Source organism: Trifolium pratense, linkage group LG7 (assembly GCF_020283565.1).
Source record: "Trifolium pratense cultivar HEN17-A07 linkage group LG7, ARS_RC_1.1, whole genome shotgun sequence".
Classification (NCBI taxonomy): Eukaryota; Viridiplantae; Streptophyta; class Magnoliopsida; order Fabales; family Fabaceae; genus Trifolium; species Trifolium pratense.
In genome coordinates this window covers 36,840,624-36,984,279 of record NC_060065.1, presented here as the reverse complement: position 1 = coordinate 36,984,279, position 143,656 = coordinate 36,840,624, and the positions used below count along the sequence as shown (strand labels likewise).

The 143,656-nt window shown below is 31.6% G+C and overlaps 17 protein-coding genes, 2 non-coding genes and 2 pseudogenes across 21 annotated transcripts in view; 12 read left to right on the top strand and 9 right to left on the bottom strand.

The window, feature by feature from the left end:
- LOC123898477 (protein trichome birefringence-like 38) overlaps positions 1–5,987 on the bottom strand; it is an 8,270-nt gene extending 2,283 nt beyond the window's left edge. Inside the window, exons 1-3 of the mRNA XM_045949444.1 lie at positions 5,436–5,987; positions 4,571–4,742; positions 1–162 (exon numbers count right to left, since the gene is read on the bottom strand). The exon at positions 1–162 is cut by the window's left edge and continues 14 nt beyond it. Coding sequence (XP_045805400.1) covers positions 1–162; positions 4,571–4,742; positions 5,436–5,722 — 621 coding nt within the window. The 5' untranslated portion in view covers positions 5,723–5,987. The remainder of the gene's footprint in view (positions 163–4,570; positions 4,743–5,435) is intronic.
- Positions 5,988–6,796: 809 nt separating this feature from the next.
- Positions 6,797–7,700, bottom strand: LOC123896376. The gene is made up of 2 exons (XM_045946770.1): positions 7,653–7,700; positions 6,797–7,558 (listed from the first exon to the last, which is right to left on the bottom strand). Exons 1-2 carry the CDS (start codon positions 7,698–7,700, stop codon positions 6,797–6,799), a joined length of 810 nt encoding a protein of 269 aa, XP_045802726.1.
- Positions 7,701–13,869: 6,169 nt separating this feature from the next.
- TRNAA-UGC lies at positions 13,870–13,942 on the bottom strand. The gene has a single exon. It is a non-coding gene; the product is annotated as a tRNA-Ala (tRNA).
- A 74-nt stretch (positions 13,943–14,016) lies between these two features.
- LOC123899602 (50S ribosomal protein L34, chloroplastic) lies at positions 14,017–16,025 on the top strand. The gene is made up of 2 exons (XM_045950769.1): positions 14,017–14,233; positions 15,494–16,025. The coding sequence occupies exons 1-2, from the start codon at positions 14,053–14,055 to the stop codon at positions 15,745–15,747; spliced, it is 435 nt and encodes a 144-aa protein (XP_045806725.1). The 5' UTR covers positions 14,017–14,052; the 3' UTR covers positions 15,748–16,025.
- A 432-nt stretch (positions 16,026–16,457) lies between these two features.
- LOC123896375 lies at positions 16,458–19,384 on the top strand (annotated as a pseudogene).
- A 4,461-nt stretch (positions 19,385–23,845) lies between these two features.
- LOC123898349 (zingipain-2-like) lies at positions 23,846–25,315 on the top strand. Its single transcript, XM_045949279.1, has 2 exons — positions 23,846–24,346; positions 24,588–25,315. Exons 1-2 carry the CDS (start codon positions 23,920–23,922, stop codon positions 25,169–25,171), a joined length of 1,011 nt encoding a protein of 336 aa, XP_045805235.1. The 5' UTR covers positions 23,846–23,919; the 3' UTR covers positions 25,172–25,315.
- A 2,239-nt stretch (positions 25,316–27,554) lies between these two features.
- LOC123898356 (zingipain-2-like) lies at positions 27,555–29,058 on the top strand. Its single transcript, XM_045949294.1, has 2 exons — positions 27,555–28,018; positions 28,406–29,058. Exons 1-2 carry the CDS (start codon positions 27,595–27,597, stop codon positions 28,987–28,989), a joined length of 1,008 nt encoding a protein of 335 aa, XP_045805250.1. The 5' UTR covers positions 27,555–27,594; the 3' UTR covers positions 28,990–29,058.
- A 3,285-nt stretch (positions 29,059–32,343) lies between these two features.
- On the top strand, positions 32,344–34,413 carry LOC123897389 (zingipain-2-like). The gene is made up of 2 exons (XM_045947991.1): positions 32,344–32,931; positions 33,655–34,413. The coding sequence occupies exons 1-2, from the start codon at positions 32,508–32,510 to the stop codon at positions 34,236–34,238; spliced, it is 1,008 nt and encodes a 335-aa protein (XP_045803947.1). The 5' UTR covers positions 32,344–32,507; the 3' UTR covers positions 34,239–34,413.
- A 132-nt stretch (positions 34,414–34,545) lies between these two features.
- On the bottom strand, positions 34,546–40,824 carry LOC123897387 (uncharacterized protein YNL011C). Of its 3 annotated transcripts, none has more exons than XM_045947989.1 (13): positions 40,346–40,824; positions 40,100–40,232; positions 39,474–39,570; positions 39,060–39,103; positions 38,094–38,250; positions 37,848–37,919; positions 37,193–37,276; positions 36,403–36,504; positions 36,051–36,098; positions 35,615–35,740; positions 35,398–35,490; positions 34,868–35,080; positions 34,546–34,781 (listed from the first exon to the last, which is right to left on the bottom strand). In XM_045947989.1, the coding sequence occupies exons 1-12, from the start codon at positions 40,668–40,670 to the stop codon at positions 34,949–34,951; spliced, it is 1,413 nt and encodes a 470-aa protein (XP_045803945.1). In that variant the 5' UTR covers positions 40,671–40,824; the 3' UTR covers positions 34,546–34,781; positions 34,868–34,948. The 3 variants fall into 3 exon arrangements, with proteins under 3 accessions (XP_045803945.1, XP_045803944.1, XP_045803946.1); XM_045947988.1 differs by having other exon boundaries at positions 34,546–34,677; positions 40,346–40,764; XM_045947990.1 differs by lacking the exons at positions 34,546–34,781; positions 34,868–35,080 and having other exon boundaries at positions 35,457–35,490; positions 35,585–35,740; positions 40,346–40,764.
- Positions 40,825–43,912: 3,088 nt separating this feature from the next.
- Positions 43,913–47,242, bottom strand: LOC123900101 (protein spotted leaf 11). Its single transcript, XM_045951418.1, has 2 exons — positions 46,613–47,242; positions 43,913–45,018 (listed from the first exon to the last, which is right to left on the bottom strand). The coding sequence occupies exons 1-2, from the start codon at positions 47,083–47,085 to the stop codon at positions 44,172–44,174; spliced, it is 1,320 nt and encodes a 439-aa protein (XP_045807374.1). The 5' UTR covers positions 47,086–47,242; the 3' UTR covers positions 43,913–44,171.
- Positions 47,243–54,079: 6,837 nt separating this feature from the next.
- TRNAG-GCC lies at positions 54,080–54,150 on the bottom strand. The gene has a single exon. It is a non-coding gene; the product is annotated as a tRNA-Gly (tRNA).
- A 128-nt stretch (positions 54,151–54,278) lies between these two features.
- LOC123893559 (putative transcription factor bHLH107) lies at positions 54,279–57,732 on the bottom strand. The gene is made up of 2 exons (XM_045943294.1): positions 57,315–57,732; positions 54,279–55,349 (listed from the first exon to the last, which is right to left on the bottom strand). The coding sequence occupies exons 1-2, from the start codon at positions 57,603–57,605 to the stop codon at positions 54,858–54,860; spliced, it is 783 nt and encodes a 260-aa protein (XP_045799250.1). The 5' UTR covers positions 57,606–57,732; the 3' UTR covers positions 54,279–54,857.
- Positions 57,733–74,776: 17,044 nt separating this feature from the next.
- On the top strand, positions 74,777–77,424 carry LOC123893585 (ervatamin-B-like). The gene is made up of 4 exons (XM_045943336.1): positions 74,777–75,311; positions 76,362–76,591; positions 76,713–76,850; positions 76,989–77,424. Exons 1-4 carry the CDS (start codon positions 74,822–74,824, stop codon positions 77,253–77,255), a joined length of 1,125 nt encoding a protein of 374 aa, XP_045799292.1. The 5' UTR covers positions 74,777–74,821; the 3' UTR covers positions 77,256–77,424.
- Positions 77,425–87,947: 10,523 nt separating this feature from the next.
- LOC123896374 (ervatamin-B-like) lies at positions 87,948–90,184 on the top strand. The gene is made up of 4 exons (XM_045946769.1): positions 87,948–88,479; positions 89,200–89,429; positions 89,638–89,775; positions 89,963–90,184. The coding sequence occupies exons 1-4, from the start codon at positions 87,948–87,950 to the stop codon at positions 90,182–90,184; spliced, it is 1,122 nt and encodes a 373-aa protein (XP_045802725.1).
- Positions 90,185–91,093: 909 nt separating this feature from the next.
- LOC123896373 (zinc finger BED domain-containing protein RICESLEEPER 2-like) lies at positions 91,094–93,002 on the top strand. The gene is made up of 4 exons (XM_045946768.1): positions 91,094–91,196; positions 91,574–92,336; positions 92,423–92,835; positions 92,964–93,002. The coding sequence occupies exons 2-4, from the start codon at positions 91,577–91,579 to the stop codon at positions 93,000–93,002; spliced, it is 1,212 nt and encodes a 403-aa protein (XP_045802724.1). The 5' UTR covers positions 91,094–91,196; positions 91,574–91,576.
- A 1,496-nt stretch (positions 93,003–94,498) lies between these two features.
- LOC123898746 lies at positions 94,499–99,857 on the top strand. Its single transcript, XM_045949759.1, has 11 exons — positions 94,499–94,805; positions 95,824–95,968; positions 96,636–96,703; positions 96,826–96,896; positions 97,034–97,297; positions 97,820–97,983; positions 98,071–98,126; positions 98,203–98,255; positions 98,769–98,928; positions 99,225–99,322; positions 99,407–99,857. Exons 1-11 carry the CDS (start codon positions 94,658–94,660, stop codon positions 99,506–99,508), a joined length of 1,329 nt encoding a protein of 442 aa, XP_045805715.1. The 5' UTR covers positions 94,499–94,657; the 3' UTR covers positions 99,509–99,857.
- A 1,040-nt stretch (positions 99,858–100,897) lies between these two features.
- LOC123899030 (14-3-3-like protein B) lies at positions 100,898–104,396 on the top strand. Its single transcript, XM_045950084.1, has 7 exons — positions 100,898–101,205; positions 101,290–101,593; positions 101,700–101,787; positions 102,503–102,612; positions 102,723–102,871; positions 103,943–103,995; positions 104,067–104,396. Exons 1-7 carry the CDS (start codon positions 101,139–101,141, stop codon positions 104,067–104,069), a joined length of 774 nt encoding a protein of 257 aa, XP_045806040.1. The 5' UTR covers positions 100,898–101,138; the 3' UTR covers positions 104,070–104,396.
- A 3,432-nt stretch (positions 104,397–107,828) lies between these two features.
- LOC123899150 (olee1-like protein) lies at positions 107,829–109,073 on the top strand. Its single transcript, XM_045950213.1, has 2 exons — positions 107,829–108,027; positions 108,436–109,073. Exons 1-2 carry the CDS (start codon positions 107,871–107,873, stop codon positions 108,786–108,788), a joined length of 510 nt encoding a protein of 169 aa, XP_045806169.1. The 5' UTR covers positions 107,829–107,870; the 3' UTR covers positions 108,789–109,073.
- An 11,143-nt stretch (positions 109,074–120,216) lies between these two features.
- On the top strand, positions 120,217–121,373 carry LOC123898694 (olee1-like protein). Its single transcript, XM_045949708.1, has 2 exons — positions 120,217–120,435; positions 120,782–121,373. Exons 1-2 carry the CDS (start codon positions 120,279–120,281, stop codon positions 121,132–121,134), a joined length of 510 nt encoding a protein of 169 aa, XP_045805664.1. The 5' UTR covers positions 120,217–120,278; the 3' UTR covers positions 121,135–121,373.
- Positions 121,374–126,832: 5,459 nt separating this feature from the next.
- Positions 126,833–127,679, bottom strand: LOC123898006 (dof zinc finger protein DOF1.5-like). Its single transcript, XM_045948850.1, has 2 exons — positions 127,032–127,679; positions 126,833–126,998 (listed from the first exon to the last, which is right to left on the bottom strand). Exon 1 carries the CDS (start codon positions 127,569–127,571, stop codon positions 127,089–127,091), a length of 483 nt encoding a protein of 160 aa, XP_045804806.1. The 5' UTR covers positions 127,572–127,679; the 3' UTR covers positions 126,833–126,998; positions 127,032–127,088.
- Positions 127,680–134,593: 6,914 nt separating this feature from the next.
- LOC123900000 lies at positions 134,594–138,874 on the bottom strand (annotated as a pseudogene).
- Positions 138,875–143,656: the final 4,782 nt, after the last annotated feature.

Here is a 143,656-nt window from a genome sequence, read left to right as displayed (position 1 = left end):
AGTGTGGGTCCACCAATGCCATGAGTTGAAGACCAACATGTCCATTCCTTTCCAAGCATCTCCAGCGACAATGGAGTCCAATGTAAGCACTCTTCCAACGTTTTCTCGAATTATGTCCACCAAATAAGGTGTGCGGTATAGTTGTATAGTTACTCCATAGTCCTGCATAAACCCACCATCACCAACTGTTATATCACTTTTTAGTGGATGAGATTAAATTGCATTGCTAAAAGATTTTTTATAAACCATACAACATAATGTAAAACAATTACTATATACTACTTCTAAGGTGGTTGAATATCTGATGATTGAATAACTGATGTATTTAGTATTAATGACAAACTATATTGTGCTCGTTTGGTTACGCGTTGAAAAGCCTAAAACGCACGTTCATTCATATGAAACGTGAGTTTAAGTTCAAAACAAGTGTTTGGCATTTTATTTTTTAAATCAATTCTTTCCTCAAAAGCGATTCCATTAGAAGCAGCTATTTGGAGCTTCCACGTTTGGCGGTGACTTGAACGTGGTTTTTAATGAAGGATGAATTTTACTTTACCACTTGTATCCTTTAATAAATACTATAGTAATTAATTACTCTTTTAGCTAATATTTCTTTTATTTGGTTATTTGTTTTTTTGCAATACTGATTCGCCGATAAACCAAAGATCTATGGTGGTGATAAAACAAAGATACACTCACTGACTCCAAATTTGAACATTTGTTTTACTCTGATTTTTTAGTTAAAACTTTGCTTTAAAGAACTGATATATTTTCGTTCAATTTATAATGCACCATAAATTTTAACAATTATTTATAACTAGCGGTTCGTTTGTGTGATCCACATTTTCTATTTTGTCGGTGAATTTATTAAGAAAAGATTTTGCGACTAAAAAAAACATGTCTTATTTTATGCTGAGTTTGTTAATAAAAAATAAAACACATGACTTATGTTATGGTGAGTTTGTTAATAAATATTTTTGCTGCTAAAAAAAATGAAGAGTATTTTGATATTATGAAAAGTTCACACCAAAATTTTTGGTATCTCTTTGTATATAAGTATAGATAAAGATAAAATATTTCAACAAAATAATAAATAGTAATGAAGAATCTAAATTTAATAAATACAATTAAAATCTATTTTCTGCTTAAAAAATAAAATTAAATCTATTTTTGTAATTACTCACAAGTGTTTTTTTTTAATGAAAACTTGGGTAATTACTCACAAATGTTAAAGCCTATTTTGGTCATTTACACGTCCAAAAGTAATTTTGACCCAAAATATCCAAACAACATCTTTTCATATAAATCACTTCTTTTGAAAGTATCCAAACATAAATCACTTCACATTCAACTCACTTTTAACCAAAATCAATTCTGTCAAACTCAATTATACTAAACTCAATTCTAGTCGACGCCAAACCAAACACACACATTATACTTCTACATGTTTTTAGCCACCTGTCGTAATGCGTTTCAAGATATTCTCAAGGTTTTAGATCATTTGGATCCAAAAATGAGACATTGGTTCTTTTTGATACAGGATTATTACTCTTAGGGGAGGACTTCAAGAATCGAACTCAATTCTTTTTATAGGATAGAGTCGTGTTAACAACTCTCAAAACTATGTTGATTTAATATCTTTGTCTAATAATGCAAAACTATCACAAATGCATAGTATAGGAGATCAAAAAAATTGCATGAGAATGTGCATTTCGATAATTAACATGATTTTATTATACAATTTGTGTTTGACATTTTTTACTTTCTAGTACTAAAGGTTGTGAATCGTAAGAGAAAAGTTCAAATGATCATACATAACAATGTTGTGTCTCCTAAATTTGTAGATGTAGTTTTTCGAAGATCAATTTTATTATAAAAAAAAAATTAGCGGCACAAAATAATTAACCACACTAATGTTCTTCAAAATTACTTTTCCCACCCCTATAATATATGCTAATTTATGTTAATTAGATCAAGTTATCAACTAGTATATACTATACTATAATAACTAAAATTTTATCCGTTTATCTTTATTTTGAAGCAACTTTATGTCAAAGAGAGTGTAAATGATTGTAAATCTTCAATATATAAGCTTATCTTGCTCTGTTGTTAGAAAAAACAAGAAAGTGCCTCAAATATAAAAGTGATTAATCTTCAAACCTGTCGGTCGTATGGAATCTTTTCACTTTAACAAATTAAGAGCGTATAAAAGTGATTAAATTTTCAACATAAAGACAATATTTTCAAAAGGAGAAACATGTATGTTTGCATAAAATAGAATATTCACTAGAAAAATGGTAATAGTTTACTCACAAAAGGAGAAACAAAAGTTAATGAATTTGGTTTAAATTTTAGTTCAAATATATTCACTTTTGTTGACCTATTTTTACTTATTTTTAGTTCAATATGGTGACTATATATTATAATGTCATCACAGGAAACTCATAAAATGGAGTTATTAAGAAAAAATTGACATTTAGTCCAAAAAAAAAAATTTGATAATCAAATTTGTTTATTAATTAATTTTACTGATGTAGTATTATTTAAACCGTCTAATATTAAATTTACCAATCGATATTGTCTACTACGTCAAATTTTGTGAACAACTACCGTAGACAATATATTTAGGTTTCGCCTTATGTCGCCAATATATGCTTGAGAATTGCTACTAAAAATTTATGATGTGCAACTAAAACCATCAATTCATTTATTATAATGTATTCCCTACTTCGATTATCCACAGAATAATGTTGACATGTCATAAATAGTATATAAAATGTCAAGTTCACTATTATGTTTTGTGATTAATATTGATTATTGAGTAACCAATATAATGAACACCAAATAATTAAGGGGATCCTCCCTCCAATTTGTAGTCACGGGTTGGCATGGTCTCCCTCACAGCCTGTCAACTTCTTGGCATAACTAATCTCATTCAACATCTATAAAACAATAACTTGTGCAACTGAGTGTTCAAATCTCTAATTAAAATCTTACCAATGGGGATTATTAGTATGTAATTACAACCAATAATAGAGTAATTCTTTAAGTTTATTCTTGGAATTAACGGATCACTCATCTTTTTTACATCAATTTGATTTTAACTCGAATTTTTGTTGGTTGAACTAAAACTTATGGACATCATATTTTTTAGAATAAGTGGAAGTATCAGAGTTCGAATTTTGATATCTACATATTACATGTGATATCTTTACCAACTGAGTTATGCTGACAATGACTAATTTGATATTTCATTAGTACTATATTATTTTGATTAAGTAGATAGATAAAGGTCCCAAAAACATAAAATAAACGTCTATGATTAAAGCTGTATTTCATTATAGTAGCTTAGCTTTGTGGGCTACGTTTTTATTTATAAACGTTAAATAAATTAAAGTGTAGTCCTTCCGGCTGCACTTTACGGTGCATCAATTTGAAAATGGAATATAGGTCCACTATATTATATTTTTTTTGAAGCAAGGTCCACTATATTTTAGGGCCATTTAATCGGTATAATTTTTTTTCATTTAATTTTTTATTATACCTACTAAAGTACTAATTCATCCTTTTCATATTTGATAAATAATTTAAGTTGTTGTATACTTCTATAAAAAAAAATTGTTTGTATGCGGATTGTAAAAAATATTGATTGATTTTTTTTTTTAAAAAGAAAATGTATTAATAATCAAGTCTCTCTGCACAAGACAAACAGAGACCGATATAAAAAAACCACATAAAAGGGCGCAGTATATATGCGGAACGCCAAAAATAAACACCAAAACAAGCATCACCTAATAGCCTCCTAATCCCAAAATCAAAAAGACACCCCTCAGATTTCAAGCCACCAGAAGACACCAACCCAGCCCCAAAAGTTGTCACTAGATCGACTCTAACTCCCTATCGTATCACCTAGTTCTATTGTTGTAAAATTGTTTGGATACAAACAACATAAATTTACCTAGTTCTGTTTTTGTTTTAATTTTACAGTTCTTTAATGTCATATTTATATGTTATTAGTACTTCTTTTTCTTTTTCTATTTCTATGTGTTTCTTTGCTATACTTGTCATCATCAAACAATTCTCTAACTTTTCCTGTTGTGTATCTTTTTTTCGTATACTCCTTTTGTGTATATTTTGCCCAAAGTAATAAGTGTAATACTTTTTGGTATACCATAATATTAGTACGAAGTTTCCACCATTATTAGCGATAACTAACCGACCAACTCATCAAATGACTGAAGTGGTGATATTTTAAACTCGGACACATAAATTGACCCGTCCCTCTCAACATTAAAGTAGAGTAAGAGTTTATGTAAAATATCCTAGAATATGATAACTGGTGTTGTAGAAAGGGGACGAAAGTAATTAATATTTGATTAACAAACGCATGGCGTGAATGAAAAGGCAACACAAACAAACAAGTAATTGAAAATGAAAGACGAAATGTGGGATGCTTGTATTCACTGTACACCAAACAAGAAACAAGACAGAGACATAAAACCAAAAACAAAAGAAAAAGACAAAAAGACAAAAATAAAAATTAAAAAATAAATAAAGAAAAGCACATTACCTGGAATATTACTGTAGACTGTGCTTCTCTCCTCAAAAAGCTGGTTTTTGCATTGGGCACCGACGCATGAATCAAACACGACAGCGATTCCCACATGTTTAGACTCAGCGAGTCACCCACAAACATTATCTTCTTTCCCTTCCACTTGTTTAGAAAATCTTTACCATCGAACCTACATCCTCAAACATTGCACTCATTAACAAAAAAAAATTCACTTGTTCCGAGACTAACTATTTTACAATTGCATCATATATATGAACCACAAATACTCATCGGATTAAGCTTGTCACGATATTGACCATGAGTTAGTGTCGAACACCTACATAACACCGATACTTATAATTACACTGAATTATGTATCATATTATTGATAATGATGACACTAACCATTTAACAATTGCATTATTTCTTATGATTATTATTATAAAGTAAATATTTAATTTTATAAATTTAATTAATAATTAATATATTTAGTTTATAGTATAGAGTAAATATATCAGTTATTTTAATATTTTAAAAGTTAATATTTACAAATATTAATCTTTTAAATATATTAAATAACTAATTTTTTTGTTCATAACAGTGACCAACTAAATTGCGTAAAAAAAATAGTGACCAACTAAATTGACACCTAATAAATTATATGTTTTAATTTGTATCGCGACAGATTTGCTAAAATTACAACAAATGAAAGACCGCAATTTTCAAAAATTACTAAGTGAAACGTATGCAAAATCACAGTTATTCACCGTAATTCTCGCAAACCTGTTATAAATATGTGTATATAAATAATACTCAAGGAAAAATGTGATGTTGGTTTGGAGGCAACTATATTATATTGATAAATAAATGTTAGAGTATATACCTTGGTAAGGCACATGAATCAGGCTTCCAAGAGTATTTGAGGTACTGTTTATCAGGCCTTCCATATTTTTGACAATTAAATTCAGGATCAATGAAGGGACAGCTTGAGTAATCATAGAGAGGATAAGAAGGATCAACAACCCAACTTCCTATGAAAAAATTGCACCCATTTGCTATTACTGGCTTTTTCCCTCCTATGCTACTTACATTGTGGAATATTGATGCACCAAGAAGAACATGGCAAAATAGAGAGAATAGAAGAAACAGAGTAATTACCCTGAAACCCATTTGGGATTTTTGGAGTTTAGAAGTTGAAGAGATAAAGAATGGACTTGAATGAAACTTGTGTGCTCATGTGGGTCATATATATATATGATGGAAAAGTATTAGTATTTTGGTGGGTTCTCTTGGTGTGGTGGGTGGTGTTGGACACTGATTTTATTTAATTTTATTTTCTTAGGTTTAGGATAAATGGATCTTGGATGGATTTGTTTGTGTAGAGCTATCAAAGCTTTGAAAATTGAAGAGATTGTTTTTTATGGGAAAACTCAAGTACTTGCTACTAGTTGGTGTAAAATGTCTAAATATCTTTAAAGATTTTAAATTTAAATGTATTTTAAATTTATATTTAGAATAGATATTATTAAAATTTAAGATTTATATTTTTTTAGAATTTTAAGACGTGTTTAGAATATTTAAAATTAGTTTATTTTTTATTTATTTAAGAGATGTGTTTTATTTTATAGTTTTATATATAGAGTTATATAGCTATAAATGATATAAAAATAAATGAGAATGAGGAAAAAGAATAAATAAGAATATATCAGGAGAGTTCTTCATATAAAATATATTTTACCAAATTCTAAAAAAAAAGAAGAAAAAAAAAAGCACAAAAAACCCATGTTGCTAGAACATATTACATGTGAGAGAATTGAAATATTGTTTTATTCAATTGGTCTAACCATCTACATCCTCCAATGTTAAGGTTCACGGGCGAAAGAGATTCTGTTTCTTAGAATTAAATATGCAATTTGTTGTCACGTATCTAAATAATGGTCTCATGAATCTTAATATAAAAAAAATTGAAGAAGGGGAAATACTTAGGATTTGTTAGAATTAGAACCTTATATCCGTATACCTAAAAAAAACCTTATATCCGAAAGATTGCCTGCTCTAACTATCGACCGTCTTTTTTTTTTATTTTATAAGCAAACAATATTTTATAAAGGAGTACAAAGGGGTACTCAATCCCTCACAATATAAAGCAAATTATAGTATGCTTTGAAGACATACAATAGGATCTAAACACCATTCAGGAAAAGAGAAAGATGACTTACGACCAAAACGACCCTTAAACCAAAACTAAGAAAAAGTTTTAATATCATCTACAAGTTTGGAAGCATCCGGTAAGGCTCCATTAAAAACAACATTATTTTTAAGCTTCCATAAGCACCATGTAGTGGCCAACCAAATCAAATGACGAACCCGATTACCTTTTCTTGATTTAACCAAAGAACCAAAGGATAAAAAGTGATTCCAACCTTCCAAACCTGTCGGTAAACTCTGTCCTAACCATCTATATATAGTTTCCCACACACCTTTAACAAAAGAGCAATTGAAGAATAGATGGGAACAATCTTCCATTTGCATATAACAAAAAGTACAAGAAATATCATGCGGATTATTCAATATACCTCTATGATGAAGGGCTGCCCGCGTAGGAAGCTTCTCTAGAAGCAATCTCCAACCAAAAATATTAACTTTAGATGGAACATCGTTTTTCCAAAGCTTTTGGATAGCATCCAAAACATTTGACTCCAAAACAACCGTGTTAGAATATTGAAGCAACAAACTATAACACGATTTAACCGTAAAGAGGCCAACCGAATCCGGCACCCACCGCCATCTATCCGACCTCGCTTGATCAAAAGGACAATCAAGTAAAAGTTGCTTAAGAGCTCGAAGATGATGTGTGTCATTGTCAGAAAGTTCTTCACACCACTGCCAATGCCACTCGGTATCTGTTCCATTTCGACTCAATCTATCTGAGATCAAAACATCCTTAAAAGCTTCTTTTGCATACAGATTAGGATATAATTCACCAAAACTGTTATTTCCAAACCACTTGAATTTCCAAAATCCAATATCATTACCATCACTAACTATCGACCGTCTGATTTAACCAAATGATTATTATTATTTTGATGTGTATATATACCGTTCGATATGAAATTAATGGATGAAATTGATTACTATGTATTACCATGTTGTTTATTTTATCTGATAGACTAAGTTTATGTTTAGAATTATGGTGGTTGAAGTTCGTAACTTTTAAAAATTAAGATAGTTTATCATGATTTTATCAAACTCTGCATGAATCGAGAATGAGAAAGTAAAAATATAATGTGAGTATGAGAGAGTTGTCTAAAATGTTATACAAAATTGGTTGTATAAATAACATTTCCCCAACTATTATAATGTGTTTGGATACCCTTCGTACACATTTCAATAAAATTCTTTGCTTATAGAAAATAGTGTTTTTTTTTTTGTTACATATGCATATGTTAAGAGATTTTTATTATTGAAATTTGTCATGGATCTTATATTTTTTTGGTAGAGATATTTTTCATCAAAAAGAATGTCTTGTCAAATACTCGATCAAAATAGAACATCTATATATATAAATCCTAGATAATTGTCCATTGTTTATCTAAGCCGTAATCCACAAACTAATGAAAACTTTTTATTTAGCCACATCATCCACTCACATCCATTTAATGTGTACTAATTGTAATTATTATTTTTTTTACAAAAGTAATTATTATTATTATTATTATTGTTTTGGGTTATTATTCATTTTAATTTTTTTGTTCATTTTATTATTTTGTGTAGAGAAATTCTTGTGTGAGTCATCACCTAAGCATTAATGGTTATACACAACCAATCAAATGATTACAAGTAATTAATAGAATAGTAATTAAAATAAATCTCTACAAATTAAATAAGGGAAAAAAAAATGTTCACTTTATAAAAAAAAATTATAACCCGTCATATTTTATCATTCCAACTCATCTTTTTCTTTTTTAATTTGCTACAAACTAATTAAGCTCTCTTTTTTAATTTTGTTTCTTTGTTTACAATGACACAGGAATCGAACCCAGTACCTATAGCGTATTACTTAAATTCCTCACTATTAAACCAAATCCAGTAGCTTTAATTTTTTATTTCTTTATTCCAATTATTTGTATACTATTATTTCACCGTGTTTTGGAAATTTAGGGACTATACAAACTATTATGGCCCTGTTTTGTAAAAAAAAAAATAGTGAGTAGTTAAACAAGCCATAAGTTATAAGTTCAAAATTTGACATTACAAAACATAGATATATGAATATGTACAAACTATAACTATAACTTAAATTCAACTAACAACAGCTAGTAAAACTCAATTTAACAAATATTAGAAGAATAATAATATTGTGCCTAAAAAAAAAAGAATAATATTGTATTATAAATTCGTAAAAAAATATTGTATTATAAATGTATCATTTTTTTTGTTACGGTATAAATGTATAATATAAATTAAAACATCCTTCACCTTGTTAGTAAAATATAAAGGAATAATGCAAAAAAAAAAAATGGAACAAGAAATAAACGAAAATAAAAAAAATAGAGTTTTTGAAAAAAAAAATGAGGGATTGAAAAATAAAAAATTAAAGTGCACACGTGTTATTATTATTATTATTATTATTATTATTATTATTATTATTATTATTATTATTATTATTATTATTATTATTATTATTATTTCTTTCCTTATTTTTAGAGATTTAGTTTTAATAACTACTTCATTAATTACTAATAATTATTTATTATAAAAATACTTTATTAATAATTATTCAATATATTAATTATTTGTAATTATGTGATTGGTTGTGTGTAACCATTAATGCTTAGGTGAAGACTCACACAAGAATTTCTCTTTTGTGTATTTTATTGTTTTTTTTGTTCAAAATAAGTAATGGTTTTGCTAATAATCTTTTGTCCAATCTATGTGTATGTGTATATAAGGAGATGGTCGGTTCTTAGACTACTTCCTAATGTTAGTATAAAAAATATAGATAAAATAAAATTACTAATGGTTGGTTTGCCCTCATGATTTTTATCATATTCGATTTTGAGTAGAGCTAATTTGTTTTATCTTTGCTCTAATAAGTTTTAAATTAGTATAAATGACAAATTCGATAATGAAGTAGTTTATCCAACTTAAAATCCTCCAATGAGATTTATAATATAAAAAAACTTATATTTCAACATCAATTGTTTTCCATGGTCAATTATATGTTGTCATTTCTAGAGTTATTTTAAATAATGAGTTAAAGATATTGCTAACCGATGTTAACGAAGAAGATATCAAAGTAACTTCAAATGTGATGTATAAACACATATTTAATATCTATATCACATTTAGATACTTCTATTGTTACTATTATTTTGATAATATTTATTGTTTCAATTTTAAATTTACTAATACAGATAATTTTTCGACATTATAATATAAAATAGTGCAGAAGACCCATGCATCGCACGAGTAGACGTCTAGTTATTGTTAACATGGTTTACGTCATTCAGAGAGAAATTTAACCTACTACAAGGTGATAAAATAAATAATAATACAACCAAAAAGAAATGTTACCGACATAATATATCTATGATTAATTTTATTACCTTACTCTCTACTGCAAACCTAAGGCTTGTAGTACCCAAAAAAAAGATTGAAGCAAAATTTAGTAAGAGAGAGATATATCTATCCAGGTTTTTTATTTTGCAATTTCATGAAATTAAATTATTGAAATTAAATCAACTGATCTCATTTTGTGATGAAGTAACAAGTTTTGAGCTGACATAACAATATACTTCAGTACTGTATATGTGGATGCCACATCACTTTTAAATTCCTTTTTTATTTAAACACAAGTCGTTGATAAATTGGTGTTCTACGATATTACTAATTTTAGTGTATGTATTGGTTGGAATGCAATTTCTAGTTTTATTACGGATCTTCCAATTTTTATATTTTGTTCATTTTGTGGCTGTAGTTCAGTTTGGTTTCCTAGCTTCATTTTTTTTCTTTCTTTTTTCTTCTTATTAAACATCAAAGAGAGACAAGCCTTTGTTCACACCACCCTCCAATCCAGAGGTGTCGGTTTGCTACTATAAACAAAAAATAATAAAACTTTTGTTAAAACGTACCATCCAAAAATGCCAATCCATAATTTCTTTTTATAATTGATTTTTGCCTCTCTAAATTTATCAGAATTTCTCTTTATTTCGAAAGATATATTTTAATAGTTCAAATTTTATCAGTAAATGTCTTGTGAGCTTAACTGAGTTGGTAGAGACGTTGCATTATATATGCAGAAGATTGTGATTCGAATCTCAGTTATCCCACATATTCACCGGGTGAAATTTCTATCCACTGAACTTCTTGAAAAAAAATTATCAGTAAATGTCTTCCAATAATAAAATTTTACTGACAAATATTTGGCAGTAATATTTTACTTGTGTAGTACTCAACAAACCCACTATTCTACGCAACTCATAGTGACCACTGGCCAGTGCTTAGGATTATCCACAAGAACATGTAATGGGCCAAATGGGTCCTGTAATCCATTGTCTGCTTCACTTCACTTGGGTTTCTTTTGAGATTTATTTTTAATGCACTATTTACTTCTCGTATGTTCTACGCGTTTTCATATTTACCCTTTCAATATTTAAATAACGAACGTTATAAAAAAATTGATAGTGTCTTTAAAGAATATCAGCTACCTAAGTAATGGACGGAAATAGTTTGATAAATTTATAGGGCGCGTGAGAAAATGAATAGAGTGACAAAAAAAATTGTCTCCCTTCATTGTCCAATGTGGCTGGTAAGTTGTGCACATCTTTCTTATGCTAGCCACTTGATGGGACCCAAAAACAAAAATACTTGCAACTTGCAATTAATAAAGTGCAATTTCTACATAATTGCTAGTTAGTTGACCAATTTTCTTCCTTTATTGCTTGTTACTTGATAATCTTGTGCACTTGCAAATTATAAGACAGCTTAACAACATCATGTGGCCTAAAGAAATCAGCCATGCTCTTACAGAGTGTGTAAATTCTCATGTTATTTAGGCTGTTTTGCCCCTTTGCTCTACATGACATTGCGCTAGAGATTTTGCTCCGTAGTAAAATTTTGAAAAAATTTATCGTTAATTAGTTGATTCAGTGGTGATTAACATTGAACTTGGTAGTGAGTACCACGGTTTGATCCCCACAACTGCGATCGGAAGGGGGCTGAAACCACTTGATGCCAAAACTGACCCCGAACCAGATTAAACTGATGGTGAAAAAAAATTGATTTTTTTTTAAGATTCTCCAAATTTTCAAAATATATTGAGGAATCTTAGAGGATGTTTTCTCTTCCGACCCCGTGTTTCTTTTATACCCCTGAATTTCCAATTTTACCCTTGAAAAAACTTCGGTTCGTAGAAACCGAAGTTTTTTTTGCCTTGAAAACAAATTTCGGTTTCTAAAAACCAAAATTTATTCTGAATTTGCACTAGAAAAAATCCGGTTTCTGCTAACCGAATTTTTCTGCAGGGGCAAAGTTGGAATATTTAGGGTATAAAAGAATTACGGGGTTGGGAGAGAAAGCATCATCTTCATCTTAGAGTATATTGAGGAGTTTAAGGAAAAAATTTCGTAGTATTTAATGGCGATGTTTTTTCTCCCCACCCCCATGAATCTTTTATCCCCTTGAATTTCCAATTTTGCCCTTGATAAAACTTCGGTTTGTAGAAACCGAAGTTTTTTTTTGCCTTGAAAACAAATTTCGATTTCTAAAAACCAAAATTTACTTTGAATTTGCACTAGTAAAAATTCGATTTTTGCGAACTGAATTTTTCTGCAAGGACAAAATTAAAATATTGGAGACATAAAAGATTCACGGGGTGGGGAGAGAAAACATCTTTAATAGCGCGGCCTTATCCATTTTTTGCACACTGGTCAGCTGGGCCAACAACACCCATGTTGAGGTTGGTGGTTTGTTTTGACAGCAATGCACACTAGCTATGTATTGAACTTCTTATTGAATAAAAAAAATAATGTATAACTATAATTGTATCACATGTTAGATAATTTTCTTTTATAGATAATGTTACCTATTAGTTTATTAGAAGAATTAATAAATGTTTTCTTTTTCTAAAAGGCCAAGTCATCTGCTTCATTGGGACTTGAACCCGAATCATTTTAGTATTTTACATCTTAACATTTTTAAACGTTGAACTACACACTTCACTCCAAGAATTATTAAATGTTATTAGTAGGTATTCTTTATAATACTTCTTCAATGTCACAATATAAACCACTAGAATAATTATTTGGAGCAAGGTTGTAGAAATCGAGTTTTCACCTCAATTCATTTTGCCTAGGTAAATTTGACACGTAAACTCAACTCGTAAAATCCTAAGAGTTTACCTAAAATTAAAATAATATTAAAATTATTATGCACATGACTTATATACTAATATAATACTATAAAAATATCAATATTTCAAAATATTAACTTAATTATAAAGCCAAAAATATACCAAATCACCATATAAATAACATTATGTCCATAAACTTGTATCAAAACACATATAAGTTTCCAAAGTCGTTAAAAAAAAAAAACTATTAAAAAAGAAAACTAGAGTTACTCTCTTCAAAACTTTAATTCTACTGTAAGGTTAAAATACCATCTTCGTCGATGTATTTATCTCCAACATTATTAAATTTTTCTCTAGATGATAAAAAATCTTCAATATTAGAACCAAAGACCAAATTAATTTTTCTCCAGATGTAAACTCATTTTTTCCCGAGTTTACCACGTTTTTCATATCTAAAATCGTAAAAATGTTTTATGAGTTTTTTTTTTAATCAGAAAAAAAGTGTTTTATGAGTTAAAATGATAATTTCCCCTCAACCAAATTACACATATATTTTGATATATGGAGCTTTTTTCATAACTATTTTATTCCTTGTGTTGATAAGAATGAAAAGTCCAGTGAGTAAACCTTAAATTTTAACTAGATATTCAGTTTAAATGACTAATAAATTCCCCTAAGTCGAATTTTTTGAAAGAACCCAAACTAAATATCTAGTGGAAACAATTCTTTGTCGGACTTTATTTACTCCGCGGCTAAACTCTAAATTACCGAATCCTTTCTCATAGAAACCAAAAAATTAATTAAAAAAAAAATCAAATTTTAAAAAAGAAAATTAATGAAAGAATGTAGTTTGATTTGACAAAAGAAAAACACCTCTATTTTTCCATTTTTGAGAGCCGAAAAACAAAGTTAAGAAAAGCGTGAAAAATATGCTGAAGTATTAAGAGAAAATTTTCAAAAAATTTGGAGATGCAGGGGATCGAACCCTGTACCTCTCGCATGCAAAGCGAGCGCTCTACCATTTGAGCTACATCCCCATCTTGTAAGGTATCCTTTTTAAATCTATTTATACAAACGCATTACTAAATCCTGGTTTGGTTTAAAAGGCGAAAACACGTAGCAAAACGAACAGAGAAAAAAGAGGATAATGGCTTCGTTATCAGCATCTCCTTTGATATCCATGAAATTGAGTTTGAGAGCACCTTCTCTCACTTCTTCAAAATCAACTTCACTCAATCTCAATTCCTCCATTACTCGTTCTCCATTGCTTCATTGCTCATTCACTTCCTCTCCTTCCTCTATCTCTTTCCAATCTTCTTCCTTTTCAGGTACTTCTTCCATTTCAAACTTAGTAATTTCTTGCTTTTTTTTTTTTTTTTGTGTGGTTGAAATTGGAATTATATTCTTTGATTTAATTGCGGTTAAATTGTAATTGGAAGTATATTATCTGATTTAAAGCTAACTAACATAAGGTTAAGGGGTTTATTATTTATGTTGCAAATGAAACAATGAAGTTGTATAAATTGGTTTACATAAACATGTGAAAGTATCATATTGATGTTTAATTTATGTTATGTTATTTTGCTAGTTATGCAAATGGTCATGTTTTTTGTCGTTGGCTATGAAGCACAGATACTCTGAGGACTAGGCCTGTCTGATACCTACAAATATGATTATATTGAATTACTATGTCATTGTGTAGTGTCATGTTCGGTGTGTGTGTGTCTGTCTTTGTGTTTCATAGGTTCTTGTGTTTGATTGAACTTGAAGTTTCATTTTTTGGTTTTGAATAGAATTTTATCTTCCTTTCGATATAGGACTAATGTAAGTGGATAAGATTTCTTGTAAATGCAAGCCCCTATGCTAGTCATATAGTTACATTCTTTTCTTATTGGCTTTTCATTTTAATTTATCTTTTATAATAACATTTTAACCTCCTTAAATTTTTTGGCCTTTTGGTTTTTGGATTAACTGCAATAAGAGATGTCTTTGAAGTTATAAATGTAATCTAGTTGGGCTGGGGTGGGTAGCTCAACTGGTTTGAGCTAAGGAGTAAAGGTCTAGGGTTCAAGTCCTGGCGAGGTGAAGAAAACTAACACTACCAACTAATTACTGACTTTGGCCGTTTCAAAAAATAAATAAATGTAATCTAGTCATCTAATGCGCTTGCTTCACGCATCGCGGCTGTGCATCCTAATTGAACAGAACCAATTTGAATGCAATAATGGTATCTCTCAATTCATTCTTTTAAGATGTTGAATTAGTGCAATGCTTTTAATTGGCTTGATGAAAATCATTGGCATGATTACCTATGTCATGCAGAAAATGGTTGAGCAATATCTCGCTCTGTGATTGAAATTTGAAATGCTTTTCCAACTGCCAAAGATGTAAATAACTTGGCAAAGACAAAACTAGAAACTGTATGCGGAAATCAGAGTTTACGAAAGAGCTCTTAATTGTAATTCTTTTGCTATAATGCATGATTAACTTTGAATTGTTTGGTGAATTTGTTCAATCAGCATGTATTTAGTTAAAATTCTTGTCCAGATTTAGCTTGACTTTATTTTAGCTGATTTCTCAATGTTCAGGTTTGTCACTGGGATTGGATTTAAAATCTAATGTTGGGCCTAAAAGACAAAATGGTCGCGGTTTTGTTGTGGTAGCAGCAGGTAGGTCTGCTCTTTGTCTAACCAAGAGAAGCAGATCACGAAAATCATTGGCACGCACTCATGGCTTCCGCAGACGAATGAGAACAACAAATGGAAGAGCTATCTTAAAGCGACGACGCGCCAAGGGACGAAAAATCCTTTGCACTAAGACCCACCCAAGTAGTGGCACATAGTCACACAAGGGCCTAAAGTTATTGTATTTCTGTGTATTGATTCCCTAAACTTGTCTGTATTTCGAGATTTTCTTTTTTCTTATCTTCCTAACAATGATTTTATGTACCCTTTACATTTAAAACTTTTATTATTTTAGACAAAATCTTTGTCACGTACAATTCTTGCTGAGTTGCATATATAATTGCTCGAGTATGTATGCTGTAAACAAATGCAAGATTAGGCTTGGTGGAATCACAAACAAATCAGTTTTGCATGTATAACAATATCTCTTATGCTATGTCAACCATATTGCACAACATTTTAAGCTGCATTTTGTTTGTTGAAATTGATCTTTCACCAGCATAAGTTGGATTGTTATTTGTTCCCTTTTTTACATCAGCGGATGCTGTAGCCAACAGACTTAAGATTCAAATAATTGATTCAAATTGTTGGAGTTACAACCTTGTTTTAGTTTTTGGTGCTAATTTCGTGCGAGCCATGGCTAGTGACGGCTGATTGCCATCAATCTCAAATATATTATATGTCAATCAAGCCACCGTCAACCCTGCATATTTTTTCAGCCCGTTTGTTTTGTTGAGATTTGTATTTAGCAAATTGATTTGGTTTCAAATGCGAAGTTGTAAAATTCGAGTGTTTCTGAGAGTTTCACCTCTGCTGCAGAGTGGACAATTCAAGTGCTTCCAAACAGTTTCATGTTCTATATGGAATTATGGATACTGCGTGGAAACAGCTTGTTAAGAGTCTTAAGTTGGATGAAAGATTGTATGAAGTATGAACATAAGATTTATAAATGAATGCAAACTTCAACTTATAATGAAAGTTGTGCGATCCACAAACACTGCAAATTCATTGTAAATTTTGGAGGAAATTGGAGAAGGACTACCAAGTTACAATGAAAGAAAACATCAAGTATCGTTCAAAAAAATGAGATAAAAATCACAAAATCACGATAGTTTAGGAGGACATAAGTGCAATTAATCATAATATGGCTTATCTACACATTTGGTCCCTTACGTTTATTTTAGGTTTCAATTTGGTCCCTTACGTTTAAAAAGTATCAATTTGGTCCCTTACGTTTATTTTATGTTTCAAGTTAGTCCTTTCCGTTAGTTTTGTCACTAACACCGTTTGAACAGTACACGTGTCAGCGTGTCCAAGTGCCACGTGTCAGTCCACATATGCAAATTGACTGCCACATGTGACAAAATTGACGGAAAGACTAACTTGAAACCTAAAATAAACGTAAGGGACCAAATTGATACTTTTTAAATGTAAGGGACCAAATTGAAACCTAAAATAAACGTAAGGGACCAAATGTATAGTTAAGCCTATTTTCTTATATAAAAAGTAGTCACACGACAGATAAAAAAGTCAAATTTACTTTTAATAGTGATCGGAGGAAGTATAACGGTATAAGTTTTGAACGAAAATGATCTTCCTAAAAATATTCGGGAAATGTTGTGGTAAGTCATATTGAGATGACTTGTAATAAAGTGACACATTTAATCGTCCAACATTTCCATGATCACTTTATTTCCGTCAATATTACATTTTATCCAAATTCCAGTTAGAAAAATTCCAAATCACTTATTATACATATTATTCATGTTTGCGTTTCTGATTTCTTCAGCTAAGTCAAATTTTGTAATAAATTATATATAAAAAAAAACAAAAATTTTCTACAAAAATATTTTTCATATGTCTCATTGAAAAATGCGGGACAAAATCTTGACCAAAATAAAAATATGAGACACAATATATTTCAAATTGTGGGATTACTCTCAAAATTTACATCGCATTTTTCTCAAAACATTATTTTTTCTCTTTTTATATTTAATATCTATTGTTAACAGAAGTCAAATCAAAAATAAGATATGACGAAAAAGATTCGACAAAGTCAAATATATCATAAGTAATAAATAAAATAACAACACTCTCTCTCTATTTTTAATTATAAGTCTTCTTTTGAGATTTTTTTCCAAAATATAAACCCCTATGCAATTTACTAGGTGCATTTAATATTGTTTTTTCAAAGATGCCACTAATTAATACTTCGGACTTGGATTAACCGTTGATTTAAATTGGACGTCTGACAACAGAAACTGCGATTGACGCAACTATTGCATCAAATTCAATTCATAATACTTCTACTCTATCTTGGAATGTGTAAAGTTGAAGTTTCTATTCTTTTCGATTACTATTATAAACAAAAATTCACATTTTAGGTTAATTGAATAACTGATGTATTTGATCTAATATATGGATGAGTTATTCAAGTATTTTAGGAAGATTTGTATTCAAATGAACACATTAAATTCATCAAAGACTTTTCTTAACATGAATGAAAAAGATAAAAGATGCTTATACAAAAAAAACGGAGGGAGTAATAATTTTCTTCAAAATTTTTTGTTCATAAGGCACACTATGACTTTTGACATATACCCAAAAATCACAACACCTTTTTTACAAAATATTCTCTTCTAAACCTAGCTACACAAAAAATAAATAAAAATGAAGCATCTTATTGCTGTTTGCATCATGTTGTGGGCATGTTCATACACAACCATGTCTGAAACACAATTTGAATAATCCAAAATTCCACCGTAAGCATCCAATTATGCAAATAAGTTTTAATATCATATCAAAACATCAACGTTCAAGTATTTCAGTGCAACATGCTTGCTTTCACGATTAGATTGTTATAACAAAAGTATGTCATGTGATTTTAGTAAAAGTTACACCTTAGAATTTCAACAAAACCAACATGTCTTCATGAACTTCACTTAAGTCTGAATTAACCATTCAAAATAATCCAAGTTTAAGTAGTTATGACTAAAATGTGAATCTTTAGTTAGACTTTGGTTACCTCCTGAGTAAATGTCAGGATTACTAGGGAATCGTTCCCTAGGGATAGGGTTAAAAACGGAAATGCATGAGTACTACAATGATTTTATGAAACATTATTGCCTTACTGGTCTATTGACAATTTAATTTGAGAATTGTATATCTTACGACATTATTATATTAATTTAATCGATTTGTACTGTAGAATATGTTGTTGGGCTTTTACGGCTGTGGCAACTATAGAAGGTATTGTGAAAATCAAAACTGGTAATTTGATCTCATTATCAGAGCAACAACTTATTGACTGTGATGAAAGGAGCCACGGTTGTCACAAAGGTTATGTTGTTACTGCCTACGAATCTATAATACAATCCAAAGGTATTCTTAGCGAAGCTGATTATCCATACAAAGGAAATGCTCAAATCTGCCAATTAAATGGTCAAATAGCAGCTAGAGCTCAAATAAATAATTTTCATTATGTAACTGCCAATGATGAACAACAACTACTACAAGCCGTGCTACAACAACCAGTATCAGCTATTATCGCCGTTGGTAGAGAATTTTATCTATATAGGGAAGGTGTTTATTCAGGAACATGTGGAACCTTTTTAAACCATGGAGTTACTATAATTGGTTATGGGATAACTGAAAGAAGGGGTCAAATATTGGTTGATTAAGAATTCTTGGGGTGAATATTGGGGTGAGAGTGGCTACATGAGAGTGTTGAGGGAAAATGGTGAAAATGGAGGTCAATGTGGCATTGCTATGCATGTTGTTTACCCCATTATGTAGTACTTTTATATGACTTTTACAATTTTGCTATCAGAAATAAAAAAAATTTCTGTTATGTTCTTATTTTCATTTCCCTTAATTTTAACTTCAGTTGAAATTCATCCTATATTCAATCAATAGAAAATGTACATTATTATATGTGTTATATACAAGTGATTGTTTACCCATGATCAACCAAAATTGATCTATTGGGAGAGAGAGCAATTCTTTGATAGTTTTTACGAGAGATTTAGGGGTGTTCATGGTTCATGAACTGCACTTCGGTTCAGTAACTAAAACCACATTTTATAAAAATCACATATTAAACGGTTCAGTTTAAAACTAGTAATAGACCCGTGCATTCGCACGGGTCGTAACGTTACACCGGTAATTTTTCAAGTTACACTTTGTTATATAAAATTTTAAAAAGAAATTATTGCATTAACACATTTAATTGAAAAAAATTAATATTTGAAGTTAGATTTATTTAATCAGTATTAAGTTTTGAGCAATTTATTTTCCGTAAATTTTTTATTAACATCAATTTGTTCTCCAGATTATTTAATTTTCTTATCAGCTTCCCCGTGTACAAATGTTAATTAAAGGTTTTCAGCAACAACTTGTTCTTGTTGTATAATATTTTGTTAAAAATTTTCATCAGCAATAATTGTTCTCAGTATAATTTAATTTTTTTCCAATTTCTCCGTGTTTAAGAGTTAATTAAAAAATATCATCAACAACAATTGTGTTCCGTATAGTATAATGGTTAATTTAATTTTTATATGAACAACAACTTTTTCCTCGAATCATTTAAAATTTTCATGAGTAATAATTTGTTCCCCGTATATAATAGTTAATTAAAAAATTTCATCAACAATAACTTGTTCTTTGTATATAATTAGTTAATAATTTTTTTATCAACAACACTTGTTCCCCGTATAATATAGTTAATTTAAGTTTTTCATCAGCAAATATCTTGTCCCCCGTGTCTGTGTGTAGTAGTTAATTTAAATTTTCACTTCCTCTTTGTCTCATTTCAACAGCCGTCGCTCCTTTTTTTTTTCTTTCTTTTTTCTAACGGCATCCTTCTTCAATATTTCATCATCTCCTCTCCTTCTTCAACCATCTCATCTTTTTCTAAAGATCAACCTACAACATGGTTCCATTGTTTCACCTCTCTTTTTAAAAATTTCAATTGCCACTTTCTCAGCTTGATTTTTACCTCCACAGACAATCTTTTGAAACATCATCACCATATAAAGAATCTCCTCGGCCTCCTTTACAAAACCCACAAAAAAATTCAAGATCGACCACCTTTGTCAGTGGCCACCGTGCCGGAACAAACAGCCACCGTGCCGGCGCCGGAAAACCCTGCTTTTGTTTTGTGTTGTCTTCTTCCACCAGTTCTCTCACACATGCAACAACAACAACAAATAATCAGAGTTTGTATCTCATAATTTTTTGTATCTTTGTAAAGTCTTTTTCTGTCGGAGGTTTGCAAAAGTCATGCTTAACTTTTGGATCTATTTCCCCATATTACTGTAATTTTAGATTTTTTTGTTATATTTATTTGTTGTTGAAAAATATACATAATGTTTTTCTCAGTTTTTGAAAACATATACATTCAATAGAAGTGGGAAAATCATATCTGATTTCTGATTGTTGTATCTTAGAAATTTATAGGAAAAATCATGTAATTTTGTTTTAATTTTATTTTTTGTTTATCCAAATAAGTTTATATAAAGAATAATAATGTTGTTTTTTTTTTTTACATCTTTTTTATTTTAACTTCACTTTTAAATTCTTGTTCTTTTTCTTATGTTGCATTTTCTTTGTTTTTCTTTAAAATAAAAGTTAAATAATCAAAACTTTTAAAATAATCAAACTGTTCCATATTTTATCTACTAAAAATTTACAATTTCAGATTTTTTATTTTATCTAATTTTCTTTATCAATTTCGTTAAATAATAGATACTCACCTTTATTCATTTAATAAAGTATTTATGGAGTCAATGTAAGAATATTTTCATGAAGTAGAAAAAATAGAACAAAGATTATATAATTAAAAAAACTGATAAAGAATATATCACAAAGGAGACATGTATTTGTTCAGTATTTAGTAACCTAATTTATTTACCTTCTCAGTATCTCCACTTCAACCTTCATCATTTTATTTTCATTGTCTTTCTATCTAACAATGTTTTAGATCAATGCTGAGTATTCATATACATTGTGCAGATCTGAAAAATAAAAAAGAAAAGTGAGAAATAGCAAGATATGTAAAAAAAAAAAATACAAAAACATCAAACATTTTTTATGTTTTCTTTGTAACAAATTTATACAAAATAATTACCTTGAGAATAATAGTAAGGTTTGTAATTATATATATATATATATATATATATATATATATATATATATATATATATATATATATATATATATATATATATATATATATAATTCATCATTATTAAGTTTCTCATGTTCTTCTTTGTAGTTTCCGTAGAGATAAGATATGAACATTGGAGAAACAAAAAAAATAGTTAAATGATGAAAAGAGGCATGATATTATTTTTGAAGAAATTGTATAAAAGCTAAATATGATTTTATTTTTTTCCCTACCTTAATATTTGTACATGGGATGAAGTTTTTCATCTTATTGTTTGTTGGACAGATCTGCAAAACACAACATAATCAAGTTATTAGAAAAAATGTACTTAAAAATAAGTAGAGAAAGAAAGAATACAAACAAAGAAAGAAGATGAGAGGAAGTGTTTTAAATTTCAAATGAGTATATAATGAAATGTAAGTTACAAAGAGTGGGAAAATATTGTGAATTTGAATTTGAATGAAAAGGTAAAATTCAATAAAGTGTATGACAATCTGATGTGACATAAAGCAAAGTAGCATGTGAAACTGATTTTTATTTATAAAAGTATGTGGCTTGGTTGATTTCCAACCTTGGCTTACTAAAAAGACAATATGTGTCTCACAAAAATCCAACTGGCTCAGTTAGTTATAACATAGCTTGGTTAGACTCATTTAGTTCAGTTAGCAAAATTTTAGACATCATTTGCCCTCATTTGGGACACTTGTCAATTTCTTAAGCAGGGGCAATTTTGCCTTTACCAGGTACATTAACATTCTTATATTGTATTGGATATAGTTCAATGTAGTTCGAATTACAATTTGGTCTAATGAACTGTATTTTTGAACACCCCTACAAGAGATGCACAATAATTTTAAGAAATTAGTTTCAAGAGAATAAAAGTGATCAAGAAAGTTACAAAAATGACCAAAAAATTGTTCTCAATTGCTCACCAAGAGCAATCCTCAATTTTGCTCCTTTAACACAACCCTTCACTTGATTGAATTCACTTAGGAACTTGTTGGAGGAAAAAAAATCCTTCCTCCGATGATTCCAAGCTACTTAAGGTGTTTCCCAACTGTTTTGCAACCCTATAATTTCTCCCAAAAGAAATCAAATCTTAGCCCTTAAGGCTCCCTAAGGATCTCCTCCTTTGGTTTCCAAGTTTCTTCCCAAAAAATCTACACAAAACAACAAAAAGTCATAATTTATGCACGTCTAGACGCAAATCAACAGTCCTTGAGCCAAGCTCTGGGCACCCATAATGCTTCAAATTAAACTTTTTTTTAAAAACCCGGTATCCTCTGCGCGCAACTGCAGAGACTAATCCCTCGAGCCTTGTGAAACCCAAATGGATGACAAATTCTCCGTAAGAGTAAATTAAACTTGATTTCCCATTAGAAATTGAACTTGAATTCTTCCAAACAATTCGTTTTAGGAAGAGTTCATTAACCAATTGAGTCAGTGGCGAAACCAAAAAAAATTATTTGGATGGGCTGCTAAAAAAATTGTTTTGAGAAAAAATATAATATAGAAATTAATAAAAAAAATATATTACATACAAAAAATTTAGATTAATCTTTTCTTTTTTTGGGACTAAGAATGTAAAAAACAAATTGGATTAAATTCATTCTTAAAATTTAACTCTTTCCTTCATTTTTCATCTCAACTCTTATAGGAAAAAAACCCTAAAATGCCTGCGGGCCAATTCTGCCTGCCCTGCCTCATTTTTTTAATTAGCGGGTTAGACGAGACGAGTCAACTTAAGACACCGAGCTTAAAATTTAAGTCCGACCCGGAAAAAATGCAGGTTAAATGGGCCGGCCTGACGGATCTGACTGGTTTTGCCACACCCCTACTTTTCCGCCACCTGCGCTAGCTTAGCAAGTTTTCTCTAGTCATATTTAGGATGAAACATGCAAACAGAACGTAATGTTTAAGTTTAGCAGTCAACCTTAATTTTAAACAAAATATCTAACGTGTTACTTGGATATTGGACCATTACTCATGTTATGTATACCGAGATTTTCGCCAGGAGCTTAAGCAAATATCTATTTTCCTTTATGTTACTTGGATTTTCAATTCTATATATAGCCGCATCTAATGTTACTTTTATCATATCATTTTTCACAAAACATCCCCTTCTAAATTCCCTATATCTAGTCTAGCTACCCAAAAACAAAAAATGAAGTTTCTTATTGCTCTTTGCATTATGATCTTGTGGACATGTGCATACACAGCCATGTCTCGAACATTGTCCGAACCATCCATTGTTGAAGCACATCAACAATGGAAGATGAAATATGGACGCACATACACAAATAGTTCTGAGATGGATAAACGCTATCAGATATTCAAGGAGAATTTGAAATACATAGTAAATTTTAACAATGCTGGTAACAACAGTTACAAGCTTGGCCTAAATCCTTACTCTGATTTAACTAGTGAAGAGTTTATTGCTACACACACTGGACTTAAAGTTCCAAGACATCTTTCTTCTTCCAAGAAAGGGTCAAATACAATACACTTTAACCTGAGTGATGATGTTCCAACAAAGTTTGATTGGAGAGAGCAAGGAGTTGTTACTGATGTTAAGAACCAAGGCAATTGTGGTAACTACTTATAATGACTTTCTTGTTTTCTCGTTTCTTAAACAAAAATTGATTTTAAAGTAGTATTCTATTCTGCAAGCATGCATGCTTTATTGTCTAATTAATAAGCAAAATATAATTTGAGAATTTTATCTTATAACATATCATATATTAATTTAATGAATGTTACAACCATATAATCTGTTCGAAGAACCATTCATAATAAGTTACTTACTGACAATTTAATTAATGTTTGTTGTAGGATGTTGTTGGGCTTTTTCAACCGTGGCAGCTGTAGAAGGTATTGTAAAAATAAAAAATGGTAATTTGATCTCATTATCGGAGCAACAACTACTTGACTGTGATGAGCAGAGTTACGGGTGTAATGGTGGTTATATTGAAACTGCCTTCAATTCTATAATACAATCCAAAGGTATTCTTAGAGAATCTGATTATCCATACAAAGAAAATGATCAAACTTGCAAATTAAATGGCCAGATAGCGGCCGCAGCTCAAATAACTAGTTTTGCACATGTAACTTCCAATGATGAACAACAACTACTACAAGCCGTGGTCCAACAACCAGTGTCAGTTAGCATCGCGGTTGGTAAAGAATTTCAATCATACCAAAAAGGGGTTTATTCAGGAACATGTGGAAGATCTTTGAACCATGCAGTTACTATAGTTGGGTATGGGGTAAATGAAGAAGGGAAGAAGTATTGGTTGGTTAAGAACTCTTGGGGTGAAAGTTGGGGTGAGAATGGATACATTAGGGTGCTGAGGGAGGGTGGTGAATCTAAAGGCCAATGTGGGATTGCTATGCATGCAGCTTACCCTATTATATAGCTATAGTACTTTTATATGACTTTTACAATCGGTTATTGTTGTGCTGTTATAAATAAAAGTTTTTATTTTATGTCTTTGGTTTTTCTTCCCCGAAACTATTGGCCTCTTGATTGTATTGCAATTCACCCTATATTGGATCAATGAAAAATATACATTATTATACATTATGTGTACGATGGATTGCTTTATTATAGTAATAAATATTATATGTTGTGTGTGACTTGAAATTATATGTGTAAAAGTTAGAAAATTGGGTTTGTCATTGCCGCGCGAGGCACGGTTGCATAGTTTCAAGGCACCCACGGAAGATTGATCTTGTGTTCAGGGGTAGGTGAAGATGCATGATGCAGGGGACTGGGCGTGGGGCGCCCATGACAGCCATGCCATAAGAAAACCCGCGTTTTATGCAAATTTTGGTAAGATTTAATAGACTACCATTGGATGAAAAAGTTAGACAAAAAGAGGAAATTTTTAGGGAATCAAATTCCAAGAGTTGAGAGCTATTTTGGTGAGATTCTACGATTGGAAAACACATTACAAACACTTTGGATAGTAAGATTTATTGTTCATCTCGAGGTTGAGATTGCGAGAAAATGATAGTAATTAATTAGGGTTTGTTCATTGAGAATTATTGAAGCTAATTTTTGTAAATCTTGTAAAGATTCATTGATAGTGAATTGGAGTTGTTCGCTCTCCTAGCCGTAGGTCAATGCGCTGGAATTGACAAACAATCTTGGTGTGTTTGTTCCGCTAGACACTCTATTAATCTTGTTCGAATTCACAACAAGTGACACTGACACTCTATTAATCTTGGTGGGGTAAGGGAGCAAGTTGTTCAAGTGTGTATCATGATTCATGACTACTAAATGGGATATTGTGAAATTTTTGGGGACAATAATTTTGAATTGTAAAGAATGAAGATGCAAGAGAGCATATACATGATGTCGAATAGTGGCTGAATTCACCAGGCGACACACTAACCTAGATCGCCTCTGACGGGAATTAAGACCGGTTCTTTTAAAACTCATTAGAAGTGCTTCTATCATGTCAGAGATGTGGGTTAAACTTGAATAGTTCTATATAACCAAGTCATGGCCTCGTATGTTATGCTAGAAGAAACAACATACTCTATTTTATTTAGGAGGGTAGAGTCCAAATCCATAGTGGACCAATCAACAGATTTCCAAAACATTGATGTGAAAATTGATCATGAGGACAAGATCGACTCTATGAACTTGTTGAGTTATTTACCTAGATCCTTTGAGCATTTAATATCTTTCTCTATGGCAAGGAATACAATATTATCTTTTGGTACTAATTTTAAGGATTTCAATAACATATTAAATTAGTTTAGAATTTTTAAAAATTTTATATAAATGATCTACGTAATATAAATTTTCAATACAACATAGTTTTTATAAAATTTGTATTCATAAAAACACTTGAACAGATTCCGGCTTTTGTGGAGGCAGATTCCGGCTTCTTAGGGGTTTGATTTATTTTCGCTGATTTCCTTTTCTTTGTGTTGGAGCGTATTTTTTTGTTTTGCTCAGTATGTAGGGGCCTTGGTTTTGGTTGTATAGGTGGATCCTTGCCCTTTGTTTTTGAGGGGCTTTATGCTCTGTGCTGTAAGGTGTTTTCTCTCATTTTTATTGGTCCTTCAAATACTTCTTGTATTGAAGGAAGCTTAATTAATTTGCTGATTCAAAAAAAAAAAAAAAATTACACCGATTTAATTTGATTTATGCCCATAAGTGGGAGTATGTGGTTAGAACCCAATGATTTGCAATGTCCCTGCCAATTGAGTTATGTCCATGGAGACAATGTATAATTTCAACTTAAATTGCAGATCAATGAATTGCTTTCGATCGCCAAAGGCATGTTATTGATCTGGATATCGAAGTAGAAAATTAGAAATTGTTCAACTGTTGTCATCATCAAAACTATTTCTGGGTACTAGTTAACACCCAATTGAACCAACAAATTAGTGGGAATCTTTGTAGAAGCTTTTGATTGATGGATAACCCAACGAATAAGCTAACACAAAGCAAATAACACGTCACTTAATTTTTATCATCTAGTAATAGTCCAAATTAATCAAAACTGGAAAATTGATTCTGAGAAACAATCGCGGTGGGTGGACTATTTGATAGTTTATTTGATAGTTTATTTGATATATTTAAGTATACTACATGAAGTGAAACCTTAAACAAGTAACCAACGTGTGTGATGGGGGCATTGGATTGGACCATTACTCATGATACGTACCGAGATTTTCGCAAGGAACAAAATTACCTTTTTGTTAAAATGTCACAAACTGCACTTTGGATTCTATAAATAGCCATATCTTATGTTACTCTAGTTCATATCCTCATCCAAAAAACATTCTCTTCTATATATATCTAACAACCCAGAAACAAATAATGAAGTTTCTTATTGCTCTTTGCATCATCTTGTGGGCATGTGCATACAATGCCATGTCTCGAACATTGTCCGAACCATCCGTTGTTGAAGCACATCAACAATGGATGATGAAATATGGACGCACGTATACAAATAATTCCGAGTTGGAGAAACGTAGAAAGATATTCAAAGAGAATTTGGAATACATAGAGAATTTCAACAATGCTGGTAATAAGAGTTATAATCTAGGCCTAAATCTATATTCTGATTTAACTAGTAAAGAGTTTATTGCTTCGCACACTGGACTTAAAGTTCCAAGACATCTTTCTTCATCCAAGAAAGGGTCAAATACAATACACTTTAACCTGAGTGATGATGTTCCAACAAAGTTTGATTGGAGAGATGAAGGAGCTGTTACTGATGTTAAGAACCAACAACGTTGTGGTAAGTTACATAAACATTGTTTGGATTGATAGTATATAAAGATATAATGAATTACAATGAGCTCGTTAGATTTTAAAAATATTGTATATATGTTATCACAGTTAACTGAACAAAAAATTGACAAATCAATATCACTAAGACAAAAACTATAAGACATGCACGCGAACAATCTTTTAATTTTCTATGTTTTTTTTAAGGAAAAAATGGAAATGGTGTCATATGTGTCTTGTGTTCAAATAGTATCTAAAGTGTGTAAAAGAAAAGAAAACGGTTTTTTGGGACACTAGTCTATGATGTTAGACATGTGTCGGATAGATGTCAGACTTCAACTTGTGTCAGGTATATATTGAGACTGAGACACCTATAATATTAATTAATGTGTTGCAGGATGCTGTTGGGCATTTTCAGCTGTGGCAGCTATAGAAGGTATTGTGAAAATCAAAACAAATAGTTTGACATCATTATCGGAGCAACAATTGGTTGATTGTGATGAACAGAACCAAGGGTGCAATGGAGGTTTTATGGATGATACATTCAAGTATATAATACAAAACCAAGGCATTGCTAGTGAAGCTGAATATCCATACCAAGGAAATGATCAAACCTGCCAATTTAATGATCAAATGACACCCGCGGCTCAAATAACTAGTTTTGTAGATGTACCTGCTAATGATGAACAACAACTACTACACGCTGTGGCACAACAACCAATATCAGTTGGTATCGCTGTTGGTACTGAATTTCAATTATACCAGAAAGGGGTTTATTCAGGAACATGTGGAAGAGATTTAAACCATGCAGTTACCGCAGTTGGTTATGGTGTAAGTGAAGATGGAACTAAGTATTGGTTGATTAAGAATTCGTGGGGTAAAGATTGGGGCGAAGAAGGCTACATAAGGATGCTGAGGGAGAGTGGTGAATCCGAAGGTCAATGTGGCATTGCTGCGCATGCTTCTTATCCCACTATATAGTATTTTCATATGAATTTCATGATATCAGTTCTTGTTTTGTCATAAATAAATTTTCTTTGTTGTCCTTAATTTCCTCGCATGGAGGCCAATGTGGTATTGTTGCACATGATTCTTATCCTACTATAAAGTATTTTCATATGAATTTTACAATATCAGTTTTTGTTGTTTTGTTATAAATGTTTTTTTAATCTATCCTTAATTTCAAATAAGAGAACACAATAATCTTTAACGGTGTTGGATTTTTGCGTAATTCTTAAACACATTTTCTTCCATAATACTCGAACTCACCTCATTTGCCAATATCACTCCAAGTAAAGAATACACCGAGCAACCTTCACCACCATTTTGTTAAAATGCTCAAATTAACTTTTCTCACATCTCTAACTCCTAGACCTCCATTTTCTCTAGATTGACAAACTATACTTACTACTTACCCAACAAATTTTTCTACCCTCCATCACACCACCCCAAAACGAACTCCCTCTGAATACTCGCAGTCTTCTTTCATACTTTGACAGACATCTTCAAAAATGAAAGATAGAAAATTGGCATATTCCTTTTGAATATTGATTTTCGACGTTGGTGAACCATTTACTAGAATCAACATATTCCCTGCAAACACATATACCCTTATCCAAGCAACCCACTTATCATTGAAGCCCATTCTAACTAACATATACTCTAAAAAGCCTCAACCCACGAAGTCATGCGCTTTTTCCAAATCCACCTTTAACACTAGTATCGAACCATGTTTTCTTGGCCAAGTCAATAACTTCATTTACCACCATCACTTCATCCACCAAATTTCGACCTTTAAAAAATGTTGATTCGGTAGACGAGATCCTTAGTAGTTAGCTTATACAAACAACCATGTGAAGAAATTGGCTAAAAATCCGCTAATAAAAAAGGCGAACAAAATGTTGGGGAGTCAATGGGAGTTCAGGAGAAATCATGGGTCAATGCTCCTGGATCACAAGAAAGGGAGACGCCACATCTCCATCCCAAAACTTAAGACATTAAGTTAATGGATCACCTCTCTTATAAATCCAATCTTCTTCTCATACATAGCCGATATGGGACGTAACCACTCACACTTGAAACCCATCATTCTCTCCCCAAGTGTGAATTCCCACATCTTATAGTTGATCCAATACCAGCATCCCCTCCTGCTCCCCCAAAGTGTGGACGCAATCATAACACAAGAATATAACATGGAAACTCCAAAACCGGAGAAAAAATCATGGTCGTTGTCAAAACCAACAAGTAGAGAATAAACACCGTGAAAATTGTTACAACACATAGACTTCACTCTCAACCATCCCATGACACCAATACAGCCAAATTCTCCACTAACAACACTCTAAAACAAGAACATAAGAGAAGAAAAAATACACAAATATAAACTTAAAGTATTTACAGGTGCTAAAAGACACAAACATAAACTTAAAGTGTTTATAGGTGCTACTGTTTGATGTGTTGAAACAAGGAACTTTCTCTGTATATAATATTGAGTTCTCCGACCATTCACTTCTTTAAGCAATGTGAGACTTCTCCAATATAATTTTCTTAACCGGATTCCTCGAATGTCATCACTGCTATCAATGAGTCTCAATATCAACAATCTACTGCAGAAGTTTATTTCCAAGTTTTAATAATTTAATTTTTTTTTCATGACCGCAGAGTAGCAAATCAAGCTGCCCATTACCTAGCTAAATTTGCTATTTCTTCTTGTTCTGATTTTATTTGGATTGAAGAAACTCATTCTTGTATTTTCGCAGTTGTGGCTCTAGATTTATTGCCACTAGTTGATTAATAAAATCAGACACTTAAAAAAAAAAATGTGTATCTTACATTACAATCAACCCAACACAAAATACGACAAGAAGCTCTTCAACGTACACTTTTTGCCAAAGAATTTATCAAACGTAATCCTCACCCATCCTTCAATAAGACTTCACAAATGAAAAATTAAAATCATCCGTATATAATTCCGATTTTTTCTGGTAGTACGTAATGACCTGATCTCCATGCAACTCAAATATGTCAATCAAGCCACTATCAAGCTTGCATATTTTTCCATCACTTTTGTTTTGCTGAGATATATATATGTTTAGTACGTATAAATTGATTATTTGATTTCCCGTCTCATTTAGGTGAAAATTCAAAGTTGGAAATTCAAATGTTTCCAAAAGTTTCACTCTCTATATATTGGTCCATTCGAGTGGAAAATTTAAGCTTCCAAAGAGCTTCACCGTGTCTATATGGAAGCTGTATGCGAATAGCTACAAAATCAATAAATAAATGATTTTTATATGTATATATCATATTTTTGTTAAAATATTTTTTTAAAAAAAACTGCAAATAATAATTTGGTTTAAATGCTTCTTCAATAAAAAAATAATAATATTTGGTCTAAATAGCTTATCATAAAAAGTCACTTTAAATTGTTTAAAAAAAAAAGTCACTTTAAATATTTCATTATTTTTTTTTTTACTTTATATTTCAATATATTTTTTTTATAACTTCTTTTTGATAATAAAATTTCAAAAAATCTCTAAAATAATAAGTTATTTTTTATAAAAGTTATTTTAAAAAATATAAAATAAAAATCATATTTTTAAGTTAAAACTATTTTTTTGACCCCGAAGTTAAAACTTAAAACCAACTAATCCATTTTTTTTTTTTTTTGCTTTCATTACTAGTTTAATTTGGTTCGGGAGACTATTAAGTGATTTCAGCTTCCTCCCAATCACAGTTCCAGAGGATTATCAAACAATTTGGAATATAATGCAGATCAAAACAAAGGTCTCACACACACTCATGTTTGGATTGAAAAAACCATAGACCTTGTCAAAATAGAAACTTAGTTTTCAATTGTCATCATGATCAAAAGTAAGACATATCACTAACAATGAATTGATTTAAATGATAAGTGTGTTGGTCCCTTAAGCATGTGGTTAGAGATTCATTTTCTGACTCATGTGTATGAAGAAAATTTGATTGAGAAGCAAGAACCTAGTGCTTCACAAGTTCCTCGATCGAAAATTAGTTATCGTTAATTAAGTTTCCCTTATAATTTGTTCGGGGCTGGAGGAAACATTTTGTCATATAATAATAGTCCAAATTAATCAAACCTAGAAAATTCTAAATTGATTCTCAGCAAGTTCGGGGAAGACTGTGGTAGCAAACCAATGACCCACAATACGTATGAAATTTCCATCCTATTGAATAATGACACATGAGCATCTAATCTAAATTCTAAATCAGTTGATTTTTCATAGAAGAATTGTATGATTCAAGTTTTATCTTTATTTTCACACGTAATACCTCAAATATCACTTACTTATAATTACTTGGATGAAACATGCAAGTTGCTGCAGAGAGAAGGTGATATTAGTAATTTTACAAGTCAACCTTAAACAAGTAGTCAACGTGTGATCAGTTGATCGAACCACATACTCATGTATAAATAACGGGATCTCTGTTACTTTTCTTCATATCCTTGTCCATAAAAAAAAATGAAGTTTCTTATTGCTATTTGCATCATCTTGTGGGCATGTGCATACACAACAATGGCTCGAACAATGTCTGAATCATCTGTTGTTGAATCACATCAACAATGGATGACGAAATATGGACGCACATACACAAATAGTTCCGAGTTAGAGAAACGCAAAAAGATATTCGAAGAGAATTTGAAATACATAGAGAATTTCAACAATGCCGGTAACAAGAGTTACAAACTTGGCCTAAATCCATATTCTGATTTAACTAGTGAAGAGTTTATTGCTTCGCATACTGGACTCAAAGTTCCTAGCCAACTTTCTTCCTCCAAGACGATGTCAGTTGCGGTGCCCTTCAACCTGAATGATGATATTCCAACAAATTTAGACTGGAGACAACAAGGAGCGGTCACCGATGTTAAAGACCAACAAAAGTGTGGTAATTATTATGATCCTCTTACTTTTATTTAAGAAAATGGTTTTTAGTTGTTTGGAGTAGGAAATTTTGAAACATAAAAAACATGCATCCAAAGTTAAGACTAAGAGCATCTCCGACTCCGAGTATACTCCCTCCGGCCTATTTTGTAAGCCAAAATTTTCTTTTACACACTTATTAAGGAGTAACTTTTTTGTCTTAATTTCATGTAATATTTTTATTAAAATTCCAAAAATGACCTTATAATTTGCATTGGAACTCAACAATTTGTTAAAAAAAATAAAACAATTAATGAGGGTACTTTTAGAAGATTAACATTAAATAAAGTTGATTTTGCCAACTATTGCTTATATTTAAGGCCAAAACTTTTTGTTGATTTTTGCTTATAAATAAGACCGGAGGAAGTATATTACATGATATTGGATCACAAGTCTCTACACTTAATACATACATACATATACGGTTCAATGTATTTATACAATGAACGGTATTTTTCGTCAGCTTTATCTTTTTCCAAAAAAATCAAAGGCAACTTTAAGAATGTGTTTGAATCGATAGTTTAAGGTGGACATGAAACATGACATGACGTACACATTCACAAAAATTTAGATTCTCTAAAGTTATAATTTTCTAAATTTCTTACATTTAGACAAAAATTTAAGGGAGTTTTGTCTTTACAAAATAGTACATAAATGCACTAATAGTATTCAATAATATATGCTGTAGGATGTTGCTGGGCATTTTCAGCTGTGGCTGCTATAGAAGGCATTGTGAAAATCAAAACTGGTAATTTGATTTCATTATCAGAGCAACAATTGGTTGATTGTGATAGTCAGAATAATGGGTGTTTTGGAGGTTATATGGATAATTCTTTCAAATATATAATACAAAACCAAGGCATTGCTAGCGAATCAGAATATCCATACCAAGGAAATCAGCAAACCTGCAAATTAAATGATCAAATGACACCGGCAGCACAAATAACTAGTTTTGTTGATGTACCTGCCAACGATGAACAACAGCTACTACAAGCGGTGGCACAACAACCAATATCAGTAGGCATCGATCCTGGTATTGAATTTCATTTATATAAGGAAGGGGTTTATTCAGGAACATGTGGAAGACCCTTCAACCATGCGGTTACTGCAGTTGGTTATGGTGTAACTGATGATGGAATTAAGTACTGGTTGATTAAGAATTCATGGGGTAAAAATTGGGGTGAAGAAGGCTATATGAGAGTGTTGAGAGATAGTGGTAAACCTGGAGGTCAATGTGGCATTGCTGCGCATGCATCGTATCCCACGATATAGTATTTTTATGTGAATTTCACAATATCAGTTCTTGCTTTGTTGTAATAAACAAATCTCCTATGTTGTCTTTTAATTACCTTTTCTGAAGCTCTTCGCTTCTTCATGTTCATTCTTATATTGTATTGAAATTCAGCCTATATCAATCAAGGAAAAATAAACACTACTTATAAAGAAACCTGTCTGTAATTCATTGAACCAGACTTTAAATCTATGGTTTCTCACCATTCAATTCTAAATGGAGATAATGGAAAGAAAAGTTAGAAGACATGGTCAAGCAACAATAAATTGATAACAGGTGTACACACAATGACACAAAGCTAATTAGATATATACACACAAAAATTAATATACACAACAACAACTAGAGATTGTTTTGTTCTCTATTCTTATAATACAACAGCACTCCAACAAGTCTTTGTTTATCGTCAACTAGATCGTCCTAACAAAATCAAATATTTTTCACATAAATAAGAGAACTTTTGATTGATACACCAATCTATGATTCCTGTAGTTGGATGGGAGGGAATATATAGACCAATTTACCTAGAATTCCCAATTTATGGTTAGTAAAAAAATTGAACTACAGGAGTGAGAAAATTTGCTCTTGATAAAGAATAAGAAATTCATACCATGTATATTGTGATGAACAGACTGCAAAAGTGTGATTCAGCAGTCAATATTGTGGTTATAATTAGATTAGCCCCTCATTATCATCTGGTATCAATTAAGCCATTAACCTGCGACTTCATGTATCTCTCTATTACGTCAGCAAGAGCTCTAATCAGTGATTTCGGGTCATATATTATACCGACTTTAGGATCAAGCAGGGAGTCAACAACTATCTGCAAAAACAATAATTGTAGAATGACCAAAAGCAAAGTGAATTGCACCATAAAAAGACTATACCAAAATAAGAATATACATATCCACATTAATCTGTAACAGTATCAAGGATACCATTAAACTTTTCATATCAATGAAACTACTACAATTCTCATAGTAAATCAAATTTATTTCGGAAGACAAAATACCAGCTCTACTCATGAACCTGTCCACATGAAATCCCAAAGAAAACACCTCAGGAAATATATTTACCATACAAAACAGAAGATATTATACCTCCTCTATTTTGCATAATGAAAAGATTTAGTAGACATACCACATCAAATATTCCTTGGGCAGACAAACAATCAACATCAACAGAGATTTTACTGTTTCTTGGCACCAAAAGGGTATTGATATATTGACTAGGCTGCATCAAATATAAACAACAATAAAACACTTTAGCCCATTATTCATGTTGCTTTATTTAAACCAGAATCGAAATGAAGTCTTATAATTGGCACCAGGTAGTTTCAATAAGAAAGAACTCTCACAAGATTCTGTAAGCGGTTGCAAGGTTCTCCATACGTTCGATTTAGAGCATCGGTAATAGCAGTTACAAAACAAGAAGCTGAAAACCCATTAGTCTCCCGGTCATTTGTGCCATTTAACATAAGTACCTATAAAATATAACTTCAAATGTTTGAAATTGCCAAATCTAATCTTGTGCTACTCAACCAATTTAACAGATAATACAGTCTGAAGCTCATACATAGTAGGGCTCAGCAAATATTTTACAATTATGTAAGAAAGTGTTAAATCAATCTCTCGTTTATAACAACAAGCCTGGCGTACCATGAAACATTGGTTTGACATATTGTAAAAATTAGGCCATGTCTTAGTAATGGCACCACACTCAGCCATTACATGGATGGATTTTGTGGTTCAAATATCAAAAGCATTAGAAAATGTGAAGAGTGCGTGGAATACCTTGAGGCAGGACCGTGAAGAAATAATCTCCCCAATCCCCAGTAATACCTAGAATAATTTTGTATGTCAGTAAGCATCTAATGGGAGAACAAAAGTGTCATAAAGAATGAAAGCTGGACGTCAACAAATTTACATATTAATCCAGTAAAAATTGCCTCGAACAAATACTGTGAGAATTGAACTATCAAGTTTTTCAGAATTCAGATACAAGATCTCAATACATTCATAATATTCAAGGAAAATAAAGCTGTCAGGTATGTAAACCCCAACCGATCAATGTTGTCATTTTTAAAGGCCAATGCAGCCGTATGTGATCATAAAAATCAAAGCTAGCTAATTGTGAGAGTCTTACCAACGACGGGCAGATTGACGTAAAAAGGGAGCCCATGCCATACACAACGCAATCTACATTGTATAGTTGTTCTAATACAGCAGCATTAGGTAATGGAAAGACCTATTCAAAGAGAAAAAAAGTACAGCTATAAATTGCACGTGATAAGTAAGACATCAATCTACTATGGATAGAAGAATGGTGATGCCAGTTTCAAAAGAAACACATCAATCTTATCATAGAGCTGACGGGTTTGGATGTGCAAGCATAAATTCCATTTTGGAAGGGTCAGACATGCAAGTTCTATTTGAAGTAAAGATCTTTTTATATTAACAGCATGGCTTTTCGGAACAGTTCCTTTCTACAACAAGTAGTATCAAAGGATGGACCGACCCTTCATTTCCCATATTGGCTAGATGTTAGACAAGGAAATCCCCTTTTAAAATAGATTCTCCCCCATGTTAATAGCATGGTATTTAGCAATGGGTCATTTGCACCTACTCTCATTCACATTCAATTGAAAAGAAGGATTCTGTATCGTAGAGTTTTTTTTGCTTTTACGTTTTTTGTCAGAGTATGGCTTAGCCTTCATCCTGTATGCCAATCATTAGAAATCCTTCTCTCCTTTCTTTTTCCATTATTTACATGCCCTCTCTAGCTGCATGTTCCATATAACCCATTTATCACTTCTTCCTATTGTTGCCGCAATGCATGGCGAAAGTCCTTGAACAAAATGCAAAACAAGTAGACATGGCGAAAGTACATGAACAAAAATGCAAAACAAGTAGATTCAACAGTTCATAACATTTACCTCATGGAGCAAATTTTTTCCCTCACTTGACATGTAGAACACCCGTTTTATTTTTGAAGGAAGAGCTGGAGCCGAAAAGCTTTCCTAACCATGAAATTATAAAATTTTAATAAAAGAGAAATACAATATGTAAGAGCCAGTAACCAGCTGGATAGTGTAAAATTTCCATCAAGTGAACCAGCAAAATACTGACTGACTTTCAGTAGATGGACACACCAATCACTATTTTGTTCGAGTGTGAATGAGAAAACTATTTATATATTTCAATTTAAAATCAATAGAAATTATCATATGGGAAATCCCACCATGAAATTCATAAAAGAGAAGGTGAAATCAAAGGACCAAACTAATTTCAAAGTTCCATTTTTTCTATATTAAACTGTTGTGTTTCAAACACAATTAACACCCTTCCAAATCCAATCCAACTTTTATGCAACATCAGCATACACTGCCGATCATTACTAACTTAAAATTAGCACCACAATGACTGTCAGATCCCCTTGAAGAACAATTTCTCATTTTCTTCCAATAAGAATCTCAAAAATATATACAAGCTTTATCTCAGGCAAATTCTTTTCAAATCAGTAGAAATTAAAACAAATTACAGTATGGGTACTTGGGTAGGCAGAATGATAGGGAAAATATATTGACTTACCTTCTTAACAGGTCCCATTGTTCCACTCGATGGATGAGAAATTTCATTTTGTCCCCGTATAATAGTTCCATCCTAACAATGAACAATAAGGCAACAGCTATCAAAATAATAGGTCAATCATCTTTGTGAATCTCTATATCATGGTTTTTTAACAATTAACAAATAAACTTTCCCTAAGAGTAGTATTTAATTCTTATGAAACCATAAGATAATTTTACACTGAAATAGATGTATCATGTATCTTACCCGTAATTCACACCCTAACGTAAGTCTGTCATTGGTTGAAATCACAGGGAGAACAAGGCTTTCAGGGGGAATATCAGAAACTCTTGAAAACAAAAATATTGCTGCATCCAAGGACTGAAAAAATATACGCGCTCCTGCAAAAAAGAAATTTCCAATGCTGCATAGTTTATAAGAGTCAGCTATGTCACTAGAATGTTGCATGCCGAAAAGTCAGTTAGTAGGAAATATTATTATATGTTCAATTTTGACATGGAACCATCACGGCTATGCCAGCATATTGCCAAAGTAAAACAGAAGTCGCATCCTTTTAAAAAAAAAATGAAGTTGCATTCGCATCGGGTTACAACTTGCAAGAAATTTATATATAACATGATCAATCTCATGACCAGCAATTTTTTATATTCTTTAGAGACAAAATCTTGAAAACAGTTAAACCAGTGCCAACTCTCTTTCTCACTGTTTCTAACGTGTCTTAAGAAGTTATTTTCTTCCCTATTAGATGTCAATTAAGTTTTAATGGCATACTTCCAAAAGGGAATCATCATCTTCAAAAGTCTGCAAGGATTTAAGCCTTCAAACTAAAGTAGTCATGCAATTCAAGAAAGGACATTGTGGTGAAGAAAGTGAATAATAGCCCTAGTAGTTACGCCGTCTCTAGCATTTGACCTATTTCTGTGCAGGCAGGAAGTCAGGGTATTTCAAAAGGTATTGTTGAGGACAGCCATTGTAGACTGTAAGAATCAGGTATTCGGCATTTTACTTGTCTACTTCTTCTATTTTTTATTCAAAGTCCTAATCCTTAATAAAGGAAATTTAATCGCAATACACAAACACACACAAAAACAACAACAATGACATGGAAATTTTTACAACTAGATCAATAAAAGTATGTTTTTGGGTGACACGGGGATTATAACACAAAAAAGAAAATCAGGGCAAGCATCTTGCTGAATAAAAATAAAAGACCTGCCATTGCTGAAACAAAATGATCCTTCAGACCGGCAGAGAATCTGTATAAAGACCAAAAAGAAATGGCTAATTAGCTTAAAAGCATAAAAAATTGAAAAGGCTTGATAATAACAATTAAGTATCATATATTTTGCAAATTATTATGCTATGAGAAGCAATTACTAATTCCTGATGAAAAAGAAAACTATAGGTATGATACGCTATAAAATACTATACTAGACTGTATGAGCAATACCACCATCTCAAAAGCAAGTTATTAAAATATAAATAAATGAATATAGAATGAAAGCAAAATCTCTATGTATATATGAGTGATATAAGATTTATTTTTGCAACAAAACAGATCATTAAGAGCCAGTCAAGAAATTATCAGCATTTAGAAATAGCCTCAATTTGCTTCATAGAAATCACCTGATTTTGGAAATAAACCAGAAAAGATCGAATGGTCTCCCTATATGGTTTCGATACACCTTTCCATAAAACGTGATCACCTTCCACAATAGAGTACCTAAACATGATTAAAAAAAATAAAAGAATTTATGCTGATAAAACAAAATACAATACACAACAACGACCTCATAAAAATAAATGTCAGATAGTAAAGAATATGTTGCAGTTTTGAAAAAAACTGTGGAGGCTATGTCATTGACATGCTGCTCGACTCAATTATACAAACAAGGCACCAACCCTAGAAAGTTAGCAAGTTAAGAGCTTATTCAGATTACTTACATTAGCACTTGTGAGACAATTTGGGAGAACTTATAGAAACAACCTATGGACATGTCCATAAACTGTTTTCAGCTTATTTCCACAAACTCTCCAACATTGCTTATGAAAACAGCTTATACAAAAGCACTTATATGACAAACGTCCACGCTATAAGCACTTAACAAAGTTGTTTAACCAAAATGCGGTGGTATACACTATGTCACTAACACAGTACTAATCCAATAAGTCCAAAACAACAACCTTTGAAAGCAAGTAATAAGTACTAATAATAAATATCCATGATTGAGAGAGAAGTGAGAATAAGATACCATTCTGATTTAGCTTGCAAAGGTTCAAGTGGTAACCGATGACCAAGCAAATTTCGAACCGCAAGAGCCTCAGCTGTACTTTGATCAGACAATCTCAAACACCTAGAACGTATATCTCCAACAGCAGGACCACCTGCACCACAATAAACCAAATCCCTAAAAAACACAACTTTATTCATCCCCAAAATTGAATTCAATAAAATCCTAAATATAAAAATTAATTGATAATGTGCAATGTATATATACCAAGGACACGAACGATCTCTGCGGTGCTACCACCGTCGTCGGAAACGGGAAGAACATGAGCGACACGGGTGGTAAAATTCTTAAGATCTTCAACGACGCCGTTGAAGGCGGTTCCACCGGAAAAGACGAGTAAAGCGGGTTGTGGTTGAGGAAGGTTAGGGTTAGAGTAACAGCGACGGTGATGGCGATTGGGAGAAGGTGGAATTGGGAAGGAAGCCATTGAAGAAGAAGAAAAGAGGATTTTGTTGGAAGTTGGGAATGTGATTGTGAGGGGTAGAGGAGTAGTGTTGGAGAAGGTGGGACCCAATAATAATGTGTCCACCATATTCGGAAATTCTTCTAATTATAGTTTCCGACACACTTTTAGTTACTTGACTTTCAGTTGTGTGATAGCTGAGCTGACTGTGTCTACTTACTGTACTCTACCACCATATCCAGGTGTCATCTCCAAGCTAAGCAGCCAATTTTATCTGTTGAGCAGCCAAAGTATAGTATTATTTATTTTTTAAAATAATTTTTGTTACAATTTCCATAAAATTAAAGTGAAATTGCACTTTTGGTTCTTTAATTTTTACATACTTGCTCTATTAACTTTCATAATATCACTTTTAACCTTTAACTTTTACAAACTTGCAATTTTGACTTTCTAATCAAGTCAATATGTAGCAAGTGAGTGAAGTGACTCATATGTCACACCAATATGTCTTGTCATATGGACAGTAACTCTTGCATCATGTCATCATATGTGACAAATCATGCTATGTGGAATGTGAGTCATTGTCCATGTGATAAGACATGTTGACGTGACATGTGAGTCACTTGCCACGTGTGTATTGACTTAGTCAAAATCAGCAAGAGGTTATCCTTTTGCGAAATGGACTAAAGTTAAGGGATAAAATCGTAAGTTTGTGAAAGTTACAGAGCCAAAAATACTATTATAAAAGTTAAAGGGCCAAAATTACAAGTTTATAAAAATTAGGGGGTCAAAAGTACAATATATAGTCTAAAATTAACTATTTCTTTCTCTTTTTTAAAGTTTTTTTTTAAAAAAATAGACGAAATGACAAATCGTTGAAAACTTACACACACAAAATGGAGAAATAGGGGTTCATGGCATCCGACACTAACAATTTCGACATTTCTATCATATGAGTTAGAAAAATTCCCTTCTTTTATTCACGTGAAAAACAAATGGTTCAGCACCGGTAGAAATGGAAACCAAACATGGAAAAATTCTCAACCCACCCGTCATGTTTCTTTTTCAACCCCTTAGCACACACAAAATTTCGGAAAACACGTTCCGAAATTTTTTTCTTGTGTATTACACTAAAGAGAAATTCACGGAGTGGGTAGACAATTTTTTTCCCAAACATGTGTTTGATCCGTTGGGCCTTAAAAACATCCTACAATGAAAATTGCTTTTTTCGCCCCCCATGTTCCTCTTAAACCCCCCAAAAATCCCAAAAATAACCTTGAATTTGGGGGTTTAGGAAGCTATGGATCCTAGGATCCGAAATATATTCTGTGCGGTTCGTGGGATCTGAAACAAGCCAATTATAGATGGGAACACGTTTTGGGGGGGGGGGGGGCGAAAATTTTGCTTATACGTTGGTTTGGAGTCTACAATCCAAAATCAATTATGTTCGGATTCTGCGAACCGAAATGGTCACGAAAATCACAGGTTTGGATCCTGCGATCCTGCGAACCGAAATGGTCACGAAAATCACAGGTTTGGATCCTGCGAACCGAAATTGTCACTAAAATTACAGGTTTGGAGTGTACAGTCCAAAATCAAGTTTTCTGCAGAATTTTTTTACAGTTTTACAGGCCAACATTATGCATGTTCGGAATTTGCTCTTTTCCACTAAATTAAAAGTTAAAAATAACCATTGTCATTACATACGATAACTTCAAACAGAATCAAATAAATCACAACTTCAAACTTAAAAACAATTCAAGCAAAATGAGTTCGTCTTCATTTGGCTCCATCTTCATTTGTCTCTCACAACTACAGGATCATCATCATTTGTTTCTATCTTCATGTCACCTTTTTCATTCTTCATGAGTTCGTCAAACTCAACCATCCGGTCCATAAATGTATCCTCTCAAGTCTCAGCCTCTGGCGCCCTATGATTTTTCCATTCCTTACAAGTTGGAGGCAGTGGACACCCAACCTTCAATTTAACATACACAAAATGGTTTGGAACCATACCAACACACATAATGCGTGCAGATGGATCCAACGGTGGACGACCGCGCAGTGGAAAATAGGTTTCACAATAACCAATCTCGTGTTTAGTTAATAAAACTACAACGTGGTTGTAGGCCATTGCAAGGATATGCCCCATATCTGATTTCACAATCACCATAGTAAATCCAGCTTTTATAGCCTCTTTTTTGCACCATTCGACCATCTCATCTCGGACCTTATACTTTTCACACTTAAAAAAATAATTGGCAGTGTTAACAAAAATATTTGCGGGTTCAACTACATTAGGTTGTGCAATGTCGGGTTCATCGATGTTCGGTTTCATTTCAAACGGAGGTTCGGCCATCACAAACCATACCTATCACAATAAATTTCAAAATTTTAAAAAGATGTCCAGTTTGGCATGTGGGATCCGAAATGGGTTCGGATTGTATGAGCCAAACGCGACTGCGATCATAAAACCATGAAAATTGAAAAAATTAACGGTTTAAAGTGCTTATTACCTCTTGTATGACTCCAATTGAGTATTGCGCCCCTCTTTGAGTGAATAAACGTTGCTTTCAAGTCTCTGATACGCCAAAAAAATTGCCCTAGCTCCAAAGCTCCCAATTGAGTGTCCAAGTGGTTATGAAAGTGCAACTTCTGAAATATAGGCTATATAGACTCTATTCGGATCCTACACACCGAATATGAGCGTTTCCGGTTGGTAGAATCCGAAATGATGCAAAATTTTTAAAATCAAAGCATTTCGGATTGTACAGTCCAAAATCAAGTTTTCCTGGGCAAATCATCAACGATGTACAAGTCAGGCATAGCCAGCCAATGACTTGTTTAAACTGGTTTCGGATTGTATGGTCCATATCAAACAAGTTTCGGCTTCCATACTCCAAAACCGTTAAAAATAAGGACGTTCGGATTGTACAGTCCAAACCCAGGTTTTCCTGGGCAAAACATCACGTACAAGGCAGGCATAACCAGCCAATTGCTTGTTTAAACTGATTTCGGATTGTATGGACCATAACAAACAAATTTCAGATTCTAGAGTCCAAACGCATTTATAGGGTCAAAATGATCACATTGGGGGGCCTTGGAGGAAACAATGGGGAAAAAAAGCAATTTTCTCCTACAATAGGATTGGGAATTGGACCTGTGTCCAATTCGATTAGTCAATTTTATTTATTTTTATCTAAGATTAGGAGTATTATTAAGATTGGGAAATAGTGTACTTGAAACGATGATGGCAATTTTTCCATCTTGTTTTAGGATTGGGATTATGTGACTTTAAAACGGGAATTTTATGACAAACTTTGGGACTATTTTTGACCGTTGGTTATCATTTTAAGGAAGATAATATCAAATCGAAAGATCTAGAAAGTTTGTTATAAACAATTGTTAAAGGTTGAAAAATAGCAATAGTGTAGCACATACAAATTCGTTGAATTAAAGTCCAAATTCAATTGTATCTATTCAAATTTTAATGTAACAAATTTTCAGCCACTATAGAGAATCAACTGAGATTGTTGAAAGTGCGGTGACAATGTAATTTTGTTGCAGCTCCACAATGTAGCTTTTGTCAAAATATCGGTGATCCAAGAAATCGAGTCAACTTCAAAGACTTCAATAAGGCAAACTCTTGGAACTTGTGCTAATAACCAATGACTTAAGTTTAGAAGACTCTCCATTTGCATTTGCCCTTTGAGTTATTATTTCCAAATTCTTATGCAAGCTTTGTTTGACCAAACTCTTCATCATGTTCTTCCCTTCTTTTGCATCTCTTTGATTCAAAGGTGACCCCATTGCAAATCTTGGTGATTGTGGACCAGAATGTGGCCCCATCTTAATTTGCCTTTCATCCTTAAACCATTGCAATAGTTTCATTGCTCTCTTTTGAGCTAAAGGACTTCCCAATAAAACAACTTCAAGAAGCATAGGAACAATCCTAGCTTGTGCCATTTTCTCTCTTTGTGATATACTTTGATGAGCTAAAATCATCAAAATATAAACAGATAACTCTTGACATTTTGGTTTATCTTCCCATGATAAAATCTCAACAAAGTTTTGTGGCACCATTGAACTATTTTCTATTGCTTTTTTTCCCAATGGAGTAACCAACAAGTTACCTAAAGTAGCAAGTGTTTTTTCTGAAATTTCTTTTACTAAGGAAAGTTCCAATAAAATTGGGACAAGACCATAAGAAACTAAAGAGCTTGCATTTTCTAACATTGTTGATAGGTTGTATAAGGCTCCTAAACATGATCTTTTGGTATCAAAAGTTGTGTCTTTTTCAAGAACGTCTTTAAGAAATGGGATAAAATCTAATGAAGCAAAAGGGAATTGGGTATTTGCAAGTGATGATAATGATAAAAGTAACTCTGCAAACTCATTCATGGTTGACTCATCTATAAGGTCAATTTTCTTAGGTAGATTGGATAATAGTCCTGCCTCCACTATCAAAGCCTTGTTCCTAAAGAAAGAACACACATGTTAGGTAAAGAAGGAAATTAGCATGTTTTAACTTGGTCAAAGTTTGGTCAGAAACAAATATTTAACATATTCTAAAAAGTCAACAAAATTTAGTCAAGAGATGAACAATGCAAATTATTAGAAGTACTATCATTTATAGCAAAATAAAGTCAATGAGAATCTAAAATTATTGTGTTGGAAAATGAAGGTCAATAAAAGACATAAAATTGTCATCAAGATCAAATGTGATGAACTACCTACACTATATTTTATTAGCAATATGAACTTTCTTATGACAATTGTCTCTTCAATGTATATACTTTGTTCCCTAGTAGCTTATCATAAAACCCAGCAACCCAATTGACACTAATATACTATAGTTGTGACAATGGGATTTGGACTAATTTGATGCCAAAATATTGGCTAAATATTTGATTCTCATACTTGATGTCATCAATGCAATTTAATTAATTTGATAACTTTCATGTTTGTACAGTCTTTAGAGGAAACACATAACTCTAAAAGCGAGGCAATGCAATGATTCAGATTCCCTAAACAGCAGTCGCATTAATACATATGTGCGATCTGATTTCAATTTAACGACTGAAATTGTTTTAACCAAAAAATACAGTTTTTAATCTTGATCATTCGATTTAAGATTAATAGTTGAGATTGAAAAGTGTATCTTTTATCTCTATTTGGAATGTTACTTTCTTTTTTCTTTTTTCTTTTTTTTTTCCTTTTGGGAATATTTGTGATACTGTGGAGTCATGAACTAAACCAGCCAAACCAACAACAACCACTTTGTATTAATCAAATATTGTCCTTAAACGCCCCAAGTCAAAATCAGCGGTATAAACCATCAGTGCCCATCATGCCTCAACTCTCACCAATTTCCTTATAATAATGAATTGAGAGTGATATAAACCATATCAATTTTTGGATAACATTTTTTTTTTATAATAAACTAATTAGTTATATTAAATATATAAGAATTTTTTTTAATGTGACATTTCTATAAAACATATATATGAAATGTTTTGTAAAAAAAACAAAAAAGAATGGAAAAGACAACAAAAGAATGAGAATATTAATAGGCACTAATTCATGCACCTTGTGCATGATTTGAAGTTAGTGCTTCTTAACCCAATTACAAACTTAGCACTAATATCTTTACAAATTATTCTCTCACTATACATCATCTAAAAAATATTTTATAAGTTTTAAATTTTAATTAGTTTATTTTTCTGTGCCATTGATATACACCAATTTCTGTTAGCCAAAACACACCCACCAATTTAGACTTTTTAATCTCATCTCTTATTAGTGATCAATTCAACATTTTAACCAATAATTTTGTTAGTCAACCAAAATTGACATAAGGAGAAATTGAATATGAGACCTTGATAGGAACACATTTTAAAGTTCCACTAGACCAATCAAAATAGGTTAATACAGCTAAGATACTATCCATTAACATTTGATATCTTAAGAAGCGAGTTTAAACTCACAATTTTATTTTATTTTTACCCTTTAATGTGTGTGAGATTTGATGATAAATTCTTTGACAAAAAATATAATTCGAAATAACTTACGTGTAAGTTCCATCAGCTAGATGGATCAACGCCGTCAACCCTGAACTCCGGCGACTAGCCACCTGCGACGCCACCATGGATACCAAAACCGGCACAACCCCGAGTTCACTTATCAACTTTCTAACTTTAACATCTTCTTTTACTAAACTTTCAATCTCTTTTGCAGCTACTTCCTTCTCTTCCCAGCTTCCAAAATGAAGCATTTTCACCGTCTTCTGCAGCAAAATTTCAGTTTCCTCCACATCCTCCTCCTCCTTATGGTTCTCCATAACTTCAACTGTTTCAATCTTTTCAACCTTGTTCTGTTCATCTCTATTTTGAGTATTTTCTTCTCTGTTTAAACAATTGGAAGCTTCACAGCGTTTTCGGGTTGCTTTTGATCGAAGAAACCTTCTGATACGAGTAAAGAATTGAAGTTTTATGTTAGAAAGAACCCAAATAGAAGAAGAAGATGATGATGAAGGAGTTGGCATGTTAGTTGTGTGAAGAGTTTGGTGTTTTAGATATTTGTTTGTGTTTTTTGAGTTTGGAAACAGAGAACAGAGAAAGAACAGAGGAGAAGTGAGAGAAAATGAATCGATGAGAGTATTTGAAGGGCTTTGTGAGAGCTTAAAATACAGGGGAAATACAGAGCACATGCAGATAACAGTGATGTACCTTTTTATAGTTAATTTTGGATATTATTATGACACAAGATCTCAAATTATTATTCATTTATTATTATTTTTATTCTTTTGACTGAATTCATTTATCATTTATAATTTGTTGCAAGTAAAAATATTTATGTACCACAATTGGTCCAAGCGGTAAGATTTTGGTCCTTAAATATGTGGTCAGAAGTTCGATTCTTATTTCATGCGTATGAAAAATATTTATGTATCATTATCAATGAATTGGTTCAAGCGATATGATCTTGGTCCCTTAAATATGTGGGACACAGTAGGTTTTCCACTTCAAACCAATTTTTTTTCCATATGCATTAGTCGGGAATCACATCTCTAACTACATGTTTAAGATAACCAAGATTCTTACCACTTTGACCTATTCATTGTCGATAACACAATGTTAAACTTTACTTTAGGAAATTAAATTATTTGCCACTCATGCATACAAATTTAATATCGACAGTTTTGACTATATGACACCTTTTTATAGAAATTTTAACTATTTTTTTTATAACCAAATTTTGACTATATTTGAACCAAAATGTATCACATAATTACATTATTTGTGGAATTGTAGTCAACAATCCATTGGTTTATATAGCATTCTTTTATTAGATATCCTATTTGGTACAATTTCACTAATAACATGTCTAATGTTAAGTCTTTCTATTTAGTGTTTCACAATCTCAACCTAATATATTTTTGGTGAGAAATCTCAACCTAATTAGTCTACTATAAATTCAATTCAATTGTATGGGATGGGACCTTCTTGGTTAGAGTATATGAATTGGCATTTTCTTCATTAAAATTAGATACCAACTAACTAAAATTGGGATTTGGTTTTGATGTAAACCCACATCAATTGCATGTGAGACCCACCCTATATGTTTCCCCCATGGAACCATGAGATTTGGGGCAGTGCACACGGGTCAATATTAATGGACATTAATACTAGTATATATTTGCATAAATTTTCACTTGATATAATTAAAATCTGATCTGGATCACTGGCTGTGATATTCTCACATGCATTAGTGTTAGTGATTTGATTTTGCTAAGTGTCTTTGCATTCCTTCATTACTTTTCTTGATTCCTTATGCCATAGTATATATCTTGAGAAATCAAGTTAAATATAAGGGGGTCATTTTAATAGACAGTTTATTTAGAGGTGAGATCTGTTGACTCTAAGAGTAAGTCTTTATTAACTTATTCTGTTTAATAACTCGATATCGACATTATATTTCTTCAATCCAACCGTTGAATTCAAAGATCCTATTGAGTAGATCAACTCTACAAATATTTATAAAAATTCAAAAAATGTAGTTATGTATTCAGACTATTGAAATTCAAAGGTATTTTTAAAAGTTTATCGTACGTTCAATAGAAGTTATCAAAAAAAGTATCGAACGGTTTTAAATTTTTATAAAAATTTGTGGAGTTGATCTACTCAATGAGATCTTTGAATTCAACGGTTGGATTGAAGAAATATAATACCGATATCGAGTTATTAAGCGGAATAAGTCAATGGAGACTTACTCCTGGAGTCAACGGATTCCTTCTCTTTATTTAGATATGTATTGGTATACTATTAGCATTGAGGTGGATAATCATGATATATTTATACATAATTTTTAATATAGAAAAATTAATATACTCTATTTATAAATCTATCAAAATTATTCATCTCGGCCGGCCAGCATACTAGTACATATTTAACGTTGCTAGTTGATTTAGGCCTTACCAACAAATTAAATTAATCAATTAACCAACAAATTAAATTAAATTAATCAATTAGGCCTTCCAGGAAAGAGTGGCTTATATATCTAAGTGCGCGGTTTCGCATGCAAATAAGTCATCACCAATGTTTGACATAAACATAAGTACTAGTATTTTGGAATAATAATAATAATAATAAATAAACTTTGGGGTGACTTCCATTATAAGTAGAGGGATATGTTTGAGAATTGAGACTTTGATGGCTGTGGTATTTCCATGTAGGAGTCCACTATAAATTTTTATCCATTTTGAATTGAATGCACTAATTGCTTACCCATCATTCATATAATGTGCAAATGGGAATTACGTTTTTGTTTCTTATTTTGGTGCAATATATGTGCAAATATGATGTGTGCCACTATACCAGAATTTGTGTATTAGTTTCTAATTACGGCCACAAACTAATGTAATGTTAATCTAATTAATTGCACTTTTCAGTTTGTCAATTATTTTTTTGCACTTTTCACTATTAATTAAAATTCAGGTTGAGAACTTTAAAAATATTGTGTAATTATGTAAGCAGGTGTGTTTTTTTATATCCTCAATAATGTTATTATTTAAAATTGTTTACGTTTTGTGAAATTCAATAAGATTCCAACATCTCAGAGTATGTGTCCAGTTGTTGCATTGCATGGATGCACATGGAAATGAATATACTGCAGTGAGATATGCATATTTTTCTCAATGGAGCATAGTACTTTTTGACGAGACTTGATTCTCTGCTATGAATTTTTCACTTGAGGCAGTTCAGTGTAGATATCAACCATTTAAATTTTTTTGTTGATATGAATAATAGACCACAAAAAATGAAATGAATGGTTGTGATGCCATCCGAGGAAACCACAAATGAAATAATCTCCTCTCCTCTTTGTCTATTGTAATCTTTCCTCGAAAATATGTGCATGCTTAGATTGATTGATCGGAATTGTCGGAATCACGACAAACCATTACGATTTTGATAAAAGTTACACATAGTTTTAACAAGCTGAACTCGTTGTTAATCCTAACACAAACACTACTAGAAAAATTAAAATTAAAGAGGGTATGAATCCGTCACTAAATGAACAAATTTTTGTCACAAATGATATTTGAAATTCTGGCACACTAGTGACACGATGTTGAACACGATGCTCCAACACTGTATGTTTGATCCGATGATCCAACACTGTGTTCAACACTGAACTAGACGAACAATAAGGAAATATAAAATGCACGAAACAGAATAACACAGTTATTTGTTAACCCAGTTCAGCATAACAGCCTACTCTGGGGGATACCAATCCAGGAGTGAATCCACTATGATAGTATTAGTTCAAAACCCTCAATAAACGTCCCGTTTATGACTTCTCACCTAATCACCACCCGTGCTATATTCTACCTAAGTCACACCTAGGTATGAGAACCTCCGCTCAACTCCTCTTAATCACAGCCACTGTGATCGTACACGTTACAGTTTACAGATGAAGACACACTTCTTAAAACATCCACCAATTCCGTACTTCAAAGCTTAGGAATGATTCATACACACTATCTCCTTGCTTAGAAGCTCTGGAGATATTACAACACAGTAACACACAGTCCTTAATCTTGCATCAAGGTACTACAAGAAGAGGAACACAATTAACAACACTAAAACCCTAAACACACGCTTTGTAAAACTCAATTACGGCTTCAGTGAGTTGCACAAGGGTTCAGTCTTCCTTTATATAGCACGAGCTAGGTCTTGAATTGGGCTTCAAAAACGCAGCAGGTCCAGAAGTTACTTCAAGGAATATTCTTGTATCAAATGTTTTGTTTCCTAAAATAGTTGATTTGTTTAGAAACAAAACTAGGTCATGGCCGCCTTCTAGAACATCAGGAAAGGCGCTACTTAGTGCACCATACTTCAGGTCAAAGCAACCTTGTAGAAGAAAAATATATTTTCCACAAATATATTTTCACCAAATATTTATTCCTTCCATAAATATATTTATTGTCCATAAATATATTTTCAGTAGCAATCTCCTTGAATATATTTTCAATAATAATCTCCTTGAACCATAAAGATTTATTTGAAATAAATCTTTTATATTTTCTACAACAATCTTCACAAAATATATTTTAGAATCAAATCTTTTATCTCTTAATATTGAGGAACAGATAACACATAAATCGCTTACTGAAGATTCTGGAAACACCTGTGTGTTGGCACACAAATTAAAAGGCGTAGATTAATTCTTCAATCAAATCTTTCAAAGATCTTACGCAAAAATATATCATTCGCGAAAACAGAGCGTACTGGATGTGGTATCCAATGTTGAAGCATGAATGTTGTATCCAATGTTGAAGTATTCTATCCAACATCTTGCTTGAATATTTGTTTTAGCAAAATGAGGCCAACATAAAACACCAACAATATTAGTGATGGTTCATTTTGGCTTGTTCAAAAAAAACAATATTAGTGATGGATTTAGCGACGCAAATAAAATTGTATATAAACCATGCATCGCAAAAATTTATTAAGGGAATTTAGAATCTCTCAAATTGCGATGGAGTCGCTAGACTATTAAATCCGTCGCTAATAATAGGGTAAGACAATAACATGAAAGTTTAAACTACTATTTTAATTTTTTAATTTTTAATTAATCAAGTTCATTCAAAATAAATAATAATAGTAATAATAACAACAAATATAATAGATGAAGTTTTAGCAAATTAAGTGTCTTGATCGAAATAGTACTATAAAATATTCGTTGACAATACCTTATATTGAACTAGAGAGACATGTCACATGATCTAGAAGAAACTACATAAAGTTCAATTAATGATTATATACGTACAAAATGTGGCAACATTTTTTTTTTTTTTGGTAGAGTGTCAACATTTTTTTTAACTCAAAGCAAAACTAAAATAGTAAAAAATTAAAAAGTGAGAAGTTATTTTCTTCTTGTACCATAAAAACAAAATGGTGATGTGTTGCACAAATCACATGAAAGTAGATCAAGATTCACGGATTATAATTAACTATGTGTTTATGAGTCATATTTACATCAATTTATTTATAAGCCGCACATGGGTTATATATACTGGCATTGGCAAAACCTGAACAGTGATTTGTCATCACACGTGGAATCATTAAGAAAGTGAGATTGGGCACCCATTTTGAGATTTATCATCACACGTGTGGATCATTAAAGAATTTTTTGGAAGATCAAAATGGATGGTGTGGAAGATTAGCATCAGCACAATACAAGGAACAATTTGGGAGACATGAAACAAAAGAGATCGAGTTTAAATGATTAATGATATTTATTTAATAACGAATTGTTCGAAAAAATTTGAATCAAATTTAAAGTAAAATTTTTAACTACAATTGTGGGTTTCTGTGCAAACGGTTTCATTTGGACCTGGAAAGCGGAGAATTTTTCATATTGATGGAAGAGAAAGTTCCTTTGAGGGTAGTGTGGGATGGAACGAAACGGGACGGAGATCATATCTCATGTCCTATGAAAAAGATATAGATTCCCTGTTGTTGGGAATCACACAGTTTTCACGTTGTTTTGCATCTCAGCCATCTATTATCAAATTAGACGGATCAGAACAATTCATTTACAAAATTACTCAAAATGATCACAACCACATGATTATGATCGGATAGTCCCTAGCTGTTACAGCGTCCTGCTGTAACAGCAGGAAATCCATTTTCCCAACACTTTGTTCCCGAGCAAATCAATAAAATACATTTTATATTTGGTATCTAACTCCATGAACAATTTATTTTAGAGTAAAATTAGTAATTTTAGTCATTGATTAATAAATTAAAGGTAAATATTATAGGTACACCATAATAAAAATCATATGATTGTTAAAACAACAACTCTTGATTTCTTCACTTTACATTTTATTTTTTATTTTTAGTTTTTGAGATCTACACTTTATTCACTTTAGAGGATCCAAACTCTTATGTTATATTTATTGTATTTTCATATAATATATGTGTAAAAAATAAAACAGTTATTTTTTATGTCGATGAAAACACTTTATATACTAACATAGATATAAAGTGCACATACAAAAGATAAATGTTATTTGGACAACAATAGTTATAGATGATGTATTATTATGCATAGTTAACTTTTAAATGTTCAAATAACATTCCTCCATTTGAGTTTAGTCCTGCCGGAGCAAAGGATTTCGAAGACTCACCTCCTTATCTACTGAACCAACTTCCATTAACTGAATTGCATTCTTTGACGGCGAGACTTGGATATATGATCTAAAGTGTTCAAAAATCAAATAATTTTTCCGTCAAAAAAAAAAAAAACCAAATAGGAGGACTTGGGTGAGGCATTGAGACTCTTTCATGCCATCAATTGGGTTCATGAGCTTCAACTCCAAAGGGTGGATTTTGTACTTGATTCAAAAATAATGGTTGACTATTTTCATAAGGGCGGATCTGATATTACTGAGTTTGGAGATGTGTTGAATGAATGTAGCCCTAGTTTTAAGTCTTATTTCGAAAACTCTCATGTTGAGTTTAATAGGAGACAAGCAAATGAGGTAGTTCATGCCTTAGTCAGGGTAGCCCCATCCATAGCTCGCTCCCATATTTTTACTGATGTACCGACATGTATAAATCATTTGATTATGAATGAAATGCAAAAAAAAACAAAAAAAAAAGCAAAAAAATTTTTAGTCCATTACTCGAAGCTGTTGTTGGTTTGAACTTTTTCATGTTTGTAGAGTTTCCCATGTGTTTCAAGGACAATATTTTTCTAGTGTGAATGCAATAATTTTCAATAGTCATAAAGGATCAGTTCAATAACATTCAATATTAATATTTTTTATTAAGTGAAGTCAAATTTTTTTTTTGAAGATATCGTAAAGAAAAAAACAAATTTTGCATATGTTGCTTTCAATATGTTGTGTTGGAGAAAAAGTAAAGAAAAAAAATTTCTTTATCTCCACTTATGGGCTGCGCAGATTGGGCCGGTCACTACAAATGCTAACAGAGCCCATAAAAAAGACAAAATTCATCAAAACGAAATGCACCAGCCGGGAATCGAACCCGGGTCTGTACCGTGGCAGGGTACTATTCTACCACTAGACCACTGGTGCTTTATGTTGTTAACGCATTTCTTTATTGTTATTTATACGCTATACATAGCATACAACAAACAAAAAAAATCACAAATATTATGCTTGCTAGGAAACTCAGATGTAAATCTTCAACACAAATTTCAATCTAAATTAAGCCAACAATAACATCCATATTCTGTAAACATAATACAACAGAGAAACACATGACTTTGATGTAAATGTTACTAAATGATAACAAATTTACAAAAGACTCAACTTACAAGGTTCATAGATTATATACTAGCAACAGCAACAATAATACCAATAGTAGCTGCAACAGCTTCAACCCTTCAACTTGAGAGGTGTTTGCAAAGTAAAATAGCAAGACATAAATGCAGTTTTGATCCTTCTATTATGTCTTGTTTTTGTTTATTTTGGTCTCTCAATTTTTAAATTTAGCGATTTTTGAAAAAATTTCTCCACCTATAAATTTGGGTTGCGCTTTTGTAATGTGACAAGTGACATACTTATGCGGTAACCGAATCGATGACTTAAAAAATGAATTATTAAGTAAGAACTCACCTAGACAATATCATGTCATCAACTCAATTGTCACATAAGCATCTCACCGGCCATATCACCAAACTAATGGATTTAGAAATATGAGGAATAAAATCATCGGTAAAAATTGAAGACTAAAAGTGCATTTAAACCTAGTATTAATTAACGAACCAAAATGTTTGGCATCAACAAGAGCAAAAATCATGGTTGCATGACAACGTAGATGTCTGCTGCAGCTGATTGCAAGGATGTGGTGCCCTTAATGAGTAATCCATTGAGGCAGAAGCCTTATCCAATACAGAACTAAGTGCCTGGTGAACATTACTTGCAATAAGTTGACATAGCTCAATATTATAAATGTCTACTTTGCAACAATTGTAGACAAATTCATTCTTAACCCTGTCTCCCAAAGTTGACAATTCTGCCCTTACCAATTGTAGTTGAAGGGTATCAAGAGTTTGTTTTAGATCAGAAAGAAGTTCTGGTTGGTAATCACAGCAGATAGATGCTTTGTAAAAAATTGATCCATCTACTCCACCATCTTCACATGATTCAACTTCAACTTTCACTTCATCACCATCTATTGGGATTGAATAACCTTTGCTTGCTTGATTAGCATTATTTTTCAATTCCTTTACTTGCCTAATTACTTCTGCTAGTAGGGTTGCTTTGTCCATCTATAAGGGTATCACTTAAAGTCAAATTGTAAATAAAAAGTAACAAACTAACAATATGTACATCTACCAAAGGATTTGTGTAATCTGCAGTGTAGTCAGCAATCTCACGCATCCACACGGTCAATACTTTATTGGTCGTTAAATCGACATTCGATGATCCGTATTTTAAAATATCGAGCTTGAAATCTAGACCAATTGATCTTGATCTACAACCACCAATGTGTTGACTGCATGAATATGTGGCTTACGACTACAAATAATTTGAATCCTCGAAACTATGAAACACTAATATAACACGAACATTTGACACGACACTAAAACACAGATACACACACTGATAAAAATTATTAAATATAACTACATGTAACGGTGTTAAACATTTACATGTATGAGACATAAAACACGCCTTTAATATAAAGTATCGTCGCTACATAGTTTCCAAGTTAACACAATAGCCAACTGCCTTATGCTTTTAGGCATGAAACACACCAACAATTCCAGTCATATATTCAACTAATCCCACCAAAAGTCCAAAACAAGTAAACTATCATGAAAAGCCTAGTTGACAGCTATCAATATAAACATTAAAAAATAATGATTGGTTGAGGGCCAGAATATTCAGCTACTGATGTGGAGTGTGGACCCACAACTAAGAATCATTTGTTATTTATATAGTATTGTATGTATATTTAATAATTAATGAAACAGTCTTAGTTTGGGAGTTGCGACCATTGAAGACAAATCTCCAAAACTGAATAAACTATCACCAAAGGTTGTATGCAACTCATAAATAGTGCTATACATTATTCAATGAAAAAGATGGGCTAAAATACATGTTTATTACTTTATCATATTTTAAAAATTAATTTTGATTTTTTATCTATCAAAAGATTTATTTTGATTTTTGGTTTTTTTAAATATCACATAATTAAAGTGAACTTTGCTGTTAGATGTGTTAATTGTTAAATTTAATAACAGAAACTTTTAATGATACTTGCAACTCTATTTTGTCATAGCTTTAGAATCTGTTTAAGTTTGTTATCTTATTTTCTTAATTCAATTTAGTCTTTTATTTTTTAAAATATAAATAAATGAAAATAATTTTGTTTTTTGAATGGCATGAAAATAATTAAAAAAAAAAGATCAAAACATATTCAAATACAAGAATAAATTTTCTAACATATGAATAACAAAAATTAATTATCAAAAATTAAATAAAGAAAATATATATATCTTAGCCAAAAAAAATGTTATTATACTATACATTATACTATACAGAATCTTGAAATGAAATTGAAATGTAACTCCCCAATCTTATGTAGTTGACTTTATGTAATTCCCATATACAGCTGACCAGTCAAGGACCCTTAACTTAATTAGAATAATGTGGTTTAAGTCTCATAATGTGTCGTGGTGATCATTTTTGTATATTCATATCTTTCTTCAAACTCAAGTTTCTAAATTTTATTTATAATGTTACTATTTCTGGCTCATAAAAAATGTCACATTTTTATTTTGTAGATAGACGAAATAACAAAGTCATTATAAATTCACACACATAACTGAAAGAGTTAGAGTTCAAATCCCGATCATGACATCCGGTCTAATTATTTCAACATTTTTATCAGTTAAAATAGGACGGATGAACTTAAATGTCACATTTAAAATATTTGTTAGATGAATATGTATCTTGATTAGACATCCACAATGAAATATTTGTTAGTCAAATATGGATCTTGATCACAATCTTACAGGAACAACAATTAAATCAAATCATATATATGTATCTTGATTAATAAACATCCTAAAACAGTTATAAAATTAAAATTAAAGAGTTTCCGTGAGCTTAGTTCAATTGAGGTTTGAATTCCGGACACTCCACTTATTCACTTGTGGAATTTCTAGTCACTAAACTAGTTGAGAAAAACAAAAATCAAAATCAAAGATGAAAAATATTTATTATACCTTTGTAGAGGAAGGCACAAGTCCACGAAGTTTAGCAAGATGACAATTAATTTTGTTCCTTCTTCTCCTCTCTGCTTCTCTATGATTCTTCAAAGCCACTAAAGTTTTGTTAGCATCACAAATCTTTTTGTCTCCAATTATTGGAGGAGACTTCACTAATTCTCCTTTCTCACTATCCAAAACCAATGAGTTTGATGATACAAATCCACCTCTTGAAATCTCATTTGAAGCACCAAAGCTATATGAAGTAGCATTGAAAACTACCCTTGAAATATCTGAGCTAAAATCCATATAAGAAATTATGTGAATGCAAAATATATCCTGAAATGAAACTCACAAGGGGGTTCTTGAAGATAAATATAAGCTTAACGATATTGTAAGAATGATATTTATAGTGGAAGTTTCTTGGTCCATGTTTATGTACACGCAGGATTCCATAGCAATATTGCTGGAAATAGTTATTGATAGCTTAGTTTCATAAAAATAATATTTATTTATATATAAATACTGTAATCCACGTTGGCAAAATCATGTGTGGTCCTCTCAAAATCTATATTTATAGACCTAAAAGTAATCTAAAAAACCATGTATAATTGTATATGTAACTACAGGGTGGAACAGTAGCCTAACAAGTTGAACTAATTGAGCTTAAAATTAAAGGAGTTTCAGGTTTAAGGTTCAATTTTGATAAGGTGTAAAAAAATTAACTTAATAAATAACATACTAATAATTTGTTATTAAAAAAAAGTATATATGTAACTAGGTTTGCACTTAGAAATAAGTGTTTAATGTGATACTTGAGTCATGAGTCTTTTCTATTTAATGGATTAGTCTTTTAGTTGGACTCTTCTCATGTTTTTAATTTTCGACAATTGATGTTTTCGTTGAAAGTTGGGTCATAATAAAGTTATCTAAAGATTGGATTAAAGTGCTCCACTAGATACTGATATGTTAATGAAGTCGTTAAAAAGAAAAACGCTATCATCAAGTAGAGAGAAATGTGTCACCAAAAATAAAAGGGCAAAAATCATCAATGCTGTAAACAGTGACGGAACCAGAAAAAATATTGTGGATGGGCCGAACAATAGCCAACCTATTTTCAAATTAAATTTTTTGGTCATCTATTTTCATATGTTACAATTTTGGTACTAACAATTTATATTTTTTTTGCATTAAAATTCTCTATTTTCAACATTGAATCTAAGATGAAATATCAAATTTGAAACCAAAACTCACATTTTTTTTGCATTAAAATTCCCTATTTTTACGGCAAAAAAATAAATGAAGATAGGACTAAAATTGCAACAAATGTGAAAATATGAGACTTAAAAAATTATATATTAATTAAGCATACTTTTTATATCATTTCATATTTATATATGCTAGTTCAATTGCTAATTTTATCTAATACTATAAATTTAATTAATTATGAACTAATATTTATATTTATACTTGAACTAATATGTGTACCGAGTTACTTATAATTATCGATAATAAACTCTAAATTAATATTTACATTAATATTTGTACAAATATGTATTCTGAGTGATTTAAAATTATTAATAATACATTTAAATTAATACCCTAATCGACTCATAAATAACATGATAATATTTTATTCTGTGACTCACTCAATGAATTATCTTTTGGGTCGAACTCTTCGTATGATTTATTTGACATACACTTTTTTGAGCTTATAACTTAAGCTTATAAATTCATATGATTAAAAAAATCTACCTAATAACATTATGTCAGAAGCTTATAGTTTTATTCAATAAATATCCACGTCATATTATCAAATGAGCTTATTGCACGATTAATTGGGCTTTCCTACAAATTTCCAAAACTAACCCAACGCAGCTAGCTAGCAGCAGCAATCCCGGCACATAAAAAAGACAAATGCTAACGAGTATATCAGATATGCTACTTAAGGGTATAAATTTTAGTTAAGAGTATAAATTTAGAATTTTTGTTTGAAAATTGTATAATCAAATTGTTTAAAAGTCAACATTGCAATACATATCTTTTATTTTATTTTTCTTTTAGTTGTTCAAGTACACTGGTTAGCAAGACCGAAAAAAACGGCAAAAGTTAATATGCATAAGCCTTTTCTTATGTATGGTGCATAAGTCATTCACAGCCATCAGATGATTTTACACATGTAATAATCATAACTGAAGAACTTTCTATTTTTGCTTGCTCAATTTCGGCCATATTTTACATGCGATTCGATCACCGATTTCGAAAACTAATACCGGAAACATTCATAAAATCGAACGACGATCAAAACGGTATAAAGAACGTCGAGTTTCGTTGATTATTGAGGGAGAACGAACCGGGTCAACGAACTGGGTCGTCGTGACCCGTTTCTGCAGAAAATGAGTGAGGAAGATGATGAACAGTGACGCGCGTCCACGCCCACTCTCACTGGCGGCGCGTGCGGTGCCAAGGAGACTCCAATTTTTTTTTAATTTTTTCATAAAAATAGTAAATAATTTTCTGAGAATTTTGGGACCAGTTTGGTATTTTTCTGAGACCTGGAACTATTTTTAGTTAATTAAATGAGGTAAATATGCTTTTATAAATATAAGATATTAATAAAATTTTCCCAAAATTTTATTTAGGGTATTTTGAATTATTTGGAACGGTTGGGGATACCTCACTCTCTTCGGTTTTATATCGTCTTAAAAATTTAAATTTATTTCACAATTTTTATTAAGGGTTAAATATGTTTTTGGAGAACAACTCTTTGAAACCATTCCACAGCAAAAATGGTTTCATACCGTTATACACTGAAACCATTAGTCTAGTTAAATGGTTTCATGGCGTTATACACCGAAATCATTATTATAGTTAAATGGTTTTATATGAGCATTAGTGTCAAGATGTTATACACTGAAACAATTAGTCTTGTTAATTGGTTTCAAGATGTTATACACTGAAACCATTTGTCTAGTTAAATGGTTTGATACTGTTATACACTGAAACCATTATTATAGTTAAATGGTTTTATATGAGCATTAGTGTCATGATGTTATACATTGAAACCATTAGTCCTTTTAATTGGTTTCAAGATGTTATACACTGAAACCATTTGTCTAGTTAAATGGTTTCATACTGTTATACACTGAAACCATTATTCTAGTTAAATGGTTTCATAGCGTTATACACTGAAACCATTAGTCTTGTTATTTGGTTTCAAGATGTTATACACTGAAACCATTAGTCTAGTTAAATGGTTTCATAGCGTTATACACTGAAACCATTATTTTAGTTAAATGGTTTCATATGGGCATTAGTGCCAAAATGTTATGCACCGAAACCATTGTTATTAAGTAAATCATCACATAACCATTTTACAAAACCATGCTACATAAAGCAAAAAATCATATAAAACAATTAGGGTTAGTTTAGTTGAAATTTTTTTGGATAGTATGCATGAGATATTGGATTCGATCATTTTTTTATTGTAAAGAAAAATCGATATATATATATATAATTAATGTATGAAATTTTATTTATATTGTGATTATGATTGATAAAACTTAAAATTAAATTGTATGTTTGACAAGTATGCTTTATATATACATGAACCATTCGTTATTATGTTGGGCTTCGAGGGGGTGTATGACGAAAATTAATTAAAAATGGATTTTTATAATATATACTTCAAAGGAACAAAAATTATTATTTAATTGGAAACGGGGGGCGTGCTGGAAATTTGGGGGAGGGGTGCGCTAGAAGTTTGGAGGAGGGAAAAAAATTGGGGGCGCGCTAGAAATCTAGGGGAGGAAAAAAAAATTGGGGGGCTCACAAGAAATCTAGGAGAAAAGGGAAAAAAAAAAACTAGGGGGTGCGCTAAGCAAAAGGGGGGGTGCAAGTAATTGGGTAGTATATGGGGGGCGCGCGAGTAATGGATTGCCTAATTTTGGGCTTGGGCTGACCTTTGGTTGACTTTTGATGTAGGAAGCAAATATGGTGGGTGTAGGAAGCAAGTTTATACATGGTGCATAAGTTTAGGCTTATGCACCATAACCACACCCAAACTATCTTTAAATTGAGTAATGCTTATCTAAAGTGAATACACGCTTTAAGTATATATATATATATATATATATATATATATATATATATATATATATATATATATATATATATATATATATATATATGGGGAGAGTTCAAATTATACCGGTGTAACATTTGAGTAATGTTATACCGCTCAATAACGCTTTAACGAATACAAATTTTACAAAATTCACCGTTGGATTGAAAGCTTATATTGTATAGATCATCCGTGTTAAATTTTATAAAAATCTAAAATCGTTTGATATGTTTTTGTGATAGATCAAAATTAACGGTATTCAATAAAAACGCATAAACCATTAATCTTCATCGATCTCAATAACATATCAAACGATTTTAGATTTTTGTAAAGTTTAACATAGATGATCTATACAATATAATCTTTCAATCCAACGATAGATTTTGTAAAACTTGTCTTCGTTAAAGCGTTATTGAGTGGTGTAATATTACTCAAATGTTACACTAGTGTAATTTGATATCTTCCCTATATATATATATATTGGCTATTAACTAATATATTTAAATTTAAATATTATAAATTTGTTAAAATAATATCTTTAAATTTTTTACTTCACTCATTTTAGAGTAGATAAATACGAGAAAAAATGTCCCGTTATTTCTAGGAGACACATACCTAATAATCTTACGACATTGTGTCTTTCTTCATTTGTATTTGTACATGGAAGGTCTTGATTTGATTAAGCGTGACTCAGAAATTTGTAGTAAGCTAAAATTGCATGCTAGTGGACATCTTATATTTATTTGGTGTCAGTGTCTAGATTCAACTAAAGAGAATTATATAATTTTTTATTTTAATAAAATAATATATTAATTTGACATTTATACAAGCATATTTGTTTATGTTGGTGAATTTACGTCGCTTTCCTTTGTAAATAGAAGTGGAAAAAGATTGTACTAAAAAAAAAAGTGGAAAAAGAATAAGTTGTTAAATTTAGTGATAAAAATAAAAGCAGTTTATGTGATTAGTGTTGGTATATTCGAATATGCTGAGAACGTGAGAAGTGAGATCATATAGATGAATGAGACCGGTCAGTCACGTAAGAAATATTTGAGGACAAATATATAAAAAAGTGATTCCTATGAATTTGTTTATAATTTTCATAGCATGTACGTGATTGATTGAAGCTGGAGAAGGTCGCAACGGCAAGTATTCATTCTCCTTTGCCATAACAAATTTTTGGCTAGAAGCACAAGCTAAACTTATATGGTTAAAGAAGAATTAATGTAAATATACATTCGAGTGGGATAGGTAAATCAACTAATTGAGTTAAACGTTAAAGAAGTTGAAAATTCAGAGTTCAATTTCCGGCAAGATGTAAAAAAAACTAATACAACATAAATTATATCTTCTATAAATAGAGAAACTATCATTTTAGACTTTAAAAGTGTAATTTATTGTCACATTAATCATTAAAATGTGTCAAAGTTGTAAATATAGTCGCTTATAATTGTTGATTATCTAAAGTTTTTTTTTTGTCAACTAGCTTAATGGCTAGAATTTCACCTTTTAATGTGAATAAGTAAAGTACCGAGGTTCGAACTTCAGTTCTTACATATTTACATATAACAATCAATGTTCCTACCAACTGAATTATGCTTTTGGGGACAATTATCTAAAGACTTCTGACATCAGATCTAAAATTTTGAGCATATAATATGCATTTTGTCAAATTTCATGTAAGCGCAGCATAGCGCAACAATGGTGGTGCAGGAAATGGGCGCAAGATGAGAGTAGTGCATTGTCACTACTTAGGCTCAACTTAAGTGCAACAATGTAGCTTCCTTGCACACTAAGCAATCTAACACAATTAATGGAATAGAATGAAAGAGATAGAAGATGGAGTATTCTCTTCCCCTCTCTAGGCCCTTCTTGTGCCTTGAGTTGTGGTAAATAAATTTTTTGCTTTTCAAAAAAAAAAAAAAAGAAGATGGAGTATTGGTGTAATCACTCTTTCATTAGTTATACAACAAACAGTTACACAACATCATTGAAGTTTTCACTAAATATTAGTTTGGACATTTAAATATTAGTTTGACATGTTATTTTCATAAAATCATATAGTAATACACGTTTGATGATTACAAGCAATCTGCATTCTGTTACTAGTTACATCTGCTTTTAAATAATTTATTTTATGATCTTAACTTCCAATCGAGAATTTTAATGATTAGACAATAGTTTCTTTGACCCATGTTATACAACGTAAATTGATATGGACATCTCATCAAATAATCCTATAAGTTAGACATTTTTTTGGGGGTTGATTTAACTAACTGAATAACAGAGTTGACATCAACGGTTGTGGTCCTGCAGCTTATTTCATTTGACTGAAATTAAAAGGATATTGAAATGAAATTGATAGTAAGAGAAAGAGTTTTCTACATACCAACAAGAGTTGTTTTTTATTTTATTTGAAACTATAGTAATTTTTGGTCAGTTTTTACTTATTTCGCGGTCGAACTCTAGATTATTTAATCTCTTCGTGAAACAAGGAGTTAATATTAAAAAAATTGAACATTTGACCTCCTTATCATGTTACTCTCTAACTCATCCTTATTTCTTCTATGTGACATATTATAAACACATGAGAAAATATTGTTGTGTTGAGATTGATTATGAAGGGTCATCTAAACACGCCATTAATGACAATGTCACGCTACCAAAAAAAATAAAATTGAACGGTAGTATGGAGGTAACTTATGAATAAAAAGAGTTTTGTGTTTTGAAAATTTGTCTCGTTTAAGATACTTAGGTGTTCGTCAACAAAAAGATATTAGGTTGGTTTCGGAAAGAAGAATTTGAATAATATGCATAAAGTTCTTGATTTAAACCTCATCGACTACAATATAACCAAAAACAATAATTTGCCTCTTTCATTTTTACTTGTTATGAGCCTATAATATTTATTTTGGCGGATAATCTCAACTTTTGAAGTTTTGTCTATTCTTTTTGATGACAAATCGTCACACTCTCTAATCCATGCCTATTTTAGCAACATTAGATGCATTTTAGTAGGTTTTTAGCAATAAATATAAGAGAAATCTAACCATTAGCTTGGTTACTTGTTTTGCAAGAAAACAGGAAAAACTGCAGGATTTGAAGGATTTTCACTACGCTGGGGGCGTAGCCCATCACGCGCCGCGTGATGGAGCTCACAGAGAGCCAAGATTGTGACTCTGATCACGCGCCGCGTGAGGCCTTACCACGCGCCGCGTGAAGCCTTGATGAAGATGAAGATTGCTCTCTGACTTGATCACGCGCCGCGTGATTCTGTTACTACGCGCGGCGTAGTTGATGGATTTGCAACCACGCGCGGCGTGGTAGATCTGACGCGCGGCGTGGTTGCCTTCTGTATATATATTTTCTGCATAATTCTGTTTTCGGGTTGGAAAATTCTGCATCTTTTCACTACATTCTGGTCTTGGAACTTGAAGATCGTGATTCACACTCCAGCGGAGAGCTCCAAGCGCATCAGATCATGGATTCACAAGCCGTGGCGATGAAGCGAGGAAGCGTACGAAGAACGATGAGGAGCTAAACTCCCTCGGAGGTAGAATCTAGGTAGTTTAGGATGTAGTTCATCTGAATGTAACCTGCAATTGTGTAAGATCATACTCTCTTTATAGTATTCATTCAATTCAAGTCTGTTTCTAATGCTTTACAATCCTTCATTAGTGTTGTAATGATTTTGAGTTAAGTCACGTGCGAGAGTATTGATTTAATGTCTGAACTGATTTGTATTGAGCGCTCGAGTGTCTCCGGTCGAGAGATTGAGGCATAGAGCGTAGCGAACGATTGACGCGCGTTAATATCATTCGTTGTAGGTAGCTTCCGCCCGAGAGATCGGGGGAGTATCGACAACGAATAGAGTGGATTTTGACAAGAGATTGCGATTCACTATTTTGTCGATCTAGTTGTGAATACTTGAGTAGTTCTTATACATTGTAGGTTGCATGCGGTTAGCTATAGACTAGGCGATTCCGATGATTCTACCTCGCTTTTTCATATTATCAAAGCACATTTTCTAGCAATTCATTACTCAACATACCCCCAATTTATGTGTATTTTCTGTATAATGTCTATGAACACCGTTCGATTAGTTTGATCACACAATCCCTGTGGATCGATATTTTTATTACTACGTGATTTTCGTGCACTTGCGAAATTTATCATCAAGTTTTTGGCGCCGTTGCCGGGGATTGTGATTGATTCGACAAGGCGATAGTGTTCATATTTTCTGTGTTTTCCTTATTTTTCTGTTTTATATTTTTCTCCCGGAGCGTTCTACTTGTGTGTTTCCTTGTGCATGCGGAGAACAGGTCCAATTGAGCTTTATTTCGAGTCTGAAATTGAGAAAGCAGCACGAGCAAATCGTAAAGCGGAAGGAAGGCATGTTTGAATCATACAATCAAGAGGCACTCTTAACTAGTTGCAAGTTCAATAATGTGTTTCTACAAATCATTACCAAACAACTAGAAGCTCAATGTATGGTGCAAGCAACCTTTCAAAATAATCCTCATGTCAACACCTTCAATCTTGGAGTGAAGAATCACATGAATTGTTCTTATGGAGCTAATCCGAATCAAGCATTTCCTCAAGATCAACATTTTGAAGATCACCTTGAATCTTTTGAAGATACTCTTATCTTGGCCATGAAGATGACTCAAAGCAATTTTGAGGTGATGAAGGCAAACCAAGAGGTGTCAAGCGAACGTCATGAAGCCTCCATCAAACATCTCGAAAACCAAATGGGTCAACTAGTAAGGCAAGTCTCTTCTCTACAAACTCAAAGTGGTTTTTGTGGAAACACCAAGGATCCTCGTAATGAAAGTTGTGATTCCATTAATTTGAGAAGTAGAGAAGTTTCATCACAAAAAGTAGTGGAGAATCCTAAGAATGATGAGAGTAAAAATGGTGTAGTTGAAAAGATGAAGGATGGTGTAGTTGAAAATAGAAGAGAAAATAAGAAAGAAGAAAAAAATAAGGAAGAAAAAGCTTATGAGGGTGAAGTTGAAAAGAGAGTGGAGAATGAGTCTAGTGCCAAGAAAGGCAAGAAACCTCTTGTGAAGGATCCCAAGTTTCAAGTTCCTTCACCATATGCTAGAATGCCTTATCCTAGGATGAAGAGGGTCAAGAACCAAGACCTTGAAGTTTGTGGAGGGGTATCCGAATGTTTCAAAGTGGAAGTGCTAGAGGAAGTGGTCAAAGATGAGAAAGAAGAAGAGTGGGATCATGAGATTGAAATATTTCTTCAAAACTTGGATAACCCCCTAGAAGAGGAGAAAGAGCCAAAGGCAATAAAAAAGCCACCAGAATTGAAAGAACTTCCTCCTAAATGGAAGTATGTGTTTTTGGGTGGCGACTCAAGGAAACCCGTGATCATAAGTGATTTGCTCACTCCACTAGAAGAGAATGACTTGTTAAAAGAAGCGGAGAAAGTGAATGACGACCTAGGATGGGTCTTGGATGGTGTGGTTCCTATCTATTGTTTGCACAAGGTGGCCAAAGAAGAAGAGCCTGATCCGGTTGTTAATCCTCAAAAGTCTTCCACTTCAACATGGAAAGCTTCGGTGAAGAAAAGTTCTAAGAAATCTCTATCACGGTCTAGTAAGAAGGAAAGAACTAATTTGAAGACCAAAGGGGAAGATCTCAAGAGTGATTCGGGAAGTGTGAAATCATTACTATTTGATATTAATATTGCTCCTTTGAATGAAGAAAACAAGAGGAGCCGGGTTGAATCAAAGTTGAAGTATCCTCCCTAACTTGTGATGATGAAGCGTCAAGCTAATGACGAGAAAGAAGCGCTGCATGGGAGGCAACCCATGAGTTTACGGTCCTTTCTTCCCTTTCACTCTTATGCTACTTTATGAATAATAATTTGATGTTGCTTGGATTTGGCTGGATTGTACTATTATAACTTTGAATTTGAACTTTGTCTTGTTTGATTGTGGAATGATTTTTACCTTTAGAGTTTGTTTCAATATCTTGGCATGTTCTTTCTAGTCACTTGAGTATCAATTACTTGATTTTCTCCGTGTGTGATATGTGAAACTTGCAGTGCAATAGCTTGTTGCACTCATGTGATCAAGAGGCAAAGGAAGGGAACGCACACTTTTTGACCGGTTCTTTGATTCGACCCAACCGTGAGGTATTGAGCCAAACACTCATTTTTCTTCTATGTGTGATATCCACTCTTGTATTGTCTCTCGATTTTGCTTGTCGTCTTTTTATTTGATTGGTACTTTTGTAGCACACACGAGGCATGTTTCTTGGTACCTTTGAGCCTTTCTATCCACCCTTACTTATAATTATCCTTTGCTTAACCAATTTGAGCTGAAAAAGAAAATGTTATTTTTGCAAAACCTTGAGAAATTTTTGTTGAAAAAAGGAATGACTTTCTTGGAGGTTAGGCACCTAATTAGTGGTTGATGCGCATTGCTCACTACTAAGTTTGGGGTTGCTCTTTGGAATTAGCAACAAATAAAGTTTGGGGTGAGGGTACTAGAGAACGTACAAAAAGTTTTGATTTGAAAAATTGAGAAAAATTTCAAATTTTGCAAGGCAAAGAAAAAAAAACAAAAGTGAAAAAAGAGATGAATGAACGTGAAAAATAAAAAAAAAATATAGAAAAGAAGTGATAGCCTTGAGTTCTAAGAATAGCAAAACTTTGTTTGATGATTGAAAAAGTTCTCTAGTCCACTATAGTTCAAAGGAAAAAGGGGTTTGGTTTATGAAATTTTTGACCATAGGGGGATCTAACTCCAAGTTTTTCTACTACTTATCCCAAAATGTCACCATCCACCCTAAGCCAAGCCACGTTATAACCCTAAAAGACCTCTAATGTGTGTGCACAAAGTGAACCGAATGAATTCTTAGACTACTTGCAAAATTATTGTTGACTTGCATTGATGTGTTGATTTGAGCGAAGTACCAAAAACTGAAGAGTGCATGTGAGTAGTGTGATGAAATCATAGAGCTTTGGTCGAAAAGTGTGAACTACTTGAAAATGCCTTGCGGGAACGGTTGTGCAATTGAGCATTGTTTGCAGGTGGATCATTGATCATCAGGTGAGTCTCACGTATGTATGATTCGAGTGAATTTAAGGAAAATGCCAAGGTCTTGACACGAAAGCTTGAGGTAAAAGTTGTTTCCTTGAGGACAAGGAAAGGTTTAAGTTTGGGGTTGTGATGACAAATCGTCACACTCTCTAATCCATGCCTATTTTAGCAACATTAGATGCATTTTAGTAGGTTTTTAGCAATAAATATAAGAGAAATCTAACCATTAGCTTGGTTACTTGTTTTGCAAGAAAACAGGAAAAACTGCAGGATTTGAAGGATTTTCACTACGCTGGGGGCGTAGCCCATCACGCGCCGCGTGATGGAGCTCACAGAGAGCCAAGATTGTGACTCTGATCACGCGCCGCGTGAGGCCTTACCACGCGCCGCGTGAAGCCTTGATGAAGATGAAGATTGCTCTCTGACTTGATCACGCGCCGCGTGATTCTGTTACTACGCGCGGCGTAGTTGATGGATTTGCAACCACGCGCGGCGTGGTAGATCTGACGCGCGGCGTGGTTGCCTTCTGTATATATATTTTCTGCATAATTCTGTTTTCGGGTTGGAAAATTCTGCATCTTTTCACTACATTCTGGTCTTGGAACTTGAAGATCGTGATTCACACTCCAGCGGAGAGCTCCAAGCGCATCAGATCATGGATTCACAAGCCGTGGCGATGAAGCGAGGAAGCGTACGAAGAACGATGAGGAGCTAAACTCCCTCGGAGGTAGAATCTAGGTAGTTTAGGATGTAGTTCATCTGAATGTAACCTGCAATTGTGTAAGATCATACTCTCTTTATAGTATTCATTCAATTCAAGTCTGTTTCTAATGCTTTACAATCCTTCATTAGTGTTGTAATGATTTTGAGTTAAGTCACGTGCGAGAGTATTGATTTAATGTCTGAACTGATTTGTATTGAGCGCTCGAGTGTCTCCGGTCGAGAGATTGAGGCATAGAGCGTAGCGAACGATTGACGCGCGTTAATATCATTCGTTGTAGGTAGCTTCCGCCCGAGAGATCGGGGGAGTATCGACAACGAATAGAGTGGATTTTGACAAGAGATTGCGATTCACTATTTTGTCGATCTAGTTGTGAATACTTGAGTAGTTCTTATACATTGTAGGTTGCATGCGGTTAGCTATAGACTAGGCGATTCCGATGATTCTACCTCGCTTTTTCATATTATCAAAGCACATTTTCTAGCAATTCATTACTCAACATACCCCCAATTTATGTGTATTTTCTGTATAATGTCTATGAACACCGTTCGATTAGTTTGATCACACAATCCCTGTGGATCGATATTTTTATTACTACGTGATTTTCGTGCACTTGCGAAATTTATCATCACTTTTCGTTGTGGACAAATGGAAATGGAATGGGTATATATTTTTTTGATAGATAAGCGAAATGATCGGTCATTAGAAATTTACACACAAAGTGGAGGAATTAGAGTTCGAACTCTGATCATAACGTTTAACCTAAAAAAATATGATGTGGGTTACCTTTTGCACCCCATTTTCTTATTATTTTTTTCTCATCCAAAATTTATTTTTCTAAAAATTTATTTTCAAATAACTTCAAGTACAAAAAAAATACTTCAAGTATTTAATTTCCAACAAATCAAAATACATACATTTTCAAAAGAAGGTAGGTTTTAAAAGTCATTAAAATTTATTTAATCTTCTTTTTTTCTTACTGGAAAAATGTATTTAATCTTCTTGAACTTATTTTAACCCTCTGTTTCAACCGTCACTATTTTATTGAGTAAATTCATCGGTACCACGCTTCAACGCGAAAAACCCACCAAAAAATATACAAATAGATGCTTATAAAAACAATCAGAAAAAGGTTAAAAGGAGAGAAGAAGCTAACCTCTTAAGATCTTGATCGAAGCCAAAATAAAAAGAAAAAAAAAAACAGAGAAAAATCATAAAAACTCAAATTTACTTTAAAATAATTTTTTAAAACTTTTTTTTTGGGACTGAAATAGAAAAAGGAGCAGCTCATTGAACTCAATCCAATATATTTTTCTCTCTTTAATGTTACCGGCAAAAAAGAAACTTAGATTTTAGGGTTAAAATTAGATTTTCAATTCCATTTGTGACTTTTCCTTTCCCACCATTCCTTCCCGCCGCCAGAGTAACCAAGCCACCATCGTCCTAGTCACGCACGACGGTGGCACAATTCTATTTGACTCGTTTGTTGTCTCTATTTCGTTCTTCTTCCGATCCAGGCACGCACGTTTAGAAGATGTTTCAAAAGTTTGATGTTGAAGAATGACTTGGTTTAAGATTATATATGATTTTTGAAGACTTAGCACGTTTAGAAGATGTTTCAAAAGTTTGATGTTGAGTGTTGCCGCAAAAATTAGGAATCGGTTGAAACCAAATTGATAGATACTAGTGTTGGAGATGAGTTTATTATAGTTTTCTCTAAATTACAAGAAAAATTTCCCATACACTCCAAAATTTCCATACCCCTACATGCATTTTGAATAGACTACCCAATTTATCCTTATATACAACTAAAACCATCGATTTTTTCAATACTTTTGCTCACAAATTTTGTTAAGTTTTTTAGAAAACTTTTCAAAAGAATTCCTGTTTATGTTTTGAGCAAAATTACGTTACATTTAGAAAACTTTTCAAAAGAATTCCAATTTCAAAAGCTGTATGGTGAAATCGAAAGATTTTGTGTCAAATTACGTTACATTGAGACACACAGTTGACGGCGATGTTGTCGCTAAAAACTAGGAAACACACATTTGGAAAGGACATAGAACGAGGAGAAGAAAATCATTGTAGAAACAACAACGTTGTTACAGCTTCTTAGATTGGGAATGAAACCAACAACAATGGTAATGATTGTTCTAAAATGGAGAATGTTAAGGTTGATAAGATGTGTTTGGAGAGAATAATTTGGGAATGAAATCAAATTCAGCTTCATCTTCTAAATCTTCTCCATCCGGAAGAAGTTCTAAAAGATGAATTTTCTTGAAGGATTTTCTAAGAAGCAAAAGTGAAGGAAGGAGTAACAAGATGTTTTGGTCAACTATTTCGTTGTGGGGTGGGGATGGGGAGGCTCGCAAGGTTCATTGGATTCATTGGGATAAATATGGATGGAAATTTGACCCATATCCAGTGAGAACCCGTAAAAAATACCCATATCGGGTAGGGTAAAAACCCGCATTTTTGGTACAGACACGGGTATGCAAAAATGAACGGGTATGGGTGCGGGTACCTTAGTATCCACCCCGCCCCATACCCACATAATATATATTTATTTTATATATATTATCATATAATTACATGTATATCAATTTTAAAAAATACAACACTATTAAACTATTAGACATTAATAAAAAGGTTTATTTATAACATAATACAAACATTCTGTAAAAAAAAAATAATACAAACACAATGTGAATATATCAACAAAGAAATGAACTTTAACACGATGTTAGTAAAATTTTTGTTTATAATTTCATGAGTCAACATTAAAATCTTTAAAAAAAAATTAATTATATTAAAATGATATGATATTTTATAATTGATCAGTTACGGGTATGGGTACCTAGGTACCCATAGGGTATAGGGTGGGTACAAAGGTTTTTACCCACGCGGGTATGAGGATGGGTACGAGTATTTTTTCAAACTGCGGGTATGGGGATAAGTACCATAGCACCCTACCCATACCCTATCCATTGTCATCCCTAGGGATAAAGTGTGTCTAGAGAGAAGTCGGGGGTGGGGGGGGGGGGGGGGGGTCTTGGGGTTAGGAGGATGAAAGAGTTTAATGTTGCTTTGTTAGGTAAATGGTGTTGGAGGTTGAAGACAGAGAGGGACGAGTTTTGGTGCCAAATTTTAGTTCATAAATATGGAGAGAGTAGATGTGTAATTGGTGCAGGTGGGCGGAAGGCTTCAGGGTGGTGGAAAGACATTAATAGTATTAAAAATGGAACATTCAATGGAATTGCTCATTGGTTCGACAAATTCATCTTTAAACAGGTAGGTAATGGGGAAGACTCTTTATTTTGGGATGACCCTTGGTTGGAAGAAGGGGTGTCGTTGCGGGATCAGTTTCCTTAGCAGGTCTCTTTACGGATCAGGGAGTGTCAGTGGGTGAGACGTTTAGGAGGGGATGGGATGTGGGTGGCGGGGGGTGGAGTTGAAGGCGTCCTCTGTTTGTGTTTGTGTGGGAAGAGGAATTGTTAGCAGGGTGTTCTGGTTTGTTTCATAATGTTGTTTTGCAGCCTAATGTACTCGACAGGTGGCATTGGAGGTTTTTGCACTCAGATGTTTTTACGGTTAAGGGTTCTTATCAATCTTTGACGCGTGTTGAGGAGGAAGCGGAACTAGTGTTGAATTCTACTTAGTTGGTTTGGAATCAAGTGGTACTTGTTAAGGTATCAGTGTTTGCTTGGCGCTTCATGGAGAATCGGATTACTCGTGATAATCTCTTTAAAAGGGGTATTTTGAATATTGATGCTCAACATTATGTTCTTGGTTGTGGGTCCGATGAAACTCTATCGCATCTTTTCTTTGGTTGTGATTTGTCCCATAAGGTGTGGTGTGGCGTTCTTCAATGGTTAGGATTCAAAGTGCTCTTCATAATAATCAAGTTTGTTCATGCTCATCATTTTACCGGCTTACAAGTTCGTTTCTTGAAGTATAAGAAGTGCTTTCAAGTTATCTGGTTGGCGACAATTTGGGCGATATGGAAGGCTCGAAATGATTGCTATTTTAATGGTAAAACATTCGATGCGGATTCAACGATTTTTAATATTAAATTACATGTTTAGTGGTGGTTCAAGGTGAAGTTCAAAGATTTCATTTGTTCGTTTAGCTTTTGGATTTTTAACCCTTTACTTTGTTTGGGTTTGTCCAATATGTAACTTTTCTTTTCATTTTTTTAGCTTTTTACTTTTTATTTGTATCTTGACAATTTCTTAGCATCTAGTTTGTGCATACCTTATGCTAATTTAGATCGCTGTTTTTTAATACATGGTTCTTTGGTTGATTAAAAAAAATCTTCTACTCCAAATGACAAAATAAATTTTGTAACAGTAAGAGAAATTGGCCACTTCATCTTCTTCTCATAGTTGGACTAAGAAAACTGAAAAAGTAGCCATTGCAGTTATTGCAGGGGCGTCTCCGAGTTTTAGGAGGCTCTGTGCAAAATATAAAAGTGAGCCCTTAATAAAAAAAATTAAAAAAATTATCGATTTAAATTGCATATAATATAAAAAAAACATTCTTGTAAACATATAAATTATCAATATTAAATCTTACATTAAATTAAATGGAACAAGAAATACAAAATAATTATCTTTGAATATAACGTCAAAAAGGAACATCATAATCTAAGATTAAATTTTATGCAAAGATTAAAATGGACTAGAACTATATTTACGAGTATAGATAACTAATATATTGATACTCATGATATTTATGAAAATTAACAATATATAACTATTTTTTTAAGGCCTAAAAATTAATCTATTAATATACATCTGATATTTTATAGGTATAAATAATATATAAGTAATATTATAGGACCTCAAAATTTTGAGTTAAGGCCCTCAAAATTTTAAGGACCTATGCCGTCGCACACCTCGCACATGCATGCGAGCCTCCTCTGAGTTATTGGATTGTGTTTTGTTTCACTTTGATAAAAAAAATAATAATAAATAATAACAAATCGGAAAATTTAGGTGGTGTACGTGGGGTGAACTCAGGTGCAAAGACACAATAATCATGTCAACATCAATCTGCTCTATAATATCTAACCAAAAAAAATTAAGCTATATCATATTTTTTCATACAAATTGTTATTTTTTTTGTTTATTTTGGGCCCAATTTTGAAAATAATACCATATCAAACCGTCTCTATAAATATAGCAACACAACCCTCAAATTAAAAATGGTCTTAAATTTGTTTACCATTGGTTCTTTTGTTTTTGTTTTTCTTTATCTTTTATCCTTTAGTTATTTTCTCTTTCTATAATTAATAAACCTTCATAGATGAAAATATATATATTTTTATTACTTGAATAAATACACGCCAATTGACCACAAAAATAAAATACATGTTAAAATCTCACATAATAAAACTCTATTTTATTTTTTATTTTATATGATTTATATAGTAGTTAATATATAGTGTTTTATGATTCTCAACTATAAATGACGTGGCTTGATGGCAAGTTGAAAAATCAACAACAACCAATTGTATTGCCAATACATGATTCACCAGTCCTTATAAATACATGGAATACATATCTTTCCATGCAAAGTTATAGTAACAACTCCAAAATAAGTTAGTTCTAATAAAACTATGATGATTTTCCATATCTCAAAACTATTTCTCCTTTTCACCATCTTCACTACATTCTTATATCTCTCTTTAAGTTATGATACCCCAACCAAATACTCATCCATATTAGGTCCAAACCTTGATAAGCTTCCTACTCAAGATAAAGCTATAGAATTATTCCAACAATGGATGAAAGACCATGGAAGGGTGTACAAAGACCTAGAAGAGATGTCAAAGAAATTTGACAATTTTCTTTCAAATTTAAAATATATCATAGAAACTAATGCTAAGAGAAAGTCACCACATGGCTTTCTTCTTGGCCTTACTAACTTTTCTGATTGGAGCTTCCAAGAGTTCCAAAAAAGATACTTACATGACATTGATATGTCCATGAACATTGACACGATGAAGATGAATGATGTTCTTGGCTTATCATCTTGTGATGCACCTTCATCCTTGGATTGGAGGTCAAAAGGAGTTGTAACAAATGTTAAGGATCAACAGAATTGTGGTAAGTTTGTTGTGTTTGCATGATTTGTGTCACATTGATTCTACCCTAATATATATATATATATATATATAGACACACACACAAAAGTTTAGGTGTTGTTTTTTTGGGCATTGTTCCCTAATCATAATATGGTTGTCTGAATTTTGGTGCTTCTCAATAGAGCACGCTATTGGTTATTTGATTGACTTGAAGTTTTGTCTGGTAGGCTGGTGTCCGTTTCTGACCCTTTATGAGTTTATGTTTCTACTTTGCTCCATGTTGTATCTTGCGTTTATTATTATTATTATTATTATTATTATTATTATTATTATTATTATTATTATTATTATTATTATATTGTTTTAGCTTATCATGACTTTTCTTGAACATTTATTATACTATTTTGGTGAATTAATTTTTTTCAATTAAATGTGTAAAATGGTTTTTTAAATAATGTTAGATACAAAAATTATGTGTTGAACTATATGATGGGAGAATAATACATCATAAATTATATTTATTTGTTCAAATACATCCGAAATTATACAGCTCTTTACGAATCTCCAGAAAATGTTCAAATATACACCTAGTCAAATTAAACTTTAGTATAATACCATATTTTATTTTCATTATATTTGACTAAATTCATTATTTTATGAAAAATGGTAGTTTCCACATTTGAAATATTTTTTCCATATATCTACAAAATAATCTTCAACTTTAGAAAGTTATATTTTTTCCATATTAATTAAGAGTTAGCTGTTTTTTGAAGCAGTTAACATTTTAACTAGTGCAATTTGGGAATAGTGGAAGAGACAAATCTTACACAACATAATTAATTAGACTGTGAATCTCAATTGAGATAAATATTTATATTTATTTTCTGACAGTGTTTCAAATAAAAATTACATACGAGAGGAAAACCTATGAAATATGAAATAAAAATCATGATATTTAAAGTTTTGTCTCAACTTAATATATCATGTTTTAATATTAATACACATATTTAAATTTTTTATACATAAAGTAAAAAAAAATAAAAATTTACTGCATTGCATTTGTGTCTGTTAGGAAGTTGTTGGACATTCTCAGCAGTAGGTGCTATTGAAGGACTAAATGCAATAGTGTCAGGAAAGTTAATTAACTTTTCAGAGCAAGAGCTTTTGGATTGTGAGCTAAGTGGAGGTTGCAATATGGGATGGGTTAACAAAGCATTTGATTGGATTATTAGAAATAAGGGTATTGCATCCGCAAATGATTATGCTTATACAGGAAACAAGGGTGCTTGCAAAGCCTCACAGGTTCTTATTTTATTTATTTATTTTTAAGTTCATTATATTAATTTAACGACCATTTTTTTTTTGTTGCAAAAAAAGGACAAAGCCCCATTTAACGACCACTTTTTATTCATGAACATTGTAGATTCAAAATAATGTGTTTAGTATCATTAATACATATCATCATGTGGAGGAGTCAGACAATGGACTATTGTGTGCAGTTGCTAAGCAGCCTATTAGTGTGTGTCTTTATGCATCCCAAGACTTTCACCATTATTCACATGTAAGTAGTTCTATGATTAAAGATTAAATATGTTTGTGGAACAATTCTTAAGACTTTACTTAATATTCTTTATAAGATTACAGTACAATTTTTCATATTTAACGTTTATAAATATTTCATTTATTTTAATTTTGGCAGGGAATATTTGATGGGCCAAATTGTCCTGTGAATTCTAAAGATACAAATCATTGCTTGTTAATAGTGGGTTACGACTCTGTAGATGGTGAAGATTATTGGATTTTGAAGAATTCATGGGGCACTGCTTGGGGAATGAATGGTTATATGTGGTTGAAAAGGAACACTAATAAAACACACGGGGTGTGTGCAATTAATGCATGGGCTTATAATCCAGTCAAATTTCATGGAAGGAAGCCAATTATTAGTTCCATTTTAGATCAACAATAAGTTAAAGCAATGAAGAATGTTAACATGTGTCCTTAATGCACATGTTTCTCTATCCAATTATGTATGTGTATTCTCGATCTTGTTTTGAACACATCACGAGCTTCCCTATCCAAAGTTGTAAAGCATAAATAAATTAACTAATAGAAAGATATGAAAGTTTCATGCTCAATAATGTAATAATACAATAAGTAGTTAGTAGTAATGACAAATAAATGGTTGCTTATCAATATTATAATGTAGCAAATGAATTTTATGTGCATACTCATACACCCGTTCATAACCATGGGGTGTGATAGGAAGACACAGATAGAGGAAAAATAAAGTGTTGAATGAATGTATGAGATCCTATAGGGGTGTTCAAACATAAGGGTTGATTTATTTATATATTTTAGTCCACTTTTATAAATTGCTTGGCATTTGTTGTTTGATTTTGTTTACTTTGTTACTCATTTGAACTCTAAGATCAAGCTATGAATGACGAGCACTCTTCCAATTAAATGTTTTCCGGCGGCACGTGTTAATGTCTTATACTTATACAACACTCGGGCAATATTCGTCAAATAACTTAGAGAAGTATCTTACAAAAAACATTAAACTTCATACAAAAAACATTTGAAGACAATACCATTTATAACGTTAAAAAATAATCTAATAAAAACGTTATACTTCATACAAAAAATATATATTTTTCTCTATAAAAAACATTTTTTTTTATTTAATATCCAAATACTCATATATAAAAAAATATTCCTTCTATCATTTTCAAATGCAAAATTACTAATAATTGTGTATATTTTTGGCAACACATATTACATACAATTCAATCTTTATTATATTTCTCAACATATAATTGTATCTACATCAATATATTCTATCGTATCTTTATCAAATAAATCGGTTTTTTAATTATTTTGGGGCCCAACTCAAATATGACCCTAAGTTCAAATCCCTCTTATAGATGTCATAAAACAACTATTATTCCTTTTCCTATTTTAAAAATTACACCCACAACAATCTCTATAAACATAACAATACAACCCTCAAATTCAAAATGTTCTTAAATTTGTTTACCACTTGTTTTGTTCTTTTGTTTTTCTTTATCTTTTCTCGTTTAGTTATTTTCTCTTTATATAATTAATAAATCTTCACATATAGAAAAATATATTTTAATCAGTGTTTTAAAAACCGGACCGGACCGGCCGGTCGGACCGGTCGGACCGTGAACCGGAGGGTGCAACGGTTTGGTTTGACTACTGGACCGGGTAAGCAGTCAAACCGGACGGAACCGGACGGAACCGGAAAAACCGGAAAAAACCGGTGAACCAGCGATTTTGAAAACCGGCGGGTTGACTGCAGTCTCTTTTTTTTTTTTTTTTTCTCAGTCCTAAAACGATAGCGTTTCGTATTTTTTTTCCAGATCTGCCGATTTTTACCTTTGTTTCTTATTTTTTCTGAAAAAAGTTTGAAACTTTTGGTTGAATCATAAATGAAATTGCAGATCTGTATCACAAATCTCAGATCTGTATCATAAATCAACTACACAACTAAATTTTGATAAAACAAATAAAACATGAAAAAGGTTGAGACTTGAGAAGAGGAAAAACAAAAAGAAGAAGAAGAATATGGAGGAGGATAAATGAAATTCCTTTGTTCTGTTTTCTATTTCGCCATGTGATTATTGTTTGTGGGCGTGTGTTGGTTTTGGATCAGGTTGCCTGTACCTGTTATGCTTCTGTTGTTGTATTATACTTGGTACTTCTTGTGCCTTTTTATCGATATATTTAGCCTTATTCAAAAAGAAAAATGAACTGAAGAAGCAAAGAAGAAAGCAGAGAGGGAGAGAGAGAGCCAACATACACTGGTTTAAAAGGAAAGTAAATAAAAAAGGAAATAAATAAATCAAGAGCAAATAGTAAAAATAAAATGATTCTTTCTCATTTTTTTGTTAATTCAAGTTTTGAATTTACTAAATAATAATGGAAATAGTATTAATATTATAATAAAACTTTAGATCTATTATATCCTACTCCTGTCAAAATATTGGTCGTAGTATACTAGTTTTTCCTCTAATCGTCAAACTGTGGCATGAATGATGAAAGACATCTTCACACTCTATTGGCGGTAATTAATACCTCAATATTTTTATTTGTATTTTGTAGTATAATTTTAATGTGTGTGATGACAATATTTATGATTTGAATTCAAGAATTTGTGACATTATGAGTTTATAAAATTTTCAAATTTTTATATTCTTTATGATTTTTTTTAAGACCAAGTTATCCTATATAGTTTTATTATAGAGACCGGTTCATTCTATCGGTTTAATCCGGTTTAATCCGGTTTGTCATGCGGTTCGACCAGTGACCCAGTGGTTCGACCAATGAACCAGTGACCCAGTGCCCTCGCCGGTTCGATGACCGGTTCGGTTTTTAAAACACTGATTTTAATTGCTTAAATAAATACATCTTAGTTTGACCAAAAAAAAAAAAAAAAATACAAGTTAAAATGACATAGCTTTGGTCAATAATTTTTTTCTACTAATGAAGTGAAAAGTTGAAAAATCAACAACTGATTATTTTACCAATTCATGATTCACTTATCACTATAAATACATGAAACTTATTTACGAGGAATACGTATCTTTTCACACAAAATTAGATTAACAACTCCAAAATCATTTAGTTCTAATAATAACACTATGATGATTTTTCACATCTCAAAACTATTTCTCCTTTTCACCATCTTCACTACATTCTTATGTCTCTCTTCAAATTATGATACCCCAACCAAATACTCATCTATATTAGGTCCAAATCTTGATAAGCTTCCTACTCAAGATAAAGCTATAGAATTATTCCAACAATGGATGAAAGACCATGGAAGAGTATACAAAAACGTAGAAGAGATGTCAAAGAAATTTGATATTTTTCTTTCAAATTTAAAGTATATCACAGAAACTAATGCTAAGAGAAAGTCACCACATGGCTTTTTTCTTGGTCTTACCAACTTTTCTGATTGGAGCTCCCAAGAGTTCCAAGAAAGATACTTACACAACATGAATATGTCAATGAACACCGACACGATAAAGGTGAATAATGTTCATGACTTATCATCATGTGATGCACCTTCATCCTTGGATTGGAGATCAAAAGGAGCCGTAACAAATGTTAAGTATCAAGATAGTTGTGGTAAGTTTGTTGTGTTTGCATGATTTTATGTCACATTGGTTCTACATACCCTCACACACGCAATCTAATTAATTTATACATGAATTATTATAAAATGGAGTTAATAGACAAAAGTTTAGATGTTATTTTTATGGGTATTGTTCACTAATTATAATATGGTTGTCTGATTCTCAATACTTCTCACTTTAAAATTAGAACACATTTTTGATTATCTAGTTGATTCTAGGGTTTTGTCTATTAGGTCGGTGTGTTCTTTTAACCTGCCGGAGATTTTGTGTTTGTGTTTTTTTTCTTCCATATTTTATCTTTGTTTTTATTTCCTTTTTTTTTTAAACAATTTTTTTTTTGTCTTAGGTAAACAGTTATTTTATTATTGTTTTCTTAGGTAAGCATTTATTGTACTCTTGGTGAATTAATTGTTTTCAATTAAATGTATAAAATGGTTCCTTTCTTTTTTACGGTAGATACATGAATTATGTGTTGAACTATGAGAGAATAACAAACTAATACATTATACATCAATGTACCAAAAAAAAAAAAACTAATACATCAAAAATTGCAATATGGATCGAAAATTTTTTTTTATCAAATTTACAATCGGTCAAATTAAACTTTAGTATAATACCATATTTATATTTTCCATTTATTTGACTAAATTTTATATTGTATTAGAAATTAAAAATGGTAGTTTCCACATTTGAAATGTTTTCCCTTATTAGGATACCTAAAAAATTATATTCAACTATTTCACTATTAGATCATAAATTATTATTTTATTAAAAAACATCAACCTATCACAAAAAGTAAACAATTTTCTTTTTACCTTCTATACAATAAGTAAACAATTTTATTTTACCCTATTGCATTGCCATGTTTTTGTTAGGAAGTTGTTGGGCATTCTCAGCAGTAGGTGCCATTGAAGGACTAAATGCAATAGAGACTGGGAAGCTTATCAACTTTTCAGAGCAAGAAGTTTTGGATTGTGAGCTAAGTGGAGATTGCAATATGGGATATGTTAACAAAGCATTCGATTGGATTATTAGAAACAAGGGTATTGCTTCTGCAAATGATTATGCTTATACAGGAAACAGGGGTGCTTGCAAAGCCTCACAGGTTCTTAATTATTTTTTTCAATGGAAAAATATTACTCTTTTATATATATATATAATAAGCGAAAAATATTACTTTATATATGATATCATAACACAAATGTTTAAAGAGTACAAAAAAAGAGTTTAGTGCACTGTCGGTGTAAAATTATTTTACACATACATCCAATAGTATGTTGTTACATCATTTAATGAATGTGACACGTTATGTATTTTAGAACATATTGCATCAATGTATCAATATATTATGCATGTGTAAAATAATTTTGTACTGACGATGTATATAAATTAAATTATAAAAAAATTCGTAACAGAAAAAAAATTATAAAAAAGTTCAAAAGATAATACATAAAATGTGAAACAAAAATTACCTACCAGATTACCAGTACTAACATATTGCACTTCAAAAACAAAATAGCTTATAATTTTTTTTTCATTATATAAATTTAACGACCACCTTTATTCATGAATATTGTAGATTCAAAATAATGCATTTAGTACCATTGATGCATATTATCATGTGGAGGAATCAGACAATAGACTATTGTGTGCAGTTGCTAAACAGCCTATTAGTGCGTGTCTTTATGCATCCCAAGACTTTCACCATTATTCACACGTAAGTAGTTCTATGATTAAGGATGTTTGTGTAACAATTCATAAGACTTTACTTAATATAAGATAAGATTATTATAATATTTCATATTTAACGTTAATAAATATTTTTTTTTTATTTTAATTTTGACAGGGAATATTTGATGGACCAAATTGTCCTGTGAATTCTAAAGATACAAATCATATCTTATTAATAGTGGGTTACGACTCTGTAGACGGTGAAGATTATTGGATTTTGAAGAATTCATGGGGCACGTCATGGGGAATGAAGGGTTATATGTGGATGAAAAGAAACACTAATAAACCGTATGGGGTGTGTGCAATTAATGCATGGGCTTATAATCCAGTCAAATTTCATGGAAGGAACCCAAGTATTAGTTCCACTTTAAATTCAACAATAAGTTAAAAACATAAAACAATTAATGTATGAGTATTCTTGATCTTGTTTTGAATACGTCATGAGTTCTCCTATCCAAAGTTGCAAATCATAAATAAATTAATTAATAAAATCATATGAATGTCTCGTACTTGAGTTGGGATGCTCTTCATTTTTTTTCTCCATGATCTCTCTCAATTACTATAGTTTTGAATGATTTTCAAATATATATTAAATAGTTGAATCCACAAAAAATCACATTATTGCATTTATATTCTCAAAACATTATTAATGACAAATATGAAGAGGAGTAAAAATGAAGAGGATACTCAATAATGTAATAATACAATAAGTAGTCATGACAAAAAAGTGGCCGACAATAAAGTGGCTGCTTATCAATTATCATATATTACAGAGTATAAAATACAAAATGAGGTTTCTACCAAAAAAAAAAAAAAAAAATACAAAATGAGGTAAACTTGGAACCAAAATTGAGCAGTTGAAATTTAGAGGTTAAAATTGAACAATTGTGAAATTTAGGGGATTAAAATTACACAATTAAAACTTGAAACGTTAATCAAAATGCATTCTCTTTTTTTCTTCTAGCACCGTTCTCTACTGATGAAGTTCGTGATGTGGTGTGGAGTTGTGACGGGAACAAATGCTCGGGACCTGACGGTTTCAATTTCAACTTTTTGAAAGCCTGTTGGGATATTCTCAAAGACGACATCATGAATTTTTTACATGAATTTCATCGCTATGCCACTTTACCAAAGGCAATAACATCATCTTTTTTGACCCTTATACCAAAAAAGGATCATCCTCAGTCCTTGTCGGATTATAGACCAATTTGTTTGGTAGGGTGTTTGTATAAAATAGTGTTAAAGGTTTTGGCGGCAAGATTAAAAAAAGTGTTAGGAAATTTGATTTCAGAATGCCAATCAGCCTTCCTTCCTAACAGGCAAATTCTGGATGGAGTATTGGTTGTGAACGAATTGATCGACTTAGCCAAGAGAAGGAAAGATAATTGTTTATTGTTGAAAGTGGACTTCGAAAGAGCCTATGATACAGTAAATTGGTCTTTTCTGGAGTATATGATGCGACGTATGGGCTTTGCGGATGGTTGGATCCAATGGATGAGAGCTTGTATTTTTAATAGTTCGATGTCGGTACTAGTAAACGGCAGTCCCACTAAGGATTTTGTGGTCGGTAAAGGGTTGAGACAAGGTGATCCGCTATCTCCTTTTCTCTTCTTGATAGCAGCTGAAGGTCTCACAGGCATGATGCAGAAGGCAGTGGGTAATGGTGTTTTCCATGGCTATAAGGTCAGTGATGATTTACTTTTTCACACTCTTCAATTCGCGGACGATACTATCTTGATTGGTAAAGGTAATTGGGACAATCTTTGGTCTATCAAAACGGTGTTGCGAAGCTTCGAGTTAGTCTCTAGCTTAAAGATTAACTTCTTTAAAAGTAAACTTTATGGAATTAATCTGGATGATAATTTTTTGAACGTTGCGTCCGCTTTTTTACATTGTGGTGTAGAGTCTATTCCATTTCGTTTCCTAGGAATTCCTGTTGGAGCCAATCCAAGAAGAAAGATAACATGGAATCCTATTGTGGACAATATGAGGAAGCGACTAAGTAGCTGGAATGGTCGGAATCTGTCTATTGGTGGTAGAGTTACTCTTATTAATTCGGTGTTGTCTAGTCTCCCGCTGTATTTTTTTTCTTTTTTTAAAGCACCTTCGTGCGTATTAAAAGAATTGGTTAGTGTCCAAAGGAAGTTTTTATGGGGTGGAAGTTTGGACACTAAAAAAATTTGTTGGGTTAGTTGGGACACAATTTGCCTACCAAAAGATAAAGGAGGGTTGGGTATAAAGAATCTTGATTTTTTTAATCAAGCGTTACTTTGCAAATGGAAGTGGCGAGGACTTTGTGAAGAAAAATCTATGTGGTGTAAGTTGTTAGTGCATAGGTATGGATCAATGTCTGAAAACTTTCTTCTAAATATGAACAAGGAAGTTAAATTACAATCAATTTGGTGGCGTGATATTGTGAAAATAGGAGGTGAAGAAAGTGGCGGTTGGTTCAAGTCCAATGTTTGCAACGTGTTAGGTAACGGTAATACCATTCTATTTTGGCAAGAAAGATGGGCTGGTAATGATAGTTTCATGAACTTATTTCCACAATTATATGTTAAAAGTATGCACCCAAATTCAGTCATAGCAGAGTGTGGTTTATGGAATGAGGTTGAATGGAATTGGAGATTGCTTTGGAATGGAGATTTAGCGCAAGATGATATAGAAGCAGCAGCTGAATTGGAGTGTTTGCTATCAGATATCAGTCCTAATAAGGATCGTACGGATTATAGGAAATGGATCACGAACAATCTCGGCATGTTTTCGGTAAATTCAGCGTATTGTTTTTTGCAAAATTGTTACTCTCCATTGACCATTAATAGCAATGTGGTGGATGCACTACAAGACTTATGGGCGAATGATGTTCCATCCAAAGTGAGCATTTTTGGATGGAGGTTGTTATTAGCGAGACTACCGACTCGGAAGGCGTTGGAGAGAAAAAGAATTATTAGTAATCCGCGTGAACTTTGTTGTGCTTTTTGTTTTAGAGAAGAAGAAGATATCGATCATTTATTTTTTAATTGTTCTATTTCAATTCAAGTGTGGAAAAAGGTGTATGATTGGCTGGACATGAATTTTATAACTTTTGAGGAAGTATGGAAGCATTTCACTACTTTTGGTGATTTGGTGAAAAGTAAGAGTCTTGCTAAAGCTCGTCATGTCATTTGGCTAGCAACCACTTGGAGTATATGGCGAACTCGAAACAACATTATGTTTCGTGGAGATGTGTTTAATTTGGCCTTACTTGTTGATCAGATTATTTTTATTTCTTGGGTTTGGTTTGTAGGTCGAATAGAACTTAATCCTTCATTTGTATTCTCAGACTGGTGTGACGATCCATTAGCTTGCATTCTAAGCATCTAATGGTTTTCGTAATTTTTGTAAGGGTTGAGTGCCCCTTGCACTCATTTTAATTCAATCCTTTTGCTTATCAAAAAAAAAAAAACACAATTAAAACTTGAGGGACTAAAAATCGTACAATTGTAAAACTTAAAGGGTCGAAACAACATTTAAGCCATTTATAAATACAGGCTAAAATGACTAAATTTTATCCTAATTTATTATGTTGTTCCAAAATTTTATCTTTTTCAAAAAATGATAGATTAATTTCGATCAATTATTCAATCAATGACCACATAATCAACGATGCATATTTGGATGCATGATTAATATACTCTATTGATTTATTGAATAAATATCATTAATTTAGCAAAAAAATAATTATTTATTTCATAATTAAATGATAATACAAATTAAATGATAATACTTAAGTAGCGGACGTTATAAAAATCTGAAATTTGAGGGGAAAAAAAACCTCATAACATGAATTTTTCTCTTTTTTATAACATCCGCTATTTAAATAGTAGACGATGTATTTTGGCAAATCCGTAGGGCGCGCGAGAAATATAGTAGGATAGCAAAAATAATTCTCCCATACATATTGTTAGAAGCCCATATTACATATTTTATGGTACCCGGTTGAGGTTTTTTTTTTTTATATATTTATTTATGTTTCAATGGCAAGACTCTTTTAAAATTTTGACCAATAATTGACATGGTCGAAAATCTAAGTTATTAGATTACTGTTTGGATCAGTCACTGATCGGAGATCAGTATGTCACTTGATCAGACTGCATAACTGTTAATCAGGTCTTTATTAAAAATTAAAAAAATACATATATATTTATACAAAAATATTGATAAAATATAAAATTTAATATAAATATTTCTTTCAATATTTTTTAATAAAAATTCATACACTCAAATTAAAACTTAAAAACTTCTCATTCCATCATTATTTTTATTTTGACTAACATACATATTACATCATACTTTCTAATTCTGCAGTCGGTCCTTAATTTTTTTTATCTTCCTTATCTTATAAATAAATGAAATATACAATAAGTACCAAAAAAAAAAAAAATAACAATGTCTTTTATGAATAGGTATTCATATAAAATATGATAACATAGGTATTCACGAAAAAAAATTATAACATAGGTATTCACCAAAAAAAATACTACTATATGATAACATAGGTGTCATCCCTGTGAAATTTAAAAAAATATCAAGCTCATATGTTTCTTAAATAATACCAATCATTAGTTGGTTCAATGGTGATTGACGCTGAACTTGTAGGGAGCTGAGGGTCACAGTTTGATGCCCCGCAACTGCGGTTGGGAGGAGACTGAAATCACTTGATATTAGAATTGATTTCCGAACCAGATTAAACTAATGGCGAAAGAAAAAAAAAATAATTAGATGTAACATACCACTAAACTACTTGAAGAAAAAAAAAAAAAAACATTATCATGTTAACTCAATTAGCCAATTGGTAAATTTGCAGTTGTGTTATCCAAAAAATCTGGGTTCAACCGCTGTTGGCGCCCACCTTTGGAATTTTTTGAAATATTTACTCAAGCTCAAACCATCCCATTCGGTTTATCATGATTTTTGGTTCTTGGTTCAACCAGAGACTTAGTCGGTTAAAACCAATCCTATCAATCTGGTCTGATTTTTCTTTTTTTGGTAAAAATCAAAGGTATCCTTCACGCGCAAGGCGCAACTGTGGAAACTAATTCATTCGAAATAATTGAGATCCATGTAAAGAGTTCCAACAAAAGCTTCAATTTTGGAAGCCAGCTAATCTTTAATCTATCATTAATCATCACTAATATATTAATATTAATATATTAAAACAGGATATATTTACAAACCAAATTGTCGCATAAAACATGTCGCCCAATTGTTTTAACTTTTCTTAGTTACTCCATTTTTCTCAAAGCTTGCATGTCTTTGGTTTACACACCATTTTTCTCAAAGCATGCATGCATTTCTTTTCTCTTTTCATATGTTGTCAATATTTCTTCCATTTGAAAACCCATTTTTCCAATTTGGTCCGACTCTTCATTTTTTCAGTGCCATCATAATTTCTAAAATAGGAAAATAATTTTCAATCAAATTGCATACAGGTAAGAGTTCTCATTTTCTATGTGATTATTCTTTGTGTTTTTTTTTTTTTTTTAACAATGATGTCTTTTTTATGACTATTTAATTTACCAAATTTCAATATTTTTGTTAGAACTTTTTTTTTTTTTTTTAATCTTTCCGTTTCATTTGGTTTACATATTAAGCAATATATCTCCCAATTTATACTATAAAAAAAATTCCATTTCATCATATGCAATCATCTACCTTTATTATTTGCCATTTTCAGCATATGCATTGCCTTGTATATGTACATATACATACCTGTATCTTGTATAATGGAAATCACGAAATTCTATGATATTTTCGAGTACATTATGATGATTTTCCACACTTCATACCTATTTCTCCTCTTCATCATCTTCACTACATTCTTATGTCCCTTTTCAAGTTATGATATCTCAACCAAATACTCATCCATATTGGGTCCGAACCTTGATAAGCTTCCTACTCAAGATAAAACTATAAAACTATTCCAACAATGGATGAAAGACCATGGAAGGGTCTACAAAGACCTAAAAGAAATGACAAAAAAATTTGACATTTTTCTATCAAACTTAAAGTATATCACAGAAACTAATGCTAAGAGAAAGTCACCCCATGATTTTTTTCTTGGTCTTAACAACTTTTCTGATTGGAACTCCCAAGAATTCCAAGAAAAATACTTACATGACATTGATATGTCCATGAACAATGACATGGTGAATGTGAATGGTGTTCGCGACTTATCATCATGTAGTGATGCGCCTTCATCCTTGGATTGGAATTCAAAAGGAGCTGTAACAACGGTAAAAAATCAAAATACTTGTGGTAAGTTTTTTGTTTGTATGATTTATGTCATATATTGATTCTACGTACCCTCTCGCTTACATAACTTTAATTTTGTTATTACCATCACCAATACTCCATCTACGACTATTCATTGACACATGCTTTGGTTTTCAAATATTACACCAAACATAAATTGAATTATTTCCTAAGCTTAGAATCAAACACAGAAGAATTTGGAAAATATCTTGCCCTATAGAGTTTTGCAACAAGTGGCTTCCCCATAAAATTTTATCATTGTTTCGCTACCATCGCCATATTAAATATTTTAAAATTTTGAAATCCCAAGCCACCTTCTCCTTCGAGTAAGCTATATGATCCCAATAACCATTCAACATTTTATGTCACGTACGTGACTTCTTTTTCCACCATTTTATGTGTCCCTTTGTTACCCCCACCAATACAATTATCTTCAATCGTCTATCCTCCTGTCCAGTGCAGTTGTGTCACTGAAAGAGGGAAAATGATATATATATATATATATATATATATATATATATATATATATATATATATATATATATATATATATATATATATATATATATATATATCTGGACAATAAACACTCAATCTTATTTTATTTTTATAAAATTTTTAAAAATTAAGAACTTCAATTAAGCACATTGTATTTAATTTTTTTTATATATATAACATAAAGTTAAAAACTTTTCTTTTTACGCTATTTCATTTGTTTGTTAGGGAGTTGTTGGGCATTCGCAGCTGTAGGCGCCATTGAAGGATTAAATGCAATACAGACAGGGAAACTTATCGACTTTTCAGAACAACAGGTTTTGGATTGTACCGTAAGTGAAGGTTGCATTAGTGGATGGGTGAACAAAGCCTTTGATTGGATTATTAGCAACCAGGGGATTGCATCGGCAAATGATTATTCATATACATCAAGCAAGGGTGATTGCAAAGCCTCACAGGTTCTTAATTAATTTCTATTATTTTTCCCTTTTGATAAAGGTGTTCAGTTTAACCATATCAATATTGTAGATTAAACTAAATTTAGAGACAATTTATATCAATATCATATCACTTTTCATGTACCATATAACTTTAAAAACAAAATTGCTTTTTAAATTTTGAGTTAATTATAATAATTTAACGAACATCTTTATTCATGAATTGTAGATTCAAAACAATGCAGATAGTACCATTAGTGCATATTATCACGTGGAGGAATCAGACAATGGACTATTGTGTGCAGTTGCTAAGCAACCTATTAGTGTGTGTCTTTATGCACCCGATGACTTTCATCAATATTCACACGTAAGTAGAATAATTTTTTGATAGATTCTATTTATTTTTGTTGAACTTTAGATTATAAGATCATTTCTTCTAAGAATCAGATGACTCAAACCAAATAAAAGAATTTAATTGTATTCTTAATCTTTATAAGATTACAAGTTTTCATATTTAACGTTTATAAATATTTCATTTATTTTAATTTTGGCAGGGAATATTTGATGGACCAAATTGTCCTGTGGATTCTAAAGATACAAATCATTGCTTGTTAATAGTGGGTTATGACTCTATAGACGGTGTAGATTATTGGATTTTGAAAAACTCATGGGGCACGTCGTGGGGTATGAACGGTTATATGTGGATGAGAAGAAACACTGATAAAATGTATGGGGTTTGTGCAGTTAATTCATGGGCTTATAATCCAGTTAAATAGAAGTATCATGGAAGGAATCCAAAAATTAGTTCCATTTTAGATCAACAATAAGTTAAAAAAAACATGCAAGAATAACTATTGTTGTATCATGTATGGGTACTCTTAATGTTTTGAACACGTGAGTTCCTCTATCCAAAGTTTGTAAGCATAAATAAATAAATAAATTGAAAGATATGAAAGTTTCATACTTGTGTCAAAAATATATAGGAGTATTAAAGTTTCACACTCGCAATGATGTAATAATACAATAAGTCATGATATTATGTTTTGATCATTAAAATGGTAGCACGAGATAACTATAGTTTGATTATCTGAGCTAAATCATTGTTTGGCTAATTATTTTGTACACTGATTGACACACTAACACTTGTAGGATGAATGTGACAAAAACAACACATTTCTTTGTATTCTATTTGTCTTTTTTTAAAATACCGTAAGATTTTATTTTTTGTGGGGGAGAAATTGAGGAAGCAAGAGGTAAGAGACAACATATTAGTAATACTCACTCCGATCCTATATATAAGTAGAGGTGGGAAGAGGCCAGGCCGGCCTACATAAGCCTATGGCCTGGCCTATTTAAGCCTGACCTGGCCTGGCCTATTTAATAAAAAGGCTAGGCTTAGGCTTTTTAAAAAGCCTATTTAATTAAATAGGTCAGGCCCAGGCTAATAAAAAAGCCTACAAAGCCTGATAGGCCGGCCTATATCTATGTATATTTATCAAATATATTTTTTATTTTTATTTTTTATATCCTTGGAAGTTGGAAGACCTCACAGAAAAAACAAATCCTTTTTTTTTTTTTTGACGAAAAAATAAACAAATCCTTGGAAGTTGGAAAGATTTGCTTTTTATTTTAATGATGATTTAATTGTATTTTCCAAAATTCATTCAGGTCACGTAAAATAGAAATTGAAGGGACTTTTTCAAAATCTACTCTAAGAAAACCCTAACTCGCTCACTCAAGCAGAACGGCAAAAGAAAAAATTTTCATTGAAGAAGCTACAACGATTCGGTAAGTCGATAATCAATTGTTATACTTTAGAAAGCTTTGGTGTTTCTCTCCCTGTTGGCGTTTTTTTTTTCTTTTGTTTTTCTGTTGTAAATTTTCTTTGGATGTTTAGGTATTGGGAGACTCCTTTGTTCCCTTTGGCTACTTTCTTTTCCTTCTTTTGTCTTCTTCTCTTGTACTTCTTGTTTGAGAGTTGATTATATTTTGAAGGGACATGATCACTATTATTATTATTATTATTATTATTATTATTATTATTATTATTATTATTATTATTATTTCTACAAAAGGGTGACTGTATTTTTGTTACTAATTTAGGCTTATTCCAATATTTTTACTTACTATAACATATTTTAAGTCATGGTTTTTACTTTGTCCAGCAAATGGCTTCACCTTCAGACAGAAGTGACAAACAACCAGAAACTGGCACAAACCAAAATAATCAACAACCAGAAACAGACACAAATCAAAATAATGAACAACCAAATACAGTTGTTGGGAGAAAGAGGAAAAAAACATCAACTATTTGGGAAGATTTTGATGAAGAAACTAAGGAAGGTGTGAAGAAAGCCGTTTGCAAATATTGCAAGTCAGAATATGCTACTGGGGGATCGGGAGCTAGCACTAGTCATATGAGAAGACACATCGCGGCTTGCCTGAAAAAGAAGATGCATGAGTCTACTCAAAAGAAACAAGCCACCATTCCATTTCAACCTTCGAAATCAGGAGGTAACCCCTTTATTACTCCTGGTGCCAGATATTCTAATGAAAAGATGCGAGAAATACTTGCAACTGCTATAATGGTTCATGAATATCCTTTTAGTGTTGTAGAAGATGATATTTTGATGTGGGCTTTCGAATATGCAAACCCAGATTTTCGTAAATTTTCTCGTAAAACAACAAGTAGTGATTGTGTGGCATTATTTGAGAATGAGAAGAAAGAGTTGAAGAAGCTTTTAGAAAGTGTGAGCAAGATAAGTTTAACCACAGATATGTGGAAATCAAGTCATCAAGTAGTTGAGTATATGGTTATCACAGGACATTTCATTGATGCTGGATGGAATCTTCAAAAAAGAGTTTTGAGTTTTGTGAAAGTGCCTGCACCAAGGCGTGGTATTGATGTGGCCGATGCTATATATAAATGTTTGACGCGAATATAAAGAAGGTCAAGTGTTCATTGGAACAATTATATGATGAGTATGTGGCTCTAAGTTTGGAAGAGTCTTCAGCTACGGCTAACTTGGATAGTACTAGTAATCCATCATCCTCCCAAGCTAATGCTGCAGTTGTCAGAACCGGGTTTGATGAAATTATGAGTATTATTCAAGAAAATGAAGCCATTCCTCCAAAAAAATCAGAATTGCAAGATTATCTTGATGAAGGTCTTTACGTTCCTAACAGTACCTCCTTTTGTGCTTTGGACTGGTGGAGGAACAACAACATGAAATATAAGATTTTGTCTAAGATGGCAGCTGATATACTAGCTATTCCAATCTCAACTGTGGCATCTGAGTCCACATTTAGTGCTGGAGGTAGAGTTATTGATGAACGTCGCACTAAACTAAGTGAAGATTCTGTAGAAGCTCTAATATGTGGTGCAGATTGGTTCCGTCATAAGTATAATGTGAAGAAAAAATTACAGGTTATTTCTTTTTATTTGGATATGTTATTAAGTAATATTTATTCATTTTTATCATTTTGTTTTTATTTATTTTAATAGTATTTTTAAGTCTAATAACCAATATATATCTATTTTTTTTTGTTTTGAAGGTTGAAAAAGAAGAGACACATATCATCTTGAAGATTTGATATCACTTTTGTACCTCTCTTGGACTCTAAAAGTGTTTTGCTAGTGTGTGTTTAAGGAGCTTTTGATACTTGGTTCTAGAATTGAAGATATTAGATCTAAGGAGCTATTATGAATATGTTATTTAGCTTTCTAGAGTTTTGGTTTTCTTTTTTAATGTTCTTTTAGTAATTATGTAATTTTGAAGTATGACATTGCTATTATCTTGCAAGAATGTCATGACAATCTACAGACTAGATATGCAATTTTTAAGTATTGGGTTGTTTGCTTATCAATTTGCTTGCCGCAATTACAATTTGGAAGTGATTTGCTGTTGTCTTTTTTAAAAGAGAAAAAGCTTCACAAACAGGCCAAATAATATATAACAGGCTGCTCAGTATAATTAAAAACAGGTTGTGAAACAGGCTTTTAAATAGGCTTTCAGGCTAGCCAGGCTTTTTAAAAGGCCAGGCCAGGCCAGAAAAAAGAGCCTATAATAGGCCATAGGCCAGGCTCAGGCTTAAAAAAAGCATTGTAGGCCAGGCTCAGGCCTTTCAAAGCCTGGCCTGGCCTATTTCCACCTCTATATATAAGGAACACATTGAGAAAAATACACATACCAAGAGACTTATTTTTTTAATAAAAATTCTAAAAAGTTATGTGTTATTCCAAAACCAACCTTGAGAATGTGTTTGTGTAATTAATGCATAACATTGAAATATGTTTCACTTTATACAATTTAATAACGGTATACAAGGATTATCTATTTAATAAAGAATAAATTTAAAGAGTGTTTCTTATAAAAAAGATAAAAAAAAAAATTCCAAAGTGTTCCTTATATATAAGACCGGAAGAAGTAATAAACAGTTAAAACTCTCAAATATAAATAAAAGTTAGTTAAAAAATTAATATATTTGATCTAAATTTTAATCTAAATATATCGTATTACTTTAAACACTTTTGTTTATATTATAGTTTAGGAGAAAATATGTAGTATTCTCTACGTTGTAAATTTCCTCATGTAATATTTAATCTCCACCACATATTTTGTACAATTACAAGATAATTATTTTATTAAAAAAATAAATCAATGGCTAGCATAACAAATTTACTCCCTCCAATGAAAAACAAACGAGAGAGGATATGCTTTCGTAGTATAGTAATGAAGCACAATGAGTAGTGAAGAAACATGGAATCTGAGATTCGAGACTCGGACACTCCAATAATATTCCCGATAGATATCATTTGAGCTACACTTATAAAACCGGTGGATTGTGTTTTCTACGATCGCAAAGAATCTACATTCATGTAGTCAGAGATTAGAAACCATCCAATTTTAAGATTGTCAATCCAGATTTAAACTCATGTTAAATTATAAAAAAAAAAATCAAATATTCTCTTAACCGTCGGATCAAGATCGGACTTCATCGGAGTATAACTACATTCTTTAATCATGGACTCAATCATAGCTGTCATCACTTGATTGGCTAGCAGTAGCTGACCTGGCTTCACCCCAAAAACAAAGGAATGCCCTTAAACAATGACACACCCTTAGCATGGCACTACCCTTACCCACCCTATGACACAACCACTGCTTTCTTTATTCACATTATTACTGTCATCTTCCTAATAAGTTGCATTGCAACAAACTTCACACTTTCAAATTGAAACCATATATATGGCATTAGCACCTTTGATTTATGCGCGCTGTTGTTACTCTCCACCAATTGCTTCTCGCTCATCTCCTCAACCTTCTTCTTCATCCTCCCCTTGCTGTTCTTCATCATCATCTACTCCTCCTAACTCCATTTTCAGTTCCCTTTCTGGTAATTAAATCCTTTTTTAGTATTTTTTTTTTCAATTTTAGGCTACTTTTTTGTTCTAAAGTCTCGAGCTTTTATTGTTGTTTAAATTTATTCTATAATTGGGTAAGTTTGTGGGATATTGAATTTATAGAATCTCTATTTGAACTTGATTGTGATTTGGTACATTTTTGTGTCTAAATTTATGACGAAAGTGTTGTGTTTTTTTTTGTTGTTGTTGCCAATTTGAGGTTTTAAATTGCAATTGCTTTGTAATTTTTTATATTTATGAAGAATTGTGGTAAAAAATAACTTGAATGTAATGGTAGAGACATAAAAAAAGAAGTTTGATATTGCGGTCGTGATCGTGGTCCTAGAAATTTCTTTAAAACCATGATCAATTGTGTAATCTTGTTAGGCTCATGAGTTACCTCTCTTATTATAAAGACTGCAATTCGGGGGAGCACGGGAGAAACAATGTGTCAATGCTCCATGACAACAAGAGAGGAGACGCCATATCTCCATCCAAAACCTTAAGACGTTCATGGTTCACCTCTCTTATAGTTGATGTGAGACTTAACCACTCACTTGAAACCCAACAGTCCGGTCTGAGTTTAGATGTTAAAATGCCCAATTTTATTTGAGTTGGTACTTTGTGGATTATTTTTTCACGATGAAGAGCTTGCTTGTGACATTAGACTTGAAAATCAAATGAGCACTTTTTTCATATTTGTGAATTGGTTAACACTTGAAAATCAAAACCCTTTATTGTATTGGTGTTAGTGCAATAACTGTTGCTTAGGAAGTTCTTGAAACTGGAGTAAGATCGGGAAAAGGGAGAGAGAATGCTTAGCATACTTATTTTTATGTTTATATTAAGGACTGACCTTATATTCATGAACAAATATAGAAAGTTGCCGTCTTTTTCTCGATATTGATAGTAGAATATTTGTCCATTTAGGCTTGCATTCTCTTCTCTATGTGATTTTAATGTTTAAATTTTTCTTTTGATTTTTTTAATGCTGGAGATGTACTTTTGTAGGTGCAAACAGAGGAGAAAGACACGAGAACCTTAGAGCTCAAGCTATGAGTACTACCACTCAGGGAACGTCTCCTGCTAGAACCTCTGGGAATCTGAAAAATGATCCCGATCATCTCCTTGTTCTTGTCCATGGTATCTGGTCTAGGTAATGTTGTTTGAAATATTATATTCTTACGTTCATATTTGAGTTAAAAGATAGTATGAGCCGACAGCAGAAAGAAAAGTAAATATTCATAATGCTTTTATGATTATATACAATATTGGAAGTTGCTCTGAGAATAAATGATGGCTTTCATTCTTCAGTAACTTTTTTTGCTGTTCTTGTTTTATGGAAAATAATACTAGCAGGTGTTGTTGCCTTGTTCAAATTCTTTTCTTACTAACTACACTGCATATGTTTAATTATCTAAAACCGTGAGCTCTTTTCTGATGTTCCCATGTGGATTAACTTAAGTGTTTGAGGAGTGTTCGGAGTATATAGATTTTCCATGGCCTACTCTTATCACAATCAAAAGATATTTCCCTAGAAAAAAGCAAGGCCATGAGTGTGAACAGATTTTTGGCTTAATACACAGTGAAACTAAATTAGTTGAAGATCAATATGTCTAACATGAAAATTTGGATGAATCGGCTCTGTCAGAACTCAGAAGCAATGCACAGTATCTTTCGTAAATTGAGGAAATTTTATTTTTCTTTTCGTTAATGCAATGTTCTTACAGCAAGGGGTGTCTAGCATTTCTCTTTTTATTGCTTGTTTTTGCTCTCGAGTTTAACCTCACACATAGTTGACTTATGTTTTAACTGTGACACAGTCCAAGTGACTGGACTTATGCAGAGGAAGAGTTAAAAAGGCACCTTGGAAAAAGCTTTTTAATTTATGGTAACTAAATCTTTATTATTTATGATTTCATACCTTTTATATTTCTATCAATTGCACACTAGTTAGCCCAAGCTGGCAAGCTGTATATGATGAGAAAAATTGTTCATATATATTTTCTGCAGCAAGTTCATCAAATGCTTACACTAAGACATTTACTGGGATTGATGAAGCTGGAAAGCGATTAGCTGATGAAGTGAGTTTTTAAGTATTATCTGCAAATTTTAAATTTGTGTGTCTAATGTTTGGACTTCCAGAATCGGTTCTGAATGATAGCATGCAGTATGTCTTGAATTAAGTTGTATAAAATAGTATTTCCTTTTATCACAACAGGTCATGCAAGTTGTAAAGAAGACAAAGAGCCTGAAGCGAATATCCTTTCTGGCCCATTCTCTTGGAGGCCTCTTTGCTAGATATGCAATTGCTCTTCTCTATTCACCCGATACATATAATAGTGGCCAACCTAGTGATCCAGCCAATTGCGTGATGGAAAATTCACAGCGAACAGACTTTTCGAAAGGCATGATTGCTGGACTGGAACCAATGAGTTTTATTACTTTAGCAACTCCACATCTTGGTGTAAGGGGGAAAAAACAAGTATGTTCAGAAAATCAAATTATGGAGCTTTTATTTTTTATAATATCGACTTATATCTGAAAATATAATGCATTATTGTTTTTCTCTTTACATAACATATGGTTTATGCTGGTGATTCACAGCTTACATAATGGTTATAGCAATTAACATATGCAATGATTTTCAGCTTTAACTTAGTTTTTGTGCTATCTACGGAAATTTTTAATCTTAGAAATCCTACGAATGTTTTGTTACTGAACATAGACATAGTGTAAATGTTACTCTAATATTTGTTTGAGTCGGCTCTATATAGTTTAAACTTCTTTCTCTTAAGTAGTCTTTATTTATTCTCATCCGTCATTTTCTTTTCCTTTACCTAATCATTCAAGTTTAATCGAATTTGATCATTGATATTCATGATTGCCACAAATCTCCATTGTTTGCACTGCTTGATCTCATGTTTAGACTTTCTACATAGGTCAATGGGGTTTTGACTTTATCTTTGGGATGATTTTTTTTTTGTTTAATACTGATGCTTTACAGCTTCCATTTCTATTCGGTGTTCCGATCCTAGAAAAGCTCGTTGCACCTATAGCTCCATTGTTTATTGGTCGGACTGGTACTCAGCTATTCCTTACTGATGATAACCCCAACAAACCATCCCTTCTTTTGAGAATGGCTTCTGACTGTGAAGATGGAAAATTCATGTGAGTAAAGGAATTTCTCTTTGCTGATTACAAATTCATTTGTTTCAGTAAAGCAATGGTGTGCTTATAACATTTTCTGTTTTGTAGATCTGCGCTTGGAGCATTTAGATGCCGGGTTGTTTATGCTAATGTATCATATGATCGTATCCTTTCAGAGTATTAGTGACACTTATTGACTCTCTCTTCCTTAATTTTGTGTAATTCCTTTAACTTATAAAGATATGGTTGGGTGGCGCACGTCCTCCATAAGGAGGGAAGTCGAACTTGGTAAGGTGAATATGATTATTTTTCTTCTTTACTTACCTCCTTTTATGTTGTAGGTTTTGAATATTAAAGTTATTATTAATTAAATATCTGGATAACAACAAAATAAACATGCAGTCGGATTATGAAATTTGTATTTAGTAGATGAATTCCTGAATGTGGAACAAAACCAAGAGAATTAAGAACTCCTGTAATGTAACGCCTGACTATAATGCATTACTTTTCAGTAATTTCTGAAGCACTTTTCTACTCTCCCTCGAACTCTGCCATTAACAGTTGACAGGGTCTTCACATTTTGAATAATTGGCATGATTATATACTCATAAGTTCATAACTGCTAACATATCACAATGTTATCCTTATCTTATGTTTTAAATGTTCCACCATATTTATAAATTCCAAGAAGATATGTCGTTCAATGCAGAAACATGACATGACATGTTTTAACACCTGAACTATAGAAGTTGAGAAGGCATATGTTTGCGTGTAGATTACCTAACATTTTGTATTTGTGTCGACAGCCTCCACGCCAATCTTTGGATGGATACAAGCATGTTGTTGATGTGAAATTCTGCCCCCCAGTTCCTTCCGATGGACCTCAATTTCCCCCTGAGGCAGTGAAAGCAAAGGAGACTGCACAACATTCCCAGAATAATGTAGAATTTCATGAAATTATGGAAGGTGATACCATAACCAAAACTAATAGAAGATACTCTAATTTACATTTTGAGACACTTATTGCTAAAATTAACAGAAGATACTCTCCTTCTGTTAATGAGCTCTAATTTTTTGTTAGACTTTACTTACCTTCCAGCCAAACTCCAGATTACTAGGGGCCCCTTCCACGGGAACCGAGGTTAACACAAAAAAATTAAAATTAACAGCAGATACTCTAAATTACATTTCGAGGCACTGTTGTCTTATTATCAAAACCACTTTGTTATCTTATTGCTAAAACAACTTCATATTTTAAACAGAGGAGATGATACAGGGATTACAACGACTGGGATGGATAAAAGTTGATGTCAACTTTCACTCAGCAGTTTGGCCTCTCTTTGCCCATAGCAACATCCATGTACTGCATTTCTTTGAATCTTTTCAAGTATTCTGATATCACTGATATATAGTTTTTATAACATGAGTATTCCTTGGATTTCAGGTGAAAAAGAAATGGCTTCACAATGCTGGTGTAGGAGTAGTCGCACATGTTGTTGATAGCTTAAAACAGCAAGAAACATCATCAATTTTACCAACATCATAAAAAAATATTGACTACATCATTTGTATGTACATATTTGAAAATAAGAAACAAGATAAAAGTGATTCATATAATTATTAATAGTGAAAATAGACACAGAAACCATTCTAAACTCAAACAAAACTAAGCTTAGACAAGAAGCACCAAAACATTTGGAATATTGTGAGTCATGTTTTAGCTTCTGCATGATTAACAGAATGATGCATGATAACTGTTTTCCTTTACCATGGCATGGCCAACAGTAGAAATGTGGATACTACTATTATCCATCAAAATCATTGTAAAAAGGATTTGAGTAGCAATTATATGTTGGATTACTAAAAAGTCTTATAAATGATGGTTTGTGATTGAATAATATATTTGCGTATAATTTGTATACACCAATAAGGTAAAATGCTTTCAATTAAATCACTTGTTCCTAAAATATCTTTACACTGTTTATTTAACATGATTTAATTGGATACATGCATTGGAAAGTAAAAATGACACTTATTTTGAAATAAATTTTTTTGGACTAAAACGATGTTCATTTTGAAATGGATGAAGTATCTCTTTAAGTTAATTCTTAAAATATCTCAACAAATATATTTCTATTTGACATGATTTAATTAGATGTATGTGTGACTCATTTTTGACAAAATTTAATTAGTTCTTAATACTTCTTATACATATGTTGATCAATGTAATAATTCCTTAACTTGTCTTTTTTTGTTTTTTGACAATAATTCCTTAACTTGTCTTAGTATCATCTAATGGTGATTTTCGAATTATAAGGGCTGAGTATACTTGTACTTCTTATAATTCAAATTTTAGTTATAAAAAAAAAAGGTGTATGTGTAAAAAATTGCACCATCTATAAATAAAAATTAGTATCAATTAAAAAAGAAAATCATTTTTAATCTAAATCTAAATCAAAAATAAAGTAAAACAACAATTTTTTCATTTAAAGTTCAATTTAGAAACAGTCATGTTAAATATTGTCCTCGAATAAGTATTAGTTTTTTGGTTAAGTAATCTAGTGACTAGAAATTCCACCTTAAAGGTGAATAAGTGGAGTGTCCGGGGTTCGAACCCCGACTTCTACACATACAATGTGATGTCTCTACCAACCAAGTTAAGCTCAGGGGATGTCCCCAGAGTATTAGTTAATGATAAAAAAAGAAAGATTAATTTTGTATTGAAAACAACATTTTATAGAGTTAGAAGTTATTTGGACTTTTAACCATTTGATCCTGTGTTCGATCCCCGACCAATACGTATGAAAAAACATTAATCTCTATATGGAAAAACATTTATCGAAAAAATGTGAACAAATGCTAACAAACTTATCCTAGAATGTTGATTATTCACCACCTCCTTTCAAAATCCAAATCATCTCATTTATTTTTTCTTGGAAAGAAAGCATTTTCCATTTAGGAATACTATAGATATACTTGAAAACAACGAATCAATCACGCAAAAAGTAGCATATAAAAGAAGACAAAGATATATTCCATTTTTGAATTGAATATTTCCTTTTTTGGACCCAACTAATCACTTCCAAACGCGTGTCTATAAAAAACGAAACCCTCATTCTCACTCTCTTCATCATCACCACTACCCTCTCTCATCAAACAAACCTTCTAGATCCGCCATGGCTTCCTCTAACCAAAACTTCGTCTACATCGCCAAACTCGCTGAACAAGCCGAACGCTACGAAGGTAACAAACTTCTCGCATTTTCTTTTTCGCTTTTCATTTTTCATTATTCCGTTTTTGCTTATTTTTTTAATTATTCCGTTTTAGAAATGGTTGATGCGATGAAGAACGTTGCTAAGCTTGATGTTGAATTGACTGTTGAAGAGAGAAATCTGTTGTCAGTTGCTTATAAGAATGTTGTTGGAGCACGTAGAGCTTCTTGGAGGATTCTTTCCTCAATTGAACAAAAAGAAGAAGGGAAAGGAAATGAAGCGAATGTGAATCGGATTAAGGAGTATAGGAAAAAAGTTGAATCTGAGTTGTCTGATATTTGTACTGATATCATGACTGTTATTGATACTCATCTCATTCCTCATTCTTCTGGTGAATCTAATGTGTTTTACTACAAAATGTTAGTCATATTGATTTTATTTTATTTGATTTTATTTTATTCTTTCTGTTTTGTTTTCGTTCGCGAAATGTGGTTGTTTTACTTTATCTTTTATTGAGATTTGCAGGAAAGGCGACTATTACCGTTATTTGGCTGAGTTTAAGAGTGGGGATGACAGGAAGGAGGCCGCTGATCAGTCATTGAAAGCATATCAGGTATGCACATTGAGACGCGCGTTGTGTATAGTTTCTCTTGAATGACTTGTTGTTATACTTAATCGTGTTTGGATTGGATCGTTTTATATTCCATCAAATCATATTATAGGCAAGGTTTTAAAAAACGTCCGTTACTGCGAAAATGGCTGAGACAAAACGGTATAGGTAGCTGCCATTACCATTTTTATAGTTAAAAAAAAAAAAATAATAATAATAATAATACGGACGCAACGAAACACCATTAAAATGCTAATAGTCAGAGAATTCGGATCTTTTTTCAATTGAAATGAATAAAGATCACATTCTTAATACAAATATGAACATAAATTACAAGGGAAATGGATAGTACAAATAAGATTTGTGTGGTATGTGATTGATTCACACCGTGATGATTGTAATCCATAACGCAGCATCCCTAATGGACGAAATCGTGAAATTCTTCTTAATACGACGGCTGTTTCAAACGTTGGTTATAGGTGTCAGGCATCCATTATTGACTAAAACTTCTAAAAGGTTGAAATGTTGTAATGTGGACCTTCTCTTTGTCTCAAGACTGATCTGTTATTGGTTTTGGTGGTGTGACCTTATTTACCTGAAAAGCCTCCCTTGTAGCAGAGGGAAGGCCAAGTTGTTTGCTGAGTTTCAAGAGTATTTTTACACATGTTCATGTTAGTATTGATTCTTAATAATCATACGTGTATGAAAATAATTGCAGGAAGCTTCTACTGCTGCAGAGACTGAGTTACCTCCCACACATCCCGTCCGACTGGGTTTGGCTTTGAACTTCTCTGTCTTCTATTATGAAATCTTGAACTCTCCAGAAAGGTATGTTTAATATTACCTTCTTACTCAAATATGTTCCACACCTCATTTTTAATGTTTTCATGCTAGTTAGTCCTTAAACAACTTTAACATGTTACTCTCTCCTATTTCAGGGCCTGTCACCTTGCCAAGCAAGCATTTGATGTAGCAATCTCTGAGTTGGATTCCCTCAATGAGGAATCTTACAAAGACAGCACACTGATCATGCAGCTTTTGAGGGACAACCTCACATTGTGGACTTCTGACATTCCTGAGGATGGAGGTAGAAATTAGTTTTCATCTATAACTTTGCTAATTTGATCTGTGGAGGATGTTGATAGCATGCTTATTTCAGATTTTTTTCTTTGTCCATGTGTTGTTAGTTGTTAATAGAATAATTTTTCCTACTTACTTGATAGCAATTCCAACTAATCTGTTCATCATCAGAACAAGATCCAATTGATGAAATAGTAGCCAGGCTTAGAGAACTCGATCTTGTTTTGTTCCATTAAACTTAACTTAATTCATCTCCAAATTTTTTTAAAAAAATATTTATATTTTAATAACTTCACTATACTGAAGAAAAACCAGGGCTGCCAGGTTTTGTTGAAAAGCAATCAAAATAACCTGCTAGTAGGTCTAAGGACTTAAACAAAGTTGTAAGTGACTATGTTGTCAATGGTTGTGTATTGCATTGGGGTGGCATGATCGAGTTAGTTACTGAATTTGTAGTTAACAGTTGGTTTTATCTTTATGTAACTGCAATTTGATGGGACTATTACGTATGGAATATCTTCATGAAATCGACATTGGATCTTCAGTGTTTCCTTTTAATTAGAATTGTTTTATAATTTTTTCTAGTTTTTCTGTCTTATCAGTAAAGTAAGTACCAATAAACTTCTTTTATTTTTTGTGAAAACTCACTTTATTGTCTTAGAACTTTTATAAGTGATTTGCTCTGGTCAACTATCATTTTCCATTTAGCTAGTTCTGTATATCAAGTTTGTAGTTGAGGCTGATACCCATGCAATTTATGTAACCACTGTGTCATAAAGAAATAATCAGTCATTTAGCTATATTATTCCTGTTAAAAAGAAGCTATATTATTATTATTATGATTTTGTTGTTCAGAAGAAATCTTATTTAGACAAAATACATGTTGAGCATTGTTATGAAAAAAAGACACAATCTTTTGTTTGAAAGATGAAAGCAGTGTATAAAAAAGTAATATAGAAGTGTTCAATTTTGTTGTTTTAACTCATCTGTATAATGTTGTACTGTCCACTATTTGGGGCTTTAACGTTCCTTCTATTTGTTATTTTCCCGGATCCTGAAGTTTATAATTTTTTTACAGCTGATGAACAAAAGGCGGAGTCTGCTCGAGCACCTGCAGGAGATAATGCAGAGGTACGTAATTGACCCACCTGTTAGATTGTCTTCTGGTTTTACTTTTAGCTTAACAAAGTTATATTTTGCAGTAAAGTGATGCAGACTTTACTATGGGTTTGTGGTGTGAATATGAAAGACTACTCTATGCAAGTTCCGGTGGTTTTCTATTTCCATGTTTTCTAGTTGTAGGAAGTTTATAGTTCACCGTTAGGATGTTTTAATTGAAGAATAGTAAGTCAGTCTCTCGGAAAATTATAAATCTCGGGGCTCACTTTGTTTGACAATGTAATGCAGCATCTCAAATGCTGGTTTAGGTTCTGTTTTAGCTACTGGAAACATATATCCATGGTTGGCTGTAATTTCATTGGTTAAAATGATGTTGTGTTAGATTATTTCATCGCTTTACAATTTATTTTAAATTATCGAAGTTGAGAATAGTATTTTAATTCATCGCTTTGATTTTAAAGGGAAGTATAAGAGTCGTGAAAAAAATCATGTAATTTTTCAAAATTCTTCCATGAATCTGCTTTGGTGTTGAGTTAACATGTTTGCCTTACATTTCTTCCTATCAAATGGAGTTTTGGCTAAAGAAAGCAAGTTTTTAAAAATAACAAATGGGTTTTAAAACTGCAATCAAACTGGCTGAGCTTTTAGAAAACTATTTACATTTGTGTTTTCAGAACTTGTAACTGTGTCTGTTGCCTCTTTAAGAGGGTGAGAAATGCTCGTTGATGTCATTATGCTGCGATCATTGATAGTGATGCTCGCTATGGTTACTTTATGTTGTTTTGCACCAAATCAAATTGAACCATTAAAATACTTGCAAATTTAAAAAGAACTATAATGGATTCTAACAAAGTCTTTCAAGAAAGGCGTATCAGAACACAAGCCATAAAAATTCTTGAGAAATCAGACTTATCATTTTTGTCTACTTACAACAATCACCCACATTTTTATGACAATAATAACAAATCTCTAAGGAATTGAGTTGGATCTAATCGGCCTATAAAATGAAGATTGTCATCTACTTATAAATATATATGTAGTCGTCTTTCATCTGATATAGAATTCTTAATCGAATTTTATTAGATGTTAATATTCTCTATTTTTTTTGTACAACATGTTTGACAATATTTTATACCATTTATGCAAACATTTGATAAAATAAGAAATAATATATCATTTCAAAAAGATTTAAGAGTCATAAGGTATTATAAACATCTCATCTTACATGTCTTAAAAAGAAAGAAATTTGGTTTGAAAACCGCAGCTGTTGTTAAAAGATGCATTTGAGCTATCATAGCAAATAAAAAAACTATGGCATAAAGGGAACAGAAAACACTTGCATAATTAAATCCTTATGTTTACTCTCACCTTTTTTTTTTTAAATCAAAAGTATCCTTCGTGCGCAACTGCAAAGACTAATCCATTCGAGGTAACTGAAATCCATTTAAGGGGTTGACCTCTCCCAACAAACGCTTCTCTATACACACCGGCCTGTAATCGATCCTAGGACCAAATGGTTAAGGGACCCAAGTATCTACCACTTATGTCACACTATGTTGGTTATTCCCACCCTTTTATTTTCAAACAAAGAAAAAACATCATTATCAAAATATGTTTTTAAAATTTTAATAAAGTTGGTTTTTTTTAGAAGAAAGTTGTTTAAAATTATTAAAAAGAAGGATTGAGAGAAGTGATCCTCGTTAGTGAAAATTTTCTCAATGGCATCTCAACAACTCAATTTCTTTTTTATAGTATATTGCTCAAATCATTTAAAATAAATTGGTGAAGATTTATACCGAACTGAAAAACTAACACTTTGATATAGTGGTGCCCTCATTTTAACTTAAAAACTAGTATAATACCCATACGCACGGGTAGTGGCGTTGCCGCGATTTATTTTATGATAGAGCGAAATTAGTCCCGTTATAAAATTATTCGTCAGTTTAAGATCGTTGTCCCTTGTATAATAGTTATAATTGTAATATTTATTAGTAGCAACTTGTTTATATATGAATAATATTGAACTAAGTGTGGACTCATAGAGTACTCTGTACTTGTGGATTGTTGGTTTCCTGGAGTGACACACTGACAAACTCGAGTTACATTCTTCCAACATCACTGCTTCTGATATTGTTTTAAATCCTCATGTTGCTCATGACTTAGAGATTTTAAGTGCTTGGAAGGATATTGAGGTCCCCGTAGAAATTATAAAAAAAATAAACATGTGTATTAATTTAGGAGTAGAAGTATAAGTCCTCGTAAAAATTATAAAGAAAAAAAAACACTTGTTAGTGCCGCAATTTTTTTATTGTAGGGAGACTATTGTATAGTTCGAATATTGATATATGAGTAAAAATATAGATTCGCGTATAATTTAGCAAAATGATATACATATTATAATATGTGTATATACGTCCCGAAGAAATTATAAATGATAGACACTTGTACAAATAATATATGAAGAGAAATATAGGTCCCACATAAATTATATAAAAAATATATAGTATAAGTCTAGTAGAAATAACAAAAAAAATTAGGTCCTCGTATTAATAGATCAACATAAATATATGAGTAAACTATAGCTCCCCGTATAAATTATAAAAATGTAGGCATGCATATTAATATAGGAGTTATAAAATAGGTTTGCGTAGAAATTATAAAAAATTGACACTTGTATTTATATGAGTAAAAATATAGATCCACGTAGAATTTATCAAAAATCATATGTATTAATATATGAGTAGAAATATATGTCTCCGTAGAAATTATAAATGATAGACACTTGTACAAATATTATATGAATATAAATATAGGTCACACAGAAATTATCAAAAAATAGTCAACCTTACTAATATACTATAGTATAAATCTCATAGAAACCAAAACAAATAGGTCCTCGCATTAAAGATCTATGTAAATATAAGTCTTATAGATATTATCAAAAAAATAGATAATCGTATTAATATATGTGTAAAAATACAGGTCTCGTATAAATGGATATAAAAATAATGTGTAATAGAGTATAATGATTATAATAATATTATTTTATTAAAATTTAGTATGAAAAGACTTAAATATCCCTTAATTTAATGAATTTAATTATGTGTCAAAATTAGAAAAGATTGAAAAAGTAGAAATGTAAAATCACAAGTATCTTCCTTTCATAGATTTCATAGATTACTGAGTTGGTACTCTACAACTGTAGTATGATATATGACGGTTTAGATAGAGAGAAATAACTAAGATGAAGAAAGAGTATACTTAACAAAATAAATTCAATGATGTAACATTATAAAATTCCTCGTAAATAAACCTTAATAGATGATCATACCATCGTGTTTACGTCACTCATGATGACCAATTCCTAAATTTAGTTTAGAATATACGATATAATTAAGTCATTAGATTTAATCTAGTGATGAGAGATTTGAGTAATATGATAAGTTTGATCCGCAACAACAAAATGCAGACCAAGAAATTATGTATTAGGAATGTTTTATTTTTATGCCACATGTGTGACTTAATTAAAAGTTCTTAGCCAAATTAATTATTTTTGTCTCGTTTATGTTCGTTAAAATGAGGAACGGTGACCCTTCATTTAGTTTCCTATCATGCTGGGTCTTCATTTTTTTTTTTAGACTAATTATAGATCTCACATTTTACCTCAAATTAACAGAACCACTCACTTGAGGCCATAATAGCTTAATTAGCTTAACAGAACCTCAAATTAACAAAAATTTCGATCATCCACAAATAAGGGAACAAATTGGAACCTCAGAATCCATTATATTTTTTAGTATAAAAAGCAATCCTTTCTTCATTGTAAGCATCAAGTCATTTTAAGAAACATTAATTATCATACATTCATAACAACAATATCAAGAACAATGGCAAAGTCTACAATCATCCTTATCTCCACCCTTTGCTTTTTATCCTTCTTTGGTTCGGTTTATTCTCACAGTGACCGCTTCTTTGTCGAGGGCGTTGTTTACTGTGACACATGCCGCACCCAATTCATCACTAAATTGACCGAGTTCTTGGAAGGTACATACATTTTTCGAACTGAATCCTATACCGTTGCAATACTATATTGCAGTCGTAGAGGATCCAATTTCGCATTTTCATATCCTTATATACTTAATTACTTATGCATGTATATATAAACAAATTCTTGGTTTCATTTTTTGTTTTACAATTAACGCAATTGTATGGTTTTATCTCTTCATTTTTCAATTATGCCAAGGAAATTAAACTTGAATTCCCTGCAATCACTTATTGCACGCATTTACACGGGAAAAAGATTTGTAACCGTCTAATTGAGATTAGACACAAATCTCAAGCTCAATAATGTGTACATTAAGTGATGAGGGGGAATACGAATACAAATTCAACAAAATCGCACCATCACTATATTTATTATAATTTTTTAATTAAAATTTGTGTGACCATTAGGTGCAACCGTTCGCGTCGAATGCAAAGAAGAAAATGGAACACTAACATTCAGCAAAGAGGTAGTAACAGGACATGGAGGATCATACAAAGTTGAGATTGATGGAGACCATGAAGATGAGATTTGTCAAGTTGTACTTTTGAAGAGTCCAAGAAAGGATTGTTCAGAAGTTGACACAGATTCTCACTTAGAACAAGCAGCTAGAATCAGTGTCACAAACAACAATGGAATTGTGTCCCCTATTCGTACCACTAACCCTCTTGGTTTCCTTAAGAAAGAGCGTCTTCCAGGTTGTCTTGAAATTTTCAAGGAACTTGGAATCAATGAAGATGGTACTACGGCCGATGATGATTAAATTAATTATAGCTTATTAATTAAGGAGGGCTTGGGTAGCTTAATTAATCTTTTGCTTTTCCCCCATTAATTTTTATTGTTATGTAATAATGAAATACACTACAAGAAAAAAGGTTTTTGGCAGCCACAAATTGAAGTGAAAGAAATGGTCACAAGAAAGGGGGGTTTGAATTGTGACCCTTTAAAAAATTTAATCTTGCACTACAAAATTGATCTCAATGTATACTTGGATAAATGTTAGTGAAATAAAAAACAGCTTATTAAGAGAATGTTCTTTGCTGTGTTCGGAGAACGTTCGCTGTTGTATTTGGAGAATGTTCTCTTCTGTGTGAGAATTCAAAGTGAATGTACAATAAGTGGTTTGTGTGATGTGTGTTTACAAAAAATAAATCGTTAAAGGTAAGAGAGATTCACACACAAAATTTATATTGGTTCTCCCGAATCCTGGGCTAGTCCAGTCCGCACGCCTGTGAGTTTTCCACTATAATCTAGACCAAGATTATAATTTTTCCCTTTGATCTAAGCCCAGATCAAAGACCCTTTATGATCTAAAATTAAGATCACAAAGTACCCAGCTATCACAAGCTGATCTACCTTAACAAAGTAACCTCAAACAGTTTAATAGAAACTGACTTGAGAAAGATCCTTACAAATATTATCAATGGTTTTTGGATCTAAAGAATATAGATCCTAGATTTCTAGAGAGCATGGAGTATGAGTGAAAAAGAAGAGACAAAGATACAATCACTTAAAAGTGAGTTGTGTAGCAAAGTGGTCTCTTGAGATATTTGCTTTGTAGAAACTCAAAGGTTAGTTTGAGAAGCAAATAAAAACACTCAATATACCAGAAGCATAGATGAGAATGAAGATCTTTGAGTGTAAATGTGATAGATAATTTCGCAAGTGCACAAAATAATCGTCAAGTAGTACAAATATCGATCCCACGAGAATTGTCATTAACTTTAATCAAAACAATTGAACCAATGTGTTGGAGTTTTATGTTGGCCTCATTTTGTTAAAAGAATTATTCAAATTAGATGTTGAACCGAATGTTGTAACATCCAGTACAAGCAAGATGTTGGATAGAATGCTTCAGCATTGGATATGACATCCAGTGCTTCAGCATTGGATACCACATCCAGTGCGCTCTGTTTTCGCGAATGATATATTTTTGTGTGAGATCTTTGAAAGATTTGATTGAAGAATTAATCTACGCCTTTTTACTTGTCCGCCAAGTAGTGCCTTTCCTGATGTTCTAGAAGGCGACCATGACCTAGTTTTGTTTCTAAACAAATCAACTATTTTAGAAAACAAAACATTTGATTCAAGAATATTCCTTGCTGGAAATTTTGAACCAGCTGTGATCTGAAGCCCAAATTTAAAACATGGTCGTGCTAGCTCAGGTTATATAAAGGAAGCACTAAACCCTTGTGCAAATCACTGAAGCCGGAATTGAGTTTTACAAAGCGTGTGTTTAGGGTTTTAGTATTGTTAATTGTGTTCCTTTTCTTGTATTACCTTGATGCGAGATTAAGGACTGTGTGTTACTGTGTTGTAATATCTCTAGAGCTTCTAAGCAAGGAGATAGTGTGTGTGAACCATTCCTAAGCTTTGAAGTATGGAATTGGTGAATGTTTTAAGAAGTGTGTCTTCATTATAAACTGTAACGTGTACGATCACAGTGGCTGTGATTGAGAGGAGTTGAGCGGAGGTTCTCATACCTAGGTGTGTCTTAGGTAGAATATAGCACGGGTGGTGATTAGGTGAGAAGTCATAAACTAGGCGTTTACTGAGGACTTTGAACTAATACTATCATAGTGGATCACTCCTGGATTGGTATCCCCCAGAGTAGGCTGTTATGCTGAACTGGGTTAACAAATAACTGTGTTATTTCGTTTATTGTGTTACGTTTCCTTATTGTTCATCTAGTACTGTGTTGACGTGGTGTTGGATAATCGGATCAAACATCATATATATCGCCTTACAGTGTTGGAGCATCGCGTTCAACATCGTGATACTAGTGTGCCATAATTTCATAATGTAAACACAAACATACAAACACATTTGGGGGAAGAAATCAAGGTTTTCAAACATAGAAATAGCAAAAACAAGAAAAAGGACTTTTGTCGAACACTTGGAAGGTGATTGGATTTCTTCAGTTCATTGCATGATATTTTCTTTGGTGAATCATATTCGAAACTCATGAATTATTCAATTAGCTTTAAAATAGAATCAATAAAATGATTATCCCCAATCTCTTGGGAAACAATCCTCTCACTTAATCACAATTCTCCAATCTCTTGGGAGAATTCATGTTCAAGTGAGGTTTGCACAAACCTTTGATTCATTAACCACAATCAATTATCCTAAATCTCTAAAGTGAAAATCAATTGTTCAATTACTCTCAAGTCCATAGTTAATCCTCACTCTCACGATCAAATCAAATATTAAAGGGTAAATAGTGTTATACCCCCCTGCAAAATAGGTGAGTTTTGTGTTACCCCCTGCAATTTTTTTTTTTGAGATTACCCCCCTGCAATGTCAAGATTCCTTGCGTTACCCCCCTGACTCAACAAGTGGACATATGACATGGACGAATCTTGACGTGGCATGACACGTGGAAATTAATTTATTTTTTATTTATTTTTAATTGCCAACTCAGTAATTATTTATTTTTTAATTAAAAAAAATGAAAAAAAAACTTTTTTTTTTATTTTCCGTAAAAAAAAAAGTAGTTTTTTTTTTTTAATTTTTCCGTAAAAAAAAAATGAAACCCAACTTTCTATCTTCTTTCTTTCTATTTTCCGTAAAAAAAATGTTGTTTTTTTTTATTATTAGTTATTATTATTATTATTGTATTTGCTATTATATATATATATATATATATATATATATAATGTAGTATATTTTTTTATATAATAAATGCCAACTCAGTAATTATTTATTTTTTACTTAAAAAAATGAAAAAAAAATAACTTAAAAGAAAGTTTTGTTATTTTTTTTTTTTTTACTAAAAGTTGTTATTATATAAAAAAAAATATAATACATTTTATATATATATATATATATATATATAATAGCAAATACAATAATAATAATAATAATAACTAATAATAATAAAAAAAAACAACATTTTTTTTTACGGAAAATAGAAAGAAAGAAGATAGAAAGTTGGGTTTTTTTTTTTTGACGGAAAAATAAAAAAAAAAACTACTTTTTTTTTACGGAAAATTAAAAAAAAATTCTTTAAAAAAAAAAGTTTTTTTTTCATTTTTTTTAATTAAAAAATAAATAATTACTGAGTTGGCAATTAAAAATAAAAAATAAATTAATTTCCACGTGTCATGCCACGTCAAGATTCGTCCATGTCATATGTCCACTTGTTGAGCCAGGGGGGTAACGCAAGGAATCTTGACATTGCAGGGGGGTAATCTCAAAAAAAAAATTTGCAGGGGGGTAACGCAAAACTCACCTATTTTGCAGGGGGGTATAACACTATTTACCCAATATTAAATTCATCACACAATTTCGTCAAATTATATGAACCATAAAACATAGAGAGATGATTGATTAAAGCTAAATCATAATCCATTCATCAAGAATTAAGCTCACATGGTTCAAACAAAATACAATTTAAATCCCCTAAAAATCCAATCTAAAGAAATACATGAAGAAGAAAAGAAGATTGAATCATCACAAGATGTTTTGAGGTGTTTCCACCCTTAATTCCTTGCTAAAATCTACTTCCAATAAGCTCCAATGACCAATTTTGCTTCCAAAATGCATAACCTCTTTCCAATGGGTGTTTTCTCTTCAAATAGTGCAAAAATGGGTCAAAAGGGTCGCGCCTGCGCTAGGCGCAGGAACTGCTGCGCTAGGCGCAGCTTACAGCAAGAAAAAGGTGAAAAATACAGCTTAATTGCGCTAGGCGCATCATATGGGGCGCTAGGCGCAACACTTTCAGCAACAATTTTTAGGCCTTTGACAATTTTCAGGCCTTCAGCAACACTTTTTGACAGTTTTTCCTTATTTCTTCCAGCACAAACCAACTATCCAAAACCATGAATTCCACTTATTCTAAGCTTAAAAATCATCAAAAGGTCCTCTAAATCTTCCTTGAATTAAGTCACTTTTAGCATGTAATAACGAAGTTATCAAAATGGTTAAAGAAGAGTTTTATGATTTGTTGATTTTACAAGTGATTGATGATTTGTAGCTTGAACTCTTACTCTTCTTATGCAACCAACCATGCTATTTATAGATGGAGATGTCCCTCTGTAGTTTGAACATCAATTATAATCGTTGAGAGTATAGACATAGCTGTTGTGAGAGAAACAAAACAATCCATGTGAATCTGTCCTTTAGATGTTTCTGGAGATCATTCTTTCAATGGTCTGTGACTGTGACAATGTATTTGATGGAAAAAAAAATATTCTTTTGCCAATTATCAATGAGTTTTTTCTGAGCATATATCCGTTGCAAATATATTCCCCATGTGTGGAAATCAGATTGGAATGCATTTGGATAAGATTGTCACATAAGTGCAAAAATCTGGGAGACTATTCTCCAAAATTCTGGAGTTCATTCTCTGTACTGGTGTGGATAATACCTTTGTGCTTAATGAGCTGTTGCAAGTTGTCTTTCAGCTGTAAAACTCCAAGAGAAGCATAGACTCGCTCCTTGAGAACATTCACAACCTTTTTCAGAGTCAGGAAGAAATACATCTTTTGTTGCCAACGTTTGAAGTGCAAGCCTTCAAACTTAAAAGGTTTTTCTATCGCACCAACAGTATTGTTACAGATAGCATCTTCAGTGGCCATGATAGTTTTGAAAACGTCTTAAAATTGTTGTTTTTGAGTTTAAAACAATTGTTGTTACCGATAACATTGCCTGGATCGATTGTATCAGTTGGAATGTCTAAGCTTATCAACTATTGGATTGGTTATTCTTCATTCATTTTTCCTCCTGTGGCCTGGATTGTGTGGAGGGTCTCGGTATTCTCAAAGAACGTTGAGTCATCGCCAATATTCAAAACCATAAAATTATGGCATTGAAGATGGTAGCATGCTAATAGTTTATATGTCAATAAGATTACCAATTGAGCTTTATACGCAATAGGTTAGGTGAACAACAAAAGGATTATGCAAGAACTTCTTTGTTTTCCTAGATTACCAATCGCCATTGCTAATGGATTGAATCATCTGTCGTTCGGACAACATGATCGCCTTCTTAACTTTTCTGTTACTGAATATGTGCAACAAAAAAGAGTGCAATTTATTGTGCAAATTCCATGAAGGCTTGAAACATAAGGACGTGATAATATCTTTACAATGAAACAGTTGCGCTCTTGTGGTCATCATAAAGGAAAATTTAAGTATACAAATGTGAGCAAGTAGTAATTAAGATATCGTGTCCACGAGGATTGTGCTAAATTCGTATCACGGTAAAAGTATTTAAAACGGTATTTTTGAACATATAGTTGGGGAATTTAAGAAAGTTATTTCAGTTCTTTGTTTCAGAAGTTTTTCAAACGATCGAGAGTTCGTCGGATCAAATTATTTCGCAAGCAACACGTGACATTATACACAATTGAATCGATTAAACTCACTCAAGATTGAATCGTCATTAATTGGATTCAATCTCTTGCAATCCAATTCTCTCAATCAATCATAAATCCTTAATCTCTTAAGTGATTTGTGATTCATTGAGGTTTTTCAATACTAGATTCAAATATCATAATCAATGAATGCTTAGTCTCCTAAACAGAATCAATTACTCAAACTTCCTAGTTCCATAACCAAATTCTATTCTCATAGCAATTCAATTATTCAGATCAATTATGCAATTAGCTAAAAAACATAAAGCATTACATACAAAGGAATTTGATAGAGTGAATTACATGATTACAATTGCTTAAAAATCACTTGAGTGCTTGCTCCATAACTCTTCACTTAGAACTCTCAATCTTGATGCTTAATGTGCCATGCTTCTCTTGCACATCATCAACATCTTGCTTGATTCTTGCATCATCTCCTTGTTCTTCAGCTAAGAAAATCAAGAGAGTTACGAGATTAAGCTAAAATATGAGTCTGAGATCCCAAAAATTCAAACCCCTGCACTGGAAGCTCTGTTTTCTTTTATAATTTTACGAACCTGCGCCATGCGCAGGCCCTCGCGCCCTGGCACAAAGAGGCAGTTACAACTGCACAGTGGCGCAGGCCTCTTGCGCCATGGCGCAGCTTCCAGATCAAGAACCAATTCCTATAAGTTCATCTTGCGCCATGCGCAGCTCCTCTGCGCCATGGCGCAGCTTACAGAGATCAAATCTTCCAATTCAAGCCTTGATTGCGCCATGCGCAACTCTTCTGCGCCATGGCGCAGAACCCAGAGAGGAACTCCAACAATGTCATCCTTAATTGCGCCATGCGCAACTTCCTTGGCGCCATGGCGCAGGTCTCAGAGAAGATCCTTCCAAATTGCCTTCCATTTGCGCCCTGCGCAGTCCTGTGGCGCCATGGCGCAGCTTGCAGAGGCCTTGAGCTCTCAATTCTTGCTCAATTGAGTCATGCGCAACACTTCTGCGCCATGACGCAGCTTGAATTCAAATTTTTCCTGTTTTTCTTGCGCAGCACTCAACCTTCGATTCGGCTCAGTTTTCACTCATTATGATCAACTTCCTTACATTATTACCTACAAATTGCCTTAAATATGCTCAGATAACATGTAATGATGAAGATTCATCAATAATCTCAAGATCTGCTACTAAATCATCAAAAGAAGAGTACTAATATAGTTAGGAACCAAAAATTTAGTTGTAGCATAAATTAAATCTTTGCTATTTTTCAAAGACAAAAATCAGTAATCAAGCATATATATTGAGTCAAAGTAACTATAATACAGTACCTTTTCAGTTTCAAAGTTCTCCTTGAATGGTTATTTGAAAAAGTCTAAATTGTTTACTGTAAAAATATGTAATTCTACATCAACTTTCAGATAATAAATTCATATTCTAAACAGGTTAAGACTAGTATATGAAACATAAGTCATAACAATTTTGATCATATTGAACATGGATTGGCTTATGTGATTTGGACCTAAAGTCTGAAATCATAACTTACATAAATGGCTTATGAAAACAATTAGAAAACTGTGAAAGAAATATGAAAGAGTAAGAAGACTCAATTATCCAGCATATATTAATCAACTGTGGCAATAATTTAAAACTCAAGTATCAAACAAACACATAAATATATTACTTGACAATTTGATAAACTCAATTAATTTGATTGGTATGGTTAATACTATAAGTTGAAATAGAGTAGGTTGAGTTTTTACTTTCCTCTATTCTGCTTATTGGAAACGAAATTTGTGGTTGTTTGTGCTGCTATTTTCGTCGTCCTCGCTGTACCTTGTGCTCTTAACGTGATTGTCAACAACGGTGTCGCAGCTCTGCCCGAAGGCTTAGGTGGTGAATGGAATCTTTGAAACTCCGAATTTGGGGAAGGCGGCGAACAGAGGAACATGAGGTAGTTGTCACCGTTCCGTCGGGTTGAAGATGATTATATGCTTGCTACCGAGATTGCACTAACTGGCTGAGTGGGTAACGATAAACACGCTCTTACTCTGTTTTTTCGTTCATCCATCGTGAGCGATCGTGTTGTCACTTGTCGTGCCAGAGTTTCTACGATGGTGTGATGGTTGCGACGTCAAACCGGCATAAACCAAGTATTGATTTCATCCGAGTTCGGATCGGAGATACAATGGGAGAATCATTGGAGAGTAGCGATCGTCAGTGTTATCAGGGGCGTGAGAAACTACAACTGCGTTTGCAGTTTGATGTAGTGTTTCGTTGCCGCTGATTGCTCCTCCCCTGGAAACTGTCGTGTTTATCAGATGTGTGGCCGAGAAATCATCTTTATCGCGGCCCCACGGTGGGCGCCAAAATGTTCCGATGAACATTCAAGGGGGGTTATATTATTGAAGAATGATGTTGTACATAGTTCTTTGTGTAGAAAAATACATGGTTTTCCAGTATGATCAGAAAGAAAAATATATATATCTCATTTTCTTTACAATCATTCAGAGCTAGTATTTATAGGCATTTCCTCTTCACATTGTAGTGGGCCACCTTCTCCATTCCACCACCCCACTCCTTGTTGGATCATGGGAAAGTGGGCGGTTATTTCGTGCCTCATGCGTGATCATGGAGTAGTGGGGTGATATTTTCCTGATAGTGAGTATGATCATGGGAGGACAAAGTAGTGCTTCCTTGCTTGGTTGTAAACAGAGAACAGTTTCTTCCCGCTTTTTCTCTATTTGAATTCTTTGGACTTAGATGTGATGGACCGTTTGTTATTGGGCCTATACAAAATATTTCTTGGATCGTCGCCCAGTCCACTGCTATATGTTTGTTTTTGTCAATAATTTGAATATCACTGCAAAATAGTCGCTGCCGAAAATCTTTTTTCTTGTAATGATATTTTATGTATTTACCTTTGGAGGAGGAGTTTTCCTCGATTAATTTGAAGACCCTCTCAAAGGATATTATTCCTCTCATTTATATGTAATCCATTTTCATTTTTTTAAATAAATATTCGGTGTATTTCTTTTTTATGCTAAGAGTTTATTTATTTTTTATTTTTTTTAGACTTTTGAGCCATAATTTTTATAAAGATATAAGTTGTAATTTAGTTTTAATTAAGTAGGTGAATTTTCAAAATGGAAATTGACACTTCCCAAAATTATTAGGCCTTTCAAGTCAATTATTTAAAATAAATAACCAAATAAAAAATTAAAACGTGTAAGCAAAAATTAAACCTAAACTTTTAAATGAACAACAATTTCTAATTACTAGACTCCGACCCGTGCGTTGCACGGATTTAGTGGAGCGTCGAATATACCACTTAAATTGTTACAATTAAAATTGCAAGTAAGAAAATAACACAAAATCAAAATTTAAACATATTGAAATTGAAATTAGTCCGTACAAATGGAACTACAAAATAATTTTATTTTTTTTTACAAAACTACAAAATATATTTAAAATCATTAAATCAGTATTAAGGTTATATGAAAAAAAATGCAAAGGCATAAGCGGAACCTTCCTAGATTTGATTCTTAAACTTAGGAATGAGATCCTTTCGAATTGTCGCATGAATTTTTGGACACTGCAGGTCATCAGAAAATACCCACTTTGTCATCAAGAAACAACATGTGAATACTTCCATCTTCCATTGGAAGTAAGAAAAACGGATAAAGTGCTTATAAGAAAGAAAAAAGAAAAAAAAAAAAAGAACACATTGCTAGACCTCTGGTAGACATAGTGCATCAGAAAGTAATTACGTATCAGTGATGAGTGAATAAGACCTGCACAATGCATGTATATATAATTAACTTACCAAAAATCCAGTACTAATATCATAATACGATAACTTTTTCTCATAAGTTAAATCATTTGAATAAATTGGATGACTATAAGACAGTAGTTCAGTTGACTCTGAAAGATCGTCAACGAAATGAGAACCAACACGCGATGTGTCTAATTTGAATTTCATGGGTGGTACAAATATAGGTGGATCTATAACTTGGCCAAACCTATCCTTTAAAATGATGCCAAATTGTCCTAATCCTGTGTACAACAAAATTACCCACGCCCCAACAGAAATGTTGTAGAAATCTTTCAATGCAAACCATTCCTATGTTAAATAAACATTTCCATTTATTTTTTCCACTAACACTTCAAATTGATTTTCTAATGGATCAATTAAACTTGCAAAACGCCGAACATCATGACGAAAGTCTGTGGAAAACATTTTCGAAAGCATAATTGCACCCTAATAAACAATGAAAACAAAAAAAAAAATTAGAATGATGAATGAAAAAAATAACATAAAAAGCTAATAAGCATAAAAATCTATAACATAAAAAGTTAATAAGAATAAAAAACTTACTTCGTTGATGTCAAACTCAACAATATGCGTGCGATACTTAATTTGAAAAGCATTTAAAAACTTCTCTCGATCTGTCGTAGGATTCGGGTTTAACGGACCTACCATTGTACGATTAAAAAAAGTTAGGTGGAATAGAAAACTGTATTGAAGCTATTCATAATATGATAAACAACAACAATCATTAAAATATTTGCAAAACTCTCAACAATTGTAGAGCAAGAATAGTTAAGGTATTCAAGTTAGCCATTTTTTTTGTAGTAGTGAAGGAAATAATACCAGTAGGTGAATAAAATGAAATAATTAGAAGATGACAATATATATAGAGAGAAAAAAGCAGCAAATACGTTTGCCATTGGAATTAAGGCAGATTATAATTTTTTATTTTATTTTAATTTTAATAGCTGTTTGGAGGGAAATTAAATACAGATTAGGGTTAAGGAGGTGCTTAAAGAGTTAAATACATGGCCAATTCTAACATGGAAGACTTCATCAAGTCTTTCATGGTGCACAACTTGCTCATATTATTATAACTAATACGAATTTTACAAAATCGACCGTTGGATTGAAAATTTATATTGTATATATCATCCATAACTTATTTTAAAAAAATCGAAAATCGTTTGATATGTTATTGAGACCCATCAAAATTAACGGTTTATGAGTTTTTATTGTATACCGTTAATCTTAATTGGTCTCAATAACATATCAAACGATTTTCGATTTTTTTTAGAAAAACATTATGGATAATCTATACGATATAAACTTTCAATCCAACGGTTGATTTTGCAAAATTCGTATTCATTATAATAATATGGGCAACTTGTGCACCATGGGAGACTAAAGACTTGATGAAGTCTTCCATGTTAGCCAAAGCCTAAATACATATTAGGGTTAAGGAGGTGTTTAAAGAATTGATTAAGGAGTAATCAGTTTTATTCCTTTTATTAAGATAAAGATAAAGATTATATAGTATATACCAAGTTATACCAACCACCTTCACCATATTTATAGCATAGTTATAATTTTTTTTGAAGCATAGTTATAATTTAAGTCATGAAGCATAGTTATAATTTTTTTGTTTTGACAAAGTATAGTTATAATTTATGCAATAACAAAATGCGGACCAAGAAATTATGTATTAGGAATGTTTTATTTTTAAACCACACGTGTGACTTAATTAAAAGTTCTTAGCCAAATTGATTATTTTTGTCTCATTGATGTTCGTTAAAATGAGGAACGGTGACCCTTCATTTTGTTTCCTATCAAGCTGGATCTTCATTACTAATTATAGATCTCACATTTTACCTCAAATTAACAGAACCACTCACTTGAGGCCATAATAGCTTAGTTAGCTTAGAAAAAGGAGAGGAAAAAACGGGTCAAAATAAAAATTTCGATCATCCACAAATAAGGGAACAAAACAGAACCTCAGAATCCATTATATATTTTAGTATAAAAGTTAATCCTTTCTTCATTGTAAGCATCAAGTCATTTTAAGAAACATTAATTATCATACATTCATAACAACAATATCAAGAACAATGGCAAAGTCTACAATCATCCTTATCTCCACCCTTTGCTTTTTATCCTTCTTTGGTTCGGTTTATTCTCGCAGCGATCGCTTCTTTGTCGAGGGTGTTGTTTACTGTGATACATGCCGCATCCAATTCATCACCAAATTGACCGAGTTCTTAGAAGGTACATACATTTTTTCGAACCTAGATCCGCTACCATTGCAATACTATATTGCAGCCGTAGAGGATCCAATTTCACATTTTTATATCCATGCATAATTAACGCATTTGTATGATTTTATCTCTTCATTTTTCAATTATGCGAATGAAATTAAACCTGAATTCTCTGCAATCACCGATTACACGCATTCTCACGGTCAAAAGATTTGTAACCGTCTAAATGAGATCAAACACATATCTCAAGCTCAATAATGCATGTAATCAGTGATTACGAGGAATACAAATTCACGAAAATCGCACAATCACTATATTTATTATAATTTTTAAATTAAAATTTGTGTGACCATTAGGTGCAACCGTTCGCGTCGAATGCAAAGAAGAAAATGGAACACTAACATTCAGTAAAGAGGTAGTAACAGGACATGGAGGATCATACAAAGTTGAGATTGATGGAGACCATGAAGATGAGATTTGTCAGGTTGTACTTGTGAAGAGTCCAAGAAAGGATTGTTCAGAAGTTGACACAGATTCTCACTTAGAACAAGCAGCTAGAATCAGTGTCACAAATAACAATGGAATTGTGTCCCCTATTCGTGCCACTAACCCTCTTGGTTTCCTTAAGAAGGATCGTCTTCCAGGTTGTCTTGAAATCTTCAAGGAACTTGGAATCAATGAAGATGGAACTACAGCCGATGATGATTAAATTAATTATAGCTTATTAATTAAGGAGAGGCACGGGTAGCTTAAGTAATCTTTTGCTTTGCCCCCATTAATTTTTATTGTTATGTAATAATGGAATATTTTATGTATTTACCTTTGGAGGAGGAGTTTTCTTAGATTAATTTGAAGACCCTCTCAAAGGATATTATTCCTCTCATTTATATGTAATCCATTTTCATTTTTTTAAAATAAATATTGGGTATTTTTTTTTTTAGATGCCAAGAGTTTTTGTTTTTTTTTTTTAGACTTTTGAGCCATAATTTAATAAAAATATAAGTTGCAATTTATTTTTAATTAAGTAGGTGAATTTTCAAGAGAAAATGGAAATTGACACTTCCTAATATTATTAGGCCATTCAAGTCAATTATTTAAAATAAAAAATTAAAACGTGTACGCAAAAATTAAACCTAGACTTTTAAATGAACAATAATTAATTTCTAATTATATACCAAGTTACCTACCAACCACCTTCACCATATATTATAGCTAGTGGTTTTAAGCATAGTTAAATTTGTCGTCTTATGTATAATTGATGTGACAAAAGAAAAATAAAAGGATTATTGCTTGAAAATTTGAAATAATATGTTGAGTGGGAACCTAAAACATCATATTCCATTTCAAACACTTTATCATATGAATTAATTAATAATAAAAACCTATGTCCTTTGTTTGACAAAATAATTTGATTTTTGCTTAAAAAAATAATAATTTGATTTTTTTTAAAAAAATATTGAGGAAAAAACTTTTAAAAGTGACGGCTCTAATTTTATATAAATCCATCCAGCTAATAGAGTAAACATTATTCGGAAACTTTATCAAGTTTTCCACTGTATCCCCCGATCCAAGAATATTTCTTCCTTATGTTGCCATTTCATACTTAAGTCTTAATCTTTTGAGGATATTTTATTTTAGTTGAAAAGAACTTACATCAAAAAGTTTCACATTATTAAGAAATTGAGGTCAATAGTTTATAAATAAAATGGAACCGAATTCTCTCTAATTACTAGATGGTGTTGCACAAACTTTATCCATTGATTTAAATTTAGTGTATCAATTAACAACAAACTGATAGATGGACGGTCCAGATTGGTGCAGGACAAGAAACAGGAGAAAGAATGATAAGAGAGAATTCAGATTTAAATAAAACATGAAAAATATTTATACGATTATAAGTATTTAGTCACATTCATATAAAAATATATATCATTTAATTATTTTAAAAAATATATTTAATTATTTTTTTTATTTTACCTTTTATCAAATATGTTTGTGTGATCAAATAAAATGATTAAATCTTAGACAAAGAAAATAATGATTAAATCTTTGGACCATCCAAACCTTCCTTCCTCACAAAACGTACTCTTCAACTTAATGAAGTATCTTTTATATAACATAACATGAGGTTCTACACTTGTGCAACTAAATATATACATCCAACAAACTAATAACCTAAACCAACCCAAAACAAATTCAATACTCACCCTCACGTCTGGTGCAATTCATCATAAGTCCAATTTTCACATTGTAATTTCTAAATCTGATATCATGTTAATTAAAAGTTTGGACGTAAATATGAAGTTTATGTATAAAATGAAATTTGGATATTAGTGTATGGATTTTTCTACAACTGTAGCATGGTGTTGCAATTGTAGGGCTTGCTAAATTTAGAGAGAAACAAATGTGTTTTAGAGAAAAGGAAATTGGCTGTTCATTGCTCAAAGAATCAATCAAAACAATTATAATAGTATAACCCACATATAGTTGGTAACCAAGGTATAATTTGATATTTCTTTTTCTTTCGATAATATAGAAAAGAAGTTTGTTGCTAAAAGAATCAATCAAAAACAATTCTTGTAGTAAGCACAAAAAAAAAATTGGTAGAAAAAATTTAGGATGGTGCCTCAGTCCAAGATAAAGAAGAGAAGACCTTAGACCATCTCCAATGGTGTAGTACCTATTAGGTACTCATGATACTTATTAGGTACTACCATTGGAGCACAACACATTTTAGTACCTAATAAGTACCACTTCTAATATAAGAACTCTCTCTCTTCTTTTTATGGGACCCACTTTATTTAATATATTCAAAAAATAAAAAAATCACAATTTTTAAATTGGCATAAAAATTTAATGTCAACCATATATAGACTTGGTAGTCATTGTTTGTTTCTTTTTAACGTTAATAAATACTCCTATCATATAAATCAAAACCAAATTGAAGGATTCTACTCCTCTCAAAATTACCATTTTATTAATTATTTTAAATTATTTTTTAATTATGTAATTCTTAAAATTTGGCAATATTATTTTAAATTAAATTTCAAATTTTAATTATGTGAAGTTATTGATGGGACCCATTTTAGAACTTTTTAAGAAATGCTCCATTGGAGGGGTTGAGTACCTATTAGGTACTATTATTAAAAAAATAATAAATTGATGATGTGTCTATGTGGAACCATTTAAGTACTCAAAAATGGAGTGCTCCATTGTGGATGCTCTTAGAGCTTTTAGACAGATAGTTATATTTATCTCCAAGAGCACTGACGAGGCTCGAACCCCGAACCTTCCGAATCCAATATCTGTCATTTTACTACTATTCATACCAAACTATACACAAAATTGGTTATTGGTTTATAATTTGAAATTAATTTTTTAACTTTGATTTAGTCAATAAAAAAAAAAAAAAAGAGATTTGATATGATTCTGCCGGCCTTTACCTTAGTCAAGAGAAAGGAAATAATGAAGTAATTAACTCAAATGTTCGTGTCTTAGTGTCTATTTTAAGATTTTTATCTATGACCATTTCATCTATATATATCCATTCAACATTTACAATTGTCAATTGGTATAGCTTTCGTGTCGACCGATCGATAAACATTCACATCACAGCTATAATGTATATAATGATAAGATTGAACTATCATTTATTCATTTATCTTGTTACAAATTCATGACTTATAAATAGTTGTACTACTATGCTGAATCGTGACGTTTTCTCATATGGTTGAATAATATTACATAGAATAATAATTTGCTGCGGCATTTTTGTTCACATCTTAATACATAGGATATATATTGCGTCAAAAAAAATAAAATAATACAGGATATATATTCTTTGGTCCCTCGGTTGTTGAAACCTTCTCAAATGTTCATGTAGAGAATAATTGCAAAAACAACCAATATTCTTTTATCACATTTTTGGACCATTAAAATAAAAAACAAAAAAGCTTGAGAGCGACCGTTCTTATGAAGTTTTTATATTGAGGTTAACTTAGTTTTACAAAATTAACTTGTAATATGAGGAGTTTCATTCTTTATATCTCTTTTTAATTAATTTTAGATTTGATTTTTTTTCCATAAGTTAAAAACTTATTCCAAAAAAAGAAATCCAATTAATTGTTTAGATTATATATTAGTGAACACCTCAACAAGTATACCGATATACATACTTAAAAAAATGTATACCGAAGAATTCACTTATATATGGTCGAATATTCTATTCTAAACCATATGATTAACATGATATAAATTATTTTCAATGAAAAAATAAATATTGAATTGTTTTAGCATTATTGCGAATCTCACACCATCTATGTAAATATTCATATTGACAATGAACATGACAAAATCACTGGACCATGATTTTATAGTATTTTAAAGTGTAGTTTTTGTTTGAGATATAGTGTATCGTGATTTTGTTAAAAAGTAAGTGTAAAATAAGGTGAGTACTTCTCTACCCTCACATAAATTGAGGGTAGTTGCCCTATGCTGATGTGGCACCAATGAAATTCATCCACGTGTATTTAAGTCAAACATAATTAATTTTTTACCATAAATTATTTTGACTACTTTTATTTTCAATTAATTATATTTTATGTTACTAGTTTTCTTTAATTATATTTTAGACAATGTGTAAATATAATTAGAATTAATTTGATAATTGAATGCTTGTTTCTAAATGTTATATATTGATTCTAAAATATCAATGTTATTAGTAAAAAAAAAAATCAATGTTATAGGCTCGAAAAAATAAATATATATCAATGTTAGTTTAAATAAAAATAATAAGAGAACAAAAACAACAAAGAAAAAAAACTAATATCTCTAATTTAAATACACAATTCCACTTGTACATTTATTAAATGAAATCAAATAATGCTTCAAAAAAAAATAAAAACAAATAATTTATGCTATTCCGGTGTAAATACTCCCTCCGTTTCAAATTACTTGTCGTTTTAGAAAAAAAAAATTGTTAACTATTTAAGTCACTCGTGTAAATTCTAAATATTTAGGAGTAGTCGAAACCGTAAAAGATTTATATATTTGGAAAATTAAAGTTTGTTTTTTTAAGTTTTCAGAAAAAAAATGTTTGTTTTTTAAAAAAATTGGTACATAACATATTAAATTTATTGGAAAGATAAAATGCTTGGAAAAAAAACAAATTAAGCTTGTTGGTGAATTAAAATAAGGTATAATAAGAAATTAAGTGCAAAAATACACTTTCTTAATTTTATTTTTTTCTAAAACGACAAGTAATTTGAAACAGAGGGAGTATATAGTATTTATTTTTTCAATCTCTTTAAATCATTGCACAGATTAACGTTGGTTGACATGATGTCGATCTTAGAAAAAAGAGGGGAAAAAAATTAGGTTAAGTAATTAGGTTTAGGTTTGCGAGAATGGTCTGACCTTTCTTTTAGTTCAGATGAACTATTTATATTTTTACTTGTGATCAATAGTTAAACCCTAAACCCTAAACAAGTTCAAGAGTTAGTTCGTCTTCTTATAATAGTCGAACCTTTTCATTTTGATCGGATAAATTTCAGGTAGACCGCACTTGTGATCGGGCGAGCTCCCGTGTGTATGATTTCCGACAATGGTCCGACTTTTCTTTTAGTTCAGATGAACTATTTATATTTTTACTTCTAAACAAGTTCAAGAATTAGTTTGTCTTCCTAATTTTCTCCTAATTTCGTTTTGTCTTCTCTAAACTATTTTGTTTTCAATTTTTTCCCGATATGGACAACCAAAGAAAACAAAAACAAAATGACGATGAATAGGAATCACATTCTATGACATAACAGGAAAAAAAAAACAGGAAAAAATACGCTAAAAAACATAACATCTAAGAAATTGAAAATCACAAGTTTTAGAATCTTGAAGAAATCCGGTAGATCGGTGGCGAAGGCTGCAGTAAAGATTGACATCGGATAACACAAAAGCGGAGGAGCCGTAGAATGCTAACATGACGGTGGTGGAGGCTGCGGTAGAGATTGAAAGCATTAAGAAGAATAAGAAAGTTTTTTGACGATAAGAAGAAAGTTTTTTTTTTTTTTTACACGAAGAAGAAAGTTGTTTGAGACGTAATACAATTTGAAGAAGAAGCAAACAAATCAAAAGTAATTAGGTCCAAAATTTAAATTCATAGAATATAATACATAAAATATAATTAATTGAAAATAAAAGTAGTCAAAATAATTTATGGTGAAAAATTAATTATGTTTGACTTAAATAAATGTGGATGAATTTCATTGGTGCCACATCATCATAGGGCACCTACCCTCAATTTATGTGAGGGTTAATTAGAAAAAACCGTAAAATAATGTTGAGTATAACTCATATGTATTAAGAAGACGTTGGAAACGGCCCAAAAATTGAGCTAAAGAAGCGAAGCGAATGAGAATATAAATTATTTTTTTTACTAGTTGTTTCAACAAATGAAAATACAAATTTGCGATAAAATGAACTATATGTATATGTACAGTTTAATCTTACCATTTTTAGTCAACTCGTTCTAATTTGAAACTATATTCTCTAAATATACCTCATACAAAATCTAAATTATTACATAAAATTCACAGGAGAAAATGGTTTTTTCTCCATCCATATAGTTCATGAAAATTCAGAAGAAGCGGAAAAAAAAAAAGAAGACAGAATTCACAAGGCTAACGAATAACCACCACCAGAGGTCACCCTCTGCCGCTTACCGGAGAAAACTTCCCGGAAATCACTCCGAGGAGTCGTGTCAACGTGCCACTTATTCCCATCATCGGAACCAGCTTCATATACACAACTATCCGGTGATCCGCTATCCTCTTGACCCGGCGGCTTGGCCTTCCGACGACCGGCTCCAATCGGTACGTTACGGAGGGCCCCACCAGCTGTCCAATATCTCTGACAGCCCTTACAAAAATGTCTTGGTTGATTAACGTTGTAGTTATTGAAATAACAGAATTTAGTTTCCATGCTTTTGCATCTTGGACACGGTATGATCTTTTCTGATCGCTTCTCCACCGTCCGATCTTCGCTTTCTTTTTCTCCTTCTTTTGATTCCTCACCATGTAGTTTTATTGTTGTGCCAAATAGCTTAATCCCTTGATTATTAATATTCTCTTCATCTTTTCTAACTTCTTCAGCCATATTTCATATAGAGAGAGAGAAATAGAGAGTTTGTTAATTATTGGATTATTCTTAATAGAGAAGGTTTTGGTTGGCTTTGAGGAGGAAATATGATAGAAGGGCTTTTTATAATTCAAAAAGTGAAAAGTGCTTATTAGTTAGCACAATCATAAACCACGTGCTACACGACAAAAAAACTAAACGTAGGTGGAGTATAAAGTGCCTTTGTCAAAGAAAATAGAGTGGAAAGCGGTTGAGGTTAGTGAATAGTAGAGAACTTTTGGTGAGTATATTTTTAAATTCTATGGTATTTTTCAGAGTTTGGTAAAATATAAAATATATTCGAAGTTTAAAAATTAAATTTTGGTCAAGAAATCTAATGGGGATGAAGAAATGAGAAATGTTGGGTTTGGATTTATTTTTTTACGATAAAACTAATGATCGAATTTAGACCACTAATGTACTATCAAATTCTTTCACCACTAAACTAAATCTAGTAATTTAAATTTGGATTTTATTCTCTAACAATAATGTCAATAGTTACCAAGTAATTGAGATTTACGAAATACTAATAAAATTTAAAAATTTGTTGAATTTTTTTTTAATTTTTTTTGTTTACAACGGAGCAGAGAATCGAACTCAGGACCTCATGTATACTACTCAAATCCCTTGTCACTAGATCAATAAAATGTAATAATATAACAATGAATCATTTAGGATCCGTTTGAATTCGGCTTATTTTTTAGCTTATAAAAATAGCTTATGCAAATAAATAAAATTTTATGTTAATTTATAAATTTAAACTAACAAAAATTATATTTTTATAAATTATTTTATCATAAATTATCTTAAAAAATTTATAATAATACATAAAAATATATTTATTTGCGAAATCTTATTGTTGATTATAAAATAAAAACTCTTATTCTAGAGTTATCACTTCATTTTTTTTTGTCCAAACGGAATTTGAGTTAGTCTACGTCATCATCATATGGTGGTGAATTGTCCACCATGTGGGCCTAATCCAGATAGATAGCTTGTAAAGTGTCAAACTAGAAAGTTAGTCGAAAAGGAATGCATGTACTTTTGCATACTCTTTTTGGTTTTTTGGTAAAATATAATCACAAAATTATTATAAACTCAAATATATAAATCAGGAAATTGGAGTTCGAATTTTGGTGGTGATGTTTGGCACGTCTAATAATTTTGGTATTTTTTTTGTCAGATGAGTTAGAACATCTAAACTCTTTTTAGTCTTAATTAAAATTTATTTTCTATATGAACTAAGTAAACTTTGTTTTAATAATAAAGATTAGAGGAAGTAAGAATGTACTGCATTTCCTTTTCTCTAATTGGTTTTTTTAAAAATAGTTAAAGAGCATGATTAAAGGCATATGTCGTATATTAAGTTTTCTTTTTTGAATTGAGACGGAAATGACTTAATGCAATGGTTTACTCTATAAGGAGCAACAAAGTATGCACAAAACTCTATATGGGAAATGTACAGTTGTGAAGCTTTGAAGAAATTGATATTTGCTAGGTGTAGCTAAGAAGATGCTCATAATTAAAATTAAGAAATAGATTAATTCTTTGTTTGGATGTTGTAAATCGGCAACTATAATCAAATATATTTTGACTTTCGGTTATAATTAAGTTAGGAGAGAGTACTAAATTACTGAAAAATTGTACTTTTGTAAGAGTTATTATCAAGCCCTTAAAATTTGTAATAAATATGCACAAATTGATGGTTGATATTTTAAAAATTTGGCCTCTTGAGGAGAAGTACTTGCGTTTTTTTTTTCTTTCTTTCTTTCGATCTTCTGATTCTCAGGAAAAGAGGGTCTTAATAATCGATAGCGAGATAAGTAAAATCGGATCAAGAATTATTCCTACAAGGTATCAAACTCGGATTTTTTCAACAATTCATTGGAATTTGTTAACCACTTAAACATAATATCTTGATTGAAGTATTTACGTATCGCTCCAGCTTAAATGGGAATATGTCCCTTTTAGGAAACTATGATACATTAAAGTATAAATAAATTTTTGCTAAGAAATATTAACTTTTGCATGACACTGATTTGGTTTTTTGCAATCAGAGAGTGGTATTGGATGCATGCATCACTAATCAAATGAATTAGGGTACATCCAAATAAGTGTGATCTAGGCATGACTTTTTGCGGCTTTTAATAAAGCAAAATATTAAGTAGGTAGGTCACAAATCAAGATTGAGTAAGCAACATGCAAATTGAGTGGATATATGATTCCTAAAGTTGCATGCTGCTAAATGAATTTGGTACTTTTCAAACCAAAAGCCAACTTTCTAGGCTCCAATGGATTTGTTTGCACCCTTTTCCATCAATTAAAAGTTTTGGTTATGGGTCCGATTCTCTTTTACTACGGAGCAAAATCTTTCCTATTTACTTGTTAGAACTTTATTTTTTTTAAGATGGATAAATGAAAGTATTAGGGTTTAAATTCTGGTCACCATATATTACTTGCAATATTCCTTCTAACTGTATTATACTCACAAAGACAACTATAGCAATAGATTGAGTGGGGGGAAAAAAAAGAGAGAGAAGATTTCAACTTTTTAGTACGTATCTAAATTTTAATAATTCAGTATGTCATTGGTTATGAAAATCAAAATTCTCTCCATTTTTGTCAATACTAAAATTTTATGAATATAAGTACAATAATGAGATATTTGGTAGTTTCAATTATTTAATATATATTTTAAAATTCTTTAAAACTATAGTAATAAAGAGAAAAATAAAGAGGATCTTAACTCTTAATCTCTTATTATGGACCAATCCAAAGTCGAATTCTTCATAGACTCATTTTCATAAGAATTCAATATAATAGGTTAATCTCTCATTTTCATAGCAAAACCTAGGTATACATTTTTCCACTTAAAATTTATTTTTTCTATTATACTGATTTGAACGTCAGAATATTTACAAGTACCATTCTCAACATTCAACTCAATAAAACACTAATTTAATTAAGCTAATTATCTCTAGTGCTTAGATCAACCTTTCTTTTCTAAATGAATCTTTTATAATATTAATTGGAAAGTGATCTCATTTCATTTCCAACTCATTTAATTAGTCTTTCTTCTTTTCCTTTTTTAAATATTTTTACCACGGAAGCATCAATTTGCTTTACTTTATCATATTGTAAAAAAATATACTTTTTCTTTGGAGTGTATAACACATAAAAGTTACTTCATCCATTCTACAATGAATGGCTTGTTTGTAATAAAAATTGTCCAACCCTTTTCAAAAAAATATAACCAATTACATAATCAAAATATTTTCTTTGATAAAATGGAGGGCTAAGTTCAAAAGATGAAAGCTTACAACCAAATTAATCTGGGAACATTCCTCCCAAACATATCCTAAACATTAAATAAATAATTTGAGTCGAAAAAAAACTCATAAAACATCACAGTAGTAGAACTCATATCACATCCTATATATGTGTTAATGCATTTGCACAATTATTAACTTCATGAGAAATGTTATTTAGACATATTTTTGAGATAAAAATACAACATCTAGGGATAATTATGTCATTTTCTTAATAAAAAATACAAATTGATAAAGAAGAAATAATAATGATGGAAGAGAGAAGGATATAAAATGACAAAATTGTCCCTAAATATTATATTTTTGTCTCAAAAATTGTGTCTAGATAACATTTCTCGTATGCATGATATACGTACAAAGCACTTCCAATCAAGTTGTAATATAATCTTCTTATTTTCTTACATAAGCTCCCACCGTAAATGCACACTCCTTCATTGTAGTGCAACATATTCACAACAAGAGTCAACACACAACTCTAAATTTCTAAAGCCTTTCCTCCGAGCATAATAAATACCTTCAAAGGCATCCCACATCTCAACCATCAAGACACTACAAACCCAAACCTTGGCAAAACCACCAAGTCACTCACTACTTTTTCTTCTAATGAGACCGCCGCAACCACAACTACCATCACCTTGCTTTGCCCCATCAGTATTTACCACCACCAGTATTCCTTCGGAGCCAACCATAACTACCATCAATATTTCATTTTTTGAAGGCTTAATTAGTTAAATAGTCCCTTAAAGATATTTTTGGTTTCAGATTGGTCCCTTAAAGAAAAAAAGGTCCAAATAGGTCCCTTAAAGAAAAAAAAAAGTCTGAATAGGTCCCTTAAAGACATATCCGTTAATCAGTTTGGTCCTATTTAGACCTCTTTTTAGGGACCAAACTGATTAACGGAGATGTCTTTAAGGGACCTATTCGGACTTTTTTTTCTTTAAGAGACCTATTTGAACATTTTTTTCTTTAAGGGACCAATCTAAAACCAAAAATGTCTTTAAGGGACCATTTTACTAATTAAGCCTTTTTTTAATCATTAAACATGTGTCTGTAGGGTATATGTTAGTTTTTTCCAAAAAAAAAATAATATTACAAAGATCTTAATTTTTTTCAATGACTTTCTTTAATGTTTGTTTGAGGCCTTCGTAAGCAAGTGTTGAGCCAACCCTGTATTTTGGATCAACTTGATTATTGGAAAAATTCTCTTTCCACCTCCTTTCTCCCAACACTATTTTACCACTTCATTTTATATTTTTATTCATGCAAAAAGCAAAAAAAAAAAAAAAAAAAACATAAAAAACAAAAATTGCACGAGGAAAATGTAATTTAAATGAAATAAAAGAGTGTTGAAGGTTATCACAAAAAAAAAAAAAAGAGTGTTGAAGGGGATGAGAACTTTTCAATTACGTGTGTATAATATTTTGAAGAGATCTCCCCCATGTATCTTATTTGGTTTAATTGAGAAGTCAATGATATTATTTAACATTAATTCCTTGACCCACTTTTCAGTAAGCTATTTCAAAAATATATGAATTCCTTGTACTACGTACTGATTTATTTATAACCTTTGATGTTACCATAATAATTAAAAATTTAGTTGATTAATTCTCAAAGGACTAGGGGTTTGATTTTAATAAAATCTAAGTAAATATCTATTTCGATGCCCTGAGCAAACTGACAAAAAAAGTTGTCCTCTATTTTATTAAATTCAAGAAAATAGTCCTAAGTCATATTTTTTGTCTTAAATATTGTGGTCACTTTTGATGCCAAAAAAGTGAATTTTAGTCTCAAATGTGATATTTAATTTATAATTTTAATGTTGAAGAAAATAAATTATTTTTTTCAGTACGTCAAAAATTAACATTTTTAGAGGAAATATATGGATTGAGACCAAAATTGCAACAAATACGAAAATAGAACGACCAAAAAGTTTGATTTTAAAATAGTCGGACTACTTTTGTAAATTTAATAAAATAGGAGATCAAAAGTACAATTAACCCTTATTTTTCATTACATTGTTTAGGCAAAATCAAAATCGACAACTGGCAAAAATGCCGAAATTGCTAGTGTTGGATGTCATGACTGGAGTTCGAACTCCGGTCACTCTCCACTTTATGTGTATGAGTTTTCAATAACTTTGTCATTTCGTCAATAAAAAAATAACAACAAAATATACTTTTGTCAAACTTACAAGAAATTCAATCATAATGAACCGTGTTTATAATAAGTCATGTTAACTAAGTATTTTTCAGACATTAATTAAGGAAATGAAAAGAAATGAAAGTAAAAAAATTTGTATTAAATATTTCTTTTTAAAATTTTAAGATATTAAATACATTATTTTTGAAATGATCTTACTTTTTTTTGTTTCTTTAACAAATATGACAAGGACGGTCGTTAGCATTTCCGTGAAACCATATTATAGACAAGAAGTACACTAGCATGAGTACCCAAATTCTATCTCAATTGATAAAAAAAATTCAAAATTATTAGGTCAAATATCGCGATCAGAGTTCGAACTTCTACTTATATATAGTTATACGTGAGTTCAAACTTCTACTGTTATTATTTTGTCTAACTACTAAAAAACTATTGAGATGTGTGAAAAAAAATGACATGAAGGGTATTAATGGAGTAGACCTGTATGTGTCCCCCAGCCCACAGGCCACAGCCCAACCTATCGTGACCTAACCCTCATGGTGTTCTAAATGAGAGTTACTTTTGCCACCTACTGATTACTACATCCGCTATTTAAGTAGTGGATATGTAAAAATCAGAAATTTTGGGAAAAAAACCGTCCGCTACTTAAGTAGTGGACAATATTTGAGTAACCAGTAAGGCGGCAAAAGTAACTCCCGCTCTAAATAGTCGGATTTTATAAGACCCAAGCCCACGAAATATACGGTTGTATTGGTTTTTTTTTTTTAACTATTGGGGGAGACTGGTGCTACTTTATTTTTGTCTAGTACAATTTGTGGCTAGACACATACTATAAATATAGAGAAATAGAAAATTCGGGTTCGAACCTCAATCTTCTAATAATATCTTTAGTAGTTAATAACTGAGTTACCGGTTATGGAACCAGATCCAACTTCTCCAAAAAGAACGATTAACTTTAGTGTTAATTGAATAATATCAACTATTAATCAATAAATTAAAAATAAACATTATAAATACATCATATTTCTAATTTACTCCGTTAATTTTTATTTTTTTGAAATAGCAATTTCTTTTTTAGTACAAAAATAGAAATTTCTAATTTACTACGTTATTTTTTTTTTTTAACTCATTTCATTTATCAATTGGTATTCAATATAAAAGGAATCGAAAAAAAAACACAGCGACTGACCCAAGAATTAGCCGCCCACGCTAACTTATGAGCAACCGAATTCGTTTGACGCTTTACAAACTTCACCTCAAAGATTTGTCCCCCCCCTCCCCAGCTCTATTTTAGAAAATTCAAATCGTGAAAAACCGATTACGAATCCTGAGATATGCACTATCTAAAACAGAATAAATGTAAATGTTATGAGAGATGATATCACAAAAAACATTTCCATGGCAACTTATTGGATTAAATTGTTTTCGGTCATGTTTCATCTAAAAAACTATCAAAATTTGTAGATCCAAATGTATGATTTTGAATAAATTTGTAATCATCTGGATGTAGACTTCTAAACTTTACTAAATATTATCATTATCTGCCTAATATTGAATTAGCAATTCTTCATAGAGAAACACTAACACCTTTGTTCAAATACATTGTTTAAGAAAATCTATATTCCAAAACAAAAGTATACATTTTGAAACAAAAAATAAGAACATCTATCACAATTTCATTCTCATCATCATATAGAGAAAAATCTCATTTATAGTATCAACAGGCCCCGGCATACACCAATGAACACAATCATTAATACTCGAATTTTTATTCGACGCATGCCCAAATCTGTTGGGATGTCCATCCGGCCTCATCAACATCGCATCTGTTATATCAATCAAGCCAAAACGCGAACCTTTCTCCCCTGCATCCGTCTTTGCTGCACTCAATTCATCCAATTGTATTTGATGTATGATCTCTAGACCATATGGATGCACATCCCATTTTTGTTCATTACTAAAAGGTTGTGTTCTATTACAACCTCCACCTTTATTCCATTCACCATTCTCGAAATGATTTGGAGAATGCGTCACCAAAAATGCCAACCCTTTGAACCGTTCAAGATTCATAATAGTTTTGAAAGCTGTTCTATATGCTTTCTTGTATCCGTAAAAATTGAGTTCTATTGAGTTGTTGCATTTCTGACATCCAACAACCGTACCATTTTCATAGAATGTGAATGGTCGGAAAAACCATTGTCCACCAGAGAAAATTACATAGTCGTAATTTTCAATTCGACTTGTCCATGCTGTATCCGGTTCATCTAGATAAAGACTTTCGGGATTGTAGAAATTAGAAGTATTGTAGATGTAAGATTTAGAGGATTTTACTAGAAAGGGTGACCATAACATTGAAATGGTGAAATTATAATCAGCATAGTACCACCATTTGTAATAGGTTAGGCCTTCTTCATTTGATACATATTTAGTTGTAATGTCCTCAGGGCGAGCAACCTGAAAGAATGCCATTAAATTAAGTTTTATTTTGGCAGCAGAATTGGGAATGAAAATAAAATATGATAGTGAAAGAAAGAAATTTAAATCACTCATTGAATGTTGAAGATAATATACAAGATGGAATAACTTGGAAGGCAATAGCATTGTTCAGAGCAAATTGTCAACTAGTACTAACTAAATAACACAATGATGAGAAAATATAATCAATCGATTTCTTCTACTTTGTGATTTGGTAGTTACCTCCCTAATTTCTTTCAAAATTTATGTTAAAATGAAATCATTTATTAACGTGGCACTCAACTTTTTAAAATAAAAATAAAAAACTTTGGTTAGGAATATTTCTTTGAATATTGAGAACACTAATTAACACTATGCATCTAATAGAAAAACTGATGGATTTGGATTATGTGAAGTCGACTGCATGCAGTCAGTAGATTTGGACCGTCTGATCAAGATCAGACGGCTCAGATTTTAAGGTCAGATTTTAATTATAAAATCTGAACCGTCCAATTTTGATCGGACGGTTATATGCGGCCGACTGCACTGCAGTCAGTATATTTGTGAATTCACTGAATCCATATCCAAAAGTGATCTCTAGGAAACTTCAGTAACTCAATTCCCAAAACAAATGCTAAACAACACATAACACGTATTAAAATAATCTACTCCCTCAGTTGCTTATTATATGCAAAATTTCAAGTATTTTAAATAATCGATGAATCTGGTTTATCATATAGATCGGCTGTTCAATAAATTTAAAAACGTGTTTATAATAAGAAACATAGATAGTATAATATTCTACTCCCTCTAGTTTTAAATATGAGCAAAAAAATCAAATTGAGTTTGGCCTAAATTTAGACTAAATACAAATTGACTTTAGCTTATATTTAATTTATAATATTAATTAATGTATAGTATTATGAAATAAAGCTGCTTTTTATTTAGGAAAATGCTGAACTTGTAACCAAGTTGATTGGGCTCAAGTGGCAAGGAGCTCCTTCTAAGGACGTACCCGGGGAATACCGGGTTCGATTCCCAGGGGGAACAACGCTTGGCCAGTGCGCATGCCTCTACGCACGAGCTGGATTAGTCGTCCACCTTTGGTGGGTCGGAACCAGTGCGAAAGCCAAAAAAAAAAATGCTGAACTTGTAATGATGTTAAGTAGTGGAGGTTGTTTTCAACCCAACAAAGAAAACAGTGTCATTGGAATAAAAAATTAGGATAGTATATGGAGTTTACAAAACAATTGCACCGACGTTGATTAATAATGGTTCCCAATTTTACTCAACTCCACTTTGTTATCTCCACGTGCATTGCACAGTTCAAATACTAGTATAATAATAAAATGCACAATATCTAGAGAATTTGGATATAATTTTTTTTTTATAGGTTTTGGATATAAAATTTGAGTCCCTTTCAAATTTGACTACTAGATTCAAATCCTACTCTAGAATTACAACAAAGTTAAAAAATTCATGCTTTGTTTAAGAGATTAGAAGGGATCTTTTTGGTAAAAAAAAGTGGATAATAAAAAATTGAAAGAATGATAGTCCTCTAATTTGAATGATTAATTTATTTTCTTTCATAATCTAAAATCTTCATAATATAAAGAACTCAAAAATTGTATTATAATGGGATTGGGATTTTGAAAGATTTCATATGGTTTAGATAAAATTTCAAATATTTTCTATGGTGTTATAATACTCTCTCTTCATTATCTATAAAAATTGGCCTTGGAGTTGCTACATTGCAAATTTAACACAATTTTAGTTCATCCAATTTATTTTAAATTTGACGGTTTATATTATACAATTCATAAATGAAATACAATAAACTTAATTGTTGATTCATTTAAGTCGGACAACTAACAACTATAACCACGTCACACTTACAAGACCGAAACCAAATCTCCCAAAACCCTTGTCCTCTTCCAAATTCTCAAGTCAGGCTTTACGAAAGGATTCGGATTACATTATATGCAGTCATGCAATTAGGATAAATATAGTCGTCTGATTATAATCAGACAATTCAGATTAAAAAAAATTATTTAATTACATGACTACATACAGTTTTGGCTTCATACAATCCGCAACCTTCAAGAAACCCAATCTCTTCAAATAAAAATTTCAAGTGTGAAAAAATCAAAGATTAGGTAGGTCCACGATTTCTTCTAATATAGTACTATTGTCTTATTGTTTATTCATCATGTGAGTGAGTATACCTAAAAGCCAATATTTTTTTGTCTATGAGAGGGTACTACTTTTCATCTAATAGATTTGATTCTTCCTCTTATTTTTTCTACCTTTAAATAAAATATTATAACCAATAAAAAAAATGAAGTTAGTAGCATTTGAAAAGAGACTTTTTCTTTTCTTACTCAATTATTATAATACATCATTGTCAAAAAAAGTTATTATATGTGACAAAAATTTCAATCAACCAAACTAATACTGTGTTGACTATTGAGGAAAAATCAAATAAACCAAAAAAAAAAAAATATTATATTATAATATATCATTGTCAAAAAAAAAAATATATGACAAAAAAAATCAAACTAGCAAACTACTAATATTGAAGAAATTTTTATCTTTTTAAAAATCGGTATCCCGTCCAAAGACCGACTAATCCAAATTGACCAATTTCACCGCTCACTTGCGGGGTGTCAATTAAAGCCAAAGTTTTTTTCACTTTATAAACTAGCTCACCGAAATTGACACTAAAAAAAATCGAACTTACTTGAGAGAAACATAGTCCAAGAACCCAAACCAACGTCATTTCACCAACTCAAGTGGATTATATTGAAGAAAAATTAAATAAGCAAAAAAAATTAATTAAAAAATCAATTAAATTAAATAAAAAACTTACAGAATTTAAGAGGCAGAGCAATGATTCCATCTGATTTCTCCCAATTGAATCACCAACAAAAGCCATTGACTTTCCCCTAACAATCTTGAAGAACAGTTTAGCATCAAACAAAGGAAGTTCACAATCATCAGGCTTCCATCTCCATTTAAGAAAATCACTGTCTGGTCTTCCATGAATAAGACAGTTTTGTTTCTCAGTTATAAAAGGACATGTTTGGTTGTAATAAGGTTGTTCTAGATAAGGAATCCATTTTCCTGAAAATAAATTGTTACATGTTTCAACAACAGTTGTTGTGTGAAGTAGTTTTGAAGATGTTTGATTGAAGTGAATAAGGATAGGAAGAAGTAAGACAAGGATGAGTGCTGTGAGGGGAAAGAGGAAAATGTGTTTTGGTATTTTTTTAGCTGATTTGAAAATCTCTGTTGCATCACATGACTCCATGACTATGATAATAATCTAATAACAATGATTTCATAAAATGTTTCAACCTTTAAACAAACAAACAAATAAATTTTATTAAAAAAATATTAAATGAATTTGTTTAGTCAAAAACCAAAAAAAAAATAGTAAATACTTCATCTGATCATTATTATAAGTATTTTTTTAAAAAAATTCATTAAAAAGCTAGTGTATTTGATATATGATATAGACTAGATACATCAACTAATAGTAACAGTTTGTAGCGTAGGCCTCACCTTGCATTAATGGAGTTATATTTGTCAAAAAGTTATTAATGCATCAAATGTTTTTTAACATATTTTAGTAAAAAAATTATTAATGCATCTTGACTTTTTGAAAGAATCTTATATTAAAAGACAAAGAAAAAGGGGAAAAGAGTCTAATAATTTTATAAAATTATTAGAAACTGAAACATAAATTAAAAGAATTTTTTTAAAAAAAGTAGTAAAAAATAAAGATATATTTTATGATTGTTTTAAAGTGAATTATTAATTTGGGATGGATAAAATATAAGTCAAAGAGATTTAAAAAGTGAAATAAACATTAACATGGGTTTTGAGTTTAACCTCGGCTCCTGCATATATTATAGAGTGTAATATCTTAATAATACTCCCTCCGATTCTTTTTATAAGTAATACTTTGAAAAAATCATACAGATCAAAGAAACACATTTAACATAGTTATTTTCATTTAATACTCTTACAAATTTAAATTTATTCCATGTATACCCTTATTTAATTACTCTTTATTCAACAAACTTACTTATTTTTAAATTATCTCTCATAATAAATAAGGGCACAAGTCAAATTGAAAATTTAAAACATTTGAAAATTGATCAAAGTTTCTTATAAAAAAGACCAATTTTTTTTCAAAGTGATCGTTATAAAAAGGACCGAAGAGAGTATATGAATTAAACTATAATTTGAGTTTATATTAGAGTGAATTTTATTTATTTTTTTTAAACGGCAAATATATTAATAATCAGATATTTGCACAAGACGAACAAAGATCAGTAAAAAAGGAAATACATAACAATGACACTACCCACCAAACTAGTAAATGTGAGAATAGTCAAATGGCTATAAATTTTTTTTTTAAGGTAAATAAGTGGGATTACCAAGGCTCAAATCTAATTTTGCATAGGACCAAACTTATGTACAGTTCTATATACACAGTTCTTACTGTGCTAGATACGTGGGGGAAGTTATTTTTATTTAAAAATATTTTTCTTTTTCTTTTTTAATTAAAAAATATAAATAACTACCTTTTTGTGAGAGGAACAGGAAAAACTGCATCTAAAGAAATGCATATAAGTTTTGTCCTTTTGCATATTACATGCAATGCCACTACCTACTAGATATAAATAAATGTGATAGTTTTAAACTAAATCGAAGGCTTACTATATTGGATTTGTCTAGTTGTGTTGGTTTGAGACATTAAAATGTGTTCCTCTCAAAGGTTATTGGTTCGATTTCCCTTGTGGCAATTTCAATGAGCTATTTTATACCGAGGAAAAAAAAAACTTTGCCTTTAAACATATCCCTCACAAGTAGGCGGTATGATTAATCCGTTCGAATTTATCGATATTTGAACCAGATAAAAAAAAATGAAAGACTTACCGTACATTTCTCACATTATACTCCATTTTACAGCTCCATTTCCAAAAAATAATTGCTGTCCCCACAAACTCCCTATGTCAGTGTAAAGCATGAGTTGAACCGAATGCATCCATATGGACAATCAACAATGTGACCGTGTCGGATGTATATATCAAAAAATCCAAACATAATTTAAATTGGATAAAAAAACGTGGTAAATAGCAAAGAGTAAGGGTGCAAAAATAATATTTACTCATTCTTCATATAATCATTTTTTTTGGGTACAATCTTTGGATTTTTTTATTCCGGTACACTATAAAATCCGGAATATAAATTTAATTCTAAATTTATTTATTTTCAAATATTCGTTAGAAAATGCTTTCTGAATTTTGCTATATTAAAATGTCCGATAACATCTGGAATATAAATAACCTTGCAATATTATGTATTGAAATTATGTTATTGAGTGAAATGAGTTAAGGTTATTTTGTCATAAAATAAATAAACAACCTTGCAGCAGAAGTTGTACTACTTTTTGTTTTTTTTGTTATTTTTCTTTTACGGTGTTTAGGGTTAAACTTATGCGGGGTGTATGGGATGACTTGTATTACTTTTTAAAGCACCAATGGATGGGCCTTTTTCTATCACAAAAGTCCAGTTTAAGAAGTTCAATGAAATCAAAGATAGTTTCGCTTCCTCCATGTTTATTTTTCACCCCTCTAGCGCGTGAAAAAATTCGATTTTTATAAACCGATGTTTATTTTAGTGTAATTTATACTAAAAAAACATCGATTTATAGAAACCGTTTTTTTTTGCGTGCTAGAGGGTAAAAAGAACATGAGGGCCTAATGAGAATCATCGAAATCAAATCTCTAAAGGATGGCTCTTATCCATTATCTATGTTACAGTAAAGACTCATTTTGATTGATAAGAAAAATTTAACGGATAATTCGGTTTTTGATAAAATAAAATTCATATTAGTCTCTGATATTTTTATATTAATGACAAATTAATCCCAAATTCGTTAAGACAAATGGAGTAATCTGTCTCCAATATAAATGTGTCAGGGACTAATTTGAGTTTTATTTTTATTATTGACTAAATTTTCCCGTCTAAAAGTTGTGAAGGACCAAAATGAGTCTTCATTTTTAAAGTTAATCCTCCGAATTCATAAATCAAATTTTTAGCTAGAAATAAATCATAATTTTTTCGGGTATGTGGCCCTTGTTATCGTTTATCCTTGTCTCTGACTTGAACTTTTGGCGCGAAACTTCGTTAATGTTTGTTGTGGTTCATTGAGAGAGTTGTTGGTACGCGAATCAGTTTGTGTTGACATTCGGTCATAACACCAAAGATAATGTAAATCAGCTTGAATATCACTATCACATTGAAAATATGGTAAAAGTTAAAAAAGAGTGGGAAAGAGGGGTAAACGTAAAATTATTTTTCCTATAATGTTAGCCAACTCTTCCCAATGCACTCCATAACTCTTGAGGAACTCCATAACTATGACTATGACTATGACTATGACCTTTTTGTTACTAAGCTTTTCTTTCAAAGGGTTTTTTGAGTAAGCTATGACTTTGATTATGACTACATTGTTTTTTAGTTTCTTTCACTCATCAATTACCATCGCTCAATATTTTCCCTCTATAGCTCTCTTTCTCCCATATTATAACAGAACACTAATAAAAAGATAAGTGGGGTGTATGGTGTTCGAACCTCTACTTTTGCATATATAGTGGAATATTCATACCAATTGATTTAAGCTTAAGGGGGCGTATTGTAACATGTAATAAGTTATAAAGAAAAAAAGTACATTTTTACCGAACTAATCTCATTAACTCTTTATAATATAAATACATATTAGTGTAGATATATAGTATTTGTAAGTATGTGAATCTAACCAAGAGATTGAGCTTAAGTGGTTAATGAAATTCCCTTAGAACAAATCGTTCGGACAATTTTTCACTCATATAAGGAAGCACACGTAACTTTACACATGTGACGGTGTAGACTAGGAATTGGATTACGTGTTGTCACTGCATTGACGCATACCAATCGTCCGATCTGAATCAGTAGTTGAAAATTTAATAGAGACAAATTAATCACAGCCGTCCAATCAAAAATATTACCGCAGTAGGGAAGGAATAGTTAAAAGTGGGTGTGGTTATGGTGCATAAGCCGAAACTTATGCACCATGCATAAACTTGTTTCCTACACCCACCATATTTGCTTCCTACACCAAAAGTCAACCAAAAGTCAGCCCAAGCCCAAAATTAGGCAATCCATTACTCGCGCGCCCCCCATATACTACCTCATTACTTGCGCACCCCCCATTTGCTTAGCGCACCCCCAGTTTTTTTCCTCTTTTTTTCCTAGATTTCTTGTGAGCCCCCCAATTTTTTTTCCTCCCCTAGATTTTTAGCGCGTCCCCAATTTTTTTCCCTCCTCCAAACTTCTAGCGCACCCCCCCCAATTTCTAGCGCGCCCCCCGTTTCCAATTAAATAATAACTTTTGTTCCTTTAAAGTATATATTATAAAAATTCATTTTTAATTAATTTTCGTCATACACCCCCTCGAAGCCCAACATAATAACGAATGATTCATGTATATATAAAGCATACTTGTCAAACATACAATTTAATTTTAAGTTTTATCAATCATAATCACAATATAAATAAAATCTCATACATTAATTACATATATATATATATATATATATATATATATATATATATATATATATATATATATATCGATTTTTCTTTACAATAAAGAAATGATCGAATCCAATATCTCATGCATACTATCCAAATTTTTTTCAACTAAACTAACCCTAATTGCTTTATATGATTTTTTGCTTCATGTAGCATGGTTTTGTAAAATGGTAATATGATGTTTTACTTAATAACAATGGTTTTAGTGGATAACATCTTGGCACTAATGCCCATATGAAACCATTTAACTAAAATAATGATTTCAGTGTATAACGTTATGAAACCATTTAACTAGACTAATGGTTTCAGTGTATAACATCTTGAAACCAAATAACAAGACTAATGGTTTCAGTGTATAACAATATGAAACCATTTAACTAGACAAATGGTTTCAGTGTATAACATCTTGAAACCAATTAACAAGACTAATGGTTTCAGTAATAATCAATATTTAAACCATTAAACCATACTTAT

Excerpts from the sequence above, each read along its gene's own strand:
- LOC123898694 (XM_045949708.1), top strand. The coding sequence starts at position 120,279 with ATGGCAAAGTCTACAATCATCCTTATCTCCACCCTTTGCTTTTTATCC. Across the intron at positions 120,436-120,781 it reads ATTGACCGAGTTCTTAGAAG|GTGCAACCGTTCGCGTCGAA; the intron begins GTACATACATTT and ends TGTGACCATTAG.
- LOC123900101 (XM_045951418.1), bottom strand. The coding sequence starts at position 47,085 with ATGCCAACTCCTTCATCATCATCTTCTTCTTCTATTTGGGTTCTTTCT. Across the intron at positions 45,019-46,612 it reads CTAGCTGATGGAACTTACAC|GAACAAGGCTTTGATAGTGG; the intron begins GTAAGTTATTTC and ends TTCTTTCTTTAG.
- LOC123899150 (XM_045950213.1), top strand. The coding sequence starts at position 107,871 with ATGGCAAAGTCTACAATCATCCTTATCTCCACCCTTTGCTTTTTATCC. Across the intron at positions 108,028-108,435 it reads ATTGACCGAGTTCTTGGAAG|GTGCAACCGTTCGCGTCGAA; the intron begins GTACATACATTT and ends TGTGACCATTAG.
- LOC123896373 (XM_045946768.1), top strand. The coding sequence starts at position 91,577 with ATGGCTTCACCTTCAGACAGAAGTGACAAACAACCAGAAACTGGCACA. Across the intron at positions 92,337-92,422 it reads GGCCGATGCTATATATAAAT|CTACGGCTAACTTGGATAGT; the intron begins GTTTGACGCGAA and ends AAGAGTCTTCAG. Across the intron at positions 92,836-92,963 it reads ATGTGAAGAAAAAATTACAG|GTTGAAAAAGAAGAGACACA; the intron begins GTTATTTCTTTT and ends TTTGTTTTGAAG.
- LOC123893559 (XM_045943294.1), bottom strand. The coding sequence starts at position 57,605 with ATGGATTTTAGCTCAGATATTTCAAGGGTAGTTTTCAATGCTACTTCA. Across the intron at positions 55,350-57,314 it reads TTGTGCCTTCCTCTACAAAG|ATGGACAAAGCAACCCTACT; the intron begins GTATAATAAATA and ends ATACCCTTATAG.
- LOC123897387 (XM_045947989.1), bottom strand. The coding sequence starts at position 40,670 with ATGGTGGACACATTATTATTGGGTCCCACCTTCTCCAACACTACTCCT. Across the intron at positions 38,251-39,059 it reads TTTTGTTTCAGCAATGGCAG|CATTGGAAATTTCTTTTTTG; the intron begins GTCTTTTATTTT and ends TAAACTATGCAG. Across the intron at positions 37,277-37,847 it reads CAATGGGACCTGTTAAGAAG|GAAAGCTTTTCGGCTCCAGC; the intron begins GTAAGTCAATAT and ends TTTCATGGTTAG.
- LOC123899602 (XM_045950769.1), top strand. The coding sequence starts at position 14,053 with ATGGCTTCGTTATCAGCATCTCCTTTGATATCCATGAAATTGAGTTTG. Across the intron at positions 14,234-15,493 it reads CCAATCTTCTTCCTTTTCAG|GTTTGTCACTGGGATTGGAT; the intron begins GTACTTCTTCCA and ends CTCAATGTTCAG.
- LOC123896376 (XM_045946770.1), bottom strand. The coding sequence starts at position 7,700 with ATGGTAATACATAGTAATCAATTTCATCCATTAATTTCATATCGAACG. Across the intron at positions 7,559-7,652 it reads CATTAATTTCATATCGAACG|TGGTTTGGAAATAACAGTTT; the intron begins GTATATATACAC and ends TGGAAATTCAAG.
- LOC123898349 (XM_045949279.1), top strand. The coding sequence starts at position 23,920 with ATGAAGTTTCTTATTGCTCTTTGCATTATGATCTTGTGGACATGTGCA. Across the intron at positions 24,347-24,587 it reads TAAGAACCAAGGCAATTGTG|GATGTTGTTGGGCTTTTTCA; the intron begins GTAACTACTTAT and ends TGTTTGTTGTAG.
- LOC123898746 (XM_045949759.1), top strand. The coding sequence starts at position 94,658 with ATGGCATTAGCACCTTTGATTTATGCGCGCTGTTGTTACTCTCCACCA. Across the intron at positions 97,984-98,070 it reads TGTGAAGATGGAAAATTCAT|ATCTGCGCTTGGAGCATTTA; the intron begins GTGAGTAAAGGA and ends TCTGTTTTGTAG. Across the intron at positions 98,256-98,768 it reads GGGAAGTCGAACTTGGTAAG|CCTCCACGCCAATCTTTGGA; the intron begins GTGAATATGATT and ends TTGTGTCGACAG.
- LOC123893585 (XM_045943336.1), top strand. The coding sequence starts at position 74,822 with ATGATGATTTTCCATATCTCAAAACTATTTCTCCTTTTCACCATCTTC. Across the intron at positions 75,312-76,361 it reads TAAGGATCAACAGAATTGTG|GAAGTTGTTGGACATTCTCA; the intron begins GTAAGTTTGTTG and ends TGTGTCTGTTAG. Across the intron at positions 76,592-76,712 it reads GTGCTTGCAAAGCCTCACAG|ATTCAAAATAATGTGTTTAG; the intron begins GTTCTTATTTTA and ends TGAACATTGTAG.
- LOC123896374 (XM_045946769.1), top strand. The coding sequence starts at position 87,948 with ATGGAAATCACGAAATTCTATGATATTTTCGAGTACATTATGATGATT. Across the intron at positions 88,480-89,199 it reads AAAAAATCAAAATACTTGTG|GGAGTTGTTGGGCATTCGCA; the intron begins GTAAGTTTTTTG and ends TTTGTTTGTTAG. Across the intron at positions 89,776-89,962 it reads ACTTTCATCAATATTCACAC|GGAATATTTGATGGACCAAA; the intron begins GTAAGTAGAATA and ends TAATTTTGGCAG.
- LOC123897389 (XM_045947991.1), top strand. The coding sequence starts at position 32,508 with ATGAAGTTTCTTATTGCTATTTGCATCATCTTGTGGGCATGTGCATAC. Across the intron at positions 32,932-33,654 it reads TAAAGACCAACAAAAGTGTG|GATGTTGCTGGGCATTTTCA; the intron begins GTAATTATTATG and ends TATATGCTGTAG.
- LOC123898006 (XM_045948850.1), bottom strand. The coding sequence starts at position 127,571 with ATGGCTGAAGAAGTTAGAAAAGATGAAGAGAATATTAATAATCAAGGG.
- LOC123898356 (XM_045949294.1), top strand. The coding sequence starts at position 27,595 with ATGAAGTTTCTTATTGCTCTTTGCATCATCTTGTGGGCATGTGCATAC. Across the intron at positions 28,019-28,405 it reads TAAGAACCAACAACGTTGTG|GATGCTGTTGGGCATTTTCA; the intron begins GTAAGTTACATA and ends AATGTGTTGCAG.
- LOC123899030 (XM_045950084.1), top strand. The coding sequence starts at position 101,139 with ATGGCTTCCTCTAACCAAAACTTCGTCTACATCGCCAAACTCGCTGAA. Across the intron at positions 101,788-102,502 it reads AGTCATTGAAAGCATATCAG|GAAGCTTCTACTGCTGCAGA; the intron begins GTATGCACATTG and ends AAATAATTGCAG. Across the intron at positions 102,872-103,942 it reads TGACATTCCTGAGGATGGAG|CTGATGAACAAAAGGCGGAG; the intron begins GTAGAAATTAGT and ends ATTTTTTTACAG.